Source organism: Aquarana catesbeiana, linkage group LG06 (genome assembly GCF_042186555.1).
Source record: "Aquarana catesbeiana isolate 2022-GZ linkage group LG06, ASM4218655v1, whole genome shotgun sequence".
NCBI classification, from domain to species: domain Eukaryota; kingdom Metazoa; phylum Chordata; class Amphibia; order Anura; family Ranidae; genus Aquarana; species Aquarana catesbeiana.
Window position 1 is genome coordinate 371,768,877 of NC_133329.1, and position 144,179 is coordinate 371,913,055.

The 144,179-nt window shown below is 41.5% G+C and overlaps 1 long non-coding RNA gene across 1 annotated transcript; it reads left to right on the forward strand.

Annotated features, from left to right (window-relative positions):
• The first annotated feature begins 6,004 nt into the window (after positions 1-6,004).
• LOC141147807 (uncharacterized) lies at positions 6,005-111,467 on the forward strand. The gene is made up of 2 exons (XR_012245152.1): positions 6,005-7,389; positions 111,013-111,467. It is a non-coding gene; the product is annotated as an uncharacterized lncRNA (long non-coding RNA).
• The last annotated feature ends 32,712 nt before the right edge of the window (positions 111,468-144,179 follow it).

The following is a 144,179-nucleotide window of genomic DNA, read 5'->3' on the forward strand; positions in this document are numbered from 1 at the left end:
CTCTTTATTTATTCTGAGCATGCGTGGCACTTTGTCCGTCGGATTTGTGTACACACGATCGGAATTTCCGACAACGGATTTTGTTGTCGGAAAATTTTATATCCTGCTCTCAAACTTTGTGTGTCGGAAAATCCGATGGAAAATGTGTGATGGAGCCTACACACGGTCGGAATTTCCGACAACAAGGTCCTATCACACATTTTCCATCGGAAAATCTGATCGTGTGTACGGGGCATAACAGTTCTTTCTCCTTCACTAAAACTTCTCCTTGTAGTTCTTCAGCCCACTGAGCTCCCGGTCTCCGACTAGACCCTCTGATTCACTGCCACTAAATCCCTTGAGCTCCTCCAATCTTAACGGTGGTATCTTCCTCAAGCGCCATACCCGCCTCTCTGCTGGGTCCCTAGCTTGGCACTCCCGATACTTCTCAAGCTTCACCTCACTGGCCTGCTCAGTCCCTGGCTTAAAACACAAGGCTGCTCTGCAAGCGTTGCCTCCGCTGGCTGGGTTCCTGACTTGATCACCGCCTGAAGTTTCCCGATTCTCCATCGTGCCTATTCTGTGAGAATACTGCTTCGGTTCTTGCTTCAGTTACTCACTGTGGTACCTGGTAATAAGGTGGTTGGTCCCTTAGTGGTGACAGCTTCCCCTCTACCTCCAACCACTGACAGGTTCTCCGGCTGGCAGAACCGTCACTTCTGGTTGGACTGCAAACCGCAATCCCAATCCTGCACTGCTCTCTTGTTTCTGGATAGGCCCTCAGACAGCCTAGCAGTCAGATGCCCCCAGGATAGGCCCCATCTCCAGCCTAGCAGCCTGGGGCAGCACAACACACGTCCACCCAGACAGCCGTCCAGGTGGCACAGAACATAGATCACCTGACTCCACCCGAATATATAGGCTCTCCCAGCAGGCCAAGGGATTTAAGAAAACCCCTGCCCATTGGCTGAGATACCCCATATACCCATAACCTGACCTTGAGTTGCCCTTCTCATATCTAGTACCACCAAGTACGCGGCCACATAGTGGTAGAAGAGAAAAGTGCAATAAGGCCAAACTTAAGGAGAAATCAATAGATCTCTAACAATCAACCAGGATAACAACTCCTGGCAAGTAAATTTGTGAGGAAAATCCATGCCTAAACTCCAGGGTGCTACATTTAAATAGCTAATGTTATTTATCTAAAATTAACATTGATTGTTTCCTTTTTTTCTGTTGAGAATACTCTTTTTACCATTTGTGAGTTGCATGCATGGAGCCTATAGAAAATGAATGGGTATGCATCACCCCCACAGCTAAGTTCGCCAGGTATGCATAGATGGTTGTACGGATCTAGACCACAGGCTCTGTGTCTGTGTACCTTTCCCTGCATACCTGTCATTCTCAACTGTGTAAGTGTGTAGGTGGGGTGCAGCATGGTGCAGTGTCAATAATTCACACAGGCAAGTCCAATAAATTTGTATTGAAGAAATGCAGCAACAGTTCACAATAAACCTGGTGGGAAAGCTACCCAGCTGAGTATGCTCACAGTGTGGCGGGAGTAGGTTCCAGCTGGAGTGACAGCGTCTGTTGCAAGGGAACAGAATGGGGCCTGGTCTCCAATCAGGAGAATGTACAGAAGAGGAAAGGCCCTACTCTTACCCTCCTCGCCAGGAACCTTTCCCTAGCGCTGTTACTGTTCCTCACAGATAGGGTACCTGTCTCTATTCTATCCACTTGCCAAAGCGCCCAAAACCTGTGAGCAAGCGGCTTAAAAAGGCTCTGCTTTACCCAAGAAGGCTGTTTGAGTCACATGGGGCGCCCAATAGAATAGCTTCCCCAGTGACCCAGGAAACCATAGAGGAACCTTGTTCCACCTGACTTCCTCTCCAGCAACAGGGCCACTGCTGGAGAGTGCCACCTGCCGTAGAGAAAGTAGACTGCACCTGCTTACAAGTGAGTCTTTACAGCTGATGTATACACATTTATATAGGCTGCCTGCATGCAACTCAGCAGCAGTAAAAAAAGGTGGGGGAAAAAGCTCTTTGTGCTGCATGAGGGTGGGCACCCATGCGAATGAGCCTTAATTAATATGAAAAGGTAAATAACTAAAGCCACCACATCTAAAGACTGGTAACCTGCAATTATTACAACACATTTTTTGTTTTTGGGTTTAGATGCTGAGGGCAGTATTTCTACATCAGTCTGGCAGGATCACAACTGAACCATAATGCCCCTTTGTTCCAGCTCCACCCCCCGTGTGATGTGAATAGTTTACAAAAAGTAATGCTGGAGCGCACTGTTGGAGGCAGCATGGGCTCTGCTTAACCACTTCAGCCCCGGAAGATTTTACCCCCTTCCTGACCAGAGCACTTTTTACAATTTGACACTGCGTCACTTTAACTGACAATTGCGCTGTCATGCAATGCTGTACCCAAACTAAATTTGCGTCCTTTTTTTCCCAGAAATAGAGCTTTCTTTTGGTGGTATTTGATCACCTCTGTGGTTTTTATTTTTTGCGCTATAAAAAAAAAAAGCAACAATTTTGAAAAAAAAAACAATATTTTTTACATTTTGCGATAATAAATATCCCCAAAAATATATTTAAAAAACAAATTTCTTCATCAGTTTAGGCCAATATATATTCTTCTAAATATTTTTGGTAAAAAAATCGCAATAACGCGTTTATTGATTGGTTTGTGCAAAAGTTATAGCGTCTACATACTATGGGAAAGATTTATGACATTTTTATTTTTTTTTTATTAGTAATGGTGGTGATCTGCGATTGTTATGCCCCGTACACACGGTCGGATTTCCCGACGGAAAATGTGTGATAGGACCTTGTTGTCGGAAATTCCGACCGTGTGTAGGCTCCATCACACATTTTCCATCGGATTTTCCGACACACAAAGTTTGAGAGCAGGCTATAAAATTTTCCGACAACAAAATCCGTTGTCGGAATTTCCGATCGTGTGTACACAAATCCGACGCACAAAGTGCCACGCATGCTCAGAATAAATAAAGAGATGAAAGCTATTGGCTACTGCCCCGTTTATAGTCCCGACGTACGTGTTTTACGTCACCGCGTTCAGAATGATCGGATTTTCCGACAACTTTGTGTGACCGTGTGTATGCAAGACAAGTTTGAGCCAACATCCGTCGGAAAAAATCCTAGGATTTTGTTGTCAGAATGTTCGATCAACGTCCAACCGTGTGTACGGGGCATTAGCGGTACTGCGATATTGTGACGGACAGATCGGACACTTTTGACACATTTTTGGGACCATTGACATTTATACAGCGATCAGTGCTATAAATATGCACTGATTACTGTGTAAATGTCACTGGTAGGGAAGGGGTTAACACTAAGGGGCGATCAAAGGGTTAAATGTGTGTTCTAACTGTATGGGGATAGGACTGACTGGGGGAGGAGACATATCGTTGTTCCCACTTAGTAGGAACAAACAATATGTCTCCTCTCCCCTGACAGAACAGGGATTTGTGTGTTTACACATACAAATCCCCGTGCTGGCTCTCGTGCACACGAATGCGTGTGGCCAGCGGCGATCGCGCCCGCCGGCCACGCGCATCGGGTCCCATTCTGCCGATGTAAATCGGCGTGAGCCAGTCGGCAAGTGGGAATAATTAAGCAGTTTTTTAACTGTGCAGACCACAAAATAAGAGAGGATAGATGGTTTCTGACTCCTTTCAATACCCTTTCTACACACCTCCTCCTTGTTTTACTGAATTTTTCCAGAGATGGCCAAAACAGGAAAACATAATAAATCAATCACAGTATCACTGGAAGTAGAGAGTAGAGATCACTGGAGTAGAGGTGTCTACTTCAGTGATTTCCAGGTGGAGTGGCCAGGTATGGTATATACATAGTTACATTGGTCTAAGGTTGACCAATGTAACTATGTATAATATATCTATACCTGGAATTCTTCTTTAAAGCCCAAATCCGGGAAACTGGAAAATGATCCCCTGTAGTGCAAGGATAAATTGCTCATTTAATCTAGAAGAGAGGAGAAGTGCTTTTACTTACCTAACCTTTTGCTCTTCCAGCAGAGGGAGCTCCCCCACGCTCTGGCGGTGGACTGTCTCTCAGCAGCTTCACGCTCAATGCAGGGTTGATGGTGTCAGGATCTGAGACTGCTGGAGTGTAGGGGAGAAGACACTGCTGGGAACTATTTAGAGGGAGTAGAAAATTGGGTAAGTAAATCTTCTTTACCACTTGACCTTAGAAAGATTTACCCCCCCTTCATGACCAGGCCATTTTTTTCAATACGGCATTGCGTTACTTTAACTGACAATTGCGTGGGGGTCATGCAACGCTATACCCAAGTTAAATGTATGCCTTTTTCCCCCACAAATAGAGCTTTCTTTTGGTGGTATTTAATCACCTTTGCATTTTTATTTTTTCTGCTATAAAAAAAAAAGGCCGACAATTTAAAAAAAAAAAACAATATTTTTTACTTTCTGCTATAAAACATCCAATAGAAAAATGTAAAAAGCAAATTTCTTCATAAATTTAGGCCAATATGTATTCTGCTACATATTTTTGGTAAAAAAAATCCCAATAAGCGTATATTGATTGGTTTGCACAATAGTTCTAACGTCTACAAACTATAGGATGTATTTGATTTTTTTTACTAGTAATAGCAGCGATCAGTGACTTATAGTAGGACTGCGATATTGCGGCAGACATTGTGAACTAATTGACACTTTTTAGGGCAGCTACCAGGTACAAAGACAAGTGTGTCTTCCCTACAGTCAAGCATGGTGGTGGGAGTGTCATGGTCTGGCGCTGCATGAGTGCTGCCGGCACTGGGGAGCTATAATTCATTGAGGGAACCATGAATGCCAACATGTACTGTGACATACCGAAGCAGAGCATGATCCCCTTTCTTCGGAGACTGGGCCACAGGGCAATGTTCCAACATGATAACGACCCCAAACACACCTCCAAGACAACCACTGCTTTGCTAAAGAAGCTGAGGGTAAAGGTGATGGACTGGCCAAGCATGTCTCCAGACCTAAACCCTTTTCAGCATCTGTGGGGCATCCTCAAATGGAAGGTGGAGGAGCGCAAGGTCTCCAACATCCACCAGCTCCGTGATGTCGTCATGGAGGAGTGGAAGAGGACTCCAGTGGTAACCTGTGAAGCTCTGGTGAACTCCATGACCAAGAGGGTTAAGACAGTGCTGGAAAATAATGGTGGCCACACAAAATATTGACACTTTGGGCCCAATTTGAACATTTTCACTTAGGGGTGTACTCACTTTTGTTGCCAGCAGTTTAGACATTAATGGCTGTGTGTTGAGTTAATTTTGAGGGGACAGAAAATTTACACTGTTATACAAGCTGTACACTCACTACTTTACATTGTAGCAAAGTGTCATTTCTTCAGTGTTGTCACATGAAAAGATAGAATAAAATATTTACAAAAATGTGAGGGGTGTACTCACTTTTGTAGGTGATCTGTATGTAAACCAGCACAGAGGTGCCACCCTGTAGCAGTAAAACTGCTATAGGGCGGACCTTAAGTCAACTAGTCCTAAATGAGCCACTAACCCTTGCAATGCGGGCGCAGCCCCTACAAACGATGTTTTTTCACGTTTACCGGAGTTGGGCTTTAAAAATATTTTAGAATTGTGTGACTTCTACAAAAAATTCCACAAATGAGACAAACCATACAAGGTCTGATTGCAATAACCTTTTGATTACCCTAACCTTTTTTTATTTAAGGAAAGGTTAAGCTGCCCCTTAATAAAACAAATATTTTCTCTAGTTCAATCTTTGCAGACACCTTTGGAAACAAACAGATTGCCAAACTAAACGAAACCCCACTAAAACCGGTTACAAAAGGTTGATAGATGTGAGCACAAAGAATGTTTTCTTCTGGGAATTATCAGCCAGACATCCTGGCATGGGGAATTATTCATTTACCTTCCAGTCTCAGCTCCCATGTTTTCTCACAACCATTCCATGAAAATGTGAATACATTTCCCATAATGAGATAATCGCCAAACGAACACGTTGGATTGTTTCATGACATTTTACTAATATTTGTTTTATTACAGGTCAGGCTAAGTGGAAAGATTAAAGGACTGACAAATGGCATCTGAATAGGATAATAGTACAATGCAGCAGTAGGCAAGATCGGAGATGTGGCTAACAGATGTAGGACCCTACCAGGGATGAGTGAAGTGATCTACACTCACCGGCCACTTTATTAGGTACACCTGTTCAATTGCTTGGTAACACAAATTGGTAATCAGCCAATCACATGGCAGGAACTCAATACATGAAGGCATCTGGACCGAGTGAAGACGACTTGCTGAAGTTCAAACCGAGCACCAGAAGAAAGGGGATTTAAGTGAGTTTGAAGGTGTCATGGTTGTTGGTGGCAGACAGGCTGGTCTGAGTATTTTAAAAACTGCTGATCTACTGGGATTTTCCTGCACAACCATCTCTCGGGTTTACAGAGAATGGTCCGAAAAAGAGAAAATATCCAGTGAGCGGCAGTTGTGTGCACGAAAATGCCTTGTTGATGTCAGAGGTCAGAGGAGAATGGGCAGACTGGTTTAAGATGATAGAAAGGCAACAGTAACTCAAATAACCCCTCGTTACAACCAAGGTATGCAGAATACCATCTCTGAACACACAACACATCGGACCTTGAAGAAGATGGGCCACAGCAGCAGAAGACCACACCGGGTGCCACTCCTGTCGGCTAGGAACAGGAAACTGAGGTTACAATTCGCACAGGCTCACCAAAATTGGACAATAGAAGATTGGAAAAACGTTGCCTGGTCTGATGAGACTCAATTTCAGCTGAAACATTCAGATGGTAGGATAAAAATTTGGCATGAACAACATGAAAGCATGGATCCATCCTGCCTTGTATCAATGGTTCAGGTTGGTGGTGGTGTAATGGTGTGGGGGATATTTTCTTGGCACATTTTGGGCCCCTTAATACCAATTGAGCATCGTTTAAATGCCACGACCTACCTGAGTATTGTTGCTGACCATGTCCATCCCTTTATGACTACAGTGTACCCATCTTCTGATGGCAGCAGGATAATGCACAATGTCACAAAGCTACAATCATCTCACCACTGGTTTCTTGAACATGACAATGAGGTCACTGTACTCCAATGGCCTCCACAGTCATCAGATCTCAATCCACTAGAGCACCTTGGGGATGTGGTGGAAGGGGAGATTCACATCATGGATGTGCAGCCGCGAAATCTGCAGCAATTGCGTGATGTTATCATGTCACTATGGACCAAAATCTCTGAGGGATGTTTCCAACACCTTGTGGAATCAATGCCACGAAGAATTAAGGCAAAAGGGGGGTCTAACCCGGTACCAGCCAGCAAGGTGTACCTAATAAAGTGGCCAGTGAGTGTATTTATTTTATATATTTATTACAGGTACAGTATTTAGATAGCACCAACAATTTAGGGCAAGGACACACAGGGCCGTCCAGCTGCAGTGTGTCCCTTCCAGTGCGCCTAGGGGGGACAGGTGCAGCATCCAGCCCCACTCCTGGCAGTCTATGGTAGGCTGCAGCTGGATCGGTCTGAATGCCCAGCGTTTAGGTCTCTGTGTGTTGAGGGATGTAGGTCCAGAATGGAGGTATTCTGTATTCCCAATCTCCGCCCCTGAACCGACAGGGCCCATTGGTTCAGGAGGGTCCTTTCTAGGCCAGACAGGCTGCATGCTCGAATAAGGGCCTAGTATGGGTCACCCCCATTCTTTTTTATTTTGTTTTTTTGTGGAGTTCCCATTATCATCTATACCAGACCCTCATCTGGGATAAGGGTCTGGTATAGATGATGGTGCCCTTTAAGCATTAATAACCACTAGCTGTCTTGGGCAATTTTACAATTTTTCACATACATGTTAAAATCAGCAATTTTTTTGCTAGAAAATGACTTAGAACCCCCAAACATTATATATTTTCTGAAAGCAGAGGCCCTGGAGAATAACATGATGGCTGTTGAAATTTTTCTATGTCACACGGTATTTGCACAGCCGTTTATCTAATCCAAAATCACACCTAAATGAATTTCAGTGCAAGCAAACAAAATATAATACTCAATACCCAATTTTTGGTAAAATATAAAAGATGATGTTACATTGAGTAAATAGATATGGAACATGTCAAGATTTAAAATTGCACACACCTGTGAAATGGCGACACACTACAGTACCTAAAACTGTCCATAGGCGACGCTTTAAAAGCCTTTACAAGTTATCAGTTTAAAGTTAATTGTGAATTATAGTCCTATATTATTTCTCATATGGACCTATACACACATTTGTATTTTTTATTAACATTTATTTTTTTAACATTTTTTTTACATTTTTATTTCATTTAACTTTATTGCTATCACAAGAGTGTGAAAAAGCCCCCTTGTGATAGCTATGGGCAGGTGATAGGTACTCTTTATGGAGACATCAGGGATCTTTTAGACCCCTGATGCCTCCCCTGCCCTTTAAAGCAGCTAATCGAACACAGATTGTTATCAACTGCCTACCTGGCTGTAACAGAAAGTTTACATACATATGTCAGACGGCAAGTAGTTAAAAAAGCTTGTGGATCACTTACTTTTGCTCTCCTGTAAGCCAGCTATTGCCCCCTATTAGCTGACATCACAGAGCGGCTCCAAACTCTGGAAGGATCTCAACCACTTTGCTGGGATCCACCCAGCTACCGGATTGACAGTGGACCCCGGCTTTTAACATGTGGCTGAGAGCCGATGCCAACTGAGCCCATCCCCAATCCAGCCTGGCTCTCAAGTAAGCGCTGGAGGGGGGGTCACCACTCTCCGCTCCGAGCAGACCCAGAGCTGAGGGATCAATGGTCATGTGATCGCATATATATATATATATATATATATATATATATATATATATATATATATATATATATAATGTTTGGGGGTTCCAAGTCATTTTCTAGCAAAAAATACTGATTTTAACTTCTGAGGTTAAACTTCCCTCATCTACAGACCGAAGTTAATTCCTTTGATCTAAGAACAAAAAGTTACAATGTTTATAGTTATCTACCACGAGGACAATGTTGTAAAAAACTTGGCGGGCTGCCTGTTTTTTTTTTTTTGTTTCTTTTGACAGCTGAGTGAGCAGAGAACTCTCTACACTTATTACATGAATCATACGGGAAATTCTGCATAGAGATCGTCAGGGGGGTTGAATTGAGATCACAATTTTTTTAACGATCAATCGTGCAGCTCTACTGTATACTATCTTTGACCTTGTGTAAGGTTCAATTCTGGTGACTTTCCTTTTACTCCTGGTGGGTTAATTGAGGAGTAAAGAAGTGTAGGCAAGACAGATCTGAGCTATTGACGCTCGTGGGATGACATCACTGATATGACATCAGTGGTGTTGATGGCCCTCCACAGACAGACACGCTCACTAGGAAAAAGTCACATGACTGTCAAAAGTTAAAAAAGGGTATTCACATTGTGTTTTTTAGCAACCGTATAAAGGAAATTAAAGCAGTAGGTAGGCAACATTTAAAAGTGAAGTTTCGCTGTAACAACAGCAAACAGGCAGGCTCATTTTTTTTTTTTTTTTTAATTTTTATTATTTTTGACAAAATACATTCCAATATAAATGAATACAATTAATTGTTATTGTTTAACATATTGCATAGAACAGATAATACAAGCAGGCTCATTTTAAAGTGCAGGGCCAATCCCTGTGTGTCGGGGGCGAGTGGCTCCTGTGCATGCGCAGGAGTGACGTTATCCCACCCCAGCCTATGAAGACGGCCAAAATCTGGCATAATGACAGGAGAAGATGCGGGTACCTCCGAGGGACTGCTGGAAAGTTGAGTATTAACCCCTTAAGTCCTGCTTTAAAAGGTAGGTGCTTGCATTGCCTTTTCTTCCTCTGTAAGGTCACTTTAACACTTTTTTTTCTCTTATTATGTATTGCGGTAAATGTTTACGGGTATTTGTAGAAAACATAATACACTCAGTCTCATTTCATTATCTGTTTACCAAACAAGGACTCGGTTATTTTGTACACCGCTCTAGTGTTTAGTCTAAGTTTTAAACAAACAGCGGCGTAATATTGAACGTTACAAGCAGCGCATAGGAATGTTGACGTTAACGGATTTCTTGGCAAAGGGCCAGAAGTCGCCTCGATTTCTTTACGCTACCTTGTTACAGCATTTTGTTGTTCTTTGGGGAATGATTTATAAATGTTTACTCTTTGCAATGTATTACTTGGACAAAGGAATAAGGGAACAGAAAATATGAAGGATGAAGATTTATGATCCAGAAGGCCCTGCTGCTCCAATATTTAATGATGGCGGGGGGATTATTTAAAGAGAAAATATGGTCTTTTTACAGTTGTTTTTTTTTCTGCTGTAGATCTGTAAGTGAATGCGATCTGTGTTTGAAGGATGTTTGAAGGATTCACACTGAAGTCCGTTCAGTGGATCCGCCCACTTAGCTGCTGGAGCAGAGCAGACACAGACACAGCCCTCTGTTCTCTATGGGGCTGTGGCATCCGATCCAATCCTGTCCACTACATTCCCCATCCATCCAGGTCGGATTGGGTGACAGTGGGATGGAGACAGACAGGCAGTCCGTTTCCATCTGACTGTCATCCTATACAATCTACCAGATGGGTGGGGAATGGATCCTCATCCATCTGTTTTTAGCGGACAGGATTGGATCTGATGCCAATGGGGGTCAGCGATCCGCCGATCCATAGAGAGCAACAGATGGTCAAATTGGGTCTGCCTGAAAAGCTGACAGGCTGACCCAATCAATCTGTCAGTGTGAAAGGGGCCTAAAACAACCCCCAGTCCATAGAGCCTGCAATTCCACCCTCACCTTATATTCATTAGGATCAGGTCATGCTTTGGTTCACATCATTCTGCCCTCCTAGTGGCCAAAAATACAATGGGAGGCCTCACTGGCCAATAGAAATCTTCATAGAATGTAAGATAATCTAAAAGTGTGAGCAGGCACTTTTAGGAGGTAAGAAACCTTCTGTGCTGCAGCTCCACCCCAGACTCCCCCTTTTTCTTACCTGAGCCCGATCAGATCCAGCGATGAACATGAGCACAGCAGCTCCAGCGGCTTTCTCTCCTCATTGGCTCCTGCTGCTGTCAATCAAATTCTGTGATATTGGAGCAGGGGATGGGACTGAGTCCCGCTGTCTGTGTTAATGGACGCAGCAGCGGGACTCGGGAGCGAGCCTGCATTGGTGCTCCCAGGGAAAGCGGCTTTCCGTAGGGGCACCCGATAAAGAGGAGGGGCCTGGAGGGGTCTTGAGGGGGACCCCAGAAGAGGAGGATCAGGCTGCTCTGTGCAAAAACATTGCACAGAGCAGGCAAATATAGGCCAGTTTGTTATTTTTATAAAAAAAAAGGGAAAGTTTACAACCACTTTAAAGTATAACTAAAGGCAAAGGGATTCCCCTAATTTGAAGGGATTTCCTCTCACTTCCTGTTTGGCTATGGGACAGGAAATGAAGAGAAATCTCCAAAATGGGAAACGTATGGCAAAAAGATATCTGACAGGGGTTATAACTCTCCCTTGCTCTATCCAAAATGAAAAAAAAAGCTTTGCCTATAGTTCTACTTTATGATAAATATGACATGCTGGTAGGTTTATTGGCTCCTGTCTAAATTGGCCCTAGTATGTGTATGTATGCACGTGAAATAGAGACCTCAGAACTGCGCTGGTGACAGTATGTAAAAAAAAAATTGCGAAAAAGGGAAAACAAATTGTATTTAATTTTCTTTCATTTTCCAAAAAATTGTGACAAAAATTTGTTACTTCAAAAAACTTGCCATGCCTCTTACTAAACACATCAGATTGTCTACTTTCAAAAAAGGGGTCATTTGGGGGTATTTGTAGTGTCCTGGCATTTTAAGGGCCTCAATAAATGAAATTGGCTGTCAGTACATCAAGATTGATGAATTTTCAAATATATATACCATAGTTTATAGACACTGTAACTTTCACACAAACCAATATACACGTATTGGGATTTTTTTTTTTTTACCAAAGACGTGAAGCAGAATACAGAATTTATGGAGAAATTACAATTTTTTAAGTTTTTTATTTGATTTGTTTTATACCAGACATGAGAAAATATTGTTTTATTCTCAAATTTTTGGTCTTTTTTTATTTATAAAATAAAAAACCCAGTGATGATCCAATACCACCAAAGGAAAGCTCTATTTGTGTGAACTTAATTATATAAATTGAATTTGCTTACATTGTTGCATCACTGCACAATTGCCAATTAGAGTAGTGCAGTGCTTAATAGCAAAAAATGGCCTGGTAATAAAGGGGATAAAACCTTTTGGATCTTAGTGAGTACCTGTCACTACCTATTGCTATCATAGAGGATATTTATATTCCCTGAGATAACAATAAAAATGATAAAAAAAAAAAAAATGAAAGGAACAGTTTAAAAATAAGATAAAAAGGCAAAAAAATAATAAAGAAAAAAAAAAAAAAAGCACCCCTGTCCCCCCCTGCTCTCGCACAAAGGCGAACGCAAGCGTCGGTCTGGCGTCAAATGTAAACAGCAATTGCACCATGCATGTGAGGTATCACCGCGAAGGTCAGATCGAGGGCAGTAATTTTATCAGTAGACCTCCTCTGTAAATCTAAAGTGGTAACCTGTAAAGGCTTTTAAAAATGTATTCAGTTTGTCGCCACTGCACGTTTGTGTGCAATTTTAAAGCATGTCACGTTTGGTATCCATGTACTCGGCCTAAGATCATCTTTTTTATTTCATCAAACATTTGGGAAATATAGTGTGTTTTAGTGCATTAAAATTTAAAAAAGTGTGTTTTTTCCCCAAAAAAATGCGTTTGAAAAATCGCTGCGCAAATACTGTGTGAAAAAAAAATGAAACACCCACCATTTTAATCTGTAGGGCATTTGCTTTAAAAAAATATATAATGTTTGGGGGTTCAAAGTAACTTTCTTGCAAAAAAAAAATAATTTTTTCATGTAAACAAAAAGTGTCAGAAAGGGCTTTGTCTTCAAGTGGTTAGAAGAGTGGGTGATGTGTGACATAAACTTCTAAATGGCATAAAATGCCAGGACAGTTCAAATGACCCCATTTTAGAAAGTAGACACCCCAAGCTATTTTTTTTGCACAAAGTTGGCACTAAATGATATATTGCTCAAACATGCCATGGGAATATGTGACATTAAACCCCAAAATACATTCTGTTGCTTCTCCTGAGTACGGGATACCACATGTGTGAGACTTTTTGGGAGCCTAGCCACGTACGGGACCCCGAAAACCAAGCACTGCCTTCAGGATTTCTAAGGGCGTAAATTTTTGATTTCACTCCTTCACTGCCTATCACAGTTTCGGAGGCCATGGAATGCCCAGGTGACACAAACCCCCCCAAGTGACCCCATCTTGGAAAGTAGACACCCTAAGCTATTTGCTGAGAGGTATAGTGAGTATTTTGCAGACCTCACTTTTTGTCACAAAGTTTTGAAAATTGAAAAAAGAAAAAAAAATTTTTTTTTCTTGTCTTTCTTCATTTTCAAAAACAAATGAGAGCTGAAAAATACTCACCATGTCTCTCAGCAAATAGCTTGGGGTGTCTACTTTCCAAAATGGGGTCATTTGGGGGGGGGGGGGGGGTTGTGCCATCTGGGCATTCCATGGCCTCCGAAACTGTGATAGGCAGTGAAGAGTGAAATAAAAAATTTACGCCCTTAGAAATCCTGAAGGCGGTGATTGGTTTTTAGAGCCCTGTACGTGGCTAGGCTCCAAAAAAGTCCCACACATGTGGTATCCCCATACTCAGGAGAAGCAGCTAAATGTATTTTGGGGTGCAATTCCACATATGCCCATGGCCTGTGTGAGCAATATATCATTTAGTGACAACTTTGTGCAAAAAAAAAAAGATTTGTCACTTTCCCGCAACTTGTGTCAAAATAAAAAATATTCCATGGACTCAAAATGCCTCTCAGCAAATAGCTTGGGGTGTCTACTTTCCAAAATGGGGTCATTTGGGGGGGTTTTGTGCCATCTGGGCATTTTATGGCCTTCAAAACTGTCATAGGTAGTGAGGAGTGAAATCGAAAATTTACGCCCTTAGAAATCCTGAAGGCGGTGATTGGTTTTCGGGGCCCTGTACGCGGCTAGGCTCCCAAAAAGTCCCACACATGTGGTATCCCTGTACTCAGGAAAAGCAGCTGAATGTATTTTGGGGTGCAATTCTACATATGCCCATGGCCTGCGTGAGCAATATATCATTTAGTGACAAGTTTTTGTAATTTTTTTTTTTTTGTCATTATTCAATCACTTGGGACAAAAAAATTAATATTCAATGGGCTCAACATGCCTCTCAGCAATTTCCTTGGGGTGTCTACTTTGCAAAATGGGGTCATTGGGGGGGGGGGGTTTGTACTGCCCTGCCATTTTAGCACCTCAAGAAATGACATAGGCAGTCATAAATTAAAGGCTGTGTAAATTCCAGAAAATGTACCCTAGTTTGTAGGCGCTATAACATTTGCGCAAACCAATAAATATACACTTATTGACATTTTTTTTACCAAAGACATGTGGCCAAATACATTTTGGCCTAAATGTATGATTAAAATTGAGTTTATTGGATTTTTTTTATAACAAAAAGTAGAAAATATCATTTTTTTTCAAAATTTTCGTTCTTTTTCCGTTTATAGCGCAAAAAACTAAAACGGCAGAGGTGATCAAATACCATCAAAAGAAAGCTCTATTTGTGGGAAGAAAAGGACGCAAATTTAGTTTGGGTACAGCATTGCATGACCGCGCAATTAGCAGTTAAAGCAACGCAGTGCCAAATTGTAAAAAGTGCTCTGGTCAGGAAGGGGGTAAATCCTTCCGGGGCTGAAGTGGTTAAAGCTCAAACACACATGTGTGTATATATATATATATATATATATATATATATATATATATATATATATGCACATCCCTGTCAGATTTTGTGTTTATGCTTTAAAATATTTGTATTGTTTTGAAAACTCTTAATAAATACATATTAAACTATATGTATTTACAGGAATAATCTGAGTGTACTAGAAGGCCTATTTACACCAACTCACTCAGCGCTATGTTACTCATAAAGTAAAAAAAGGCAATGAAAACAAATAAAAAGCAGCCGCTAAAAAAAAATGACAATTCATAAACTAATAGTATTCAGCCCAGAAGTACAAATTAGTGTACAATCCAATACTATAGTAGTTCCCCTGTCAGTCCTTATCCTGACCGGCATTCATATTCCATTTGTTGCATCAATTTGATTAAGATGTGTATCTATGTCTGCGTATTATATGTACAGCCAATATTTTTTACATTTGTCCTCTGTGTAATAAACCTGTTATATATTTTTTACATTTCTGTGTACTGTTAGTAACTTTATTGCTTGGCACCCCTAAAATCCCACCAAAACTATTCCGCTGTTCATACATACCATTCAGGGATGTTGGTGCCACTTCTTTGACACTGTCGCCTATCCATATAAATTTCTACCGGCATTCATATGTTTAAAGTTCATTTAAAAAAATAAATAAAATAACAAACATATCATACTTACCTCCACTGTGCAGCTCATTTTGTACAGAGTGGCCCCGAACCTCATCTTCTGGGGTCCCTCAGCAGCTCTTGCGGCTCCTCCCCACACCAGATAACCCCCTAGGAGAAGCGCTCTCCCGGGGGATTACCTTGCGGGCACGCTCCCGAGTCCAGCATTCGGCGTCCATAGAGGCTGAATGCAGGACTCGGCCGCGCCCCCTGGCACCCGCGTCATTGAATTTGATTGACATCAGCGGAAGCCAATGGCTGCCCTGCTATCAATCTATCCAATCAAGAGCCGAGAACCCCGGGCAGAGAGACAATGCATCCCCGTGGGTCAAGTTCGAGGGCTCAGGTAAGTAAAATGGGGGGGCTGGGATGCATTAAGGTGAAAAAACACGTAGGTTTACAACCCCTTTAATCATATGAGGAACAAATGGGTGACAGTTGTATGAAGTCCAAAAAGCAGATGCGGTCCTAGTGGTTAATGAATAAGCGTGCACCATACACCGAGATCCACACCACGTGCGTCACACTCCCCTAGGGGTTCAAACTCACCAGCAATATGTATATCACAAGCCTCGATATAATCAGAGAGCTGTCATCCAAATAGCAGGTAGGGTTAGAGCTGCATGTCACTCTATAGATGGTCAGAAAATGATTAACATCAATAAGCATATATGATTGGTAAACGTTATCACCAGTCCATTGGGATGAGGATCAACCACAATCTGTAAAGCCAACAATCGCTGATCAGTTCCCAGTTGTCTCTCTCTGGCCGTGACACGCAAACGTCACTTCCGGTCGCCGTAAGGCCATGGGCTGACGCGTTTCGTCATTGCAACTTCGCCTCACGGCGACCTGTGAGTAAGATGTTACAGGATCGGCACAGCACAGTGCACCCACCACCAGCTCACAGGCAGAAACGCCCCAGCCGGCAAAGACAGGGAGATGATGCCATGAGCAGTGCTGCTGATGAAAAAGAATGGATTAGTCAGGGTGTGTGTGACAAAGCACAATATGCCCAGCACACTTCTGCACACTGGATTATATGCCACTCTGCATGGGGTGATTAGGGTGTGAGTCATAAGAGGGCCAATGAGAGTGGCAGGGCTGCAGAGCTGGAGGTGTGCCTCTGTGTGTCTGTGTAAATCCAGGAAGTGAACAAGCAGTAGCTTCAGCTGCCCACAGTTAAAATGTTTTCAGCCAGACTCAATGGAAGGAGATTTCTGCAGCATATTTGGTAAGTACAGAATCACAGTATATATAAAATAATATGCAAAGTGGTTGGAGGGAAGCTTCAGAATGGCAATTTTTTTTTACAAATTATGTGAGCAGACTGCAGTTCCACATTAACCTCCCTGGCGGTATGATTATTTCAGATTTTTGCGTCTCAAAGCGATACAATTATTTTGCATAGAAATTTGGCGTTTTATATTTTAGGTCTGTAATTCTTAGCAATAACACACTTATATCTGTCCACCAAGAGTCTAGTAGATATCCCGGGTATGATGAAGTTTGAAACACAAAAGCATAAATTATAATATAATAAATAAATATAAATAATTAAAAAAAATATATATAATAATAATAAAATAAATTTCCCCACGATTCACTATCGCTCAATTCTACAAGTGTTCTAATTTACTATCGCTGTTTTCTAGCTGGTCTAAAGCCACTTTTGAGGTAAAGGGACACTTTTTGGTTGCTATAGACAATCTCAAGTTTCAAGGCAGAAAGAACAGCACATATCGTATAAAACTGCATGCAGGGCATTGGACAAAGCACTGGGGACAAAAGGGATGTGAAATGATTTCATACAGTACTGTAATCTGCGGCACTTTCAACAGTACTGTAATCTTACAGATTACAGTACTGTATGTGTTATGATTTTTACATTTTTTGAATTTGCCGCCAGGCTCCGCCCCCGTGCGTTGCGACGCTCGCAGGGAATGGAGCCTGGCACAGAGAGGCTTCGGGCAGAGGACTAAGCCCGCAGACACCGCGGGGGGACATCGCAGGATCCTAGGGACAAGGTAAGTATACCGCACCAGGATCCTGAGATGTAATCCCGAGTGTGGCTCGGGGTTAACGCTAATGGTGCTGAAATTTAACCCCGAGCCACACTAAGGAATACCGTCAGGGAGGTTAATCACTTTAATGTATGAAAACACATGTGATGACACTCGCATGCTTTAGTACAATGTATAGGGGTCAATTTACTAAAGGCAAATAGGCTGTTCACTTTAGAAATGAAGCTGCACTTTGAAAGGGAGATAAGCTAAGCTCTGGAGGAAAATTCCCTTACAAAGTGCAACTGCGCCTGCAATGCGAACATTTTATTTGCCATTAGTAAATCAAACCCCTGGTGTGAATGAGCCCTTAAAAACTGAATACTACTGACGCCATCCTATCCTGTGAAATAAAAATAAGTGTAACTTCGAATAAAAAAATCACAGCGCTACCCGTTCAGGCCCAACATACTTTTTTTTTCTTTTGTTGCAAAAAGAAACTATTTGTTTCATTTTCTTCCTTCAAACTTGTCTTAAAATGAAGAAGGCGTCACACAACCCAAGACATGTCAATTCCAGTGTCCCCATTCCCCCATTTATTATCATAACCTCCACAGTTTAAAGAAGAAGAAAAAAAAAAACAAAAGGTTGCTTCTGCTTTTAAATGGTGTTTAAACTGTTAAAAAAAAGCGTGTCTGTCTCTATACTACAAAGCTTGCGTCTCTATCTGCTGCAACCTTGTTTTGCTGATCTTGTTATTGGAACCTTTGCTCTACAATAAAAGAGAAGGATACATTACTGCAGAAATAGAGGAACACATGTAAAGCATCAGCAGGTGCCGAGCATACAGCAGTCACAGCCCAGGATTCGAAATAATGACAGAGAAATATTAGTTGGAGCTGTCATTTCCTAGAAGTCTACTATGCTCTGATTTAAGATGAAGGTAGTAGGGGGGAGAGCAGTCTGTAAATCTCAAGAGTAATGGCTAAGCAAAGTGATTATATACATATATATAAATATATATAAATATATATATATATATATATATATATATATATATATATATATATATATATATATATATTCAGTGTAAGATATACAGTATATTTTGTATATATCTATATATCTATATATATACATATATATAGATATATATAGATATGTATCTATATATATCTATATATATAAATATATATATATAGATATATATATATATATTTGCTGTATATTACTGTGCAAAAGTTTTAGGCAGGTGTGAAAAAATGCTGTAAATTAAGAAAGCTTTCAGAAATATTAGTGTTAACCTCCCTGGCGGTATGATTATGTCAAATTTTTGATGCTCAAAGCGGTACATTGTTTTGCATGGAAATTTGGTGTTTTATATTGTGGCCTGTAATCCTTAGGAATAACACACGTCGCAGCGCTCGCAGGGAACGGAGCCCGGCCCTGTGATGAATCGAGCGGGGACACGGCTTGTACACACAGCGGGGAGACATCGCAGGATCCTGGGGACAAGGTAAGTAACTTTGCCTGGATCCTGCGATGCAATCCCGAGTGTGGCTCGGGGTTACTGCTTTTGGTACCGAAAATTCACCCCGAGCCATACTCTGGAATGCCGCTAAGGAGGTTAATAGTTTATTTTACCAATTAACAAAATAAAAAGTAAATGACCAGAAGAGAAATCCAAATCAAATCAATCTTTGGTGTGACCACCCTTTGCCCTCAAAACAGCACCAATTCTTCTATGTACACTTGTGCACAGTTTGTGAAGGAACTCGGCAGGTAGGTTGTTCCAAACATCTTGGAGAACTAACCACAGATGTTCTGTGGATATCAGCTGCCTCAAATGCTTCTGTCTCTTCATGTAATCCCAGACAGACTCAATGATGTTGAGATCAGGGATCCATGGGGGAAAAACCATCACTCCCAGGACTCCTTGTTCTTCTTTTTGCTGAAGATAGTTCTTATTGACAATGGCTGTATGTTTAGGGTCATTGTCCTGCTGCAGAATACATTTGGGACCAATGAAATGCCTCCCTCATGGATAAATGCATGATGAATAAATATATGCCTGTATTTCTTAGCATTGAGGACACCACTGATCCTGACCAAATGCCTCATTTAGTTGCAAATAACCTCCACCATGCTTCACTGTTGCCTGCAGACACTCATTTTTGTACCGCTCTCCAGCCTTTTGGAATAAGAATCTGCCTTCTGCTACAGCCAAATTGAGTTGAGTCACTTTTCATGTCAGAGAAAACATTAAAACAAAAGTTCAATACTGGCACTAAAGTCCATGAAGTTTTTTTTTTTTTTAAATGGTCAAAGCTCCACCAGAAATAAATATATTCTATGCAGTCAGGCCGGGTTCCCCTACTATTTGTGGATCTCCGTTGTGAGCGGGCGGCTCACGTGCAACTTGTCAGTGGCTGTAAGTCATCCCATTGGGACTATCCATCACCGCTCTCCCCGGGTCCTGCCTGGAGCCCTGTGTGTCGGAGCAGCACTACAATACCCAATACAGACTCTTTTATCCAAACAACACAATGTGAGTGTTTAGTGTATTTTTGTTACTTTTTATCTCTATCAATTAAACTGTGTTGCACTAGGGGCGAGTGCATTCTATGTCTTCCTTTATATTTTCATGGCAGAGGTATGGCTTTTTGGCTGCAATTCTTCCATGAACCACTTCTGGCTAGACTTCTCCGAAAAAGTAGATGGGTGTACCTGGGTCCCACTGGCTTACGCCAGTTCTGTGCTGATGGCACTACTGGACATCTTCCGATGTTGACGGTAAGTAAGCATAATGTGTCTTTCATCTGCTGCATTCATTTCCTGGACAGACCACTGCGTCTATGAACCAAATACATTGCCCATTTCTTTGTGCTCCTTCAAAAGAGCTGGAACAGCAAATCTTGAAACCCCAGTTTTGAAATATTTGCCTGGGAGAGACCTGGGCTGATGCAGTATAACTGCTTTGTGTCTTGTTGCTGCGTCTTGCCATGGTGTATGACCTGTGACATGAAACTGTTTGCCACAACCTCACCTTAGTAGAAGAGTTTGGCTGTTCCTCACACAGTTTTAATCCCCTACGCGGATGTTTCTGTTTTAGTTAATAATAATTTAGTTGTGTTTCAACCTACATATGAAATTGATGATCATAATTGCTTGCTTAGTAGAATTGATTTATCAAACATCTGACTCAATTCCTACAAAATCCCTGGCCTTTTTCAAGTGTAAAAATGTATGCCAGTATGAGCCAAGGGGTAGTCACACCAAATGAGTTGATTTAGATTTTTCATCTGTTCACTCACTTTGCATTTTGTAAATTGATAAAAATAAACAATAACATTTATATTTTTGAAAGCATTCTTATGCTATGTACACAAGATCGGACATTCCAACAACAAAACCGTGGATTTTTTTTTGCATACACACGGTCACACAAATGTTGTCGGAAATTCCGATTGGCAAGAACGCACTGTAGTACAACACTTACGACGGCACTATAAAAAGGAAGTTCAATAGCCTGTGCGCCACCCTTTGGACTCCTTCTGTTAATCTTGTGTTAGTAGAAGTTTGGTGAAAGACGATTCATGCTTTTAAGCCTTGTGCTTTTCAGTTTGTATCTGTTCTTCAGTTTGTGCTTGTGGGTTCGTTCCTGTCTTTCAGTGCGTGTTGTCAGTTCGTATCTGTTTTCCAGTGCGTTCTTGTCCACTGGTTTCTGATTTTCAGATCGTTCTTCTCAGGTTCTTTCTGATTTTCAGTGCATTCTGTTAGTTCGTTCTGACCAGCCGACCGTTTTCTAGCCATGTTGCGGGTACGTACTCGTCGTAGAGCTCGTGCTGTGCTTGGGCTTGGTGTTGGAGTTCTTTCTTTGACCCAAGTCCAGTCCATGAACAGGGTGAGGAGGAATTCATGGACGAAGAATTGGTTGCTCCAGCGTGACCAATTACATAGTTACATAGTTACATAGTAGGTGAGGTTGAAAAAAGACACAAGTCCCTCAAGTCCAACCTATGTGTGATTATGTGTCAGTATTACATTGTATATCCCTGTATGCTGCGGTCATTCGGGTGCTTATCTAATAGTTTCTTGAAGCTATCGATGCTCCCCGCTGAGACCACCGCCTGTGGAAGGGAATTCCACATCCTTGCCACTCTTGCAGTAAAGAACCCTCTATGTAGTTAAAGGTTAAACCTCTTTTCTTCTAATTTTAATGAGTGGCCACGAGTCTTGTTAAACTCTCTTCTACGAAAAAGTTTTATTTCTATTGTAGCCAAGTCACCAGTACGGTATTTGTATATTGAAATCATATCCCCTCTCAAGCGTCTCTTCTCCAGAGAGAATAAGTTCAGTGCTCGCAACCTTTCCTCATAACTAATATCCTCCAGAGCCTTTATTAGCTTTGTTGCCCTTCTTTGTACTCCATTTCCAGTACATCCTTCCTGAGGACTGGTGCAGAACTGGACAGCATACTCTAGGTGTCTTGTAGAGTGGGAGAATTATCGTTTTATCTCTGAAGTTGATCCACTTTTTAATGCATGCCAATATTCTGTTTGCTTTGTTAGCAGCAGCTTGGCATTGCATGCCATTGCTGAGCCTATCATCTACTAGGACCCCCGGGTCCTTTTCCATCCTAGATTCCCCCAGAGGTTCTCCCCCCAGTGTATAGATTGCATTCAGATTTTTGCCACCCAAATGCATTATTTTACATTTTTCTACATTGAACCTCATTTGCCATGTAGTTGCCCACCCCATTAATTTGTTCAGATCTTTTTGCAAGGTTTCCACATCCTGCGGAGAAGTTATTGCTCTGCTTAGCTTAGTATCGTCGGTAAATACAGAGATTGAACTGTTTATCCCATCCTCCAGGTCGTTTATGAACAAATTAAATAGGATTGGTCCCAGCACAGAACCCTGGGGAACCCCACTACCCACCCCTGACCATTCCGAGTACTCCCCATTTATCACCACCCTCTGAACTCGCCCTTGTAGCCAGTTTTCAATCCATGTACTCACCCTATGGTCCATGCCAACGGACCTTATTTTGTACAGTAAACGTTTATGGGGAACTGTGTCAAATGCTTTTGCAAAATCCAGATACACCACATCTACACACCTTCCTTTATCTAGATGGCAACTCATCTCCTCATAGAAGGTTAGTAGATTGGTTTGGCAAGAACGATTCTTTATGAATCCATGCTGATTACTGCTAATGATACCGTTCTCATTACTAAAATTTTGTATATAGTCCCTTATCATCCCCTCCAAGAGTTTACATACTATTGATGTTAGGCTAACTGGTCTGTAATTCCCAGGGATGTATTTTGGGCCCTTTTTAAATATTGGTGCTACATTGGCTTTTTTCCAATCAGCTGGTACCATTCCAGTCAGTAGACTGTCTGTAAAAATTAGGAACAATGGTCTGGCAATCACTTGACTGAGTTCCCTAAGTACCCTCAGATGCAAGCCATCTGGTCCCGGTGATTTATTAATGTTAAGTTTCTCAAGTCTAATTTTAATTCTGTCCTCTGTTAACCATGGAGGTGCTTCCTGTGTTGTGTCATGAGGATGAACACTGCAGTTTTGGTTACTGAAGCCCCCAATTCACTTGTGAAGACTGAGGAGAAGAATAAATTCAATACCTTCGCCATCTCCCCATCCTTTGTAACCAGATGTCCTTCCTCATTCTTTATGGGGCCAATATGGTCTGTCCTCCCTTTTTTACTGTTTACATACTTAAAGAATTTCTTGGGATTTTTTTTGCTCTCCTCCGCTATGTGTCTTTCATGTTCTATCTTAGCCGACCTAATTGCACCCTTACTTTTCTTGTTGCATTCTTTATAAAGTCTGAATGCTGGGGATGATCCCTCAACCTTGTATTTTTTGAAGGCCTTCTCCTTTGCTTTTATATGCAATTCTCGCACATGCCTTTGTTGCGGGAGATCCAGGAGAATAATGTTATCAAAACAAATGTTATCTTTGTCCTTAAATTCAGACAGAGTGCAAGAGGCTTTTTGGGGGGGCAAAACTCATTTGGAACCCCCCCCACCGCTAAGTCAGCCGATAACAATACTCTATGCTACTTTCAAATGGTACTGTTTCAAGTTTTGTTCTCCTATTATCTTGATAGGTAATTGCAGAATGTAAAAATGTGCTTCAATTTGGACAGTGTGTATTCCTATTTTTGTGTTATGACACTTCTTACCTGTCCAGTGGGCTGCCAATAGTGTAAGTAAGGAGGGGCTGGCCAAAGTAACACACATTATTTATGCATTCAGCTCTCAATGAAGTGGGGAGGGTTACCTGTCCAAAACATACCCCCCCAAATTTTTTTACAATGGGCCATCAGAGGGGGTGAGGAATCTGATAAGTGGACCTTATACGTTTGTCTTTAAATACTAATTTCAATAAATGTTATACTTATGTTGGCCAAGAATGTTTGTGTCTAATCTGCTTGCAATGTTATGTGCAAAAGTACAATTTTTTTTTTTTTCTTGTTTGACTCCACAGTTTTCTTCAAACAGGAATGGACTTCCCTAACTGCGGAGGGGCAATTGATGGGAAGCACGTCCACATCATCCCTCCCCCCCAACTCGGGGTCATACTATCATAATTTTTAAGGGGTTTAATAGTATTGTGCTGTTGGCGGTGGTGTCGGCGACATATCAGTTTTTGTATGTGACCGTGGGGAAGAATGGCCGGATGTCAGATGGTGGAGTCATCGCCCAGACTGAGTTCTACAGACGGCTCCAGAATGGCAGCTTGGGCTTGCCACCTGCGGAAGACAATGTGGCTGGTCTTCCTTTTGTGTTTGTCGCTGATGAAGGGTTTGGGCTGGGAGACTATCTGATGCGGCCGTTCCCTATGAGGACCCTCACTCCGGACCAGAGGGTTTTTAACTACCGGCTGTCCAGAGCCAGAATGCGTTCGGAATAATGGCCAGCCGGTTCCGCCTATTTCTGAGAGCAATCCACATGGCAGAATAAAACTGAACCATATTGTACTTGCCTGCTGCATTCTCCACAATTACCTCAGAAAAAATGCAACAAACTATGTGGCCTCAGTTGGGGCTGAGACCAGATTTCAAAATACAACTCTGACTGCACTTGAACCTGACCATCCTGGCTTGCCCCCTGAAAGCGCCTGCGAAGTTAGACAGAAGTATGTAGAGTACTTTGCGGGTAGGGGGCCCATTTATATGCCAGCCAATGTGTGAAACATTTTTTAAATAAATATTTTTTGATAAACTGAACTAATATTTCATTTGATTTACTGCTTGTTTTTCTTTTAACTGTCTCCTAGGTTCTCTAATGTTATTTTTTTTGGCCATTTTCTTCAATAGTGAAACGTAATTTCTTTGATACATGAGGTGACAATCTCTTCTTCAGCTAACTATTATTATGCTGTGGGTCTGCTACACACACATTGTTTTTGTTGTTAATGTATGTAATGCATTAATGATAAAAATAATCATCCTTTTCAGCTCCATGAATTAATTGCTTTGAGTCCCTAAAGTGGTGTGATTGTGGCAAATTTTAGAGCACTGTGGGGGTTATTTACTAAAGGCAAATCCACTTTGCACTACACGTGCACTTGTAGTGCAAAGTGGATTTGCCTTTAGTAATTGCCCCCATTGTCACTGTAAACTACACCAACTTACTCCAAAAACTGGTATTGAGCATTGAAAGAAGAATCCACACATTGTTGAGTATAAAACATTTTACTCAAAGCACATTCACATGTGCTTTAGAAAAGGGTTTTTTAGCAAACCAACATCTTTGATGTATAACATTTTTATGTTTGACAGTAGAAATATCCTTTTTGGGTTAAACAGGCATGTTTAAAACCATAACATATACAACTCAGGAAAGTTCAACTTGGATAAATTGAAGGCAATACATTGAAGGCAATATGTGACATTAGTATAACATAACTGTGTTGATTTTGCCTCATCAGATGGTGTAATGTCACCCCTGTAAAAGTCAAATTTTGAAGATGTACACAAATTGGGAGTGAAAATGTGGATTCCCCTCCTGATCCCATGCCTAATGTCAACATGTGCTAGCTCCCATCATGGGGGATCAATGGACATGTTTCGGGGGTGCAACCCCATCCTCTCATCTACATTAGTTGCGAGGAAGGGGTTGCACCCACAAAACGCGTACATTGATATCCCGTGATGGCAGACAGAACATGTTGACACACTATGTGCATCTTCAAAATTTGGCTTTCAAATTACTTTAAAACTTTTTGAAAATAAAAAAATATAATGACAAAATGTAAAATTTGTGGGTGTTTTATATTCTGCCTAAATCATCAATGATGTTGAGTCTTTTTCCAATATCATTAATGATTTCCTTTATCTTCTCTAATTCCTGATTGCGCACCATGATCTCTCCGATGATCTCCACCTCCTGCCACAACTCCAACACCACAGCCACAGCCTGGAAGGAAGCGTGCAAGGAAGTCTTGAGAGTGATGGCCTGGGTTCAGTCTGGTCTGGCAAAAAACGCAGGCTGTTGTAAGACCACAGCCTGGGGACATACATGTCATCTGCTGCGGCTCCCGATCTCTCGGAATCCTGGACCGGATTGTGCTCCCTATTAAATGGACACCTCAGGTTAACAATTTTGCCTGTAAAATAATTGATGTCTGCCCTGGGGTACAAAGGCTTTGCCAATTTCAACAGTTTATCCAGCATTTCCTTCCTTTTTATTTTGTTATGACCCCTAATAAATTACTATTTTTTTTTTAACAAATACTTGGCTATGTGTTTTAGTTCAAAAACGACAGTTTGTGAGTAGGCAGGTACATTTCAAAAATACAAAGTCAAATTAACAAGGGACACCAACACCAACCAACCTCTTTGATAATAATTGTGTTGTGGTAACTTGACACACAAAATGACAAAAAATATTATGGAGATAACTATAAAAAAACAATAAAAAATTAAGGAGATCTTGATTAAAAAAAAAAAAAATAGATCACTCTAAAAAAAAAAAAAAAAAAAAAAAAAACATTCTGGAGATCTGGTGAAAAAAAAAAAAAAAAGATTATTCAGGAGATCACGACAAATAATAAAGAAATCAGTTTGTCAGAAAATGTGTGAGTATAAGCAATTTCATTATTCTAGCATTATAAAGAAGAAGAAAATGCGCTGCATTGAAATATTTAAAAATTTGCAGCGTGACAAATGTGCTATCTCCATTACGAAGGGCTAGTTTTACCAGACCGAGCGCTTCCGTCTTGTACTTGATTCTGAGCATGCGTGGAATTTTGTGCCTCGGACTTGTGTACAAACGCTCGGAATTTCCGACAACAAAGTTTTTTTGTCGGAAAATTTGAGAACCTGCTCTCAAACAGTTGTTGTCGGAAATTCCAACAGCAAATGTCCGATGGAGCATACACACGGCCGGAATTTCCGACAACACGCTCACATCGAACATTTCCCGTCGGAAAATCCGATCGTGTGTACGGCCATTACTGTATAGCATTTCTTCACACCTGCCTAATACTTTTGCACAGTACTGTATGTCCCATACAACAAATCTGAGAAAATGTAATTAGCTGTTAGATTAAATGAATTCTATAGCCAGAAATTCCCTTTTTACATTTTTTAAAGTAAAGAATCTGCTTTTAGGCCTTCGGGACCCCTGAGATGGACTCAGTTTTTGGGGAACTGTTTCTATTTTTCATTTCAAACCTGACCCCCATAGACCTGCACTGAAATTGAGCAGCAGTGAAATAGAGCTATTGAGCTAAGCAGAAAGTAGAGCCTGCATATGTAACTAGTCATTATGACTTCCACAATGTACTTTACATATACACTATATTACCAAAAGTATTGTGACGCCTGCCTTTACATGCACAGGAACTTTAACCTCCCTGGTATGATTATGTCAGACTTTTGAATCTCAAACCAGTACATTGTTTTGCATAGAAATTTGGCGTTTTATAATGTAGGCCTGTAATTCTCAGGAACAACTCACTTAAATGTGTCCAAACAAGAGTCTAGTAGACATTCCAGGTATGATGAAGTTTGAAACACAAAATCATAAATTATAATATAATAAATAACTATAAATAATTATAAAAAATAATAATATTATAATAATAATAAAATGTATTCAATAATGTATTCAGATCAAAAACACTGAAATTTGTTGCAGAATTGTCGCTGTCGTCACTTTCAGTATCTGGTGACAAATTTCCCCACAAATTACTATCGCTTAATTCTGCAAATGATTCGAATTCACTATCGCTGTTTTCTAGCTGGCCTAAAACTGCTTTTGATGTAAAGGGACACTTTTTGGATGCCACGGACAGTCTCAAGTTTCCAGGCAGAAGGAAAAGTATATATAATATAAAAAATACAGGCAGGGCTCTGGACAAAGCATTAGGGACAAAAGGGATGTGAAATGGTTTGATAAAGTAATGTAATCTTACAGATTACAGTGTATTATGTGTGTTATGTGTTTCGTACTTTTTTAATTTACCGCCGGGCCCCACCCTCGCATCACAACGCTCGCAGGGAACGGAGCCCAGAACAGTGATAGATTGGGTGGAGGATCTGGCGGAGGACACCACGGGAGGACATTGCAGGATCCTGGGGACAAGGTAGGTAACCTGTACCAGGATACTGGGACTCGGGCTACTGCTTTTGGTAATGAAAATTACCAAAAGCGGTAGGGAGGTAATGGCATCCCAGTCTTAGTCCGTAGGGTTCAGTATTGAGTTGGCCCACCCTTTGCGGCTATAACGGCTTCAGTTCTTCTGGGAAGGCTGTTCACAACGTTTAGGAGTGTGTCTATGGGAATGTTTGACTATTTTTCCAGAAGCGCATTTGTGAGGTCAGGCACTGATGTTGGAGAGAAGGCATGGCTCACAGTCTGAGGTCAGGACTCTGTGCAGGCCAGTCAAGTTCCTCCACCCCAAACTTGCTCATCCATGTCATGGACCTTATGGGGGATTATGGTGTGGGGTTGTTTTTTAGGGGTTTGGCTTGGCCCCTTAATTTCTTAGGGAAGTCTTAAGGCATCAGCATATCAAGACATTTTGGACACTTTTATGGGAACAGTTTGGGGATGGTCCCTTCCTGTTCCAACATGACTGTACACCAGTGCACAAAGCAAGGTCCATAAAGACATGGAAGATTGAGTTTGGGGTGGGGTGTACTCATTCACAGAGATACTGTGTGTGTGTGTGTGTACATATATATATATCTATCTATGTATATATACAGTATATATATATATATCTATATATATATATATATATATATATAGATATATTTATATATCTATAGATATATATATAGATATATATATATTTATATATATCTATATATATATCTATATATAGATATATAAATAAAAATCGTGTATATATACAGTGAGGATGGAAAGACCTCCTTAAATTTTTCACTCTTTGTTATATTGCAGCCATTTGCTAAAATCATTTAAGTTCATTTATTTTCCTCATTAATGTACACACAGCACCCCATATTTACACAGAATTGTTGACATTTTTGCAGATTTATTAAAAAAGAAAAACTGAAATATCACATGGTCCTAAGTATTCAGACCCTTTGCTGTGACACTCATATATTAAACTCAGGTGCTGTCCATTTGTTCTGATCATCCTTGAGATGGTTCTACACCTTCATTTGAGTCCAGCTGTGTTTGATTATACTGATTGGATTTGATTAGGAAAGCCACACACCTGTCTATATAAGACCTTACAGCTCACAGTGCATGTCAGAGCAAATGAGAATCATGAGGTCAAAAGGATCTGCCTGAAGAGCTCAGAGACAAAATTGTGGCAAGGCAAAGATCTGGCCAAGGTTACAAAAAAATTTCTGCTGCACTTAAGGTTCCTAAAAGCACAGTGACCTCCATAATCCTTAAATGGAAGACGTTTGGGACGTCCAGAACTCTCCCTAGAGCTGGCCATCCGGCCAAACTGAGCTATCAGTGGAGAAGAGCCTTGGTGAGAGAGGTAAAGAAAAACCCAAAGATCACTGTGGCTGAGCTCCAGAGATGCAGTCGGGAGATGGGAGAAAGTTGTAGAAAGTCAACCATCACTGCAGCCCTCCACCAGTCAGGGCTTTATGGCAGAGTGGCCCGACGGAAGCCTCTCCTCAGTGCAAGACACATGAAAGCCTGCATGAAGTTTGCTAAAAAACACCTGAGGGACTCCAAGATGGTGAGAAATAAGATTCTTTGGTCTGATGAGACCAAGATAGAACTTTTTGGCCTTAATTCTAAGCAGTATGTGTGGAAAAAACCAGGCACTGCTCATCACCTGTCCAATACAGTCCCAACAGTGAAGCATGGTGGTGGCAGCATCATGCTGTGGGGGGGGGGGGTTTCAGCTGCAGGGACAGAACGACCGGTTGCAATCGAGGGAAAGATGAATTCGGCCAAGTACAGGGATATCCTGGACCTAAACCTTCTCCAGAGTGCTCAGGACCTCAGACTGGGTCGAAGGTATACCTTTCAACAAGACAATGACCCTAAGCACACAGCTAAAATAACGAAGGCGTGGCTTTACAACAACTCTGTGACTGTTCTTGAATGGCCCAGCCAGAGCCCTGACTTAAACCCAATTGAGCATCTCTGGAGAGACCTAAAAATGGCTGTCCACCAACAATTACCATCCAACCTGACAGAACTGGAGAGGATCTGCAAGGAGGAATGGCAGAGGATCCCCAAATCCAGGTGTGAAAAACTTGTTGCATCTTTCTCAAAAAGACTCATGGCTGTATTAGATCAAAAGGGGGCTTCTACTAAATACTGAGCAAAGGGTCTGAATACTTAGGACCATGTGATATTTCAGTTTTTCTTTTTTAATAAATTTGCAAAAAATGTCAACAATTCTGTGTTTTTCTGTCAATATGGGGTGCTGTGTGTACATTAATGAGGAAAAAAATGAACTTAAATGATTTTAGCAAATGGCTGCAATATAACAAAGAGTGAAAAATTTAAGGGGGTCTGAATACTTTCTGTCCCCACTGTATATATATATATATATATATATATATATATATATATATATATATATATATATACATATACACAGTATATATAATATATCCAAAGCATACAAAGAATAGCAGCTGTCAAAATAAACAAGCTTAAAGTGCTTGGCTCATGCACTGCAGACAGAATAGTTACTTTCCTATTTATTTAATAATTGACCATAAAAGGAGTCAAAGGGCACCGGAGAAAAAATTGCACAAAAAGCGGTTCGCTCAGGCCTTTTTGAAAGATTGATAAATAATGTGGAGTCTCAATTAGGCTTTAGAAGGAATGCAGATATTAAAAATTTGGTCAAGAATCTAATTAGCTGGAGGTAATTAAACAGTCTCACACGGGGTCATTAATCTTTTCCGCAGACCTTTGATGTTTTGCGCACTGTCTTCTAGTCATTAATAAAATTCATAACGCTCGTCTTTGTGGTGGTTTATCATCGTGTTTTCTCTGGGAGAGTGTGGGGCTGGTGTCATTGTATTTCAAGGGTTTTTACTGTAGTTAATTTCATTTTTTTTCTCCCCTTTTCCTTGTTAAGGTTAACCCTTTTCAGTGCCGTCATAATATATAATCCTTTGTTTTGGAACAAACATGAAGGGGAATAGATGGCATGCTTTGGAAATAAAAGAATAATTTTTATGCTGTGCCAGAAAATCTGGGTTTACACACCTAATCAGGATTAAATGCAATGACTATTTTTTTTTTCTTAAAGGAACCGTCAAGTAAAATAATAAAATAGTGCTCGGTAGAATGCTAAGGGTTAATGTGATTGACAAAGATGTATGTTTGAGTTACTGGAGCTTGTCTTTACATTTTTGCTGAGCTCTCCATACGTGTCAATCACTGGGCTCTAGATTTGCCATCAGTAATGATAAATTGTAATAGATTTATGGGGAGATGAGGGTGAAGCTGCGGTGACATTGTATAGAGAGTTGAGTGTTGGCTGGGCTGGGATCTGACTAAAGTCTCTCTGTTCATTCTGTGTTTGTGTTAAAATTGTATCATTTTGCTTTGTTCAAAAATAAGATTGATACAATTTGTGATGAAATCTCCGCTGTATAGATATCTGCCCCACCTAATACTCCACAGGTGCGCTCAATACTTCCCTCATTTATCCCTGCCACTATAGTTGAGGTTTCTAAAACCTTTTTTCTAATGCCCACCTAACCACCTTTCCTTGGTCCCTGTTCCCTTGCAAATGCTACGGTCACTCTCTGGCTCTCTCCTACCCTCTCTAACTCACATCGTCAATCTCTCCCACTCTTCTGGCTTCTTCCCCAACTATCTAAAACATCTCTAGTTACCTCCATACTTAAAAAGCCCTTGTTGAATCTCAACAACCTATGTCCCATCTCCTTGTTGCCCTTTTACCTCCAAACTCCTCGAAGGCCTGGTCTACAACAGACTGAGCTACCACCTCACTAAGAGTAACCTTCTTGATCCCCTTCAGTCTGTATTTCACCTTCAACCCTCCACAGAAACTACTCTCTTAAAATCCACAAACAATTTACTAAAGTTTAAAAACGATGTTTACTGCTCTGTACTTCTAGTCTTGGACCTCTTAGCTGCCTTTGATACAGTTGACCATTGGCGGCTGGTGCTCACTATTTTGGGGGGACACAAACTAACACCGGCACCCCCCCCACAGGAGATAAGGATGGCGGAGGTAACACAGACTCCCTGGCCAATAGGGGGTTCCTGATTGGCCAAGAGGAGAATGACGAATATTCATTCGCTAGTGTCACGCAAGTGGGGGGCGTAGTGCACTGCGCCCCGAGCCCACCCCTTTTTTGAAGCCTAGTAGAGTCTCTGGGTCTAATCATGTGCTTCAAAAAAATACACCCCCGCTATTGGAATCCATGCGTCCGGCGCCATATATGTAGATTAGGGGGCCAGACGCATGGATGGGGGGGGCGGCGCCCCTTATGGGGCGGCCGCCACTGCAGTTGACCACCCCCTCCTCCTCAAAAGACTCTACTTCTTTGGTCTCTATGATTGTACTCTTCGTTGGTTCTCATCCTACCTATTCCACCGCTCCTTCAGTGTCATTTACAATTCTACCTCCTCCTCTCCTCTTCCTTTTTCTGTTGGAGTCCCCCAAGGTTCTGTTTTTGGACCTCTCCTGTTCTCGATCTACACCTCCTCCCTGACAGTACTTTGCATGCTCCAGTTTAAAAAGAGATATTTAAATTAAAAAGTGTACCTGGCAACATTTGTCCAAAAGTTAGTATAGCTCTGATTCTGATAAGTTCACCTTGAGTAAAAATAAATAAATAAATAAATAAATGCACATGATTTTTCAGGTAAAAAATGTGCATTTATTATTTTTTATTACTAAAGGTGAACTTATCAGAATCAGAGCTATACTAACTTTTGGACAAATGTTGCCAGGTACACTTTTTAATTCCAATTGCTATTCCTGTAAATCAGGGACAGTTGGCAATGACAACTCTAATTTATTTAACAGAGATCTACAGCGGAGAACATGGGATGTTTCTCAACAATTCCCTGTCTCAGAGCCAGATGCCGAGAGTTCTCAGGAATTGTGACAATAAAGGGAGATTATTTTTCCTGTGAAATATAGTTGATATTTGATTGTAAGCAAATGTCATTAATTATTTTAAAGAAAAAAAAAGTGTGCTTGGGACAATGCATGCAAGTTTTTATCACCAAATCTGGAAATACATTTAAATACCCCAGAAATCACAAGTGGCATTACATAGTACATAGCATTCATAATATAATCAAAAACACTGAATTTTTTTTTTTCCAAACAAGGGTGCAATATTACTAGTCATATTGCTTCAGTAAACATCCCAGGTATGAAACATTTTGAACCATGGGACTGCACAAAGTCCGACGTCACAGTCGGGACAATGGAACCTGGTTTCCTATCCGATTTTCTTTCCACTGTCATCTCGCTTCAAGCAACAAATCACTCACATCATTGTAGGTGCTGACTTTTTCTCGGTTGGTGGGATGTAGTCCATGAAGTGACGACCAGTCAGGCGTTCCGGGTTGACAACACCAGCAGCACGACATCCAGCTCTATTCACGGCCATTGGTGTTTGGTGGTTCAGAAAGATCAGTTTGGCAACTTTCCAAACAAAGTCAGCATGAATCACAAGCTTGTCACTCTTTTTTTTTGAGCAGAATACAGGCATTCCTCAAGCATTGCTCAAGAAGATGCCTGATCTTCTTGTAACACTTTTGTTGTTTTCTTATTGCTGGATAGAATGTCATTGCTTGATCGGCTCTGTCAACACCTCCCATGGTGTTATTGTAGTCTACCACTACCTGTGGCTTCATGATGTCTTTCCCAACTTTTGTGTGTGCCATGACAGTGGAGGTATTATCGATTGTATGTATTAGGCACACATCTTTTTTGTCACGCCTTTGCAGTGCCATCATTTTGCCTTTCTGCCAGGCAACCATTTCTCCTGTCTTGAGCTTCTAATGCCCCGTACACACGGTTGGATTTTCCGATGGAAAATGTCCGATCGGAGCGTGTTGTCGGAAATTCCGACCGTGTGTGGGCTCCATCGGACATTTTCCATCGGATTTTCCGACACACAAAGTTGGAGAGCAGGAGATAAAATTTTCCGACAACAAAATCCGTTGTCGGAAATTCCGATCGTGTGTACACAAATCCGACCGACAAAGTGCCACGCATGCTCAGAATAAATAAAGAGATGAAAGCTATTGGCCACTGCCCCGTTTATAGTCCCGATGTACGTGTTTTACATCACCGCGTTCAGAACGATCGGATTTTCCGACAACTTTGTGTGACCGTGTGTATGCAAGACAAGTTTGAGCCAACATCCGTCGGAAAAAATCCTAGGATTTTGTTGTCGGAATGTCCGAACAAAGTCCGACCGTGTGTACGGGGCATTATTGTCAAAGATTGGCGGCAGGTCGTCCCGGTTAGCCCTAACGGTTCCATAGGCATACGTTTTGTTCTGCAGAAGGAACTCATAAAGTTCAGGAGATGTGTAAAAGTTGCCAGTAGTTACACAATAGCCCTGATTTAGCAATGGCTCAATCAGTGAAAGAACGGAAGATGTTGCCATTCCATAATTACTGTATTTTGGGTGGAATTTTGTTCCTTTCCCAGTGTATAGGACAGAATTCCAAATGTAACCAGTTGTTGATTCACATAGCATAAAGGATTTTACGCCAAATCGTGCTCTTTGATGCCATATATTGAATCCAGCTGAGCCTTCCCTTGTAGGCCATTCGACTTTCATCTATGATGATATCTCTTTCTGGCACATAGCTCCACTGGAAATTTTTCAGAATCATTTGATATATTTCCCAAATGTTCTTGAGTTTTGGTGCAGGATGAGTAGTTTCATCAAATACTTCATTGTTTTCAAATTGAAAATACTTCATTATCAGGGAAAATCTGTACTCTGACATGACCGTGCCAAAGAATGGAGTGGCAAGTAATTTATTGGTTGTCCAATACCACTTCTGCAGGGGTTTCCCCACCACTCCCTGAAGTATTATTAGGCCCAGAAATTTCCAAATGTCATCTTTGGTCACTGGTTCCCACTTTCTACATCTTGAAAACTTCTGATGTGTAGTAGCTTGTTGCTCTTGGTACCAATTTGTCTCCGTAACTATTTTTTCAATAACCTCATTGGTCAAAAATAGTTGTAGGTATGCCGAGGGGTTGTCATCTTCAACATCCACTTTCATACCAGATGCTCCAGTAAATTGGAATCTTGGGGGAGCTGCGTGATCCGTACCGCAGTCAATAGAGCACCAAGTCCAGACATCACTGAGCTCAGTCAAAGGATCGTCGTTGAAATCACTTTCTGTGTCTGATGACAAATTTCTTCACAAATTTCTATCACTTAATTCTGCAAGTGATTCTATATCGCTATTTTCCAGCAGGTCATAAACCGTTTTTGATGTAGAGGCACGCTTTTTGGATGCCATGGTCGTTCTCCAGTTTCCAGGCAGAAAGAACAGTAAAACTGCAGGCAAGGGCACTGGGCAAAGCCCTGGGGGCTCAACTGAGGTCAAATGATTTGATACAGTAATGTAATCCAATAAGTTTACAATGTATTGTGTGTGTTGTGATTTATACATTTTGAATCTACCGCCGGTTCCACCCCCTGCGTCACAACGCTCGCAGGGAAGGGAAGCCGGAACATACAGAGGATCGGGAGGAGGATCCGGCTGACGGACACAGCGGGACTACATCGCAGGATCGTGGGGACAAGGTAAGTCACCTCTTCCAGGATCCAGCGATGCAATCCCGAGTGTGGCTCAGGGTTACCACTAACGGTACTGAAATTTCACCCCGAGCCACATTCGGGAATACCGCCAAGGAGGTTAAAGGGTAACTCCACTTGCGTGGGAAAAAATTAATAAATCTATATATAGTATATACCAGTGATGGTGAACCTTGGCACCCCAGATGTTTTGGAACTACATTTCCCATGATGCTCATGCACTCTGCAGTGTAGTTGAGCATCATGGGAAATGTAGTTCCAAAACATCTGGGGTGCCAAGGTTTGCATTCACTGGTATATAATATTGCGACTCTAATCATATTGTGATTAAATGTTATTAAAAAAGACCTTTCCTTTTCAATCTGCAGCTCTGTAATTTTCTGTAAAATGCAATATGGCCGCCTGGAGTTGTTCTGCAGAGAACGCCCCCCCAGCCCAAAGCATCATTTCCTGCTTGTGTGATTGGCTCTCTGATTTTCCCCGAAGTCTGCACTAAGATACAAATTAGATTTCAGGCATCCCCTGCAACAAAAATGTCACTTTTGGTAAAATACTCCCAATAGGAAATCACTTTTAAAGGGATGCAGACCCTGACCTTTTCCTCATTAGAGCCCTGTAGGTGCAGCAGCTGATTTATAATTATGAAACCGCTCCCATTAGATACACTTTCCACTTGGATACAGACAAACACACAGGGATTTCTTCAGAATAACAAAAGGTAGGAATCTGTAACAAAGTTTGTTAAAATCCTTGCAATGTACATATATCACCCAGAGGGGGATGTTATTTTTCTTTTTTGACCATACAAAAGAAGAGTTTAGTTTTTGTTTTCAATACGACTGCTGTGACAAATTTGAAGGAACAGAATGGAAACTTTTTTTCTCAAAGGAAGGAATTCTAACAACGAATGTGGTTTCATTCACGAAAGTCTATTTGTTCTAAAATCGAATGAAAAAAGGGAATAAAAATTTTGAACATTTTGAGCTGTTTGAACGGACTTTCTTTCATAAATCTACTAGTGTATGGCCAGGTTAAGATTTTGCACATCTTTTGCACACAAGGAATATATTTAGCTGATTTAAAATGAAAGTTCAATTGAGCTATAAAGCGATATTAAACCCATAACCAAAAATGTGTTATATTGGAGCTTACCAATCATTAGATCATCAGTTTTCTTTTCTTTTGTCTTTTTTTCCCTCTGTTTTCACCTGGGGATCTGGTCAGTAACACACCACATGTATTAGTTACGCCTCATACACACGATCGGATTTTCCGACGGGAAATGTGTGATGACAGGCTGTTGTCGGTAAATCAGACCGTGTGTACGCTCCATCGGACAATTGTTGTCGGACTTTCCGCGGACAAATGTTGGATGGCAGGTTTTAAAATTTTAAATGTCTGTTGTCGGATTTTCTGAACGTGTGTACACAAGTCCGCCGGACAAAAGTCCAAAGTACAAACACGCATGCTCAGAAGCAAGGACGAGTCAGAAGCGGTCGGTCTTGTAAACTCGCGTTCGTAATGGAGAATTAACATTCGTGACGTGGCAAATTATGAAATCTCGAAATGCAGCGCACAATTCTCTTCTTCTTTAATGGGATAATAATGAAGCTTCTTTGCTGGTGATACTGATGGAGTTATTGCAAACGAATTTTCAAAGGTTTTTTTTCTAATGATATCAAGAATAATATTATTATGCGTTTTTTTTTTCTTTTTTTGGGGGGCAAGTTACCACAACACCATTATCCTGTAGTTTTTAAGATCAAAGATACAACTATGTTGGTTTCCCTTGTCAATTTTACATTGTATTTTTTTTAATGTAACTGCCTACTCCCAAACTGTCATTTGAAGTAAAACACATAGCCAAGTATTATTCTACACAATTTTTTTTATTGTGCATTAAAACAAGAAAACAAATAAAATTAGACGTGATATCTGCCAATAGAACTTAACCAAAAAGTGCATTCTATACATCCAAAAATATAGAAAATATACCAAATCACATCATTATTCAACCAAAAAAAAATAATGTCAAAGCAATAACTCCAAAGCCAATAATAAATAACATGTTATCTCCTCTGATTCTGCAACATGTCTGGTTGATGAACGGCTTTTCAGAAACGAATTGAATAGCGCAAAATGAAAAGCGCAAAATGAAAAGCGCGAATCAACACTCACCAAACTTCTACTAACACGAAATTAGCAGAAGGAGCCCAAAGGTTGGCGCTAAAGAGCTGAAAAACAACGTAGTACATCACTACGTTCGTATTTGTTGGCCAACAATTGTGTGTCCGTGTGTATGCAAGACAAGTTTGGGTCAACGCCCTTCGGACAAAATTCCACGGTTTTGTTGGCCAATAATCCGATCGTGTGTCCGAGGCTTTAGACACAAATGAATGAACACAGGAGGCACAACAGACAGCAGCACTGTCAATCTGTGGGGGAGGATAGTGTTTAATGTATTAGCAGATTTAGATATACTAACAAGTTGAAGCCAAACTCCAGCCCAAACTTTTTAATCAGTTACAGCAAACAGTTTTTTTCCTTTTAGGATAAAGGTTTTGCATGAATAAGGCAGGCTATAGATGATGAAAATTCACTCAATTCCCCCATCATTACAATCAGTTTTGATGGAGGAATCTCTCCTATTGTGTTCTCTCAGTGGGGCGACACGGGGAGCCCTCCCTACCAGGAGAACACAGTGATTACTGATAGCGGCTATAGCTGCTGGCAATAATCTCATGCCAAAAATCTGACATGCTGGTTGTACCCAAGCCGATTGATGGATTGACTTGGGTACAATCAGCCTGCCCCATACATGGCAGGTTCAGCAGAGACTGGCCAAAATTCGAACCATCTATGGATGGCTTTAATAAAAGCCGATCATTGTAATTACCCCTGCCTGTGTTAGGTGGTTTTGTCTCATCCTTGTAACCTGATACATTCTGCTGGAGAGTTTGTGCTGTGTAAAACAGCAAACTTGCTGGCTGGATCACCAGATAGAAAATAGAAGATTAAAAAGAAGAAAACGAATGCAGCCATCACGTCTAAGAATTGGTAAGCTGCAATATAACAAATGTTTGTTTTTGGGTTTAATATTGCCTTAAAGCGGAGTTCCACACAAAAATGGAACTTCCGCTTTTCGGAACCCTCCCCCCCTCCGGTGTCACATTTGGCACCTTTCAGGGGGGAGGGGGGTGCAGATACCTGTCTAAGACAGGTATTTGCACCCACTTCCGGCATAGACTCCCATGGGAGTCTATGCCTCTTCCTGTCCCTCCGCGCTGTCTCCTGGGAAACACACAGCTCCCAGGAGATAGCAGGGACCATTTACGATGCGCAGCGCGACTCGCGCATGCGCAGTAGGGAACCGGGAAGTGGTTCACGCTTCACTTCCTGATTCCCTCACCTAGGATGGTCGGCGGCAGCTGCCGAGAACCGAGCGGGTTCTCGGCGTCGCCTGCCGACATCGCTGGACCCTGGGACAGGTAAGTGGCCATTTATTAAAAGTCAGCAGCTGCAGTATTTGTAGCTGCTGGCTTTTAATATTTTTTTTTTTTGGCGGTTTAGGTGGACTCCCTCTTTAAGTTTTTGCACATTTCTAGCACAACAGAACTATTTAGCTGATCTAAATGAAAGTTCAATTGAACTTTAAAGTCATTTATATAATTTCTTGTGGATAGATTCATGCACTACCATCAACAGGCATAAAAAAAAAAAAAAAATACAATTTAGAATATTATATGAGACAAAAAACACGTCCTTTGTGATTGGCTAATTCCCTGTATAATATTACATGTATCCTCTGTGTATCTGTGTATTTGGTTATGCATACAATTTTATATGTATGAATTTTATAGTAGTCAGTAAAGACGCATTGAAGGAGTTAACGCTATAAATGAATAATAATAAAATAATAATACTCAGCAGGAAGCAATCATATCATTATTTTTTCACTTTCCTGTCCCTGGCCACCGCAGTATATATATATATATATAAAAAAAAAAAAAAAAAAAAAACACCACCAAATAAAACACCTTTTTTTCTCAATCACACATCGAGAAGGTTAAACATATTTTTCCAGTGTTTCAGATTGAGAAAACTGACTTCATGTTTTCTATGTAACACACCAAGTGAGACTGCACAGCGCAGCACCAGTAATAACAAGCTGCATATCCATCCACATCTGTTTCCAATCTAACCCAGGTGTCCTAGGGCTATCCTCAAATATATTTTACCAGATCACTTAATCCCCGCTAACTCAGTGTAAGATATTTGCTTTTTTTTATTCTTTTTTTTTTTTCCCCTTGGCCGCGCATTCCTGCCTGCAGTGTACCAGTGAAAATAGTGAAATCCTTTGAGGTTTAATAATGCCACCCCACAGTTTCCTGGTTAACGCTCAGGTCAGCCCACAAACAGCTGGGACACCAGGGAAATGTCCTATTCTACAATGATTAGGTCATTTCCTGTGCTGTTTCCTTTCAACTCCTTCTGCCAGAAATTACTATTAATGGGCCATTTCCACCGGGCTGTGGGAGTGGGAATTTTTTTTTTTTTCCTATTTTTTTTTTTTTTTTGATGGACTGCTAATGTATTTTGCAAATGCAGTTGTTGAAAGTGAACTAAAGATGGCAGGAGACACTGTAGAAAGAAGACAGATCCACAGTACAGAAAAGCTCGGCACATTTGGGGGCGAGGGTACTTCGGGGGTTTTATGTGACACTTTTATGGGACGGCTCGTTTAAAATGTCTTTAAAGCAAAAAAAGCATTATTTTCCGAAAAGCATAATAATCATTAAAAGAAAAAGAAACATGTTTTTATGTAAAAACCCTGACAGGAAGTCAATGTTGGTTTAATACATATCTGGGTCCCAGGTACAAGATGAAAGGACATTGACAGAAATGGCTTTTCTATATAACTGATATACAGTACAGTATATATATATTGTAAAGCACTGGGCAAAATGTTGCCGCTGTATAAATCCTATATAATAATAATAATAATAAAAAAAATATATATATACTGTATATGTATATATATTGTAAAGCACTGTGCAAACTCTTGCCGCTAAATAAATCCTTTAAAATAATAATAATAATTTTATATATATATATATATATATATATATATATATATATACATTGTAAAGTACTGCGCAAACTGTCCCCGCTATATAAATCCTGTAGTATAATAATAATTTTATATATATATATATATATATATATATATATATATATATATACATATATATATATATATATATATATATATATATATATATATAGTATAAATAATATATAGACATATATATAAAAAATAAAGTATGGCTTGGCATGAATTTTGATTGGCTGCTTGAGCAGCTGTACACTATTGCATTTTTTTTTTTTTTTTTTTACATCTGTTTTGCTTTATTGATTTAACAAAACAAAGGGAATTCAGTTAGGTTTGCCAGCTGTGATAAAAAAAAAAAACAAACAAAAAAAAAATCTGTTGAACCATGTAATGGTAAATGTGATTGGCGTTACTATTATTATTATACAGGATTTATATAGCACCAACAGTTTGTGCAGCGCTTTACAACATGAGGGCAGACAGCAGTACAGTTACAATACAATTCAATACAGGAGGAATCAGAGGGCCCTGACTGTTACAATCTAGGAGGGAGGCATAGCGAAACATAAATGATAAAAAAAATAATAAACAAGCAGATAATAAAGTAATAAATAAAAGGCAAACAATATAAATCTATAAATGGTAGCAACAATGTCACTTGTGTGTAATACATTTTTTTGGATATATTAAGTAACCTTTTTATTTCCTGTTTTAAAATTAAATTTAATGTTTTATTATAATTAAAATTATAATCATTCTAAATGTCTCATATTGCTGTTTCTACGTTCATTTACAGCAACAAGGGATCATACTGTATAAGCCAGAAGATTAAAAAAAAAATATATACTGTAACTTGTTAGATATGCCCTGAGTGCTGTCATTAAAACGTTCGGTTTTGATAGATTGTTTGTAAAGTAAAAGAGTTACACAGGTGGAAAAATTATACGAAAAATTTGTTTTTAAGTTTGTAAACAAAATGTAACAAATGTAATGTAAAAAATACTAAAAAATTAAAATAATAAATGTACACCAAAACTTCAGCATTTTATTTTAAAGTCCTGTTACTTTAATAAAGTGTCTAAAATGTGTTTAACTGTCTCAGTACTAGTATAGATTTATTGCCTTCAGAGCTTCTAGGCATCCCGTCCAGCACTGAAATTAACCCAGTATGCCTAAAGCAGTCTTCCTCAGACTAAAAATCCCAGAGAGTCTCCTAAGCTAAAATAAAAACAAAACCTGATAGCTGTTTGTATTTCTGCAACCCCCTGCATGCCTTAAAGAAGCTTTCAGGCTAAATTCACACCATAATGGGCAGCTGCTGGAGTGCTTTACCGGTCTGGTAGCTGTCCGTTCCTGGCTGCAGTGGGGGGCGGTGTGGTGTGGTAGGGGGCGGTGTGGTGTGGTAGGGGGCGGTGTGGTGCGGTAGGGGGCAGTGTGGTGTGGTAGGGGGCGGCGTGGTGTGGTAGGGGGCGGTGTGGTGTGGTAGGGGGCAGTGTGGTGCGGTAGGGGGCGGTGTGGTGTGGTAGAGGGTGGTGTGGTGTGGTAGGGGGTGGTGTGGTGTGGTAGGGGGCAGTGTTGTGTGGTAGGGGGCAGTGTGGTGTGGTAGGGGGCGGTGTGGTGTGGTAGGGGGCGGTGTGGTGTGGTAGGGGGTGGTGTGGTGTGGTAGGGGGCGGTGTGGTGTGGTAGGGGGCGGTGTGGTGTGGTAGGGGGTGGTGTGGTGTGGTAGAGGGTGGTGTGGTGTGGTAGGGGGCGGTGTGGTGTGGTAGGGGGCGGTGTGGTGTGGTAGGGGGCGGTGTGGTGTGGTAGGGGGCGGTGTGGTGTGGTAGGGGGCGGTGTGGTGTGGTAGGGGGCGGTGTGGTGTGCAATTTAGCGCATTACACGGCTCCCTTTTTGTTTTGTAGAATTTTTTTTTGAGGGGTACAAAACGTACACATCATATATAGTGCTGTACAGCAGCGCAATGTGCTGCACTGCCGTACAGTAACATGCGATTCTGTTCGATGCACTGCAAGAAAGTGCAGCATGTCTACATTTTATCGCAGCACACTGCAGCACAGCCCTAGGCTGTTGCAGTGTGAATGAGACATTCCTTTGCGTGACAGACGGTTTACTGCATTGTAAAACGTCTGCCACCGCACACTGTAAATTAAGCCTTATTAGAACTACATATAGAGTAATAATATGCAGTATATAATATTATGTCATAATTGTTGCTACTAGTATAGCATAGTAGTAGCATATAAAAAGAACCAAAAATCACCCCCTTCCTGCCCAGGCCAATTTTCAGCTTTCAATGCTGTCAAACTTTCAATGACAATTGCGCGCTCATGCTACACTGTACCCAAATGAAATTTATATTATTTTTTTACACAAATAGAGCTTTCTTTTGGTGGCATTTCAACATTGCTGGGCTTTTTATTGTTTGCTAAAGAAACGAAAAAAGACAGAATATTTTGAAAAAAATTTTTTTTAATTGATTATAAAATTTTGCAAACAGGTAATTTTTCTCCTTCACTGATGGGCACTGATAGGCTGCACTGATGGGCACTGATGAGACTGCACTGATGGGCACTAATAGGTGGAACTGTTGGGCATTGATGAGGCGGCACTGATAGGCGGCAGTGATGGGCACTGAAGGGCACTGATCGGTGGCACTTAAAGGCACTGATAGGCACTGGTAGGCAGCACTGATGGGTACTATTGGGACTGATAACCAGTGCCCTGATTATCAGTGTAGATGTCCCTTTAACACAAGTCGGTTATCGGCTCTCTTCTCCCCTCCTCACGCTGTCAGTGTGAGGAAGTGAAAGCCAATAACCGGCTTGTGTTTACATCTGTGATCAGCTGATCACATGGTAAAGGGCCACTGTGATTGGTCCTTTATCCCAATCTGTGATCAGCTGAGTCCAAAGGACTCATCGATCACAGATCGTGCCACCTGCATGCCGCAGGGGGCGCACAGGCAGCGTGATCACAGGAGGACATCATATGAAGGTCTCTAGGCAAAGTAAGCCCGCGCTGTAGCCATCATTCGGGGGGCAGTAGTTAAAGGTAAATAATTATTAATTGACAACTTCCATACATGTCAAATTATTGATGATGTATCTTTGAAGTCCTGGTGATTTTTGGTTCTTTTGCTGCATCTACAGTTTATGGTGCATCCATTCAGATATCAAACCACGATAAAGCATTTGTTCATTGTAGTGTACTAATTATGCTGACAGCTCTCCTACTATTTGTTCATGGTTTAGACATATTTTATGTTAAAGTGGTTCTAAAGGCAGAAGGATTTTTACCTTAATGCATTCTATTCTAGCTCCCCCCTCAGTCCCCCCTTATACTTACCTCAGCCCCATCTTGATCCAGTGATGTGCATGAGAGCAGCCACTCTCCCCGGTCTCTCTCTCCTCAGGAATAGGGATGAGCCGAACACCCCCAGTTCGGTTCACATCAGAACATGCGAATAGGCAAAAAATTTGTTTGAATACGTGAACACCGTTAAAGTCTATGGGACACGAACATGAATATTCAAAAGTGCTCTATTTGGGGTTTTTTCGGCAAATTCGAAAGCCGCGAAACACCCTTTAAAAGTCTATGTGAGAAATCAAAAGTGCTAATTTTAAAGGCTTATATGCAAGTTATTGTCATAAAAAGTGTTTGGGGACCTGGGTCCTGCCCCAGGGGACATGTATCAATGCAAAAAAAGTTTTAAAAACGGACGTTTTTTCCAGAGCAGTTTTAATAATGCTTAAAGTGAAACAATAAAAGTGTAATATTCCTTTAAATTTCGTACCTGGGAGGTGTCTATAGTATGACAGCAAAATGACATTTCAAAGGAAAAAAAGTCATTTAAAACTACTCGCAGCTATAATGAATTCATTATTCATGAATTTTTTTACATTTTGGCACGGGGTTCCCCTTAATATCCATACCGGACCTGAAGGGCCTGGTATGGAATTTAGGGGGACCCCCACGCCATTTTTTTTAATTTTGGCGTGGGGTTCTCTTAATATCCATATCAGACCTGAATAACCTGGTATGGAATTTAGGGGGACCCCCACGCATTTTTTTTTATTTTGGTTTGGGGTTCCCCTGTGGGGAAATCCCATGCCATTTTTACCAATGAACTTTTATGTGTATTGTCGGACCGGCAATTCATTAATAGCCGCGAGTAGTTTTAAATGACTTTTTTCCCTTTGAAATGTCATTTTGCTGTCAGACTGTTCTAAACACGGAAAACATGCGCCCCTTTACAGGCATACTATAGACACCCCCCCCGGTACGAAATTTAAAGGAATATTACACTTTTATTGTTTCACTTTAAGCATTATTAAAATCACTGCTCCCAAAAAAACGGCCATTTTTAAAACTTCTTTTTGCATTGATCCATGTCCCCTGAGGCAGGACCCAGGTCCCCAAACACTTTTTATGACAATAACGTGCATATAAGCCTTTAAAATTAGCACTTTTGATTTCTCACATAGACTTTTAAAGGGTGTTTCGCGGCTTTCGAATTTGCCGCAAAACCCCAAATAGTTCGCTGTTCGGCAAACTGGCGAACAGCCAATGTTCGACTTGAACTCGAAGCTCATCCCTACTCAGGAGCCATTGGCTGCTGTCAATCACAGCTAGTAAGCCAATGAGGAGAGAGCGGGGGGAGGGGGTGGGGGCAAGCCATGCTCTGTGAGTGAATGGACAATGTCCATTCACAGGAGTGCGACTCAAGAGCAAGCCTGTTGGAGTGCCCCCATAACTTGCCATTGGGGGCACTCGGCAGGAGGGTGGAGCCAGGACCGCCAGCGGGGGGATCGAGAAGAGGAGGATCTGGTCTGCTCTGCGCAAAACCATTACACAGAGCAGGTAAGTATAACATGTTTTTTATATTTTTTAAATTACAACATTTAGAATCACTTTAAGATCAATGACAGTAGGAGGTTGCCTGGTGGCCCTATAAAACATCTAGTATGGGGCCCTGTAACCATGATTAGACCTCTGTCTGTCAGTCTTTTTGCTGTCTGTGCTGGAGAAATTTCCCGTCACTTCCTGACCCTTTGAGGATGCCGCTTTGGCAGGTAGTATGGGGGGGGGGTTATTTTCTTTAACATCATTGTGTCTCTAAGATTTTCTGATTGGCAGGTGAAGCCATTGTAACTGTTTGCTGGGGGTCTGGTTTTAAGTGATTGTAAACGATCACCTTGTAAAACAATCAATTCAGTTTAAAATAGAAATGAAAGGCAAAACATTTTTTGTATAGATATATAAAAAAACATTATAAATACCCCTTTTTGATTTGTTATAAGTGATCACATTCCCTCTGTTCTCAGCTGCATAATAGCTGGGGGAGGAGAAGCAGCAGGACACTGAGCATCCCAGTGAATGGCTGTGCATGTCATGACAAGTCTGATAATTGGAGGAGAGCACACTGAGTTCCCAGCATAGCGAGGGAACTGGCCATGATGTGCTCTCCTGCTTAATGTGGTCAGTTTTTAATAAGAAAGCAGAGGGACTGGCAGGAACACCAGGGATTTCACACAAAGATAGCAATATAAAAAGAACAGGATACTTTCTTATTCAAGTATTTGGTACAGCAGGCACATATCAGGAATATGAAGTGTTGAGGTAACATACGCTTTAATGCAGTATTAAACCCCAAAAGAAAAATGTATTATATTGCAGCTTACCAACACTTAGATGTAGTGGCTGCATCGTTTTTCTTTTTTTAAGCTTTTTTCCCTCTGTTTTCACCTGTTGATCTGGCCAGTAACAAACTTCCTGTATTAGAGTGCCCTCACACTGGATAAAAGAGCACAGGGGGCACCCTTGGAAAGCAGCATCATTAATCAGAATGAAGGGGAGTGTCAGATGTACTAACAGATTTAGATAAACTAACAAATTGAAGCCAGACTCCCGATAAAACTTTATAAGCTGTTATAGCAAACTGGTTTTTTTTTTCTTTCAATTTTGAGATAAAAGTTTTGCACAAATAAATAAATAAATCTGATTATTGTAAGCACCCCTGCCAGTGGTAAATGGTTTTTGTACCTTAGAACAAAATGAGCATTTAACCCTTGCAGTGGGAAACAGGAGAGACCCGATACAAAGGTAATGTTTTTTTTTAATTCCCCCCCAAATTCTGTTTTAATTGCATACTTTATTGTTGCCATGTTTCCCACTAACTCATAACAACATTTTTATTTCTGTTACAATAATTTTTATTTGAATTTAACAAGTAGTCAACGTGCAATAATTGCGCCCACTCAGGCGCTAGCATTAACCACTTGCCGACCAGCCGCCGTCATTATACTGCAGCAGGTCGGCTTGTTCCGGCAAATCGCCATAGGTGTACGTCAGCTTCTTTAAGAGCCATAGCAGGCACGCCCGCTGCACGGCGGGGGACCTGATACCTGTGGCTGGCGGCTGGTCACCCGCGGTCGCGGTACAGAGAGTCAGAACGGGGATCTGTCAATGTAAACAGACAGATCCCCGTTCTGACAGGGGAGGAGAGAGATCTGCTATTCCTAGTGATCAGGAACAGTGATCTCTCTCCTCCTCCAGTCAGTCCCCTCCCCCCACAGATAGAAACACACATGAGGGAACACATTTAACCCCTTGATCGCCCCTTAGTGTTAACCCCTTCCCTGCCAGTGCCATTTACACAGTAATCAGTGCATTGTTATAGCACTGATCACTGTATAAATGACAATGGTCCCAAAAAAGTGTCAAAAGTGTCCAATCTGTCCGCCATAATGTCGCAGTCCCGCTAAAAAAATGCAGAGGTGATCAAATACCACCAAAAGAAAACTCTATTTGTGGGAAAAAAAGGACGTCAATTTTGTTTGGGTACAACATCGCACGACCGCGCAACTGTCAGTTAAAGTGCAGTATAGCAAAAAAATGGCCTGGTCATTAAGGGGGAAAATCTTCCGGTCTGTAAGTGGTTGATAACATTTTTATTTCAATATATTTCAATACACCATCCTCTGCCGCAGCAGAGCCAAGACAAGCCAATCGACGATATAAAAATATTTACAAAAAAGGCACATTTATATCCCGTGAAATTACTTTCAAATAACACTGAAGGTGAAAATTCTCAAACTCACTAACTGCAAAAACATTTTTTTGTGCTATAAATAAACAAACAAACAAACAAACAACTAACAACATAATAACTCCTTTTTTATCAGAAAAATTCTCCCAAGTGCCATCTAGTGGTCAAGAATGCAAATGTTATTTGTACACTGTATTCCTGCTTTATAAACAAAAGGATAAATATTTATAGATGTATTTAAACATGGAAAAAAACAAACATACTGAAATGTAATTTATTCTCCTTCCTCAAGAGTATCTGATGCTTTTTTTAAAAGTATATAAAAATAAACCAAGTGTTCTGGTGCCAAAACATGCTTCTCGTACCCCCTGAAAGCTGTCATGTATGGTCCCCACACTGACTTGCCTGACTCCTGCCCTGATGTGATACACCCTGTGCTTCCCGTCTGCAGTCAAAAGCTCTGTAATAGCTTTTTTTTTTTTTTTTAAAGCAGTTCAGTAGTTTAGGAAGAACTTCAGCCAAAAATAACAAATAAAAAAATAAATAGCTTATTAAAATAATAACAAAAAAAAAAAAGAAAAAATAACAAAAATATATTTTGATTAAGAATCCCTAGATGTCCTCAGTCTGGGGGCCAGCGCCGTTCAACCTCATCTCTGTCACTCCGCTTTCTCCTGCTATCAGCATGCTTCTTGTCAGCACATGAATGAATTAGTTCTGACTAATACAAGGACTACACGAAGCTGATACCAGATCAAATTCTGGTACGTGCACTGCTTGCATAAAAATTCATTTAATGACATATTAATTTTTTTTATATATTTGCCTAGAATTCAGCTTTATGATAGGTATGGGCTTTCCTTCTTTACAAAAAAACGAGTCTAATTATCAGGGCTTTTTTTCTCAGGGAATAGGTGCAGGAACGCCCTCCTTCTGAGTCACCCCTTGTCTCCGCCCCCTACCCACCTCTGAGCATCCTCCCTTGGTTCCACCCCCTACCCACCTCCCAGTACCGCCCCTTTTAGAGAATACAGAACAAAGTATCATTTTGTGCTTCTTAGTAATTTGTATGGAATTTGTTAATGATAAAAAGAAAGACCATAAAATACATGTCACGTCACCTTGAGGCTAGGTGACAGGTGCACACCGTTGGGATCAGAAGTGCACCGCAAGGCAGTGGACCCTACGGCTGACTGCTGCGGATGGGAGTCTGGGTATAAGGAAGGCAGGGCCACTGGAACACCAACATGGATCCCACCGGGGTTAGAGCGTAGGATTCCCTGGGGCACGGAGTCTAAGAGCCAGCAGGTGTTCACCAGAGCCTCTAGTGGTGAGGATGGGCTGGGCTGCAACTGGCTCCAGGTCGTGACCCCCAGGGTCCCCCAGCTCACACCCACAGTAGGCAACGGAAGGATAGGAATAGTAAAGGAATAAGCCAAGGTCGGGGCCACAAGCAGACAAGGACAACAGAGTACACGCCAAGGTTCAGGGTCACAGGCAAACAGGGATAATCGGGGGATACACCAAAGGTCAGGGTCACGAGCAGACAGGAATAGTATAGAACACACCAAGGTGGGTAACAGAAATAAATGTAGAGCACACGGCAGGCAGGAACAGGAAGCCAAACAGGGCTGACCTGCAGTGCAGAGGTTAATAAAGAGTTCTCTGATAGGAGCTGGGGTGGAGCCATGCTAGAGGAGAGTTAATAAAAGCAGTCAGGTGAGAGACAGCTGGTCTTTGGAGATGAACACATGGAGACAGGTAAGCTGACAAACAAACTCTATTGCATAGTAATAAGGGGGTAGTGGCTGCGCTGTAATAGGGGGGGAAGGGGGGGGGGGAGTGGGGATCGACAGGGGGGTAGGACTATGCTAAAAAATAATAATCATGTGACCGTGGTGAAATAAGGCAAACTCAACTATGGGTGTATAATCAAATAAAATTAGAATATAAAAATGTAAACACAAACACAATATCTGTATATATATAAAAAAAATATATATATACCAGCAAAAATCATATGCAAGGATAGGTGAATCTACTAAGAAAAAGGCATAAATCCAAAGTCTATCGTGATAACATAAGAAATACCTCCAATAACATTGCTAGAACCTTGTCTGTAGCAAAAATATAAAATAATCAACAAATAAATCCACACGTGAAATAATAAATAATGTGAATACAAAGTGAAAAAAGGTGTCCATAAACAGTAGTCCCAGTGATTGGTGTTGGTGTCCCGCCAACACTTGGCGAAAAAAATACCATAAAAATAAAAAATGATAATAGTAAAAAATGACACAAACTGACAGCAGTCCCACCACCAAATTTAACAATCCTGGATGTGAATACGATGTTGAATGAATCAGGGGAAAGGAAGAAACCAGTGTGCTGACAGGTGGGGGCACCTTCGTGTTCCCAGGCCCCTTACCTTACGGCTGTAAGGTATACAGCATATGCCAAAGAAGCTCCACAGGCGGGGGAGTTCAGCAATACCGCAGATAACGTTGATTGATGTTGCCGTGTATCATATATGAAAAAACAAAGAGCGAATGCTACATAGTATGATATCGTTTGGTTTAGAGGCACAGGTGGGAGAGAGGAGAGGGGGGTTTGCACTCACTTTTAGTCAATGAGCGCACGCCTCAACCCACGAACGCCGAGCTCGTATAGTCCCAAGTTCTGGATCATCTGAGGGACTCTCCCCGCTTTCAAATCCACCACCCGTTATGCAGAGTTGTTTAGTGCGGTATATAAAAAACAGAAACCGCACATAGCAAAATCCCGTCTAACACATACTTTATTAAAATATCTCTAAAACTCGTACACTTACATTTAAAAACAGCTGGGGGGTAAAACATCCACGAGCGCCGAGCTCGTCACGTCCAGCTAGTGTGTGGCAGCGTCCCGTGCTCCACGGTCACATGATTATTATTTTTTAGCATAGTCCTACCCCCCTGTCGATCCCCACTCCTTCCCCCCCCTTCCCCCCCTATTACAGCGCAGCCACTACCCCCTTATTACTATTTTTTGATCTGTTCTGGAGCAGTTTTTGTGTGTTGCAGCAGTACTCCCTTAGTATAGGATTCCTCTGACAGCGCAGGAGTCTTCTACACAGTCTAAACTCTATTGCATAACCATGACAATACATCCCCTGCAGTGAGCAATAATAGACCCCCAACCCAGGAACAGTAGACCCCCCCCCCCCCCCAGCAACATTAGATCTTCCCATTACCAATAGACCCCCACTTCATCAACAATAGAAAACCCAGCATCAATAGATCCCCCACACAACAATAGACTCCCCCTCCCAGCGACAAAGGACCCCCGACAAGAAAATGTCCACCCCTGCAACAAGAGATTCCCATCAGCAACAACGGATCTCCCAGCAGCTAGCATCAATGGATCCTTCAGCAGCCAGCAATAATAGACCTCCAGTAGCTCCCCGCCCATGCAGAGAGCAGGGGCGCCGCCCCCCCTAGTCCTTGCGTCCGCGCCCCCTAATCTACATCTATTTGCTTTCCTAACACTAAACCGCCTCTCCGCCAATAAGGTGCTCGGATCTGTTACCCGTCACCTGATTGGCTGAAACGACAGGCGCTGTGATTGGACGCCAGGTGTCCAATCATAGCAGAGGACAGGAAGAGAGATCGGGAGAAGACATCGAGGAGCTGTCCCACCGAAACAGGTAAGTGCAGCCGGCGGGCCGGAGGAGGGCACACTGGCAGCATTTGATATGGCACAGTGGCTGCGTTTGATGGAGCACAGTGGGAGCAATTGATGGGCACAGTGGTGGCAACTGATGGGCACAGTGGCTGCGTTTGATAACACAGTGGCGGCAATTGATGGGCACAGTGGCTGCATTTTATGGGGCACAGTGGCTGCATTTGATGGCAAAGTGGCGGCAATTGATGGGCACAGTGGCTGCGTTTGATGGGCACAGTGGCGGCAATTGATGGGCACAGTGGCGGCAATTGATGGGGCACAGTGGCTGCATTTTATGGGGCACAGTGGCTGCGTTTGATGGCACAGTGTCTGCATGTGATGGCACAGTGTCGGCAATTGATGGGCACAGTGGCTGCTATTGATGGCACAGTAGCTGCGATTGATGGCACAGTGGCTGCGATTGAGTGTTTTTTTTTTCAGAATTTTTCAGTTTGTTTGAGCCCCCCAAAAAATTGTGAGTACCAGCCGCCACTGCGCTGCACCAAGGGAAGGAGGAGGGAAGCCGTTGAGGAGGAAGCCACCATGAACCCTGAGACGCAGGGAGGAGGGAGGGTGAATCCGTAGAGGAGGAAGCTGCCTCAGAGGAGGAGGTGGCACAGGAAAGAGCCGAAGCTGAGATTGGGTAAGTGCGAGGCCGAACGACTTACCGTCCGGGGAGGGGTGGTGTTTTTGGTGTTTTAAGTGCAGGACGACCGGGGATGTCTTGTTTACTGCCCTCCCAAAATGTACAGCACCAGCCGCCACTGGACCTTTCCCTCAACAATAGATCCCTCTCAGCAACAACTGACCCCCACCAGCAACAATAAACCCCCCACACAACAATAGATCCCCACCAGTGACAATATATCCTCCAGCAATCAACATCAATAGACCCTCCAGCACACCCAGCACTTGCCATTAAAAACATTAATTGCTGCAGGCGCCAGAACTGCGTTCCCCCACGTTCCCACTGAAAAAAGCCCTGGTAATTATACTGATGATACCGCTACATAGTCCATCGCCAAACCTTCACTGACCCAAAGTTCACACATTTGTGCGGTCACAGCAGTCCATTTCAAATAAATGGGCTGCCGTGCTTGCGTTTTCTCAAAAAAAAAAAAAAAAGAAGGGTGCATGCACCTGTTTAAAAAAGCGGCCGCAGAGAAATTGCATGATCTTTTTGACCATAAGATTTCCCTGCGGTTCCTGCACATGCACTGTGATTTCACATGTGTGGGGGTGCCATTCAGAATAAAAGGTAGCCCAGCGCATTTTCACATAGCAGTGCGTTTTCATTGCAGGTGGTTGCGGGTACGGGAATTGCTGTGATTCCCGCAACTGCAGCCACATGCAGAAGTGTGAACCTAGCCTTAAAGCGTTTGTTACCCCAACACTTCATATTCCTGATACGTGGCTGCTGTACCATGTACTTGTATGAGAAAGTATCCTGTTTACTTTGTTTTGCTTCCTTTATGTGAAATCCCTGGTGTTTCTGCCAGTCCCTCTGCTTTCCTATTAAAAACTGACCACACTAAGCAGAAGAGCACACTGTGAGTAGTTCTCGAACTATGCCGGGAACTCAGCCTGCTCTCCTCCATTGATCAGACTTGTCCTGACACGCCCCCGCTGCACAGCCATTCACTGGGAAGCTCAGTGTGCTGCTGCTCCTTCTTCCCCAGCTCTTATGCAGATGGGAACAGAGGGAATGTGATCACTTATAAAAAAGGGGAAAAGGCATTTATAATGTTTTTTTCATATCTGTACACAAATGTTTTGCCTTTCATTTCTAATTTAAACTGAATGGGTTGTTTTACAGGGTGATTGTTTACAATCACTTTAAGCTTAAATGCCATTTCAAAATCCATTTTTTTTAAATGTTTTTAAATCTGGAGTTTTTATTAAAATAATGTATTGATCCTGCCATAAAGATTATTTTAGGCATTTCCTATTATAGGGTCCCAGTCCCCCAACTGGGAGCTTGTAGTGTCACTTATTGTGTTGCTTCCAAAAAGAGACCACATGCGGCCATTTAAACACATTTTACACAGGCATTGTCCACTGTTGTCACCATCAGAGACCCATTTCAAGAATGGCCATGTGGTTGTTGCTGGAGCACATGTAGACAAGAAGTGGCTGCAAGGGGGCTGCAGGAGATTAGCAGCACTGAGATGCAAGGTGAAAATGAGTATGTTATTTAAAAAGTAGCAGTTGTTTATGAGACACAGTATTTTAGCAAACTATGTCATTCAGTTAAATAGGGACTGCAGTCTGCTCACATAATTTGTAATAAAAACATCTTTGCCATTCTGAAGCTTCCCTCCAACCACTTTGCATATTATTTTATATATACTGTGATTCTGTACTTGCCAAATATGCTGCAGAAATCTCCCTCCACTGAGTCTGGCTGCAGCCATTTTAACTGTGGGCAGCTGAAGCTGCTGCCTGTTCACTTCCTGGATTTACATAGACACACAGAGGCACACCTCCAGCTCTGCAGATCTCATTGGCCCTCTTATGTCTCATCCTCCCTCCCTTTCTGGCAAACTCTCACAAGAGTTAGTGAGAGAGAGAGCTGTGCATGATGTCCTAAGCCTAGGCTTATTACCAGACAAGAAACAGGAAGTGGGCTGTATAAGGTATTTACTGGCAGAAAAAAGTATTTTACTATCCAAAGTTAAAACAACAAGGGCAGAAGATTTAATAGATGGAAAGATTAAAAAATGACTGAAGTTCCGCTTTAAGGTTTACATCTACTACAATGTCAGCTTACAGCCATCAGAGTTCTGTCTGCTCATCTCATTCTATGTCTATCAATCAGTGTCCACCAGCCCGTATCAATGTTAGTTCTAGTGTAATATAGGGAATAACACATTCTGTGCACTAAGAATATGAGAAGTTCACTGATCTTAATAAGTGCACTCGGTCGACAGTTTTGTAAATTTTCATGGTCATTGAACTCCTCAGTAAAGTACAATTTCTTTATAATAAATAACAGGAGGAACAGGGTCTCATATACAGTATTTCACAAAAGTGAGTACACCCCTCACATTTTTGTAAATATTTTATTCTATCTTTTCATGTGACAACACTGAAGAAATGACACTTTGCTACAATGTAAAGTAGTGAGTGTACAGCTTGTATAACAGTGTCAATTTGCTGTCCCCTCAAAATAACTCAACACACAGCCATTAATGTCTAAACCACTGGCAACAAAAGTGAGTACACCCCTAAGTGAAAAATTTACAAATTGGGTCCAATTAGCCATTTTCCCTCCCCGGTGTCATGTGACTCGTTAGTGTTACAAGGTCTCAGGTGTGAATGGGGAGCAGGTGTGTTGGATTTGGTGTTATCGCTCTCACTCTCTCATACTGGTCACTGGAAGTTCAACATGGCACCTCGTGGCAAAGAACTCTCTGAAGATCTGAAAAAAAGAATTGTTGCTCTACATAAAGATGGCCTAGACTATGAGAAGATTGCCAAGACCATGAAACTTAGCTGCAGCACGGTGGCCAAGACCATACAGCAGTTTAATAGGACAGGTTCCACTCAGCGTCATATCCAGAGGTTGTCTTTGGGAAATAGACGTATGATTGCTGCCAGCATTGCTGCAGAGGTTGAAGGGGTGGGGGGTCAGCCTGTCAGTGCTCAGACCATACGCCGCACACTGCATCGAATTGGTCTGCATGGCTGTCGACCCAGAAGGAAGCCTCTTCTAAAGATGATGTACAAGAAAGCCTGCAAACAGTTTGCTGAAGACAAGCAGACTAAGACCCCTTTCACACCGAGGGCGTTTTGCAGGCGCTATAGCGTTAAAAATAGCTCCTGCAATCCGCCCTCAAACAGCTGCAGCATTGTCTCCAGTGTGAAAGCCCGAGGGGTGCACTGGCAGGACTTCAGGAAAAGTCCTGTCAGCAGCTTCTTTGGAATGGTGAAGGAGTGGTGTGTTTACCGCTCCTCCACCGCTGCTCCCCATTGAAATCAATGGGGCAGCGCTGGGATACCGCCAGCAAAACGCCGCTATTGCGGCACATTGCGGGCGGTTTTAACCCTTTCTCGGCCGCTAGCGGGGGGTAAAAGTGCCCCGCTAGTGGCCAAAATGCGCCGCTAATCCGACGGTAAAACGCCGCTAAAAATAGCAGCGTTTTACCACCGACCCTATAGGCGGCTCGGTGTGAAAGGGGTCTAAGGAGATGGATTACTGGAACCATGTCCTGTGGTCTGATGAGACCAAGATAAAAATATTTGGCTCAGATGGTGTCAAGCGTGTGTGGCGGAAACCAGGTGAAGAGTACAAAGACAAGTGTGTTCTGCGCTCAACTTCTTTGGTGGACCATGGCGAGGCCTGTTCTAAGTGGAACCTATCCTGTTAAACCGCTGTATGATCTTGGCTACCGTGCTGCAGCTCAGTTTCAGGGTCTTGGTAATCTTCTTATAGCCTAGGCCATCTTTATGTAGAGCAGCAATGCTTTTTTCAGATCCTCAGAGAGTTCTTTGCCATGAGGTGCCATGTTGAACTTCCAGTGACTAGTATGAGAGAGTGAGAGCGATAACACCAAATTTAACACACCAGCTCCCCATTCACACCTGAGACCTTGTAACACTAATGAGCCACATGACGCCGGTGAGGGAAAATGGCTAATTGGGCCCAACTTGGACATTTTTACTTAGGGTTGTAGTCACTTTTGTTGTCAGCAGTTTAGACAATAATGACTGTGTGTTGAGTTATTTTGAGGGGACAGCAAATTGACACTGTTATACAAGCTGTACACTCACTACTTTACATTGTAGCAAAGTGTCATTTCTTCAGTGTTGTCACATGAAAAGATATAATAAAATATTAACAAAAATGTGAGGGGTGTACTCAATTTTGTGAGATACTGTGTATATATATATATATATATATATATATATATATATATATATATATATATATATATATGTGTGTGTGTGTGTGTGTGTGTGTGTGTGTGTGTATATAGCATATAGTGCTTGAAAGGTCCCAGAGTGTAAAGATTGGTATCAATTTGTGGTACATAAGCCTATTGTACAGAAGGTCAGGTGCTAGAAGGGGAGGACCGGCAATCCTGCCAGAACCTGAGCGGTGATCTTGCAGGAAAATGAGAAATACTGGCAGAATCAACGGGTAATAAGTGCTGCAATTAAGCAAACTTTGCTTTTAACAATTATTTATAAAGTAAAGCCTGAACAATATACATCAGTAAGGTTTTTTTTCCCCAGAGTTACATTTTAATGTCAGGTCCTTGCATCACATCATCACATATATGCTTCAGCTACAGTCGAAATTAGTTTCATTCATTTTCACACCTTGCTCACTTGTATAGAATGACTTCTGTTTAGGTAATAATCTGCAGTGTTGCTAATACATAGAGGAAATTATGCTGAATGAAAAGGTTAACATTGTTTACAAATAGAGAAGTGTATCTAACCAATAGCTCCTAGCACCTCTCACATAATCAGTGCCTTTATGTCACAACAACACAATCTGTGTGAGAGGGAACAGGTGTGCTGGAATCACATCTGCCACATCTGCTTCCTACATGCAGAGTCATGCCAAGAACTGTTACACATTGATGGCAATACTTGTACATCGGTGTGTCTGCACAGCGGTACTCGTCAGTAGACATCAGTGCAACAAGCAGAAAGAAAACACCTTCCTGGTGAACCAAGGATGAATTAGATTTTAACCACATAAAGTCGTATTCACAAGGGATCCTCTTCTGAAAAACGAATTCTTAAAGCCTCTCTCCGACTAAACAACTCGCTATCCCTTCCTCCTATTTACAATCTTTTTAGAAGAAAAAAACTTCTTTTGAGCTTGCTGTATATCCCTCAACAGCTTCTCTTCTGGGTGTGGAGACCAGGGATCCAACTCCGCAGTCCACCTTGACTGGCTCCTTCTTTGTAGTGCCATCACGCCATGCAGTAGTCTGGAGCCTGTCAACATTGGATGGCCAATAAGGAGTGTCCTCATCACCCGGCCAGCTACACAGACAGCTGAAGAAGGATCCTTCTCCTCTGAAATGAAGTAGATACATGTTAAGTAACCATAAATTCAAGTGGGTTTCCATATTTCCCAGCAGAAATGTAGACAGTTGAAGAAGGACTCTCCTGCTCTGCATTGAAGAATATAGGAAACACAGGACCCCACTAGTTAGGTGGCCAGAGATTTGGATACGTTTCCACATCACCTGACAGCATTGCAGACAGCTGAAGAAGGACTCTCCTCCTCTGCAGTGAAGAAGATAGGAGATACAGGACGCCAGGTGTTAAAGTGATTGTAAAGGATCGGTTTTTATTTTTTTAAAATAACAAACATATCATACTCACCTCCACTGTGCAGCTCGTTTTGCGCAGAGTGTTCCCTAAACATCCTCTTCTGGGGTTTTCCGGTGGCTCTCGCGGCTCCTCCCCGCATCAGATAGCCCCCTAGGAGAAGTGTTCTCCCGAAGGGGTTACCTTGCGGGCGCGCTCCCGAGTCCAGCATTTGCATCCACAGACATGAATGCCGGACTTGGCCCCACCCCCCCCGGCGCCCACGTCATTGGATTTGATTGACAGCAATATGAGCCAATGGCTGTGCTGCTATCAATCTATCCAATCAAGAGAAAGGGACAGCACGTTCCCGCCGAGGAGACGAACGGGCTCAGGTAAGTAAAACAGGGGGGCTGGCAGGTGTTTTTTCACCTTAATGCATAGGATGCATTAAGGAGAAAAAAACACAAGGGTTTACAACCCCTTTAAGTTATCGTGGATTTAGGTAAGTTTCTACATCATCCTGCAGCATCATAGACAGCTAAAGAAGGACTCTCCTCCCTTGCAGTGAAAAAGATAGGCGTTACAGGGTACCACATGCTAGGTGATCATTGATTTAGGTAGATTTACATATTACCCAACAGCAAAGTAGACAGCTGAAGAAGGACTCCCCTTCCATGCAATGAAGAAAATAGGAGACACAAGACCCCACATGTTAGGTGACCATGGGTTTAGGAACATTTCCTCATATCCCAGCAGCAACTAAGACAGCTGAAGAAGGATCTCTTCTTCTACAGTGAAAAAGATAGAAGACACAGGACCCCACATGTTAAGGGACAATGGATTTAGATATGTTTCCACATCACCCAACAACAACAGAGGCAGCTGAAGAAGGATCCTGTTCCTGTGCCCTGAAGAAGGTGGGAGACACTGGTCTCTATGTATTAGGTGACCAAGGATTTAGGTAAGTATAAAAAGCTTTTGGCTTAGAATGTCTTTTTCACATACCATAGTGATCATTTAATTCAGGAGGAGGGGGATAAAATTGATGCCTGGGGATGAGTTTTAAGTGCAGAAAAGATTTCCATTGAGGTAAATGGAGACAGTGGTGCATGATGCATAAATATAGATCAGTAGATCTCTAGAAATTGCAGATGGAGGTTGGACTAGACAAAGTGAAAATTCCTGAGCAGCAGTGAGTAGGTACAGTATGTACACATGCTATGGTCAAGACACTGAGGAAGGGAAGGAGAAAGAAAAAACTAAGTGCACTAAAAGTGCAATTATCCTTTAAGCCCTTTGTACTTAGATGCGGTATTAGCACCACTTATTGTAGCATCAGATGTAATTATCCCAATTGTCAATGAGTTAACTACTAATTAGCATGCAATCTTGAGCGATAATTACTGGGTACTATTGTTCAGTTCCCTGATCTGTACTTAATCAGGGCCATTAGTATTTGTTTTCCCTTTTATATTTGTTATAGTTTGTGTATGGCTTCCTTGTGTACTGTACATTAAAAAACACACTTGTGTGTTGAATAAATACATATTTTTCTTTAGTTACAAAAATGTGAACAGTCTTTTCTGGGGTCACAAGGACATTTATGTTGACCTAGCTATACAACTGTCTCGAAAATGGAACACTGAGGTTTTTTTAGAGGCTGGAGAACAGGTCTAGATTCTGAGATATTCTTTTCTGTTTTTTTTTTTTGTTTTTTTTATACAAATACATTTTCTAGTCACCATTCTGATTGGTTGTCACAGTGGTCACATGGCTAGAGGATACACCAAGTGGTTCTCATCATTTTAATGGGCCACTAGCTGTCAGATGAGAATGATTACACAAGACTCCGGGACATTCTTAGGTGCACGTAAAAAAAAAGGCCTTTTTCCAGCTTTCACATGCAGTCTTTAAATAGTAAAATATTAATTCATCTTTAGAAAACAGAAATAGCAAAGACATGAAATTGATGAGACAAAAGAATGTAGGCCTGGATCTGAACCTGGGATGTCTACTCTGTCTGGCAATGTCTCTTCTTGCTGAGCCACCTGCGATGCTGGACAGCACCCAATGTGATCCATTGGACAATCCTGCCTTAAGCCTTGTTTCTGTTAAACTTTGAACTCCTTGCTCCTCTTTCTCTTTTCACTCCTGCTGCCATCCGTATCTTTGCTACCACTCGTTACCAACCCTTGGCTTGTTCCTTGACTACGCTTTTGCTTGAGCCCAACCTGCAACCACTTGTTACCGACCATTCGCTTGTTTACTGACTACGCTTCTTCATATCCCTACCTGCTACATCTGTTACTGGACCACGGCTTTCACACCTCCTGGGTACAGCGATCTGGTACCAACACACAACAAAACCCATCTCCACCATCAGGAGCTCTGGTGAACACCAGTTAGTACTTAGCATTTGCACCTTGGGAGAGCTTGTGTCATCCACCAGGGTGACCTGCTTCTGTACTTATCCAGCTGGTCGATGGGTGTCTCCCTTCTGCTGTAGCTACTGACCTCTGAGCCTGACTCCAGATCATGACAGCAGGTTTGAAGTTCATGGTCAAAAGCATGGATATTGCGTACAAAAAATAGAATTCTTTCCCAAGGACTGTCATCCATCTGAAGTCTATGGTGTTCTTCAAAGCTGAATTTCAGGCATATACAGACATGAATGCAGTGCTGTATTCACATCCATTGAAAAAACAGTGCATTTATGTTAAATGCAAGCAGTGTACATACCTAAATTTGACCTGCCATCATCCTGAAATCTCTGTACAGCAGAACTCGGAGTAGGGGAGGAAGGAGAGATAGGAGGATCTCCCCTACTCCGGAGTATATATATATATATAAAAACAACTTTTAATGTTCACCAAGTTATTCATTTGAAACCACGTGCTTCATGCAAATTTCACCTCCTTGCTCCTTTTTTCATATTGACAGGAATGGAGGCACATGACCTTACCAGGCCATGGCTTCATTTAAAGTCCCAAACTCTTTCCCCTTGTAGTAAAAGCTACTAAAACGCTATTGGGAGCTGGCACAAAAACACTATTATCAGCGTTTTTACCCAGCATTTTTTGAGCTTATAAAAAATGCTAGTGTGCATGGAGTCTTAAGCTTAACTCCATGCAAAGCTTCATTTTTGGTTTTACCATTCACTGTGATTTGCACATTTTGACATTCTTCATTCTTAGTGTCCAGTCCACCCAAACTTCTAGACCCTAAGAGAAGCAAGGAAGCTCATAATACTGCATACTACTGCAATCCAGCAAATAATCATGTCCATCCTAATTGTCTGATTACATCTAAGATGGGTGGATGTGACAATCCAGCATACTGTATATGCATATATATGCATGTTGTTTTTCTGTGCCTTTTAAAGTCTCTCTACTCACCGCCGAACCTCAGACTTGCAAATTTTCACACTTTGAAATGCCTCTTGACACTCCCACCTTGGGATTTGCTTAGACTCTTTGCTTGTGTACAGATCACATTGGCAAAAGAAAGATGTATTGATTGGGAAAAATGAATCAGTACAAGTGTTGTCCGTGCCAGAATGTTGGGTGAAAGGTTAATGGAAAACTGCCTTCATTTAGAAAAGAAAAAAAAGAAAAGTCCAGGACTGGAGTCCTTGTTGGGGGACATAAAAATATCACAGATAGCTTCACATTCCCCACTGCTTAACAAATCCCCAGCACAAAGGAGCACACACAGGCCATGTCTGTGTGGACATTGTTCTTCAATGATGACAGTTCTGGTGGAACGGTCATAAGAGTTGGCGTCAGTATTGTTCTCAGAGAACTTTCAACTGACTCTTTCACCCCAGTCTGAGCATTAACAAGTTTATTTCTAAGTAGCGCTATTGTTCAATCTCTGGGAGTTCCAACTAACTTTCATGGTATACAAGATTTTGGTGAAGTGCTGAGCCGCCATAAATAGCATTTTTGAAGGCCAACTACATACTTTGAGTTGAACACTATGCAGATACAAAAAAAAAAAAAAAAAAGTAAAAAAAAAAAAAAAATTCAATAATATTAACTAAAACGACAGTACATATAAAATGACAAAAATAATAAGTCAGGGACATGCTGCGCTCAGTGTAAAAATATCTGTTTGCATTTCCAATCAAAGAGATGTCCTTATGTACCCCAGTATCCTTAGCAATACAAGTCTGATTCACAGGGACGACCTTCAGTTCTGTACAGCCATAGGCAACTTTTACTGGGATGCCCTCTGTTTGTAACCACAGACCATTTTGGCTGTACGGTTTTGCATTCTTCCTCTTGAAACAAAAATTGTGTTCTGCTTATAATTAAATTGTCATTTCTTGTTGCTTTATTATTTCAAGTTCATCAAGGAGAAAAAGGATAAGATTGCAAAGCAAGAGCCAATTTACCTCCCCTCACCATAGTTGGCCACATACTGTAGATCCGATTCAAATGAAAACTTTACATTATCAATTGCCTTCTCACTTTAACTCACTTCTCACTTCTCTCCTGTATGGCAGTCATCTCTCTTATTTTAATTTCAGCGTGTTGGAATAAAAGAACCTTGAGTTTCAGTGGTATACTGTAGATAATTGCTCACAATGAGGTGCAAGGATGGCTAAGCTATCCCTTACCCTTTAAGTGCCTATTTGCTGGCTACTAGGTTGCAACCCGTGGTTTTACCCACTAATATCAGGTAAAAGGTAGATAGATATTGTATTTGGGTTCACACCAGTGGTTGGGGCAGTTGGCAGACTGGCATAATTAATGAACAGTGGGGTGGCCCCTAAAATTTTCACATCTAGGTGTCCTGGAGTGGTAAGTAGAGTGGTAACCTCAGCCTGGACTCCAACCAGGCCACGCCCCCAATGCATTTCACTCCGCCCCCCGTAGCTTAATCATGGGGTACATAATTAATGAACTTGGCAATTAATCAGGTCAGGGTGCAGCCATGCAGACATGTACTTTTAAGGATAGGACAGAGTTTCACAGAATAAAAATCAGGCTAGTTAGAATAACAAAGCATGCAGTGATTGACACTAACCTTTTGTTCAGGCACAGGTACAATGCACTGAGCAGCAGATATATTAGTCTTGTAGGCGATGTCACAGGTACACTGGCAGTGCCTAAATACAGTATTCTATTTCACCTGGAATTGGATATGGAAGAGAGCACCTGGATCCGGAGACACAAGATGCTGGAGAAAGAGACAGTTTGGAATGTAGTAGACCAGCTTGCTCCTATGAAGTAGGTAAGTGGAAGTCTAAGTTTATAAAACAGACAAGTGAAATGAAGTGTTTAAAAAGTTATTAAGCAGAAGTTTACCATCAATCCCATTAAGCAATTTTCGGTAATGAGAAAAGGTGCAACTCCTTGTGTATCCTAACAACAGTGAAAGAGCAGATGTCCCACTGTGCAATGTGCTGGCATAGAAAAGATGAATTTTATGAATATGCATTAATCTGACACTCTCTTTACAGCAGGAATTGTATGTTGCATAAAGTATACTTTACGATTTCTAGAATGTCTAGTGTACCAGCCAAGGATATACAGTGGGGACGGAAAGTATTCAGACCCCCTTAAATTTTTCACTCTTTGTTATATTGCAGCCATTTGCTAAAATCATTTAAGTTCATTTTTTTTCCTCATTAATGTACACACAGCACCCCATATTGACAGAAAAACACAGAATTGTTGACATTTTTGCAGATTTATTAAGAAAGAAAAACTGAAATATCACATGGTCCTAAGTATTCAGACCCTTTGCTGTGACACTCATATATTTAACTCAGGTGCTGTCCATTTCTTCTGATCATCCTTGAGATGGTTCTACACCTTCATTTGAGTCCAGCTGTGTTTGATTATAGTGATTGGACTTGATTAGGAAAGCCACACACCTGTCTATATAAGACCTTACAGCTCACAGTGCATGTCAGAGCAAATGAGAATCATGAGGTCAAAGAAACTGCCTGAAGAGCTCAGAGACAGAATTGTGGCAAGGCACAGATCTGGCCAAGGTTACAAAAAAATTTCTGCTGCACTTAAGGTTCCTAAGAGCACAGTGGCCTCCATAATCCTTAAATAGAAGACATTTGGGACAACCAGAACCCTTCCTAGAGCTGGCCGTCCGGCCAAACTGAACTATCGGGGGAGAAGAGCCTTGGTGAGAGAGGTAAAGAAGAACCCAAAGATAACTGTGGCTGAGCTCCAGAGATGCAGTCGGGAGATGGGAGAAAGTTGTAGAAAGTCAACCATCGCCGCAGCCCTCTACCAGCCTGGGCTTTATAGCAGAGTGGCCCAACGGACACCTCTCCTCAGTGCAAGACACATGAAAGCCCGCATGGAGTTTGCTAAAAAACACTTGAAGGACTCCAAGATGGTGAGAAATAAAATTCTTTGATCTGATGAGACCAAGATAGAACTTTTTGTCCTTAATTCTAAACAATATGTGTGGAGAAATCCAGGTACTGCTCATCACCTGTCCAATACAGTCCCAAAAGTGAAGCATGGTGGTGGCGGCATCATGCTGTGGGGGTGTTTTTCAGCTGCAGGGACAGGACGACTGGTTGCAATCGAGGGAAAGATGAATGCAGGCAAATACAGACAAAAACCTTCTCCAGAGTGCTCAGGACCTCAGACTGAGCGGAAGGTTTACCTTCCAACAAGTAAATTAACCTAAGCACACAGCTAAAATAACGAAAGAGTAGATTCACAACAACTCCATGACTGTTCTTGAATGGCCCAGCCAGAACCCTGACTTAAACCCAATTGAGCATCTCTGGAGAGACCTAAAAATGGCTGTCCACCAACGTTTACCATCCAACCTGACAGAACTGGAGAGGATCTGCAAGGAGGAATGGCAGAGGATCCCCAAATCCAGGTGTGAAAAACTTGTTGCATCTTTCCCAAAAAGACTCATGGCTATATTAGATCAAAAGGGTGCTTCTACTAAATACTGAGCAAAGGTTCTGAATACTTAGGACCATGTGATATTTCAGTTTTTCTTTTTTAAGAAATCTGCAAAAATGTCAACAATTCTGTTTTTTTCTGTCAATATGGGGTGCTGTGTGTACATTAATGAGGATAAAAAAATGAACTTAAATGATTTTAGCAAATGGCTGCAATATAACAAAGAGTGAAAAATGTAAGGGGGTCTGAATACTTTCCGTCCCCACTGTAACTACAGCCATAGCAGACCATACAACTGCTTTAAGGCCCAAAAGCACAGGGTGCCCTACCCAATCACTTTCTGTAACAGGCCAACCTATCCAAGAAAATATTCAGATACAGTTAAAGTCTTATACAGTTACGGTCAGATAATCAGATACAATTACAGTCTTAACTATTAATGTGAGAGTTCACTCTCCCAATCAACATTGATTATTTTTAATCCTTATGCTTCTAGAATTAGTAAACAGATAGAAAAGTATATCATTTTTACTTGTTTTAAGCTTTTTTTTATTTTTTTATTTCAGTTCCTGGTTTCTTGCCTGGGCAAATTATGTCATACATCCCAGGAGTCTTCAGGAGGGGAGGAGGGGTTTTCTCAGCTAAGCACATTCTCCTGTATGCATGCTTGAGCTAAGGGCAGAGGGGTTCCAGGGAGTAAATGCTACAGGAATCATATGCCCTTATTCAAGATGGCCACGGCCAGAAATGCTAGGGGGTTGTTTTTCAAAGTGATTTTTTCAACAAAACAAAACGTTGAGACATGGATGGATGGGGGAGTTTGCTTTGAATAATAAAAAAGAATGAAACAATGTTATTGGTTTGTGGTGCTCAGATGCAGTGAAGATCTGATTTAAATAGTCAGAGCATCTGTCAATAAAAGCCTAAGTTTGGCTTAAATAAAAAAAAACATAAAAATCAGCACAAGGGACATAGTTACACTGTTAGTATGATGTAGAAATGAAATATTCCTTTAAATATCATGCCTGGGGGTGTCTATAGTATGCCTGTAAAGTGGCACATTTTTCCCGCGTTTAGAACAGTACCACAGCAAAATGACATTTCTAAAATTGTCATTTAAAACTGATCGCGGCTGATGTAAAAAAAAAAAAAGAGAAGCCGCAACAGTTCCACCTCCATGGGAGGCTCCCACTGAGTGATGCTTTTTCTGGGTGATAGCTGTTATATAGCTGAGGGAGGGGTCACCCGGTGATGTAAACAGGTGACCCCGCCCCCTCTGACGCCACGGGGGCTTTTCTTTTTCGGTCCATTGGGCGCCATGAACATCAGACCCCAAAGCACCCTCCTCATGTTGAGAGCATGTGGCCTGGTATGGTTCAAGGGGGGGGGTGCTCTCTCGTCCCCCCTCTTTTTCTGTGGCCTGACAGGTTGCATGCTCGGATAAGGGTCTGGTATGGATTTTTTTGGGGGGGCCTACACCTTTTTTTTTTTTTTGGCGCAGGGTTCCCCTTAATTTCCATACAAGACCTGAAAGGCCTGGTAATGGACTGGGGGGGACCCATACCCTTTTTTTTCAATGAGTTTTGTCTATATTGCCGAGACCTGACAATATATTACAGCCGTGATCAGTTTTCAATGACAAATTTTCCTTTAGAAATGTCATTTTGCTGTGTTATTGTTCTAAACACGGGAAAAATGCGCCACTTTACAGGCATACTATAGACACCCCCAGGCACAATATTTAAAGAAATATTTCATTTTTATTGTTTCACTTTAAGCATTAAAAAAATCACTGTTCCCGAAAAAATGGACATTTTTAAAAAACATTTTTGCATTGATCCATGTCCCATGGGGCAGTACCCAGGTCCCCAAACACTTTTTATGACAATAACTTGCATATAAGCCTTTAAAATGAGCACTTTTGATTTTTCACGATCCTGTCCCATAGACTTTAATGGTGTTTTTTTGCGTGTTCGGATGTTCTGGTGCGGACCGAACCGGGGGGGGGGGGGGGGGTGTTCGGCTCATTAGGAGCACATTAGGAGCACCTTATTAAAGAAGATCTAAGAGAGCTGAAATTGGAGGATAAACAGGTAATTATTAAACCATTATTTAAGCCAATTAAACAAAAAAAAAAAGTAAAAAAGGGAGCAATTTACTCAAATATTGTATCTGGCTTTACATTCACTTTAATAACTATACTTTGAGGCCCCATCACACATAATTATGGCTCTAGTGCTAATTTACATAATTTGGAGGTATGGCGTGTCCTTTTATCTTTTCCAATGATTTTTATTAAATATTTTGAATAAGGTACACAAAAGAATTATTGTACAAATAGCTGTGAACAGAAGTTCTATGTATCGCTTGGAAGACAAGAATCAGCATAGTGTATATTGCAAGCTACAGCAACAGGTTATCCAAAACAAATTACGCAATATAATGCAACAAGTTAATAAGCATCGTTTTCTTACTTTGTGAAGTTCCTGCACAACGCGGCCATCTCCAGTGTGGGCATCTGAAGCCACAGTGTCCTTCTTCCTGGACTCCGTGCATGCTGGCTAGCCAGCATCCACCTGCCAATCTCATGCATGTGCAGAGCGGTGCAATCTTGGTCAGCTTGTCATGCCAAGCTCACCAAGATTTTCCATAGACGCCAATGTCAAATGTTACGGGAGCAGTGCCATACCAAGCTGACCAAGATTTTCCATAGATGCCAATGTTAAATGGTACTGGAGCCGTGCCATGCCAAGCTGACCAAGAATTTTCCATAGACACCATTGTTAAATGTTATGGGAGCAGTGCCATGCCAAGCTGACCAAGATCTCCCAGGAGCCAATGCAAAACCTGGAAATGACCTACGTGGCCGCAGCCCCTAAAGGAGGAAGTGAAATTAGATCTAGGCTTAAATCAGGTAAGTGAACAGAAAATAAATAATAAATTGCCAATTCATTTTAAGGATGCACATTAGCGCTGCATGGTAAGGAGTGAAAAATGTGGGTGGAACTCCGCTTTAAGGAAAGAGGAGAGTTGAAAGTCAAAAGTGCGCCACCACCCACTATGCCAGATCATATTCTAGTTTCCAGAAAGATAATGTATCCATGGATCCCAGGTTTTACTAAATAAATTTAGCTTGTCATTAAGAACTGCTGTTAGTGTCTCATTTTCCATGATAATTTCATTTTGACCAGCTCGAAGGGGATGGAGGGCAATATATACAGGATCTGGCTATGGCTATCCTGGCTGCTAGGAAGATGAAGGAGATCAGCCTTTTGGTATGTCTTGGTGCCTCTTTAATGGGTTGATAAAGGAGGGCTTTCCGAGGGGATTTCTTAAGATTACCCTGTGTTGCAGAATGGATAAAATTAGAAACTGTAATCCAATATCCTTGTATCGTTTATTAAAAAAAGGAAAAATGTAAAAAGCCATTAGGTTTAATACCAGCTTATCCATGGTGGATGGGGAGATATTCAAAATCTCTGCCAATGGTGTCTATCACCCCTTTACAGGTAAAATCTTGAATATGGTAAGTCAATTTGTTCATTTTCCACTTCAACAATGGAGCCTGTAAATGCACAGAGTCAACGCCAATCTCAGAAGTACGACGAGACATCGAGTAGACAATTGTAATCAGCTTTATTACTAACTGTCAATACTGTGCCGTACAACAGTTATATCAATTATGAGCATAGGGAACATTAATAATTCACATCTCACACTTCCACCAGAGACTGTCAGAATTAAAGACGTGTGGGTCTTTCCAGGCATGTCCCAGACAAAATGGCCACTTGACTGTAATTCAGCATGAGAGAGAACCCTCACTGATCCTGACAGGCTAACATCTCTCTCAATATTACTTAGCTAATGAAGGGATAGATCTGCTGCCGAGCTCCTATGAGGCTCGTTTTCTTGAATACAGTAGTAAAAGTTAGCTGATGAATGACCCAAACTGCTTAATATGTTTCTACTTATAACTTGCGAGCAGCTAGGCGTATCTGGAAGACTACGGGAAGAGATATCCTCCAGAGACTTCCGTGTCCTTGTAGGTTGTCAGAGTCAATGATCCAGGTTTCTTTTAAATGGCTCCTTAAATGAACATTTATTTGTGCCAGTAACACGTTTTTTGATTAACGGTTCCTTTTGACTAATTTGCTTCCCAAAACAGGCCAATAAAGGACTCGTTTAAAACATAATTAAAAGCATGTTATTGCTTGTAGTTAATACTGATTAAAACAGGCATTAAGACAATTATAGTTGGAAGGAATGTTAGCTCCCTGTAGTTAGTAAAGAATGCACGTGATTGGTGAATTAGACAAACTCGGTGAAAATTAGACATCGGGTAGAGACCAAAATTGTCTTGGTAAATTCACACCTGCTCCCCAGAAGGAGATTTACGCTCAAATCAGTTATTAGGGAATTTTGGGTGACGTTGAATTCTTCTCTAGACAAAAGGGGACTGGTGAAGTCTACAAAACGCACCAATTATCCTTTATTCCTTTATTTAAAAGACCCAAGTCAATAAGGAGATTAAAAAGATATCATCATAAAATAAACTGACGTATGACGAATTTGGTATTTATATGAAACATTGGGCACATAGTGAAGATGGAATCAGAAGCATATGTAGGTGTCTAATTTTGGATTTGACTACATATTTGTATGTAGATTTTAGACATGTGTGGTTCCTTTCATCATGAATTGAAATTTGGACACATTTTTCGTTATTCGGAAATTTGGATGTATCTGAATTTCTGAATTACAACAGTAATGAATTTAAATGAATCCGAAATAATGAAACAACATTTCAGGCGAAATTCGAATTCAAATAGTTTTCTAATCGAATTTGAATTTCCGAAGAGGATGAAATAGAATAGAAAAGAATAAAATATAATAGAAAATAATAAAATATAATAGAGTAAAACAGCACAGAATTCAAAATAAAAGAATTGAAAAAAAAAAAGAATAGAAAAAAAGGGATAGAATAGAAAATAGAAGAATAGAGTAAAACAAACTTGAATAAAAGTAGAACGAAATAGAATAGAAAATAAGGGTATGGACAAAGGGTACCCTTTTTTTTCCACTTTTTTTTCTTTTTCTTTTCATTCCCCCTCCTTTTTTTCTTCCCCCCACCTGATATTTCAGATTACCTATCCGGATATAACATAATACTGTCTGAATTTATATGCACCTTTTGTTATACTCCTTTGTTATGTGCATACATTGTACAACTTGAATTTCAATAAAATAAACTGTAAAAAAAATAAAATAAAATAAAAGAACATAATAAAATAGAATTGAAAATAAAGGAATAGAATTAAATAGAATACAAAATAGAATAGAATAATATAAAATATAAAGAATATAACCATCTTATGAAATTCAAATTTCAAATATAATAAATTTGAATAGAAAAAGAAAAGAATAGAATAGAAAAAAATAGAATAGAAAATAAAAGAATATAACCATTTCCCAAAATTTAAATAAAATAAATTCAAATTCAAATAGAATAGAAAATAATAGCTTAGAATAGAAAAAAAAGAATAGAATAGAACGAATATAGCCCTCTTCCGAAATTTCAAATAGAATAAATTCAAATTTGAACAGAATAGAAAATAAAATAACAAAATAGAAAAGAAAAGACTATAATAGAAGAGAATAGAATAAACAATAGAAAAGAATAGAATAGAAAGTCTATAACAATATAGCCATTTTCAGAAATTTGGATTTCGAATACAATAAATTTGAATTTGAATAGAATAGAAAAGAATAGAATATAACAGAAAAGAAAAGAATAGAAAATAAAAAAAAATAGAATAGAAAAAAACAATAGCATGAATGGAATAGAAAGAATATAGCCATCTTCCAAAATTCTGATTTCGAATAGAATGAATTTGATTTAGAATGGCATTCGATTCGAATGCCATTCAAATGGAATTTGAAAAATTCAAAATGGATTTGAATTTGAATAAACAAGACAAATTCCGAAAACAAATTTAACAAATGAAGCAAATTTAACTAAACAAATTTATGTAAATAACAAATCAAAAAGAAACTAAACAAATTTTTTCGTTCTGCACATGTCTAGTAGATTTGTCTGACATTTCGGAAAATAATACAGATAATCAGTGTTCCCAACCTCAGGCAACATTTTATACTGACAAAACACGGAAAATTTACTAACGGAGCACATTTTTTACCGACAAACTGAAAAATTACATTAAAAACTAAGACCATCAATGTTTAAACAGTGGAAACACAATATGGAAATGCTGACAATACTCAGTACAAGTAATTTAACTGCTTTACACTTACAAAAGTCAACACAGCATGACAAATTATCAGCCCTCGTATTTACAGTTGTAAAAATCACAGATTTTTTAACTCTCCGTAAATTTACTGACGGATGGCAACCCTGGAAGCAATGCACTTTAGGAAAATAACTAGATAAAAACATGAGCTTAAAGTGGAACTAAACTGTACCCGAACACCACAAACTGAAAATGTTATTTCCTTCCTTTTTAAAATTCAAAGCAAATTCCTCCATTCCATCCACATCTCCATGCTTTATTTTGTTGAGAAATCACTTTGAAAAACACCCCACTGGCATTTCTAGCCATGAACATCTTGAGTAAGGGCAGATGATTCATGTAGCATTTACTCCCTGGAATCCATCTGCCCTTAGCTCAGGTAGGCAGGTAGGAGGGTGTGCTTAGCTGAGAAAACTCCCTCCTCTTCTCCTAGATGAAAGAAAAAAAATGTTCATAAAGACTCCTGGGGTGTGTGACATCATTTTGGCCTAGGCCAGGAACCAGGAAGCAACAGAAGAAATTAAAAAAAAAAAAAAAAAAAAGTTTAAAATAAGTACCGTATTTATCAGCATATAACACGCACTTTTTTCCCCTGAAAATCAGGGGAAAATCGTGGGTGCGTGTTATAGGCCGATCCCCCCCCAATTGTGTGTGATCGGAGCGATCGCGGCAATTGCCGCGATCGGCGCCGACATACACAGCCGTGTGGAAATTCAAATACGGCGCCGAGACTGCAGGGACTCGGCGGAGCGGAGCTACACATAGCCGAGAGTCCTCGGGTTTTCTCGGCGCCGCTTACAGTCCCGCCCATAGGGCGGAACTGGGCGGGACTGTAAACGGCGCCGAGAAAACCCGAGGACTCTCGGCTATGTGTATCAGCGCTCCGCCGAGTCCCTGCAGTCTCGGCGCCATATTTAAATTTACACAGGGCTGTGTATGACGGCAGGGATCGCGGTGATCCCACAAAGCTGCACGGGGGCAAGGCTGCAAGGGGGGGGGGGCAAGGCTGCACTGGGGCAAGGCTGCATGGGGGCAAAGATGCACTGGGGCAAGGCTGCACTGGAGAAAAGCTGCACTGACATGGCTGCACTGACATGGCTGCACTGACATATCTGCACTGACAAGGCTGCACTTGGGCAAAGCTGCACTGACAAGGCTGCAATGGACACTGGGGCAAGGCTGCACTGACACTGACAAGGCTGCAGATGGACACCTATAACGCTGCATTGATGGGCATTTTAATGTAAGTTTTTCTTCCTTAAACTTTACTCCTAAAAGTTTTTTTCCTTAAAATTCCCTCCTTAACTTGGGGTGCGTGTTATACGCCGGCGCGTGTTATACGCCGATAAATACGGTATATAAATTAAGTGTGACAATTTAATTACCAGAATTTACTGTGAAAAAATATAATTAAAAATGTTTGTGCAGGAACCGTGGTGGAGAACCCACTTGTCCAGCCAGAGTTTTATTTTTTTTTCCTGCAAGCAGATTCCTATAGCCATTTCATAATTTCCGAGTAAAGCCTCGTACACACGATCGGATTTTCCTCGGACTTTTGTCTGAAGGCGTGTGCCTGGATTTTGTCTTGCATACAAACGGCAAGGAATTGTCGGGCAACAAACAGGAACATAGTGACGAACTTTGTGGTTTTTCAGCTCTTTAGCGCCACCCTTTGGGCTCCTTCTGCTAATTTCGTGTTAGTAGAAGTTTGGTGAGTGTTGATTCGCGCTTTTCATTTTGCGCTTTTCATTTAGTGTTTTTCAGTTTGTTTCTGAATGGCCGTTTATCAACCGGCCATGTTGCGAAATCGGAGGAGATAACGTGATATTTATTATTGGCCTTGGAGTTATTGCTTTGACCCAAGTCCAGTCCAGGAACAGGAGGAGGAGGAGTTATTGGACCAAAAATTGGTTGCTTTATTAATCGTGACCAATTATGTCATATGCCTTTGCTGCGGGAGCTCCAGGAGAATAATCCAGATGATTTTCAGAATTATCTACGGATGACGGACCCCCTGCTTTCACCAACTCTTGGCATTGCTGACCCCCTATATTAAGAAGCAGGATACATGCACGAGGCTTTTATTTCATTTTTTGGTTGAATAATGATTTGATTTGGTATATTTTCTATATTTTTGGATGCATAGAATGCACTTTTTGGTTAAGTTCTTGGCAGATAGCATGTCTTATACCGCTTTCACACTGAAGCGTTTTTCAGGTACTTTCACACTAAAAAAAGCGCCTGAAAAGCTCCCGAAAACCTATTTTTATTAAAATCAATGAATGCTTTCACACTGGGGCAGTGCGTTGGCAGGGTGGTGAAAAAAACGCCCCTCTCTATTGAAATGAATGGAAAGAGCTTCAGAAGCGCCTAAAAATCTCTTCAAAAGTGCTCAGTATTTTACTGGCAGTTTACAAGCACCTCAGTGTTAAAGGGGCCTAATTTTATTTGTTTTCTTTTTTTAATGCACAATAAAAAAATTGTGTAGAATAATACTTGGCTATGTGTTTTACTTCAAATGACAGTTTGGGAGTAGGCAGTTACATTTAAAAAAATACAATGTAAAATTGACAAGGGACACCAACATAGTTGTATCTTTGTTCTTAAAAACTACAGGATAATGGTGTTGTGGTAACTTTCCCCAAAAAAAAAACAAAAAAAAAAACAAAAAAAAAAAAAAAAAGCATAATAATATTATTTTTGATATCACTAGAAAAAAAAAGCCTTTGAAAATGTGTTTGCAATAACTCCATCAGTATCACCAGCAAAGCAGAGTCATTATTATTCCATTGAAGAAGAAGAGAATTGTGCGCTGCATTTGGAGATATCATAATTTGCCACGTCACGAATGTTAATTCTCCATTCCGAACACTAGTTTACAAGACCGACCGCTTCTGGCTCGTCCTTGCTTCCGAGCATGCGTGTTTGTACTTTGAACTTTTGTTTGACGGACTTGTGTACACACGCTCGGAAAATCTGACAACAGACATTTGTCCATGAAAAATCCAACAATTGTCCGATGGAGTATACAAACGGTCGGATTTTCCGCAAACAGCCTTTCGTCACACAATACCCGTCGGAAAATCTGATCGTGTGTACGAGGCTTAACAGTGTTGGTTGACCATTGTACCATGTTCTATGAACTCTAACTATCCCCTTCTGATCAAAAGAAACCCACCAGCAATAGCGTACAAGGGTTTTTGTCCGTTCAGACTAGACTGTGCTGTGTGGCAGAGTCGTGTTAATGTCAGGACTGGATGGACCCAAGTACAAATCCTTTGTCAGGTAAATACAGCTCCTTTATAAGAAGTTCAGCTGTAATACACCAGGCTGGTGCAGTAAATGGTGCCTTCCATTCTAAGTGAACACGATTGTTTATCTTTGTCTGTTTTTCTAGAGAAAAGGCCAATTGGAAAGATGTGATCATTTCTTCTCTGTTTTAAATCAGATCTCATAGACTATCAGCACATCATGCCAAACTGATTATACTCATCCTGAGAGTGAGATGACTGCATTTCTCTCACAAGCTTATCATCATTTATAATTATTCAAAACTGGACTCTTGCCATTATAATCCTTTGAGAGAGTCCGGGGAATAATTTTAGTGTGATCGAGTCTGATTTCTGCAAATTGTTCATTTCAAAGTTCTTACAGGAGCCAATAAAGATAGTTTGATAAAAAAAACTGTCCCATATGAGTTTAAAAATCTTTTTCAAGTTTTTGTTTAAAAAGACATTTGCTTATTTTGCTATTATTTTTAAAGCTGAACTCCGGGATAATCAAATATTGTTCTTCAATGGCGGTCACTTTCCCCCCTTCCTGCCCAGGCCAGTTTTCAGCTTTCACCGCTGTCACTGTTTGAATGACAATTGCGTGGTCATAAAACACCGTACCCAAACTAAATTGTTATTTTCTTCTCACAAATAGAGCTTTCTTTTGGTGGTATTTCATCACCACTGGGGTTTTTATTTTTTGCTAAATAACGTAAAAAAGTCAAAAATTTTGGACAAAAAATAAAGTTTTCCGTCCTCACTGACGGGCATTGGTGAGACTGCACTAATGGGCACTGATGAGGTGGCACTGATGAGGTGGCACTGATGAGCACTCATGAGGAGGCACTGATATGCAGCACTGATGGGCACTGATAGTTGGCACTGATGGGCACTAATAGGCAGCACTGATGGGCACTAATAGGCAGTGCTGATGGGCACTGATGAGAAGGCACTAACATGCAGCACTGATAAGCAAAACTGATATGCAACACTGATGGGCACTGATATGCAGTATTGCTGGGCACTGATAGGGGGCACTGATGAGCACCGATGGGCACTGATAGGCGGCACTGATGAGCACTGATATCTGGCACTGATATGCAGCACTGATGAGCTCTAATAGGCGGCACTGATGGGCACTAATAGGCAGTGCTCTTGAGCACTGATGAGGAGACACTAACACGCAGCACTGATAGGTGGCACTGATATGCAACACTGATGGGCACTGATATGCAGCACTGATCCGCACTGATAGGTGGCACTAATGGGCACTAATAGGCGGCACTGTTGGGCACTGATAGGCAGCACTGATGGGTGGCACTGATGGGCACTAATAGGCGGCACTGACAGTCATTACTGATGGGCATTGATTTGCATCTGCGATGGGCACTGACAGGTGTTACTGATGGCCACTGATTGGCATTTTGATGGCACTAATTGGCATTTTTATAGGCACTGACTGGCATTTTCATGGGCACTGACTGGCATCTGATGGGCAGTGATTGGCAGATGTGGTGGGCACCTCTGATGGGGGCTGAGCCAAAAATCAATGTGTTGATTATCAGCGCAGACCCCTCCTCTGACAGGAGAGCTGTCGATCAGCTCTCCCTGTCAGCGCGAACCGAGGAATCCTGGACAAATCCTGGTTATCGCTGTGATTACCTGTGATTGGTCACAGCTGATTACGTGGTAAAGAGCCTACGTCATAGATTCTTTACCACAATCTGAGATTTGGTGTGTCGGAGCAGCACACAGCCCCACTGATCGCCTCACTGTGCGCCCCCGGGGGGTGCACGAGTGGCTTATCCTGCTGGACATCATATGACGTCCAGTCAGGATAACGGAGCCACATTGCAGACTTCAATCTGCATTAGGGCGGGCGGGAAGTAGGTAAATACATATTTATGTGTATTCTTACTCCAATCTTGGTGTGCTTTGTGTATTTCTTCTAGATCTGTGCAGTAATCCAGTGTGAAACTTTGCCTTCCTGTAATAAAGACAGCTCACTGCTGCTCTCTCTCCTTGCACAGGGGGACTAGTCTTGTCTCCGCCCCCTTCTGTAGTTAGCTACAAGCAGCCTGTAGTGGTGGAACCTGCTGGGCCCCTCCCACAGCTCTGTACAGGGCTATGTACAGCACCGTGATGATGTCATTACTATATTTATAGGATAATAACTGAGTTTGCAAAAGAATTTGATCCACACAAAGTGGATTTACAGTATATCCTTTGTGAATATTTAGGAGTATTTTTTAATGAATGTTTTTGTTCCCTGCCTTTAACTCTCAGATTTTCCAGAACTAGCTGTAACTGTAAATATTGCTGATCCTGGGTGAATGGACATCAATACAGGGGAGGGGGGATTCTCTTTAAAGAAATTGGGAATTTTAAAGCCAACTTCAGGCATTTTTTTAATACAATACCCCAAAAAGGGGTTCAAAATTTTAAAAAAAGAAGCTCTGGTTGCATATATTCAACCCTACTCCCCTGCAATAATTCAGTTCTGCCATTATCTCTTTTTAATGCTTGCCGTCATTTTAAAGAAAAGTTCATAAAAAAACAAAAAATATAAAAAAATTATACTCACCTAGGTGGATGCTGCATCTGTCCCCTGCCGGCTCTAATGCAGCGTACACACGGTCGGACTTTTCGTCTACAAAAGTCCGACGGACGCCGACGGACTAAAGCCGGCTGACAATCCGATCGTGTGTGGGCTTCCCCGGACTTTCAGTGGACTTTTCCAGCCGCAAATCTGACGGACTTTAGATTTGGAACATGCTTCAAATCTTTACGTCGTAACTACGCCGGACCCAGAAATCCGCTCGTCTGTATGCTAGTCCGACGGACAAAAACCCACGCTAGGGCAGCTATTTGCTACTGGCTATCAACTTCCTTATTTTAGTCCGGTGTACATCATCACGTACAAATCCATCGGACTTTTGTGTGATCGTATGTAGGCAAGTCCGTTCGTTAGAAAGTCTGCCGCAAGTCCGCCAAAAGTCTTCCAAAAGTCCATCGAAAGTCTGTCGGATGGGCTGTCGGACTTTTGTAGCCGAAAAGTCCGACCGTGTGTACGCGGCATTAGACAATCAAACACTGCTAAATCGCTCAGCTCTCTGTCTTCAGGCCGTGGAGAGCTGGTGACTGCCAGTCACCGTCTCTTTGCTCAGCCCCTCCAGTGCTCACTAGGGCTGGGCTAGGGAAGGGGAGGGAGCAGCTGGCTCAGGCTCTCAGCGGCTCACTGGGAGTCTAAGCCAGCTGCTGGTCCAAGCTTCTGGGAGGATCCTGACCCTATGGTCTTTTCAGAGCCTGGACCGGGTCTGTGACATCACCAGACAGAAGGATTTAGCCTGCTCTTGGCTGAAAATGGGTCACAGGAGTGCAGAACGAACTGCACTCCTGTGATCTATAGGGGAAGTACACACAAAATAGCTTTGGCTATACTTCTTTTTTAACCCAGATGACTGTGGACATCCTGTGAATGCAGTGCATCAAGGACCTGCCTTCTGATCTGATTGGTGGTTGTGGGCTAGTGCACTTTGCATTCAGCGAATTGATTCTCATACTGTTTAATTATCTTACTGATAGGTTATCCTACTATATGGAAAAAAATTTTGGAACTGCGCTAATGGAACAAATTGTATAAATGACAACCAGCCATCATACAGTGCAAAACCTTGTGAAAGGTATATAAAACATGCATATAATAAACATCACTAAGCATATGCATTTAAGTAAACGTACAAAAGTACGCTTCCAGGGCCCCTGGAAGATGTAATCTTGTTACGAAACGCCGCGTAGCGCGGAATGGAGCGACGTGATCGCGTCATCCCCCATCGTTGTAGAGTCCAGCAGGACGGGCTGTCTGCGGGCATCCAGCCGGTGCCCCGGACTCCTCTTCAGTCGTTTAACACTTCGATTTTACATATGAGTGTTTACTTTTTTACTCAATAAAACCATATGCGTTTACACTATTGGAGTTCTCTTATGGTTAAGTATCTCACTTATGGTTAACCTCGCTGCAGAGAGTTTGACGCCCTGCCATTGTGCTGCTGATCCATCTGACATCCAGGCCCCCATTTATCCAATTGGAGCATTACTATCCGGTTCCTTGATGGTGGTTCAGAACAATCAATTTAACAGCCTACCCAGATCCTCTGTAGTGGGGGGTCATTGGTTTCTGGTAAGCGGCCAGCATCTCTATTGGTGGTGGTGGATCTAACACCTTATTTTCAATCATCCAGATTGTTTACATTTCAATCAACACTTGGGTGACCTATCCCATTTATTGTATGGACTTTAACACAGTATTATATAATTTGCACTATTGTACATGAAAAAGCACTTTTGTACGTTTATTTAAAAACATATGCTTAGTGATGTGTATTATATGCATGTTTTATATACCTTTCACAAGGTTTTGCACTGTATGATGGCTGGTTGTCATTTATACAATTTGTTCCATTAGCGCAGTAGCCAAAATTTTTTTCTGTTTATCTTATGGTTGTGTTGCACATAGGAATTTGCAGCTTTATTTTCTGTTTACATATTTTACCTATGCGTAGTTTTTCTTCTATCCTACTATATGGTTAAAGTGTATGTAATCACAATAACTTCACATCAGGATATAGAAATTTTACAGAAAGATCTGAAAAAAATAAAGGAATGGGCAACTACATGGCAAATGAGGTTTAATGTGGAGAAATGTAAGGTAATGCACATGGGGGCTAAAAACATAAACACAAACTACTCACTGGGGGGAGAACCGCTGGGGGAATCAATGATGGAGAAAGATCTGGGGGTCCTAGTAGATGACAGACTGAGCAATAGCATGCAATTCCAAGCTGCAGCTACCAAAGCCGGCAGAATATTAGCAAGTATAAAAAAGGGGATATACTCCAGAGATAAAAGTATAATCCTACCACTTTATAAACCTCTGGTTAGGACACATCTGGAGTATTCCATCCAGTTCTGGTCACTAGTCCTCAGAAGGGATGTGCTGGAGTTGGAGAGAGTCCAAAGAAGGGCAACTAAATTAATAAGGGGATTGGAGGACCTCAATTACAAGGAATGACTACAAGCACTAAATTTACTGTATTATCGCTGGAAAAGAGACGCTTGAGAGGGGACATGCTAGTGATTTACAAAAACCTCAATGGTGAGCCCAGCGTAGGAAAAAAAAATATTCAGTATCAGGGAGTGTAAGAGGATACAGGGCCACACAATGAGATTGAGGAGAAGCAGTTTAACCTTAAGCTGCGCAGGGGGGTTTTTCACTGTCAGGGCGATAAGGATGTGGAACTCTCTTCCACAATTGGTGGTGTCAGCGGGGAGTATTGATATTTTTAAAAGACTCTTGGACATGCATCTTAAAGAACACAGCATACAGGGATATGGGGAAAAATTATGGACACTGGCACATGTACACCTACACAGGTTGAATTGATTGGTGGTCTTTGTTCAATTTTACCTACTATGTAATCCCAAATGCTACTAAAGTTGTGTAAATAGCTCCCTTTCTGCCTTATAAGTGTTGTTGTGTGAGTTTTTTTTTATATTGGTATTGATGTACCATACCCATTAATCTAGTCAGTTTCTCCTTTCTCCAAAGGCCTTCCTTTTAATTGGGTGACATTGCAGTCCCACCAGCTCCCAATACCGCAGGAGCGTTGTCACCCTCTTGTTTGAACTATATGTATCCCTATTTTTGTCCAATCTTCAGAAGCCACCACCCCCTACTAGTTGAGCGCACTTCTGTGATATAGTAGGTAGAGATTGAGAGTTATGCTGGCCATAGAAAGTTAGTTTTTTTTTTTCAATCAGCCAGCGGGCTAAAAAAAAAAACAAGAAAAAAATCTAGCGGATTACTTCATCCACGCAATGAGGTGGATGGATGCATTTCCCTGCTGGGACATTGTAATCATGTCCCTTCATTGAGAAAGGATGGCTACACCCTCCTGAATTTTGATCACTGTATGGGTGGCGCTACTTTTTTGCTTGTTTGATGCAATGTAGCTACCACATGTCTACTTGCACGGGGACCAGTTAGCCTACCAGTATGTTTTTAGATTGTGGGAAGGAAGGAGAACACCCACTGGAAACCCACTCCTCCAAGGGGAAAACATACAAACGTGATGTGGATAATGTAAAAAGAGGAACCCAGAGTTGCAAGGTAAGGCGAGTATGCACTCTACTTGGCCTTGGAGACTAGTGATTGGCCAGATTTACAAATGGAGGGCAGCCTTGACCTAGGCTTGAGCCTTGGCAATGAAGTTAGTGAATGAGACTAATGGCCCATACACACGATCAGACTTTTTGACAACAAACATGCAAATGACCTGTTTTAAGGCAACATCCGACCATGTGTACGCTTCATCAGACAAACTTTTTTGGTTTTCATCGGACAAATGTTGGCTGTGCGAACATACAAACTTGGTGGCAACAAAAGTCCAGGGTCGGCAAGTCCGATCGTGTGTACACAAAACCATCGGACTTTAGTACTAAGTACAAACACACATGCTCAGAACCAATGCAAAAGATCAGACAACAATACAGAAGTTGACCAAAGGGTGGCGCCGGAGAATTGAACGTCCTCTTTTGAAGTGTCGTCAGTACGTTGAAACGTCACTACGTTCGTGATTGTTGCCTAAAAAGTCCTGCCGTGTGCATGCTTAACAAGTTCGCGGCCAACGCCCTTTGTACAGAAATCCACGGAAAAGTTTGTATAAAGTCATATCGTGTGTACGAGGCTTTAGAGGAGAATAGGATTCTTAGAGTTATCTATTACCAAAATTCTCACTACCCATAGGAATACGGCTTGGAGTTGAGAAAAGGGACATGCCCTGAATTTTTGTGTGGGGGCGGAGGGCTGTTAAGGACATAAAAATCCCTGATTACACCTCTGAGTACCGCAAGCCTTGTTTTTATTGTAAGTGGACAAAACTGACAAAAGTCATCCGCCTGGTCACTAATATTTACATAACTTTCTCGACATTCTCATGCTCTTTCTGTCACAGGACAAGCCAAAACTATTCATCTTAGTTCGAGGTATTTGGCGCTCAGCTAGTAGACTTTTAGTAGTGTGTGAAAGTTGATCAGCTAAGTTTTTATTCTGGAATCCCAACAGATTTGGCTTCATCTTCCATTTGTGGAAGAAACTGAAATGTATCTATGTGAAAACACCCTAATTAAACATAAAGGATTTGTGCATACTCGGAGGGACACAGTCTGTCTCTGGAATGGCTTTTTATGTTGGCATTGATCATGGCTTTCATTTTTATTTTGGGATTCATCTTTTGTACCTGGTTCTCCTGCTAGCTAAATCTCTATAGTTACAAGTTTCCTTATTTCCTAAATGAACTTGGGCTAATGTCTCCTCGTTCCAGCCTCATCCAAAACACATTGGAGCATGAGAGGATGCTTGCACAGCATTCACTTGTTATAGTGGGGGATTTACTAAAACGGGGCAAAATCTGGTGCAGCTCTCCTAACTTCTAACTTCAGCTTGTTCAATTAAGCTTTGACAAAAAACCTGGAAGCTGACTGGTTTATATGCACAGCTACACAAGACTTTGCACTCTCCAGTTTAAATCAACCCACGTGTGACAAGTTTGTTGGATCTGATGGCACTGATGATAAATGCATAGGTTAAAAGGAAATTGGGGTGAATTTTTTTTTTTATTGCATTAGCAGATGTTGACTAACAGTGCTCTGAATTGTTTTGCAGTATAAAATAAAAATGGTTTTAGAGAGACAACTGTCACTTACTTATTAAGGATAAAGTGACAGTGTCTCCTGATGGTCCACACCCCAGCAAGATATAGTTACTGATCCTTGATCCTTGGTGTCCTTCCCACTCAGTTGGAGCCCTGCATCTATCTGACACCAGAGCTTACAGTAGTAAGTTAGCGAGAGAGCATGAATTAGTGAGTATACCTTGCTGGGGGTTGGTAATCTGAAGGCTTCGTCACTTGGCCCTTTATGTGCCAAGTGATAATGTATCTTAGGGCTCCTTCACAAATACACCTGCTTCTGGAAGGCCCCAGAGTTTAATAGATAACACATCTAACCAAATAATAACAGCAAGACCAAATAGCTATTAAAACAAATTGAGGATAAAGATCTGGAGCAGGATCACTAAGGCTTGGACCAAAGCAACTATGCTCATCCCTGTGGAAGCTTGGAATTATGGTAGTAGTTGCCACAACCACATTGACTGCTTCTGTCTTTCCCAGTTGCATAGTAACCACAGAGGCTCACCATTCAATAAGGGCACCATTTACACCTTGCATATTTCTCAATTAATGCAAAACATATTCTAAATGCATGAGGTGGAGAGGCAGGGCAGTGATGTCACTATATGCACAATAAGAAAATCATTGGTGGAAAAAAATAGCTTACCAAAATGCAATAGTGCACCCAGCAAATGTGGATAAAGGTTGTTTGCTTTTCCCAAACCTGTATGTCTAATAAAAAGCTAACATTGCTTATTACCTTAAGAACCCTTTTGCCATGGTAAAGCATGATGCTTTTGATTGGCATGCACTGGTAGACTGGTTAGGATTTTGGACATAATGGATTGAGCCAAACAAAGGGCAATTCAAGAGAAAATCCTGTTTTATTCTACTTCACACCTGAGACCTTCCAACAGGACAATAACACCAAACATATGGCTAAACATACACTGTAGTAGCTTAAATCAATAACCTGAGGTGACTCTAGACCCTCTGTGTTGACAGATGATCAAATGACAAATGTTAGGGCAGTATTAGTCTTCAAACAGATGGTCAAAGAAAAATGGAAGCAGAGTCAACAGACTGCCCAGTTCAGGAGCAAACAGACCCCAGGATCCAGACAGGTAAACAGGGCAATCATGGACAATAGCAAAGGTAACAAGTCCAATGATCAGGAAGGATAAGTACAGACAAACTGAGTATGTATGCAGTTCAAACACTTCACATAGATTTTTAAAGCATAGACAGTTTGACAGATATCATAGACAGACCTCTATCCAGACCATAAGCAAACAATCTTGTAAGAAACAGGCCCCAGCATTCAGTTTAACTGATAGATTAGGGTGTGTGTGCATGCTGCAGAGTAATGACCAACAGATGATCAAGGATTAAGGCCTCGATCATCCTCTTCTGGGGTCCCCCAGAGGTGCTCCTGGCTCCTCCCCGTATTGAGTGCCCACTCAGAGACCTACATTCCAAGGGGGCACCCGTGCGGGCACGCTCCCAAATCCTGCTGCTGCGTCCATTGACACAGACAGCAGGACTAGGTCCCGCCCCCGGCCCATATGTCACTGGATTTGATTGACAGCAGTGGCTGTGCTGCTATCAATCTATCCAATGAAGACCCGAGACAGCGGCTGGAGCTGTTGTGCTCGTCTCTGTCGATGGAACGATCGGGTTCAGGTAAGAAAAAGGGGGAGTCTGGGGGGCTACTGCACTACAGAAGGTTTTTCACCCTAATGTATAGAATGCATTAAAGTGGTTGTAAACTCTCCCCCACAACTTTGTCCCATGTGGATCAGCATAAAAAACCCTAATGAACACTGCTTGTAGATATCTCCTTACTTGCATAGTATTGTTGTAATCCTTTTTGTTCTTTATAATGACGTCACTGAGCATGCCCATATCACCCATGATTTATGGCACACTCTGTGTGCTTGTCTATCTGTTATCAGGGCTTCCTACGGCACAACACTGAAATGCCACGAGACTGCATAATCACTCAGAGCTTCCTACTACTCCCCATGTGACCATGTGACATCACATGGAGTGGGAAAAAAAGGCATCGGACAGCATTACTGCAGTCTTATCAGCTGAAGCTGATAAGACTGACATAGGCAAACACTAGATAATTGGCAATACTATGAAATAAAACAAGTCAGCTATGAGCAGGGAAGCAGGGTTGCCATAGAAAGGTTGGATTGAGAAGGAGGCTTGGTTAACAGTACAGGAAGTGCTCAATGTAAGGGCGGAAATACACTCTATTGTGGACTCAGAAAACAATACTTAAAGTGGTGTTCTGGCCGAAAGTGTACTTTTTAAATAAAAATACCCCTATAATACTATGCATAATTAATGTATTCTAGTAAAGTTAGTCTGTAAACTAAGGTTTGTTTTGTTAGTTTATAGCAGTAGTTTGTTATTTTTTAAACTTACAGCAGGCCGTGGCCATCTTAAGTGTGGGAATCTGAAGCCAGACTGTATTTCTTCCTGGATCTCATCCTTGCAGATCTCGCACATGCTCAGTGCAGCACAAGCAGTGTAATAGGTTTCAGGTCAGGTTTCCATAGCAACGGCAGTGTCAGAGGAAGTTGCCCCCTTCTTCCCAGAAGGCATTGCAAACCGGAAATGATGCAATGGGCCACAGCCAGGAAGGAGGAAGTGAAAAATGAATACAGCAGATATACAGTAGGTGCTGAGAATTTTTTTTTTTTAAATATTTGATTCGTTTAAAGTGCACAGTTTAGTGAGGGATGCTGAAGAGTTGTAAAAGTGGGTGGAACTCCACTTTAAGATGGCGCTGCCTTACCCCTGGAAACAAGTTTTTGAAAGTTTCTTTAAACAGTAAGTAATATGTGATTTGGGCTGGATTACAGTGGCTATAGTTTAATAATTAGTTATTATAATGGACTAAATGAAAAGAAACATCAGAGTAGGAGAGTTTACTTCCTCTTTAAAGTGAAAAACCTTTTAAGGCTAGTCATTACAACGACCACTTCTGCCTTGTTAGGTTCAGGAAGCAGGTTGGCTGTTACTGAGAGATTTTCTGCTGATTTTGTCACTGATGTGAATTGGGGGTGGGTTTGAGTGAGTAGTATGGGTGCTCTAAACAAGTTAGTGCAGCGGTTTTCGGACATTAATGCCCATCAATGATAGGTAAGGGTTGGAAGGCCAGACATAACCTTAAAGTGACACTAAACAACATCTTTCTCCAAAAATATTCCTTACACATCCATTGCTTAAAAGAGAAGTACAGTATTTTTTTTTTTTTTTAATTCATACTTACCTAGGTGCATGCATCTGTCCCCCGCTGGCTCCAAGACTGAGAACCAAGCGCTCAAACACCGCCGATCGCTCAGTTCTCACAGCTCCGTGAGCAGAGAGCTGGTAACTGTCAGTAACCGACACTCTGCTGGGTTGAGCGGTTGGATCAGGCTCTCAGCAGCTTGGTCCAGGATTCTGAGTGGATCCCGACCATATGGTCGCGATTTTTCCCAAGCCTGGACCGGCTCTGTGATGTCAGCCGACAGCGGGCTTCATCCCACGGTCTGCTGAAAATGGGTAACAGGTGCGCAAAACGAACTGCACTTCTGTGATCCACTGGAGAAGTATAGCCAAATGAGCTTTGGCTGTACTTCTCCTTTAATGGCCATGAAATCAATTTTTCATTAAAAGAAAAAAAATCTTACTGTGGTCTTGTACTTCATGAGCTTCCAGATCTTTGCTTTTTCCCCTTACGTTCTTTTGTTTAGAACGAGCAACGCACATTAGTTACAGCCATGTGCACTTCTCTACGTACTCTACAAATCCCATAGTCCATCTTGGGAGTAAGCAAAAGGGGCCGGCTATGCCCTGCATACAGTGGGACCATGGAGAACAAACGTAGCCACCTTCTAACGGGAAATTGGATCAGAGCAGAAATTTGAAGCTTTGGCTCAGAGCAATAGAAAGGAATTTTTGACTTACAAACACATATTAGAATATTTTATTTAACCACTTCAGCACCGGGCCATAGACAAATGACGTCTACAGATGGGATCTCCCATCCTGGGTGGACATCATATGACGGCCTGGGATCCCCGGCCGTCTAGGGGGTGCGGCGCACGCCCGCCGCGTTGCTCGGGACCCGGTGCATGTGCCCGGCGGCTGCGATGTCCGCTGGGCACCCGCGATTGCGTGTTAACCGGGCCGGACCGTGGATCTGTGTGTGTAAACACACAGATCCACGTCCTGTCAGTTGTGAGGAGAGCGATCTGTGTTCCCAGTACAGCGGAACACTGATCGGTCTCCTCCCCTTGTATGTCCCTGCCCCCTATAGTTAGAAACACTCCCTTAGGAAACATAATCCCCCTAGTGGTTAACCCCTTTACTGCCTGTCACATTTACACAGTAATCAATGCAATTTTATAGCATTGATCGCTGTATAAATGTGAATGGTCTCAAAAATGTGTCAAAAGTGTCCGATGTGTCCACCATAATGTCGCAGTCACGGAAAAAAATCGCGATCGCCGCTATTACTAGTAAAAAAAAATAAATAAATATTTTTTTTTTAAAAATGCCATAAATCTATCCCGTATTTTGTAGACGCTATAACTTTTGCGCAAACCAATCAATATACGCTTATTGCGATTTTTTTTACCAAAAATATGTAGAAGAATGCGTATCGGCCAAAACTGAGGAAAAAATTTGTTTTTTTTTTTAAAAATTGGGATATTTATTATAGCAAAAAGTAAAAAATATTGTGTTTTTTTCAAAATTGTCGCTCTTCTTTTGTTTATAGCGCAAAAAATAGAAACCGCAGAGGTGATCAAATACCACCAAAAGAAAGCTCTATTTGTGGGGAAAAAAGGACGTCAATTTTTTTTGGGTACAACGTTGCACGACCGCGCAATTGTCACTTAAAGTGCGACAGCGCTGAAAACTAAAAATTGGCCTGGGAAGGAAGGGGGTGAAAATGCCCAGTATTGAACCGGTTAAACTAGAGTTTAGTTTCACTTTAAGATGTGCACATTGGGCTCCACTCACATCACAATCTTGCAGACATAAACAGGCCAGGACCCCTAACGACCTCATATTACAGGCAGCAATTTGAAGAAGCATGGATTATTTTTCTGGAGAAAATAGAAACCCCCAAAGTCATCCATACCTACAGTACGTGAACAGAACAAAATGGCTCCTGGATTCACCCTACCCGACTGCAACACACATCATATAGCTCCCTGTAGACAGATATAAAATTATATAAAGTATACATTTAAATAACACACATAAGCACATGGAAGGTATATATGGTTGTTTTTTTTTTTAGGTGATTAGCTGGAGTCTCATTTGAAGTAAACAACTTTCTGTTCAGTTCCACTGTGGTATGGTAGCGTATTTATATTCAGCATTCTCCACAGCAAAGCTCATCACTTGCTGTCTCCTTTTGTATGAACAATAATTAAGTCGTGAAGGGACTTCGCCCTCCACGTATTGAGACAATTAAACCGGCAGGCTACAGTAATAACGTTGAAGGATGGCAGTGAAGGCCAGTCAAGTCTGAGGAGTTTACAGAGCAATTGTTCCACAGATTTATTCTCAAGGTCTTTCCTAATGTCACATTTACTTTATAATTAATCCAGAAAACTGCGCAACATCACGACTGGCGAGGCACTTGGTAATCCTCCTTACGTGTTCCAACATTAGCAAGAAAAATATTTATATAAAATATGTAGTACTGTATATTTAGGAGCTGATCCTGTTCCTGAAATGCTTTTGTTTCTTGCCAGAACTTCTAATAGGCAGAAGGTGTATCTAGTTGATTAAATGTGAGCTCCAGTTAAGAACGCAGTTTTGCTGTGAAGCCAGTAACAGGTGAGAAAAGCCCACCTGAACAAAAAAATTGTATTTTTTTTCCTGGGGATTTAAATGCGAGTATGTAAGGTCATTTATTTATTTATTTATTTATTTGCGTTTTGGATAGAAAGTTGAAGGGTTGAATTCCCTGTCAGGTTTTTCTTGCTCCAGGGTTGGGGTTGTAGAGCTCTACCAGACACTAAGGGGGGACCATGACCTTACTCCCCACGGTCATGTGACAGTGCTAATGCCTAGCAATTGGCTTCTAGTGCAAGCATTGTCATATGGGAGAAAGTCACATGCTCTCTCATACCTGGAAGTATTGGGTAGTATTGCCAACTATGATGAAGGCAGGAGTGATGAGGGAGCACTGGCCTGGTGAGTATCAGGATTCCAGAAGGGGTTCTTTACAAACTGTTTCTTTGCCCTGAATGGGAAAGGTGACAGTGTCTCTTTCACTAGAACCTGAGCATGCAATCTAAAGTTGTCCATGCACTGTGCAAATCGAAATAATGAGAAAGCGTGTTGGAAAAACCGTTGGCCAAACAGCAACTGCATTCAATCAGATGATGTTGACTGCTCATGCAGATACTGCTGGCAAGGAATTCTTCTGATCCAGCAATCAGATTCCCTGCACAGTTTCAAACAGGAAAACCTTACTTGAAGTCCATTCAAGGTTCTCATTTTTAACTGAAGCTCTGATGAAGAGAGGGATTACTTTGACCCCTGAAACACATTAGTGTCTTTTAGCATAATATCAATAAATTAATTTGGACTCTTATCTTTTGGTCTGGTGCTCCTTCCACGAATGCATGTTTGTTTCTGATAACCTCCTGGAGTACCCCTGGAGGATAGCCTTGTCTGTTTGAGAAGCATACCCTAAGCCAATGTCCTCTTCAAATGTTTTTGCCCTCTCACTACTTTGTATAAACTCATATCAAAGTCCCAGCGCCTCTTCGTTGTCCTTTTTTTTTTTTTTTTTCATTGGAGTCTCAACCAGATGCGGTTGCTGTTCACGTATTCTGACAGCTTCTAGCAGAAGATATTAGAATACATAAGGTGTCCTTTTATAAAACTGAGATCAGCAGCGATCCCGAGTCTCACTGCTGATCTCAGCTCATAACCAGTTTATGAAACTGAGATAATCAGTGGAGAACATGTTCTCCGCTGATTATCTCAGCACAGTGAGAATTTGTAACTGACTTCACAGAAACGGCCAGTTTATGAAGGTGCAATCTCAGCACCTCACTGGTGATCTGTGACAGAATTCTCACTTTCTGATTCACCATTTCAGAAGTGAGAAGCCTGAAACTGGTGAAATTTATAGTGTGCATATATATATATATATATATATATATATATATATATATATATACATATATATATATATATGTGTGTGTGTGTGTATATATATATATATATATATGTGTGTATATATATATATATATGTATGTATATATATATATAGATATATATATAGATAGATAAATAGATATTTATTGATATATATAGACTATATCTATCTATAGATATATCTATATATAGATACATCTATTATATATATTTTTACATATATATATATATAATATATATATATAGATATAGATAGCTATATAGCTCTATATATATCTATATATATATCTATAGATATATATATAGATATCTATAGATATATGTATATATATTTTTTTAGATGTTCATGTCTCTGGCTGGGTTCACACTTGTGCGATGCGTGAACCAGCGTGATTCCTGTGCGGGTTTTCACATCGCACCTACATTGACATCTGCGCACCACTGCGGGTGTCAATGTAAAGTTAATGACACCCCTAGATCATTTCACAGATCGCAGTGCGAACTATGTAATGGTTCACACCCATGCGATCCGATTCCAGTGCGGACCAAATAAAGGGTCCCGTACCATTTTGGTGCAAATGCAATATGATTTAGGGCCAGTTCCCACTGCTGCGGTGTCCGAGATCGGATGTGATTCGCACCGCACTGCAGTGCAAAATCACATCCGATCTCTGTGCAATGCGATTTCAGCCATACAGATAGTATTGCTAAATTTGCATTGCACTCAGACCAAACTCTTACAGGACCCTTTTTTTGGTCCACAGCAGAATCGGATCGCATGGGTGATTCGATTACTGTCCGAGTTTGCAGATCACACTGCGATATGCGAACTGATTTGGGGGTGTTAACTTTTAGGCCCAGTTCACACTTGTGCGATGCCGGACATCGCACAGGCATCGCATGTAATTCGCAGCACACTGCCATTCACATTACATGCGATGTCTGTGCGTTGCGATATCAGCTGTACAGGTAGTATGGCTGATATCGCACTGCATTCGGTGCAAACACGCACAGGACCCTTTTTTCTGTTCGGACCAGAATCGGATCGCATGTCCGGACTGTCAGTTCGCAGTGCGATATGCAAGCTGAACTGGGGGTGTCCTTAACAATGTATTGACACTCCCCAGCGATTCGCATATGGCAGTGTGAACTGACATGCGAGTCGGTGCGATGCGGGAACCGCAGTGGATTCGCAGTGTTCTCGCATTGCACCAGTTTATCAATTTTTATGTTTATCAATTATGAAATATATTTTATTTTAATTTATTAATAAATATTTATACTTGTATACTTTATTAAAATTATTTTTTTAATGATTATAAATGTATTTTGCATTTATATGAATGGTGTATAGCTGCATTACATATGTGCATTACATTCATTTACTATACACCATTCACATTTAAATAGGGACATGTATGATCTTTAAATATTGATAAAAACAATGTTTTTTTTATAATTAGGTTAATGTATATTGTGTAGGGGGAATTTAACTTTATTATTTTATTAATATGTTGGGGAATAATGTGTGCTGATTTGTGTTACACTTTGTATTTTATGGTTCCTCATACTGTAATCCCGCTACATCACGCGAGATTACAGTGAGAGGAGCCATTCTCAGGAGTTCCCGGCGTTTGTAGATCGCTCCTCAACTCAACATGAGAAGCGATCTACACACTTTCATAAACAGGCACTCAGAGGAGAGCGATCTCCTCTGAGAATGCCTGAGAACTGAAAAGCGGTATTTTACCGCACTTTCATAAAAGGACACCTAAGTGCAAACTTTTTCTCAAAAATCTAATGTCTAACAACAACAACAAAATGCAAATATAGACAGCATTGAGGCTATAAGCAGGTGACTATATTATCACTTTTCTTCTGTGCCCAAGTTTAACTTTAAAATAAGCCTTATGGTAACTTTAAATATGAACTTACTGAAAATTCTCTATAATTCCTGTTTAAGAAGAAAAAACGTATTAAGATGTGTTTTAGTGCAGATATGAAAATAGTATATAGTCAGCTGCTAGTCTTTGACGACCTAAGTAAGATAAATAATCCTCCATCATATTAATGTATTTCAAGTACAACCAATGGAACACAGTAATATCACTCAGAAATACACTCGTATCATCTTCTCGTCTGTAGACTCGAATGGGAAAAAAAGCCTCCATGTCGATGCTCAGAACAGCTCCTGCCATCAATATAATGCAGTAATTTATGACATTATAAGGGAACATATTGTAACCGGTTTTACTGTTCACAAATTCGCATGTAAAATGAGATTTCTGGTGTTTGTAATGTTCTTAAGAGATAAATTAAAGAAGTGTAACTGGGTTATGGGTGAGGTTGAAACACAATTTTATTTGCAGATCTTGCAGTCACCCAGTAGATCATTATCCACGGGCGACGTCTCAATAAGCGCACTCTACTTATCTCTGTCATCCCGATATTGAAATATTTGCCGCAAAGTGACGGTAAAATTCAGCTACTGCAATGAGATGTGTCACTTACTTGAGTTTGTTTGCAGCTTTCCAAAGATCATTTTAAAGAAGAGCGTTATATAAGAAAATTCTATCCTTGCTTCATTTTAAAGGGGAATTGCAGCCTACTCTGTTCAAATGATAAGAAGGTTCCAAAACTATCTCATTGGAAAACAAATGTTATTAACTAAATCAGGGGTCTCCAAATTGTTTATTATGAGGGTCATATCATATATTTTACAAATATTCATTGGTTAAAAAAAAAAAAAACTCCTTCGGAGCCCCCATCAAAGTCCACATCGGAGTCTGTGTTACATAATGAGGGGTCCAATGGAGACCATATATATAAAGTACAGCCACTTCTGACCTTGATCCTCAATCAGTGCACATCAAGGATATGCCATTGACCCTAGATATAATCTTGTAGTGGTTAGATGTGGCCTGAAGGCTGTAGTTGAAAGACTCCTGATTTAAATTAAAACCCAGTTCTGGTCAAATTTAGTCCCCACCTCCCATTCTACTGATTTATAAATTTAGTTTTTTCCAAAAAAACCCTCACCAATTTGTTTTTGCTTGAATTAATCCACTGTCACATACAGTTGTGCTCATAAATTTACATACCCTGGTAGAATTTATGATTTATTGGCCATTTTTCAGAGAATATGATAATACAAAAACTTTTCTTTCACTCATGTTTAGTGTTTGGCTGAAGCCATTTATTATCAATCAACTGAGTTTACTCTTTTTTAAATCATAATCACAACAGAAACTACCCAAAATGACCCTGATCAAAAATTTACATGCCCTGGTGATTTTGACCTAATAACATGCATGCAAGTTGAAACAAAGGGGTTTGAATGGCTATTAAAGGTAACCATCCTCACCTTAGATCTGTTTGCTTGTAATTACTTAGTGTGTGTGTGTATAACAAGGTCAATGAGTTTCTGGACTCCTGACAGACCCTTGCATCTTTCATCCAGTGCTACACTGTTTTTGGATTCTGAGTCATGGGGAAAGCAAAAGAATTGTCAAAGGATCTGCGGGAAAAGGTATTTGAACTGTATAAAACACGAAATGGATATAAAAAGATATCCAGGGAATTGAGAAAGCCAATCAGCAGTGTTCAAACTCTAATCAATAAGTGGAAAATGAGGGGTTCTGTTGAAACCAAACCACGGTCAGGTAGACCAACTAAAATTCCAGCTACAACTGCAAGGAAAATTTTTCAGGATGCAAAGAAAAACCCACAAATAACTTCAGGTGAAATATACAGGACTCTCTGAAAACATGTGGTCTGACTGTTTCAAGATTCACAACAAGGAGGCACTTAAAGAAAGATGGGCTGCATGGTCAAGTCGCCAGAAGAAAGCCATTACTATGCAAATACCACAAAGTATCCCACTTACAATACGCCAAACAGCACAGAGACAGGCCTCAAACCTTCTGACACAAAGCCACTTGGAGTGATGAGACCAAAATTGAGCTTTTTGGCCACAACCATAAATTCTTGATTTGGAGTCAACAAGGCCAATGTCATCCCTCACAGTTATTACATTTTGTTCCACCAGCCCCTCTCTATTAGATTGTAAACTCACAGGAGCAAGGCCCTCCTAACCCTATTGTATTGAATTGTATTGGCACTGTATTGTTTCCCTTTATTTTGTAAAGCGCTGCGCAAACTGTTGGCGATATATAAATCCTGTATTATAATAATAATAGGATATGGATAATTACATCGTGCCAAGCTGGCTGTAAGTTGGCAATAAAGATAATTCTTGGACTTCTGCTTTAAGTGCAGTAAACCTGATATATTGTCATAGAGCTGAGTGAACCGATGTATACATCCATTCACCCCTTTATTTCATCAGTGAGTAATCAGCAGCAAAATTTTAACAATAAGTACCTTCACTTTAAGTCTGATAGCTACAAGAAGTCAAAAGATCCTAAACTAGGTAGATAAGTATTTAAAATGACTGCTCGCTGAGTCAGTTTTGTGCCATTCCAATGCAGTTAGCCGATAACTGACAGGCTGCAAAAATACTCCTTGACCTAATTAGTGAACTGCTGCATGTCTGAGGGCTCTTTTCTGACTAAAAGATCCCCTTTCGAATTTTGCCTCTAAGCCTCAATTGTGAACATTACTGTTGGGATTGCTCAGAAATTCCCCCACACCCTCCATCTTTCTATATCTACGGACAGTGCCATAAAAACAGATTTAATTAAAGAAACTACAATTTCCTGAAGTTTTTCAATTAATTATTCCCTCTTCGGCTCCTCTAATGTGCAATTCATCAAATTATTTATGAATCCAACCAATTTTTTTACACTAAATTAAGAATCTAATTCGCCCTCTTTTTTTTTTCTCCTCTACAAGTTCCATTTTTTTTTTTTTCAGGTCGCCGCCAAATTATAACCTCGGGATTAATGTTACAACCTCGGTGTTAACATTACATTTTGCTCTGAGACGTTTATTTGAAACTTCAAGAGCCGCAAAACTCTTTCCTTCATCTGTGACCTTCTTCAAGCACGGTCTGAATCCCGTCCAAGTCACTTAAATGATACAAAATAAAGAGCAAGGAGAATGATGAGAATATTCTTGCAAGACATGATGGAGACACAAGCAATCTCCGGCTGGATGGATCAGTGTAATGGATACCTCGAAGAAGCAATATTACATTAAATGGTTAGAAACACTCGAATAAACTTCAAGGAAGTAGTTACTCATAAAAAGGAGGATAATATTTTGCTCCACTAAATGATATGATAATTGGTATTTCCTCTTTAGTAACAGTACATAACAAGCTTAATAATATGTAGCCTGAAGGAACATTGTCTCTGATATTATCTCCCAAAATAATAATTACAATGTATTAAATCTGTCAAGGTTGAGTGAACTGTACTGGGAAAAAGAATCAAATATACAAATAGGTCAATTTGGATCAACGATAGGGGCAAAGGTCTGTATTTAAGCAAATTGTAAAATAGTTCACAGAGGATGCAAATGTGCCATAGATCTAGCATTGGCATGGATTTATTGAGTTGGGCAGCGCAGTGGTTGAGTTGTTAGCAATCTTGACTTGCAGAGCAGTGGTCCTGGTTTTTCTAGCAAGGGTGTTGCCTGAATGGAGTCTATATGTTCTTTCTTTGTTTTTATTGGTTACTTTAGTTTCCCCCCTCAGCCCAAAAACATCCTGGTAGATTAACTGGCATTTGAGCAAACTGGCCCTAGGTGTGCATATTGCAGATATTAACCTGTTGCCATTTACATAATGCATATGCAGCAGAAATGGTAGGCTATAACTCCTACACGTCACACATATGCATCCATAGGCGGCAGAGGTTACCACACTGTCAATGACAGATCCTGTTCTCTGGTAAAAATTGGGAGCCAGCTGTACAGGCTCACGACAGAAAATCACATTGGTCACTGTAATTGTGATTGGTAGATCAGGCCCATTTAAAGGAATGCCAGGGGCTGGGCAGGAAGGCGTTAAAGCTAAACTGCGGAATAAGCAAAGCTGTCTAAACACAAGAGGTTAGAAATTGTGCCTCTGTGCAGGAGTTTCCTGAAATAAGGACCAGTCACTTCTGCTCTATCTCCTTGTGCAGGGTAACTGCTCGGGTTTCTGCCCCTCTTGTAGTTTTCTGCAATTAGCCTGTAGTGGGTGAGCCTGCAGGGTCTATTATCTCGGTTTGAAAAGACATTTGATACACAGAAAGTGGATTTATACCCTTTGTGGCTATTTAGAAACGTATTTAACTACAAGGCTTTGTGTCTGGAGTTCAGCTTTAAAGCAAACTCCGGGCATAAAAAAAGTTTTCCCAAGCAGTGGGGCTGTGCCCGCACTGCACGGGTTAACTGCTCGTTTTTGTCTATGGGAGAGGAGAAAGGAGATTTACTTACCCAATGCTCTGATCCTACCTGCACAAGACTGGTCCACAGCACTCCTGAGCTCTAGCGGTCTTCAGTTGTGGACTGTTCCTGACATCATCAATCCCAGAGCAGGCTCTGTAGACCAGGAACAGTCCACCGCTGGACTGTGGGGAAGCACTGTTTTCTGGTGGAGCGAAAGATTAGGTGAGTATAAGTTTTCTTCTCACCCCTTGACAAAGCATGCAGTTGACAGGATAATTTGGTTGTTTGCATGCTGGTTGGTGAGTTGAGCTGGGAATTTTCTATGGTTTTGTTTGTCATGCGTACCCCTTCATTGTGCTCCTTGCTGCGAAGGCCAGTTATAGGTGGGAGCAGTGGCCAATTGTTTGTACTGTGAAAAACAATAAATGATTCACCATAAACTAGCCCCAACCAATAGTGAAATCAAATAGCAGCGCTAAATCAATTAACCTAAAAATACGTGCAAAAATTATATGTGTCTAATAATTTACACCAAACTATATCAACACAATGTGACCTGTGTCCAAAATCAATGTTCATTACATGAATAAAGGATCTCTACGTATGCAAAAAAGATGTGTTGAAAACGACCTTTGAAAAAAATATATTTCTACAAACATAAAAAGTCCAATAATAAGTGAAACGTAATAACATTAGTGATGATCCATAACGTGATACGGTGCAGATCTTCAATAATTCAATCTTCCACCACACCTCTGTGACTTGTGATTCCACTCCCCTTAGGGGAATAAACTCACCAGCTCCTCTTGCTTTACACTCTCGTGCTCGGCTTTAAGGCTTTATCCCACACAGAAGGGGGCAAAATGATGACCTCCAATGATTCCCCGTTATATATCCAGAGTAAAAAAGCAGTGCTCTCTCCACATGTAAAAAAGAAGGCGATCCAATAGTGCAGTAACGCAATAAAAATTTATTAAAACAACACTCTCCTCCACCATTGAACTCACATTTCTCAAAATCACATCAAGCAAAGAAGCACAGCAAACGTGGTAATCACCACAAACACTCCAACCGGTATGATCAACGTATGGTGGTCACGGCGGACCCAGGTAGCACACTCTCTGGTGACAATCTCACCCGTCCCCTAGAGTCTCCTGGAGCTGCTTCCCCACTTCCTCGTGTGGTGCTCTCCGTCACAGAGTTCCCTGGAGCCGCCTCCCAACGTATGGCTATACGGCTATATGGCTATACGGCAATCGAAAGTGTATGACGTAAGACGCTGTGACGGAGAGCACCATACGAGGAAGTGGGGAAGCAGCTCCAGGAGACTCTAGGGGACGGGTGAGATTGTGCTACCTGGGTCCGCCGTGACCACCATACGTTGATCATACCGGTTGGAGTGTTTGTGGTGATTACCACGTTTACTGTGCTTCTTTGCTTGAGGTGATTTTGAGAAATGTGAGTTCAATGGTGGAGGAGAGTGTTGTTTTAATAAATTTTTATTGCGTTACTGCACTATTGTATCGCTTTCTTTTTTACATGTGGAGAGAGCACTGCTTTTTTATTCTGGATATATAACGGGGAATCATTGGAGGTCATCATTTTGCCCCCTTCTGTGTGGGATAAAGCCTTAAAGCCGAGCACGAGAGTGTAAGGCAAGAGGAGCTGGTGAGTTTAATCGCCTAAGGGGAGTGGAATCACAAGTCACAGAGGTGTGGTGGAAGATTGAATTATTGAAGATCTACACCGTATCACGTTATGGATCATCACTAATGTTATTACGTTTCACTTATTATTGGACTTTTTATGTTTGCAGAAATATATTTTTTTCAAAGGTTCTTTTCAACACATACTTTTTGCATACATAGAGATCCTTTATTCATTTAATGATTGATTTTGGACACAGGTCACATTGTGTTGATATAGTTTGGTGTAAATTATTAGTCACATATAATTTTTGCACGTATTTTTAGGTTAATTGATTTAGCGTTGCTATTTGATTTCACTATTGGTTGGGGCTAGTTTATGGTGAATCATTTATTGTTTTTCACAGATTTAAACACTTTAAGCGGCTGCTCAATTTGAGGCTCTGGCTCCATGAGCGCAGCTTTTGGCACATAGGAGGGGGCGGATTTCCTATGCACCATAATATTGATACAATTGTTTGTACTGTTGAAATACTGGTGAGAGGCTGACACTGATAGGCATTGATCGACAGCAGTGATGGGCAGCACTGATAGGCAGCACTGATAGCCAGCACTGACTGGCATCGCTAATGGGCACTGATTGGTGGCACTTGTGGGCACTGATTGCTGCCACTGGTGAGCACTGATTGCTGGCACTGGTGGGCACTGACTGGTGACACTGTTGGCGCTATATTGTAATCAGGGCACTGATGATCAGTGCCCTGATTACATGTGTTGATGTGTCCCTGCGTGGAAATGCCGCTGATCAGCTCTCCTCGCCACACACGCTGTCAGTGTGAGGCAAGCAGCGCCGATTAGTGGCATCCCTGTGTTTACATGTGACTGACTGTGATTGGACACAGCCGATCACATGGTTAAAGAGCGTCAGACAAGGCTCTTTACAGAGATAGGGGTCGCGCCGTGTCCTAACAACACGGCGTGGCCGCGATCACCATGCTGCACGCACCACGGGCGCATGAGAGTGGCCGTTCTGGGACGCCGTCATATGACGGCATCCCAGGACGAGAGCCGCATCGCCCCGCCGTCTTTTTACGGTGGGCGGCCGGCAACTAGTTAAGGAGGGGTGGGCTCCCTCCGGGCTTACCTGCCCTCTATCTATCCATTATTATGCATGTGCTTCCACTGTTGAGGCTCTCAAAAATACATAGAGTTAGGACTGCAGATAATACTGGGGTGCCGTGAAATTGCTCTGCAGCTTACGCATGTATTTGCAAATGTGTGTGAATTAACCCCTGTTTTTAACGCAAACTGTTAGACAGGATAATTTGGTTGTTTGCAGGCTGGTTGGTGAGTTGAGCCGGGAATTTTTAGGTTTTTTCTGAACATGCAACAAGCCATTGTGCTGTCATAGACATGAATGTGCCAATACAACTCATCTAATCCAAAATTAATGGTCAACAGATGGACTTCAAGATGACTGTAATGTTCATATTCACTATAGATGCCCAGGGCATTTTGAATTTCTCTTCTGTAGGGGCAAAATAGAACAAGATAGATGAGAGGAGTATTTTAATCAGCCTATTCAAATATTAAAGCAACCCAGCCTGTGCAATCCTGGTACGGTAATAACACAAAAGGGGTCTGGATGTCCACAGAGACCCAAGGGCCAGTCAGAATACTGAAGAGATGATATGATGGAGAATGTCCTGGGGCAACTTGAACACATCCCCAGGTGATTGGTTGTTGTGATCAATAAGGACAATGAGAACTTGAATCACTGGGAGATGAAAAGTATGACACCATTACTGTTATGCTGCGTACACACGAGCGGACTTTACAGCAGACTTTGCCCGGCGGACTTTTCTACGTACTTTACGACGGACTTTCTGAATGAACGGACTTGCCTACACACAATCCACCAAAGTCCGTCGAATTCGTACGTGATGACGTACGACCGGACTAAAACAAGGAAGTTCATAGCCAGTAGCCAATAGCTGCCCTAGCGTGGCTTTATGTCCGTCGAACTAGCATACAGACGGCGGACTTTTCGACCGGACTCGATTTCGACGGATTAATTTAAAACATGTTTCAAATCTAAGTCCGTCCAACTTTTGAGAAAACAAAGTCCGCTGGAGCCCACACACGATCGAATTGTCCGTCAAAATCCCATCCGCCAGGCAAAGTCTGCTGTAAAGTCCGCTCGTTTACTTTTAGTCTGTTCACAATGTTTTCAATCAAGCCCTGAAGAAGGGGAATTGCTGGACTCCCATAACACATTGGCTACTCTTTGGATTGTCCCCCTGGCTTTTACTGAAATAAAGTTGTACCAGAGGTGTGACACTTCCAATTTCCATTTTTGTTACACTATAAGCCAAGGAGACCATGGAGATCCTCTGAGGTGTAGAAGCCATCTGTCTGAGAACCAGATTATTTACATCAAAATCAAAACTTTAAGTGATTCTAAAGGCTGAAGGTGTTTAACCTTAATACATTTACTGCATTAAGGTAAAAATCTTTTGTGTGCAGTTCCCCTCCCCACCCCCCAATACAATCTTGATCCAGCGATGTGCAGAAGAGCAGCTGCTCTCCTGGCTCTCTCCCTCTTCACTGTCTCAGAAATAGCAGAAGGAGACCTTAGCTCTCACTGCTGTCAATCACAACCAGTGAGGAGGGAGAGGGGGGTAGGGCTGAGTCACACGGTGTGTGTCAATGGACACATCGGGATTGATTTGCTAAAGGCAAATAGACTGTGCACTTTGCAGTTGCTCCGGAGCTTAGTAAATGAGCAGAAGCTCTGCTGACTTCCATCATACAATCATGTACAAGCAAAAATGCTGTTCTTTTTTATTTTTATGATTGTGTACGCTTTGTAAAGTGAAGCTTTACAGCCTTTACTAAGCTCTGGAGCAACTGCACTTTGCAAAGTGCACAGTCTATTTGTCTTCAGTAAATCAACCCCACAAAGAGTGGCTCCGGAGCGAGCCTGCATGAGTGCCCCATACCAAGTGGCTTGCTATGGGGCCATTCAGCAGGGGGAGGAGCCAGGAGCGTCGGAAGGGGGCCTGAAAAGAGGAGGATGGGGGCTGCTCTGTGAAAAATCATTCCATGCTATTTATTAATTTATTTTTCCTTTAGTATCAATTTAAAGATCAGTAAAATAAGAATGCTGCCATGTTACAAGACATTTCTTGCATTTTATAACAGATATACAGACTGCAGCCATAGCACAGACAGCTCGTGTTACAAGAATCTGTTAAAACTCTGGTTATATTAAAGAACCCTTTTGCATGTTATAAAATACTTACCTATCACTGCCATATTACAAGAAACTGATCCAAAGTCAAAAGTTGCTGTTAGTAATTGCCCCTAAATTATAAGACATTTCTTACATGTTATTAAAAAGATTACCAATTGCTGGCACGTTACAAGAGACTATATACATGTTATAAGATATTGTTAGGAATTTAAGCTATTACAAGAGAATATTAGAAGCTGTTTACATGACATATTTAAAGTGAATGTAAACCCGACATTTTTTTGTTGTTGTCATAATGTAGAGTATAAGATTTCCTATCATTTGAGCCCAGTCTTGCCACAAAGAGTTAATCCAGCTCTGAGCAATCCTCTTTTATTGTTCAGTGAGATAAAACTTGACAAACAGAGAAAAACTTTGTGAAATCCTCCCCCTTGCTGTGAGTGACAGGTGATTTACATATCTCGTGCACTAGCCTAAGACATGCATTATTTTTTAATTCCCTCCCCCACTCCTTTCTTCAGCAGCTCTGCAAGGATTGGCTGTTCCACACCTCAGCATGATTTGGCATGCTGAAGTCATGTGGTTACTTTCCTGTCTTTTCACTGGATGTTATGCAGCGTACACACGAGCGGACTGGTCCGACGGTCCGAGTCTGGCAGACAATCCGATCACGTGTGGGCTTCATCGGACCTTCAGTGAACTTTTTCTGTCGAAAGTCTGACAGACTTTAGATTTGGAACATGCTTTAAATCTTTACGTCGTAACTCCGCTGGACCCAGAAATCCGCTCGTCTGTATGCTAGTCCGAAGGACAAAAACTGACACTAGGGCAGCTATTGGCTACTGGCTATCAACTTCCTTATTTTAGTTCGGTGTACGTCATCACATACGAACCCGTCGGACTTTGGTGTGATCATGTGTAGGCAAGTCCGATCCTTAAAAAGTCAGTCGGAAGTCCGTCAAAAGTCTGTCGAAAATCCGTCGGAAAGTCCGTCGGACCAGTCCGGTCGAAAAGTCCACCCGTGTGTACGCGGCTTTAGAGATCATAGCAGAAGTTCAGTGTAAGAAATACGCAGGAGAAAATGCATATTGACAAGGGGAGTGTAGAGGTGGGCGGGGAGTCTACTGACATCACGACTCCACCCACCGAGCTCCAGACAACAGACCTTCCCACAGAATCTGCAGTTTTTCGGGTCTCATAACAGACAGAGGGGGAGATATTTGACAGGTAAAGAAACATGCAGGAGGCATGTATATCCTTATAGATAACTCCTATGGCAGTAGTTTAGAAAGGATGACATTGGGTTTACATCCACTCTAATGTACCTGGCAATTTGGCCACGAATTTCATATACCTAGACACTTTGCTTATCTTTGTTATGGTACACTTCAATTCCATGTCCTCCACTTTGTATAGCATTTATGCTAGAGCCCATAGGAGCAAAGTAAAGAAAATCATACGCTTGGGCGGGCATTCACATGTATACATCATGTTCCCCAGAGAGCCCCCCACTTAGATCAGGGTCCCCCGAAGCCCCCTCATTACATCAGGGTCCCCAGAGAGCCCCTCACTTACATCAGGGTCTCTAGATAGCCTCCCCCTTACATGGGGGTCCCCAGAGAGTCTCCCCCTTACATCAGGGTCCCTAGAGAGCCTCCCTGCTTACATTAGGGTCCCCACAGCTCCCCTCATTACATCAGGGTCCCCAAAGAGCCCACCTAACATCAGGGTCCCCAGAGAGCCCCTTCCTTACATCAGGATCACCAGAGAGCCCCTCCATACATTAGGGTCCCCAGAGAGCCTACCTACTTACATCAGTGTCCCCAGAGAGCCAGCCCCCTTACATCAGGGTCCCCAGAGCTGCTCCTTCTCTAGCATTAAATATAAGCCTCCTAAAGTTTCTTACCTTCTTTAAATTCACAAAGTGTTAAGGGGGTGGTGGGGCACTGGTAGCAGCCAGTCTAAATGAGAAGGTTCCACACTGGGAGGGAGCAGAGTTAGACAAACAGTGGTTGGTTGGTTGGTTGATAGCAACCAACCACTGAAGAGACAGTGAGCTGGGAGGTGTGGCAGCAGCCAGCCCAGGACAGGACTGCAAGCCAGGAAAGTTCCACTCTCTGCGGAATACCGGGGGGCAGTGGGGCATCCAGCATTAGAGGGGATTTATTCTTCCAAAGCAAATACATCTTTGCACACTTGTACTGAGTAGTATTCCAGTGTTTCTCTTCTCTCTCAGTTTCTCTCCCTCACTCAGCTAATGTGACCCCAGTGCTTTCCAGGTATTTTGCCAAGACACCCCTGAAGACACCTGAAGGCACCCTGGTTGAAACAGGCTGCTCTACCACCATAATCATTTTTTTGTTGCCCTCACATACATGCAGGGGAATTTATCAAAATTGGTGCAGACAGAAACTAGGGCAGCTGTGCATGCCAACCTTCTATCTTTTTCAAAGCTTAAGGGTGCATTTGCACACCTGCAAATGCACTCTGCCTTTGATTAGATATGAGAACCCCAGCTAGGGTTCCCACCACAATTACCTGTGGGAAGGCTGCAGGCTCCCTCAGCTAATTATGGCCATTGCATGTAATCTCTCATGCAGGGATCATTGAATATTAGTTAATATATATCAATATATATATATATATATATATATATATATATATATATATATATATATATATATATATATATATATATATAGGCTTAGATACTTTTAGACAGAAAACTTGTACCCAGGTTACTCTGGACTAACAAAGTCCTGTGGCAGATGCGAAAATTATTCTGCAAAATTCCAAATTCCTGCAAATTTTCTTCAGAGGTTGGTAGGGTTTCCTTGAGCTGATTGACCTCCCAGTTTTTGGTGTCTGCTCTGAAGCCCACTTTAAGGGGGGCATTCTTCAAGCTGACCACTAGTGTGAGGTGTATTTTTCCCATTGACCCCAATAAGTTTTAAAAGGGGTTCCCATAGACCTGAAAAACATTTCAATGGTTCCTTGGGGGTAAAGAGGTGGAGAAAGGCTGGTTTAGGGTTGTTGGAGACACCATGATACCTGCATTCCTGATCCAAGCCAAATTTAATTCCAGCCAGTGTTTTTTTTTTCCCTGTACATACTAATCCTACCATAGGCCTTTCTCTGCTAGCTTCCAAGGCAGTTGAAGGCCATTCTTTTCTGAAGTCCTGATCTAGGAAAATAAAAAAAAGAAAAAAAGAAAAGAAATAATGTAAATCTTTCTTCACTTCGAACAACATATACAACAATTTACAGCCATCCACTTTTATATCAAATAATTTTCAAGGAATCCCTTTTCAGACCTGATGTTTCCAATTGCAGCAGCATATTTTCCTGTCAGCCAACCTGGTCTTCAGAAATAATTTCAGGATCCTAATGTAAATGTGACATTTCTGCGGATCTTAGCGAGTTGGGCAGTTGTTTGATTTTTTACACATGCCTCCAGTCCCCACAAAGGTTTGGCCCAAAAAGTGATGTTTTCAACAACGCTAAGAACTTTACAGCAAAACCATCTCGGTGGAGGACGTAGACTTTGGAGTTTACTTTGAACTGACATTGTTTATTTCCAACATTTACAGAAATAAACAGGAAAATCTTTGAAATACTAACAATTGAATTTGATTCCTGATGCCTTTTGGCAACAGATCACATCTCCTTTTCAAGCTCTGAGCACGCGGTATGTAAATACTGGACATGTGAGACTATAGATCTGTGAACCTTTAATGCATTTAATGATGCCAAATTGTGTTAGTGTATGGTGCATGTATATGCCGTACACAGGCTAGACCATTAGACTCCATTTTGTTCTCAGAAAATGTTATGTCCTGTTATCTCAATATGCATTTAATGGGTGTCAACATCAGTTACCGTTACATCTTTGAGAAAACGGAACAATGAAAAATTATTTTAACTAAAGGAAAAATATTTGTTGAAAACAACTGAAACAATGAAATTGTAATGGGGTTGCCTCTAGTATCCACTCACGTGTTTGCTGTAATTTTCTGACCTGCTTTAAAAGAATGACAGACTTAAAGCGGTATTAAACCTAAAACCAAAAACGTATTATATTTCAGTTTACCAATTTTAATGCCGTGTACACACGACCAGACTTTTCGACAGCAAAGGCCTGACGGAACAAATCCGCCGGACAATTCGATCGTGTGTGGGCTTCATCGGACTTTTGCGGTCGAAAAATCAGGCGGACTTTAGAAATAGAACCTGTTTCAAATCTTTCCGACGGACTTGAGTCCGGTCGAAAAATCCGTTCATCTGTATGCTAGTCCGACGGACGCTAGGGCAGCTATTGGCTACTGGTTATGAACTTCCTTATTTTAGTCCGGTCGTAGTCCGTCATCACGCTCAAATCAGTCGGACTTTGGTGTGATCGTGTGTAGGCAAGTCAGTTTCGTCGGAACTCCGTCGGAAGTCCGTCGAAAGTCCATCGAAAAGTCCTTCAAGGTTCAGCCGTCGAAAAGTCCGCACATATTTACATAGCATTAGATGTTGGGGCATTGGTTTCCTTTTTAGGCTATTTTTCCTTTATTTCCACCTGGTGATCCAGCCGGAAAGTCTATTATTTTTTAACTTCCTTTACCAAAACAAGCTGGCAAATGTGGTAATTTGCTGTAAGGGCTTAAAAGTGTTAGCTGGAGTTTGGCTGTAATATGTTAGTCAAGTCCATCTAAATTTGGTCCATCTAAAACTACCCTCTCCCCAGATTGACAATGCTGCTGTCCAAGGGTGTCTCAGTTGCTCCTCCATCCAGAGTGGAGACACCTCAAGACAATAAATGCATTACTGGAATACCAGGTAAAAATAAGAGAAGATAAGAAAGAAAGAAAGAAAGAAAGAAAGAAAGAAAGAAAGAAAGAAAGAGAAAGAAAGAAAGAAAGAAAGAAAGAAAGAAAGAAAGAAAGAAAGAAAGAAAGAAAGAAAGAAAGAAAGAAAGAAAGAAAGAAAGAAAGAAAGAAAGAAAGAAAACTAACACAGCCATCACCACAGCCATCACATTTAAAGTAGAAGTCCACCCTAACACTAAACTCCCTGCATCTATAGACATCCACTATCTAACACTAACCTATCTAACTCTGTAAAGAAGAAATCAGTATACATACCTTTTTTGAAGCCAATCCGATCCCACGCTGAGCTGTCAGCCGCGGTTTCACTGTGTATGTGGGTGCAGAGGACACAGCCAACAACAGAAGCCTCATAGTAACTCTATGGGTGACGTCACTCCCCACTCATTTCATGGCTGTTGTCGGCTGTGTCCTCTGCAGAGCTTCAGACACTGGAGACTAGATCATATCGGCTTCAAAAAATGTATGTATCCTGATTTCTTATTTATAGGGCTAGATAGCTTAGTATTAAGAGTGTGGATGTCTGTAGATGCAGGGATTTTAGTGTTAGGGTGGACTTACACTTTAAGGATTGGTAAGCTGCAAAAAAAGTGAGCACATTACCCCAGTCCGGAGGAGCAAAGTCGTAAACAGGAATTTAATAAACGAATGTTATGCACCTTGTCACCTTTTTATGTATCCAAAATTGAACAGTGGAAAGAGCCCTAGACCAATAACAAATGAGTCCATAGAAACTTTAATAATCTGTTATTTTCATTAACACAAAACACCCAACACATTTGGGGATCTCAAAACACCTTGACTTCATTGGGGCTTGGATATTGCATGTGGTTGAAGTGGAACATTAGTCAGAAAATATTGTTCTGCTAGATCACTTTAGGCTTGTCCATTTTGCAAGTATGCAAAGTATTAAAAATAAGTGCCTATACTGTTTAAACTCCAGCAATACACTGTCTCAACCTGCTCTGCACATGCTCAGTTGCGCTCTATTTTTAGGCACTGTGCAGATCAGAGCCATTAAAGGCTGATCTGCTGACAGCTTAAAGATTTACTGCTGCTCAGGGGCCCTGGGCTTTAGTAAAATGGCAGCCTCCAGCAAGGAGAAACAGTAACAATGCTGGAGGCAATTTAGAGCACACACTAATAATAGTTTACTAATTACTAGCATACTAATAACATAATTATTATTGTGTACCTTGCTAACCTTTTTTTTTATCAGGTCGTTATGATTAAAGTGTCACTTTAAGAGGACTCAGAAAGGAACAATCACCAAGGGGAAGTGTTTTTAGTGTATGAAACAGCAAAATTGCATTTTTCTGTTTCATCATCCCTGGAAATAAATGAAATATTTGTTCTGACTATTGGTCTAGCATGCTCTTCGCTGTTCATTCTTGTTTTTTTGTTTTTCTGGGACTGGAGGTACCAGGTCTTAAAGAGCTAGTAAACTCTAATGCCCTGTACACATGACCGGTTTTGCCGTCAAAATAAACTCTGAAGGTTTTTCCAACAGAGTTCCGACGGAATTCCGCTGAAACTGTCTTGCGTACACACGATCACACCAAAGTCCGACTTTCCAGAACGCGGTGACGTACAACACATACGACGGGACTAGAAAAAGGAAGTTCAATAGCCAGTAGCCAATAGCTTCCGTCTCGTACTTGCTTCAGAGCATGTGTCGTTTTTGTACGGCGGAACAGCATACAGATGAGCGATTTTCCAGATAGGAATTGGTTACGTCGGAAATATTTAGAACATGTTCTATTTCTAGGTCTGTCAGAATTTTCGACGGAAAAAGTCCAATGAGGCACACACATGATCGGAATATACGATGAAAAGCTCCCGTCGCATTTTTTCTGTCGGACATTCTGCTCTTTGTGCACGCGGCATTAGGATTGGATGGACCTTCTTAAATATTGCCTCTTTAAATACTGAATTTCTAAGCACCTCTTGAAAACTTTTTTCCCTTTTTATTCATGGTTCTTATTGTTTCTTTATATAATTTGTTTAAAGGATAAGTTCACCTTTTGGAACATGTGCCACCCGATTTTAGGGTGGAACATGTAACATATTCCCCGTGCTGCAGCTGCCCACCCGCTGTCGGGGGGGGGGGGGGGGGGGGGGCGGGGGGGCGGCTGCAGCACGGGGAACATGTTACCTGTGGCAGCAGTACATGGAAAAGTTCCCCATAATAGCTGCCACTGTTTGCCACTCCACCCACACAGCTCTGTGTGTTTGAATGAACTGGGCACATTTAACATTTTTGTATATACAGTGCCTTGAAAAAGTATTCGTACCCCCTACATTTTCCACATTTTGTCATGTTACAACCAAAGACGTAAATGTATTTTATTGGGATTTTATGTGATAGACCAACACAGAGTGGCACATATTTGTGAAGTGGAAGGAAAATTGATAAATGGTTTTCAAAAATGTTTTACAAATAAATACAGTATGTCACAATAGTAAGTACACCCCTTACATTTTTTTAAATATTTTATTATATCTTTTCATGTGACAACACTGAAGAAATGACACTTTGCTACAATGTAAAGTAGTGAGTGTACAGCTTGTATAACAGTGTAAATTTGCTGCCCCCTCAAAATAAATCAACACACAGCCATTAATGTCTAAGGTGTGAATGGGGAGCAGGTGTGTTAAATTTGGTGTTATCGCTCTCATTTTTTTCATACTGGTCACTGGAAGTTCAACATGGCACCTCATGGCAAAGAACACTCTGAGGATCTGAAAAAAAGAATTGTTGCTCTACATGAAGATGGCCTAGGCTATAAGAAAATTGCCAAGACCCTGAAACTGAGCTGCAGCACGGTGGCTAAAACCATACAGCGGTTTAACAGGACAGGTTCCACTCAGAAGAGGCCTCGCCATGGTCGACCAAAGAAATTGAGTGCACGTGCTCAGTGTCATATCCAGAGGTTGTCTTTGGGAAATAGACGTATGAGTGCAGCCAGAATTGCTGCAGAGGTTGAAGGGGTGGGGGGTTTGCCTGTCAGTGCTCAGACCATACGCCGCACACTGCATCAAATTGTTCTGCATGGCTGTCATCAGAAGGAAGTCTCTTCCAAAGATGATGCACAAGAAAGCCAGCAAACAGTTTGCTGAAGACAAGCAGACTAAGGACATGTGCACCAGAACACCTTCTTCCACATGTTTGCTGTGTCCCCCACATGGCTTCTCACAAACTGCAAACGGGACTTCTTATGGCTTTCTTTCAACAATGGCTTTCTTCTTGCCACTCTTCCATAAAGGCCAGATTTGTGGAGTGTACGATTAATAGTTGTCCTGTGGACAGATTCTCCCAGATCTTTGCAGCTCCTCCAGAGTTATCATGGGCCTCTTGGCTGCTTCTCTGGTTAATGCTCTCCTTGCCCGGCCTGTCAGTTGAGGTGGATGGCCATGTCTTGGCAGGTTTGAGGTTGTGCCATACTCTGTCCATTTTCGGATGATGGATTGAACAGTGCTCCGTGAGATGTTCAAAGCTTGGGATATTATTTTAATAACCTAGCCCTGCTTTAACCACTTAAGGACCCCCCCTGCATATATACTGTGGCAGGACGGCCCTATTGAGCGAAACAACGCACCTGTACTTCGTTTTGTGCACGAGATACTGTGGCCACGCACGCGCCCGCTGCACAGAGATGTGTCCTGGCCACCTGCGATCGCTCCTCAGAGAGGCAGAACAGGGATCTGTCAATGTAAACAAAGCAGATCCCCGTTCTGACAGGAGAGTACAGTAAGATCGTCTGTTCCTAGTGATCAGGAACAGCGATCTCTCTGTACTCCCAGTCAGTACACTCCCCCCACAGTCCAAAGACATGCTGGTAGGTTACTTAGATCCTGTCGAAAAATTGGCCAAAACATGTGTATGTTGTATGTGTATATGTTTGTAAGTGCGTCAGGACCCCATGGGGCAAAGGCCGCGCTATACCGCAGATGGACACCAGCGGCAAAAAGCGCCCTGAGGCGATTCAGTTCGCATAGGTAGCACTATACAAGTCACTCATTCATTCATTCAGAAACACCTCCCTAGGACACACTTAACCCCTTGATCGCCCCCCTAGTGTTAACCCCTTCTCTGCCAGTGTCATTTATACAGTGATCAATGGATATTTTTAGCTCTGATCACTGTAATAATGTCACTAGTCCCAAAAAAGTGTCAAAATGTTGCAGTCCCGCTAAAAATCAATGATCACCACCATTACTAGTAAAAAAAAAAAATGCCATAAATCTATCCCCTATTTTGTAGATGCTATAACTTTTGCGCAAACCAATCAATATATGCTTATTGTGATTTTTTTTTTTTTTTTTTAGCAAAAATATGTAGCAGAATACGGCCTAAACTGATGAAAACATTTGTTTTTTTATATATTTTTTTCGGATATATATTATAGCAGAAAGTAAAAAATATCTTATTTTTTCAAAATTGTCAGTCTTGTTTTGTTTATAGCGCAAAAAATAAAAACCGCAGATGTGATCAAATACCACCAAAAGAAAGCTCTATTTGTGGGAAAAAAGGACATCAATTTTATTTTGGGTACAGCGTTGCACGCCCGCGCAATTGTCGTTTAAAATTACACAGTACCGTGTCGCAAAAAATGACCTGGTCATGAAGGGAGTACAACCTTTCCGGTCCTTAAATGGTTAAACTTCTCCACAACTTTATTTCTGACCTGTCTGGTGTGTTCCTTGGCCTTCATGATGCTGTTTGTTCACTAAGGTTCTCAAACAAACCTCCGAGAGCTTCACAGAACAGCTGTATTTATACTGAGATTAAATTACACACAGGTGGACTCTATTTACTAATTAGGTGACTTCTGAAGGCAATCGGTTCCACTAGATTTTAGTTTTTAGTTAGGGGTATCAGAGTAAAGGAGGGGCTGCATACAAATGCACCCCACACTTTTCACATATTTATTTGTAAATATTTTTGAAAAGCCATTTATCATTTTCCTTCCACTTCACAATTATGTGCCACTTTGTGTTGGTCTGTCACATAAAATCCCAATAAAATACATTTATGTTTTTGGTTGTAACATGACAAAATGTGGAAAATTCCAAGGGGTGTGAATACTTTTTCAAGGCACTGTACCCTCTAAAGACATACAATTTTCTGTGTACAGTTGTATTCTCTCCATAGTAGCAGATATCAGGCTGTAGGGCCACATGGAGGCCGGGCTGTCCTTTGCCCAAGTTCAGGACTGATGACAGAAATGTCGCCTGGGCTATTGAAAGAGGGTAAAACTGTAAAAATGATCTAACATTGTAGATCTTTAAAGAACTAGATTATATTTCCAAAATGTTGATTTCAAATAAAAAAATGAGAGGATAAAACACCCTTTCAAAGGAAAAAAAAAGAGTGTTAAGCTACGGAGAGTTCAGTAAATAAGATAAGAATGAATTCGCATTGTTGCTCTGTCAAATGTTTTTCTGTATAGATATATATTTATATATATATATATATATATATATATTTTTTTTTTTTTGCAGGCTTGATGCTATCACGGAGCCACATCAGAATAAAACAAAGTGACCTCCCCGACCGGAGGTTTACAGATGTCTCGCCAAGACAGAAAAATGGTGATTCAAAAAAGGTGGCTTTGTTGAGCGTTCCCCCAGGCCGGTTTATTGACAAGAATGACAGTGGTCTCAAGATGAACCATTATCTATGTCCAGCTTACAGACTTCAAATAGCAGAGCTCAGTCGCTGTCAGAATAAGAAAATGTTTAGCCAAACATACAAGGCTTGTTACATTTTGTTCAACCAGGATATTTTAAAAAGCTGGGGTCAGACTCTGTATATTCTAAGCCCTGAGGGAAGATGTTACAAAGAGAAATGTGCATCAAGCTTAAATATAACTGAAAAAAAAGGAAGACTTTAATGGTCAAAATAAGCTGAATAGATTGCCGTGCAAGAAAAAAAAAAAAAAAATATATATATATATCCAAGACATGATTTGTTAAATGTCTTGCTACGTTTTTTTTGGAAGCTTCCCTTTAACTAGTTTACATATTTAGTGCTCTTTTGTTGTTTTCTGCTTGGATGGATTGTAGGCTACTGGAGATTGTGGAGAGCGGCATTTTGTGCTGGTTAGTAAATATTTAGATTATTGCAGAAAAAGAGTTTTTTTTAGATGGAAAGATAGTCTACAATTTGGGAGTAAGTGTCTTGTTTATCAAAAGCCGTATTAGGTAGTAGGGATTGCATGGCGCTGCCCAAGATTATGTTTTTCTATTTCATCATTTCATACTTGGATATATCTATGGGGTAGAAAGAGAAAGGAGATAGGTGCATCTATCATTGCCCATTTATATTTTCAGTTGTGTGTTCATATAACATTCTACACATATAAAACATGGTTTTTCATGCCAATGTTTCTGTCTAATTTATTGAAAACGAAAAATCTTTATTCCATTTTATATTAAAAGAACAGTTCGATGAATAGCAGAGTTTCCTAGCATGTAAGCCACCAATCCATGAAAGCCTGGAGCTTAAAGTGGTTGTATAGCCATAAATGCAGAATTTGTACCTCTAGGTAAGCAGTTTAGGAGATATTTACCTTGCAATGCGCCAATGATGTCATCGGTGCATGCGCTGTGAAAAAGCAGCCCTCCGAGCCGTTTCTTCACTAGCAAGTGCTGTTACTGATGGCTCCCGTGCGCATGCACAGGAGTGACGTCACGTGACTCCAGCCAGTCACAGAGCCGGAGTCCGCGGCCCCCGGAAGGAAGAGGGGCAAAGATGGATGCGGCCACCAGCAGGGACAGCGCAGGCTTCGATTACAGGTAAGTGGCACATAATGGGCTAGTATGCAATGCATACTAGCCCATTATGCTTTTACTTTGCAGGGGAAAAAAGAGGAAGTAAAACCCATCAGGGTTACTTCATCTTTAAAGTGTCACTAAACCCACAGCAGTAAAATCAGACTCTATATGCAGTAAAGCATGCTTGTTATACTCACTGTGGAACACAAAGGGTTAATCCTCTGCATTGTGTAAAAAGCCTGTTTGATCCTGTCTTCTCTGATCCTCCTTCTTCCACTGTCTCCAATCCATCTCCTAATAAGACAGAGCCTTTGGAGTCACTCTGCACATGCTCAGTTTTGAGAGTTTTCTTTTTCTTGGGATGGTGCATGTGATCGGCACAGGGTCGATCGGCACTGTCCAGACAGAGGATCAGGGGTCCTGCAGCTTCATAGGACAGTTAGAGGAGAAGGAAAACTCCTCCTACAAGCGATATAGGTCACAAGACTGTCACATACAGGGGGTTCCCGAGTTACGAACCTGTGACTTGCGAACAACTCCTACTTACGAATGGGAGGTGGGTGACGTTCTGCGCATGTGCGGCCACTTTTCGACAGTGGGCACATCGGAAAACATCGGAAAACGACGTCTGCGCATGTGCGGGTATTTGACAGAACATCGGAAAACATAGGAAAAAAGACGTCTGCGCATGCGCGAACAAATCCGGCTTAAGAACAAGCAGGCAGTCCCTAACAGGTTCGTAACTCGGGGACCCCCTGTACTGCTGATAAGAAAAAGTATTTAGCCATTTATATTTGGGCATGCCCCCGAAACGCTGTTTTTATCTTTACCTTCACCTATTCTGGGTGTCCCCTTTTGATGTTTGGTAGCCTTTTAATTGATGATCTTATTTGTCTGCACTGTGTGTCTTTCTACCTTTATACCGGTCTTCCAGTAGCATTAGTTCGTGATCTATGTATAGTATAGCTGAAAAGTTGTGGGAATATTCTGGGCAGATTTACATGCAATTATTGTGCATAGCTTTTTAATGAAATTATAATAATTATTTTAAATGTTCAACAGTCTGGCATGCTAGATATCAGTCTTAAGTGTTTGAGTTCTCCATAGGAGCCTGAGTCTTAGTCTAGCACAATGATTTATGCATCGGTGATTCATGAATAGTTTGAATTTTTGCTTATTAACTACATCTGCAAATTTTTTTAGCAGGTTTTTTTTTCATTTGTGTGTGTGTGTGTATAGGTGGGGTGATAGTGGTGTAGACACTGATAATATATCTTTTTTTTTCATTTTAGTGGTATTTACTGCATATACTGTATTGTGGGTTTTTTTCGTTTGTAGTTAAATGTTATTTGTGTACTGTAGCTTACTTTTCTTTCCTTCCTATTTTTTTTTTCCTTTCTGTGAAAATGTAAAATAATAAAGCACAAGAACTAGTCCAGGATCATTGAAAAGAGTTTCCTTAACCTTCAGGAGCCATTAAAAGCCCATTGTACCCTTAAAAACTACCATTTCCTTCTTCATTGAATCCAATGGATTTCACCAAATCTAAATTATTGCACTTATCCCTAGTGCTGGAAACAATAAGTCATGTAAGTGGCAATAATAATATCATGTTAAAAATACCATGCGCCAAAAATAAACCTTTGGGCCTATAATTATTGTACCAAATTAACACAGTTGAAAAAACAGTACAGTACCCAAATTAATCGTTCAGCTTCTATCTTAATCTGCCCCATGTTAGAACTCTTCTTTGGTGGACAAACACATAAAGGTCCACACTGTATTATTCTTCCTTTCTTGGCTTCTGTGCAGGTAAATTATGAGAGAGGCATCAGCCTACATTGTATATTTCCGTTCTACAGTATATGTTCATACTTTAAAGGTGTTACTGATGTCAGGACTTCTAAGGAGATGGTCATCATATCTCATCTCATTATGGAAAAAGGGATCCAAGACCACTAATCTAATTCACTAAACATATATTTAATTACATTTTGTTTTATTAACCATAACTGCACAGAAATGAATTGCAGCAATGCATACATCCGTTTTAAAGATCGCACACAATTACACAGACATATGAATGGCTCTTGTGTCATTTTGCTCAATAATAATTTGAAAATTTATGGTGGACAGTGGTACAACTAATCAATGTGAAACACTAATTAATGTATTAATGTAATTACTTAGTGTAGGACTTACTTGCACAAGAAAACATGTCTCATTCGCTTTCATTAACATGAGCAATGTCATAAAAATATCGCATTTGTGGTTTGGGATGGGCATAAATTGCTTTCTCCTTAAGAGAGATGTAAGTTACTCTACAGTATGTTTGCTGCACCAGCAAGGAACTTCTGTTTGACTTTGGAACTTGGAAGACAACAATGGAAATATGTTGGTGGAGCACTGAATTAGTTGAGAGTCCAGTTCAATTTTTGTTCCCCATAAAAGTAAAAGGATAACTAACGCAGTATGGAAGCTTAAAGAAGAATTCCAGGCATGGTATATTCTTACGTAGTTACATTGGTCTAGCTTGGACTAATGTAATTTTGTATATACAACACCTGGCCGATGCTCCTGGAAACTGGAGCATGCTGATGCATTAGGAAAACAGGAGGTTGGCTGCTAAGTATGGGCAAAATTTAAAAGATGATGTAATGCCGAGTAAATAGATATCAAACATGTCACGCTTTTAAATTCCACATGCCCGTGAAATGGTGGCAAACTACAATATATTAAAAGCATTTACAGGTTACCAGTTTAGAGTTACACAGGATGTCTGGCAATAGATTTATTGCTCTTGCTCTGATATTCTTGGCGACACCTTACATGTGTGGTGCAATTGCTGTTTTCACATGTGTGCGGGACCCATGTGCATAATTGCACACAAGGGGGATGGGGTCACTTTACATTTTTTTATTTTATTATTTATTGTATTTAAATGTACTTTTTAACCACTGTAACTTTATTTTTTTGTATCAACTTTATTGCTATCACAAAGAATGAACAACATCCCTTGTGATAGAATGGGCTATTACAGGTCCTTTTTATGGAGAGATCTGAGATCTATTAGACCCCATATCTCTCCTCTGGCCTCCAAAATCAGATACTTTCACAAGCCTGTAATGCCTCGTACACAGGATCAGACAGGATCAGACGGGAAATGTTGGATGTGAGGTTGTTGTCAGACAATCCGATCGTGTGTACGCTCCATCGGACAATTGTTGTCGGACTTTCCGCCAACAAATGTTGGCTAGAATGTCTTCAAACTTTCCGCCAACAAATGTGTGTTGTCGGATTTTCCGATCGTGTGTACACAAGTCCGTCGGACAAAAGTCCAAAGTACAAACACGCATGCTCGGAAGCAGAAGCGGTCGGTCTTGTAAACTAGCGTTTGTAGTGGAGAATTAACATTCATGACGTGGCAAATTATGAAATCTCGAAATGCAGAGCACAATTCTCTTCTTCTTTAATGGGATAATAATGAAGCTGCTTTGCTGGTGATACTGATGGAGTTATTGCAAACACATTTTCAAAGTCTTTTTTTTTCTAGTGATAGCAAGAATAATATTATTATGCTTTTTTTGTTTTATTATTTATGCAAGTTACCACAACACCATTATCCCGTAGTTTTTAAGAACAAAGATACAACTATGTTGGTGTCAATTTTACATTGTATTTTTTAAAATGTAACTGCCTACTCCCAAACTGTCATTTGAAGTAAAACACATAGCCAAGTATTATTCTACACAATTTTTTTTATTGTGCATTAAAAAAAGGAAACAAATAAAATCAGACATGCTGTCTGCCAATAGAACCAAAAAGTGCCTTCTATGCATCCAAAAATATAGAAAATATACCAAATCAAATCATTACTATTCAACCCAAAAAATAACGTCAAAGCAATAACTCCAAGGCCAATAATAAATAACACGTTATCTCCTCCGATTCCACAACATGTCTGGTTGACGAACGGCCGTTCAGAAACCAACTGAAAAGCATGTAATGAAAAGAGCAAAATGAAAAATGCAAAAAGAAAAGCGCGAATCAACACTCACCAAACTTCTACCAACAATTAGCAGAAGGAGCCCAAAGGGTGGCGCTAAAGAGCTGAAAAACCACGTAGTACGTCTAGTACGTAACTACGTTCGTAATTGTTGGTCAACATTTGTGTGACCGTGTGTATGCAAGAAAAGTTGGAGCCAACACCCTTCAGACAAAATTCCACGGTTTTGTTGGTGGAAAGTCCGATCGTGTGTACGAGGCATAATAGCTTGTTTACATCAGACCGAAATTGGAAGTGGTGAAATCCTTTTCCCTTCCGGTTTCTGATCTCACAGAGAGGGATGAATAACATCAGTTCCTCTCTCTCCGTTCAGTCCACAGGATGCCGATGGTCCCAAGCTCCCCAATAGGACGGGAGAGCCCACAAAAGGCGGTAGCAAGAGGGGGGGAACCCCTTCTGCCACCTGTAGAGGCGAACAAGTGGCTTTCTAGCTGCTCAAATCACTTCTACATTAAATGGAATCGCCGGCAAAAAATGTTAATATTAGATTAATGCCGGCAGCTGCATCCCAATATAACCACTTTAACCTGAGGACATCATATAACATCCTACAGCTGGGAAGTGGTTACTATAACAAAAAATGCTACACTTGTCTATTATGAAAATTCTAATGACTCACTTAGGTTGGTGTTAAAGGTAGGAATTTTTTACTATGTTTTGAAACAGACTTGAACTGATTTTTCATTTTCACTTTTAGATATACTAGCTGTCCACATACCACCTTTGCATATGTTCCTATTATTATTATATGAGATTTATATAGCGCCAACAGTTTGTACAGTGCTTTACAGTATATAGAGAGACAGTACAATTACAATACAATAAAATACAAGAAGGTTAAGAGGGCCCTGCTCATAAGAGCTTACAACGTTTCTAAATTCATCATCATACCCTCTAGAGTTGAACATGCAGTATGCAAAAGATCAGGATACCAGTTTACATACTGCAACTCTTTAACCACTCAAAGTGGATGTAAACCCAATGTCATCCTTTCTAAACTACTGCCATAGGGGTTATCTATAAGGATATAGATGCCTCCTGCATGTATCTTTACCTGTCAAATGTCTCCCCTCTGTCTGTTATGAGACCCGAAAAACTGCATATTCTGTGGGCGGGTCTGTTGTCTGGAGCTCGGTGGGTGGAGTCGTGATGTCAGTAGACTCCCCACCCACCTCTACACTCCCCTTGTCAATATGCATTTTCTCCTGTGTATTTTTTACACTGAACTTCTGCTATGATCTCTAACATCCAGTGAAAAGACAGGAAAGTAACCACATGACTTCAGCATGCCAAATCATGGTGAGGTGTGGAACAGCCAATCCCTGCAGAGATGCTGAAGAAAGGAGTGGGGGAGGGAATTAAAAAAGAATGCATGTCTTAGGCTAGTGCACGAGATATGTAAATCACCTGTCACTCACAGCAAGGGGGAGGATTTGACAAAGTATTTCTCTCTTTGTCAAGTTTTATCTCACTGAACAATAAAAGAGGATTGCTCAGAGATGGATTAACTCTTTGTGGCAAGACTGGGCTCAAATGATAGGAAATCTTATACTCTACAGTATGACATTAAAAAAAAAAAAAAAATTCGGGTTTACATCCACTTTAAGGACCAGGCCTATTTTTCAAACTTGTTGTTTACAAATTAAAATTATTATTTTTTTGCTAGAAAATTACTTTATTATATATATATATATATATATATATATATATATATATATATATATATATATATATATATATATATTGACACCCTAGAGAATAAAATGGTGGTAGTTGCAATACTTTATGTCACACCGTATTTGCGCAGCAGTCTTCCAAGCGGATTTTTTGGGGAAAAAATACACTTTTTTTAAATTAAAAAATAAGACACCAGTAAAGTTAGCCAAATTTTTTCTATATTGTGAAAGATAATGTTACGCCGAGTAAATTGATACCCAATGTGTCATTCTTCAAAATTGCGCACGCTCGTGGAATGGCGACAAAGTTTGGCACTTAAAAATCTCCATAGGCATCGTTTAAAATTTTTTACAGGTTACCAGTTTTGAGTTGCAGAGGAGGTCCTTTGCTAGAATTATTGCTCTCGCTCTAACGATCGTGACGATACCTCACATGTGTGGTCTGAGCCGCACATGCTCCGAAACGCGTTACCACCCCCTTCTCTACACTGACACCATCAGCCTTGTGTGTCCCACAGTGAATACAGGCTTCCCTGCTGCCTCCTCTTTCCAACATGCATGAGAACGCTTTACAGCTGCTGCATGGCTCTACACTGCTCTCTACCACCGTGCTGAGGATGGACATATGCCACAGATGAGGACTCCTGATTTTATCATGTCTTTTAACACTCAACAATCTTGTAAGTGCTTTTAACCCTTTGTGCACTTTATTAAATTTTACATACTGCACTTAGAGGCGCCTTTCTTTTTCCTTTTTTACATCTTCAGAGTTGCTTCTCCTCTAACCAAAGTGCTGCCAGAAGTGCCATCTCATCACTATCATCCCTCTGACCAGCTACCCACCTCCACCAGAGCGCCCTTATCTCCTCTCTGTTTTCTTACCAATTTCAGGCCTGGACTCCTGATTAGAGATGAACCAAACATACCTGGGTTTGGTTCAAGGCAGGTTTGCAAAAGATCACTAGAGGTGGGTGTTGAAACTGAACCTCATTTAAATCCTAGGGAGCTGAATGTCAACAAAACAGTAATGGCCATTTTCTAGGCTGATAGAAAAGGCATTGTCAAACAAAAGGCATGAGGGCTGGGCATTGCCCTGGGGGACATGTATTAAAGGAAAAAAATGTATTAATTCAGTTTGGCGGGAAGCAGCATTTTAATAATGATTTAAGATCAACATTAAAAATGCAAAATTCCTTTAAATAACATGCCTGGGGGATGTCTTGACCCTGACCGTGATGTGCTGCATCTGTACAATGTATACAAACTACTACAGCAAAATTGATGTTTATAAAGAAAAGAATGCATTTACAATGGCAGTAAATGACAGCTTCAGCAACTTTCTTCTGTTTGTAAACAAAGCAGCCAGGATTTCCTTCATCTATTCCAGACCCTTAGGCTCCATTCACACCTGAGTGTACTGGAATTGCGGGCAGAATCACGCGATTCTGCCTGCGATTCCACAATTGCGGCAAAACATGGGACGTGTTTGCGATGCCATTATTTCTTTTGATTGTCGAGCAACAAAACACACTAAAATCGCATCAAACATGCCAAACGCGTTTGGTTTTGTGGCAAAATTCGGTACATGAGCTTCTTTGGCAATGATGAATGATGGAGGCCACTGTGCTCATTGGGACCTTCAATGCTGCAGAATTTTTTTTTTTTAAATAACAAACATTATACTTACCTCCACTGTGCAGTTCGTTTTGCACAGAGTGACCACGATCCACCTGTTCTGGGGTCCCCCTGCGGTGCCATCAGCTCCTCCCCGCATCGGTAAACCCCCTAGGAAAAGCGCTCTCCCTGGGGGTTCCCGAGTCCGGCTTTTGCGTCCATAGACACAGAATGCCGGACTCGGCCCCGGGGCGCCTGCGTCACTGTATTTGATTGACAGCAGCGGGAGACAATGGCTGCGCTAATATCAATCTATCCAATCAAGATCTGAGACAACGGGCAGAGAGGTAGAGAGTGTCTCCGCCGTGGGAATGAACAGGGTTAGGTGAGTAAAACAGGGGAGCTGAGGGGCATGTCAGAGTCAGAAGTTTTTTCACCTTAATACATAAGAAACAATAAGGTGAAAAAACACGAGGGTTTACAACCACTTTAATACAATCCTGTCTCGGGGGTCTACAAACAATTTCTTGGACTACATGGCTTGGTTTGTGCTCTGACATGCACTGATAACTGTGGGACATTATATAGACAGGTGTGTGCCTTTTCATGTCCAATCAGCTGAATTTACAACAGGTGGGCTCCAATCAAGTTGTAGAAACATCTCAAGGATGATCAGTGGAAACAGGATGCACCTCCGCTCAATTTTGAGTGTCGTGGCAAAGAATGTGAATACTTATATACATGGGATTTATTCATTTTTTATTTGTATTCAATTTGCAAAGATCTCTTACAAACTTCTTTCATGTTGTCATGATGGGGTATTGTTTGTAGAATTTTAAGGAAAATAATGAATTTAATCAATTTTGGAATAAGGCTGTAACATAACAAAATGTGGAAAAAGTGAAGCCCTGTGAATATTTTCCGGATGCACTGTACAAAAAAAGCTCAAAAACACACAGTGCAGCAGGTGTCATTGCAGTATGCTTAGGTGTGCATGGAGCCTTAAGCCTGGTACACAATAGTAGTTTTTTTTCATTCAACTGAAAAGGTTGAATGAAAAAAACTGAAGAGCTCAGGAGGAACCACTGTACTAACAATCTAATCTCCCCCCACTGAGCTATTGTGTTCTGACGGGGCACTCCAGCTGGAATGGTCCAATTAGTTCATGCCCCTTTAACAGAAGCCAGCCAAACAATCGGCCTCTGTTGGACCAGCTGCCATACACACGGGCCGAATGTCGGACAGCTTCTATTGAACCCGCTGATACCACCCAAAATCTGGCCCGTGTGTACTAGGCTTTATCCTAGATGAGGGTCTGAAATAGGTATTAATTGGGACTCCATGTAAAAATCAATACCGGACCCTTATCTGAGCATGCAGCCTGGGAGAGCAGGAAGGACAGGGGGGGTGAGCATATCCCCCCATCCAGGAACTATACCAGGCTACATGCCTTCAACATGGATAGGGGCCCCCTGGCAAAGCACCTTTTTCCCATGGTTACGGTGGACAAGGACCTCATTCCCACAACCCTGGCCCAGTGACTCTGGAGGTGTGTGGTCAGGAGAGCTTATCAAAATCTGGAAGTCCCCTTTAAAACTAAGGGGGCACCCAAATATTGACCTCTTCCTGAGTAAATGAGTAACGGGTACATAGTACCCTACTCATTCACACACAAAAAAAAAGAAAACAGAAACTATATAGGTATTCAAGAACCAAAAAGGAGGGGCTTTTGGACTTTTTAGGCACAACTACAAAAAACTAGTTATATAAAATATTATTTTATTCACTTAGAAAAATACATAGCAAAAAGAAACATTGCTTAAAAACCACAACATGTGTATATATTCAAGCGTTTGCTATACAACACCATCTAAAGTGCACAGTTGTTCGGACGTCTGGATAATCACTCCAAATATAGATCGGTCCGAGAAGATGGCTAGATAGCAGATCCGCAATCAACTCATGTCACGTAAATATTCGATGCTCGACATGTTTCGCGTGTCGTCACGATTCTTCAAGAGCGAAACAGTATGTGTTGTGGCTATCAAAGTACATAACATAGCAAGTATATGATTAATATATACATCCATAAAGAACAGACATCTATATTGACGCCACATATATTGTATTTAAAAAGATGTATGCTAGTTCAGAGTTCAGAAACTATTCCCATAATGTAAATCCATCACATCATTTAGCAATGCACCACATCGATCACAATGAATGACGCCCATCGAAAGAAAAAAAAAACGTCAACCCTTTAACATCTTAAGGGTTTATTCTATGTACATCTAAAAATAAATTCTTGAATAAAATGTTACCTATTGTTAACTTTTTTTTTGGTTTCAAAAAATATGTATGAATTAAAAAAAGTTGAATGCCCATTGCACCCTTAAAAGTCAAGTTTCAGATAGAATGGACTGTCTAATGCAGTGTATGTTAAAGTGCAAAAATAAATAAATAAAAAATAAATGGTTAGGTGAGTGCCTTAATACATTGCATTAAAGCATGCAGATTTTATTGCGAGTTAACATGTTCTGTATTAGAAAACCCATTCAACATAAATGGGCTGGCAGCATACCTCCATGACCCCCCCTCCAAAAAAAAAACTGCCCATTTCTGGTAATGCACCCACTCTGGCATGACAACACATGGTATGGCTATTTTTAGTGATTTTTATAGCAAAAATATGGAATAACAGTTTAAGACCATGTAGTGTTTAGAAGCTAAGATTCCTCTATTAATATGCTAATTAACTTGTTGGACTGGTTCTTTAGCTCAGTACAGAAAGTGATGCTACAGGACATAGGGAGAGGGGAAGGAGGACTTGAACAAACCATGTGCTCAGGACACACAAGAACTGGGAGGAGCTTTGCAGACTCCATCACCAGGAAGAACCAAGTTCAGTAACTGTTTATGCCTATCACATACATTATACATGCTTAATGCTAAGAAGGATAGATAGCTCGTGCATGCTGTAGGCATATTTGTAATTCTCTGTATGTCATGAATTTTTTCCTAAAATTGTAATTAGCTTATATGTGCAACAATTAGTTTAGTTTATTAAAGCATTAATAAACCACAGAGGATTTTATGCTTCCTTGGTTTTGTCGCAAAGAACCTTAATATACGCAAAGTAGTTAGTGAGTTGCTGTGGGTTGCAATGCATTGCACCTCCATCAACAAAGTGTGTTTGGGGTGCCATTCAGAAAGAATAGAATTGCATTGCATCAATGAAAGTAACATGCAGTGCCGCACATGTGGGAATGCGTGTGGGAATGCCTTTATACCGCAATTCAGAAAATGTGAACAGTTCCCTAGAGCACACCTCCCAACATTTTGAGATGGGAATGAGGGACACCTACTTGCAAATGTATGTAGACATAAGACACGCCCCCTGCCACACCCCCTTAAAAGGAGAATTAACCCAAAAAAAAGGTTAAATCCACAAGGACTTATTTGCCACTCTTATTCCTTTACATTGGCTTTTAACATTTACAAACACAGCAATTTAGAATTTGGATGAAAGGTTTAGCACTGGAAAACACTTTTTGAAAGATAAAAAGTGCATTTTATATACAACTATATAGATCAGACCAAAATGAGGGACAAATGAGGGGGAAAGAGGGACATTGCTGCAAATCAGGGACAGTCCCTCGAAATCAGGGACAGTTGGGAGCTATGCCGTAGAGAGGATTTACCTAGCTGGCACAATTTCCTTTCATTTCTCAGTTCCTGTTGTGCCTACATGACAGGAAGTGAGGCAAAATGAATGGGCTGGTAACCTCAATGGCCCAAAAAAGGTATCTGCACAATTGCATGTTAGTGCTTTCCTGCACATTGCACTGTTCTGCAGTGCACCTTTGTTAGCAACGTACATGTACGGCGGCTCCTTTAGGAGCCATAGCAGGCGGTGCGCACGTGCCCGCTGCATGCCGGGGGACTTGATGCCAGTGGCTGGCAGGCGCGATCGCCGCCGGCCACCCGCGATCGCTGGCACGAGAGCCAGAAAGGGGATTTGTGTATGTAAACACACAAATCCTCGTTCTGACAGGAGAGACAGATCTGCTGTTTGTTGTAATTGTGAACAGCGATATGTCTCCTCCCCCAGTCAGTCCCCTCCCCCCACAGAAACACTAACGAGGGAACACATTTAACCCCTTGATCGTCCCCTAGTGTTAACCCCTTCCCTGCCAGTGACATTTACACACTAATCAGTGCATTTTTATAAATGTCAATGGTCCCAAAAAAGTCGCAGTCCCGCTAAAAATCACAGATCACTGCCATTACTAGTAAAAACAAATAAATATATAATAAAAAATGCCATAAAAATGCCATAAGTCTATCTCCTATTTTGTAGACACTATAACTTTTGCACAAACCAATCAATATATTATTGGGATTTTTTTTACCAAAAATATGTAGAAGAATACATATTGGCCTAAACTGATGAAGAAATTTGTTTTTTTTAAATGTTTTTTTTTGGATATATATTATAGCAAAAAGTAAAAAATATTGTTTTTTTTTTCAAAATTGTCACTCTTTTTTTGTTTATAGCGCAAAAAATAAAAACCACAGAAATTAGCAAATCTCACCAAAAGAAAGCTCTATTTGTGGGAAAAAAATTTGTCAATTTAGTTTGGGTACAATGTTGCACGACCGCGCAATTGTCAGTTAAAGCAATGCAGTGCTGTATCGCAAAAAATATTGTGGTCATTAAGGGGGCAAATCCTTCCGGGGGCTGAAGTGGTTAAATGGGAAACAAAAAAGACAGAAAATGTAACTAATACCTATGCTATATTAAATAAAAAAAAATCTCCTTTCCTATATTTTCCCTTCCTTACTTATTCCAGTGCAATTCGTGGAAATGGCAAAATTTTGCTACAATTTCCCAACATTTACAGAAATGTTCACAACGTAAAAACACTCAATTTCCATCCTTCCAATTTAACCACTTGCTGACCGTATAACTTAGATATACAGCAGCAAAGTTGCACGGCTGCGCTGGGTCACATACCCAGTACATGCTCCGACACGTCCGGGTCTGGGGCGCACATGCCTGATTATATACAGCGAGAGCTGATCGGCGGGTGCTTTGGACTCATTGTCTGCGGGCACCCACCGATCCTTCAGTACAGAGGGAGAACAGCAGTCTGCCTATGTAAACAAGGCAGATCAACGTTCTGTCAGTACAGAAGGCATGGATCCTGTGTCCCTGCAAAGCAGAGACATGGATCCATGCCTTCCCCTAGTACAAGCGCCTCCCCCCACAGTAAGAAAACACCAGCTAGGCACACAGTTAACCTTCGATCGCCCCTGATGTCAACCCCTTCCCAGGCAATGTCATTAGTACAGTGACAGTGTATATTTTTCAGCACTGATCACTGTATTAGTGTCACTGGTTCCCAAAAAGTGTCAAAAGTGTCCGATCAATGCTAAAAAAATGAATAAAAACCAAGCGCTGATGTGGATAGATATGTGTGATATAAATAAATTGTGCTTAAAAATATATATATACCAATATAGTTAGTGCTATGATAAAATCAGTAAATTAAAGCTGCTATCAATATAGGGTGATCAGATAACCAAACAAATAGTACTCCTTGAAAAAGTCACGTGTCAGTGATGCAACGCATGGGAGGAGCTTAGGACGTTCAGTGCTGCAATACACCTGAAGGTTAACAGCAGCTGTTTCTCTATGGGAAACCTCGTCCACAGCGGCTGACTGCAATCTGCATATTTAAATGCTTCTAATAGACCGGGAGTTTGTGAGTGTATCTCTTGTCCCTGTTTTGCTTGTGCACTATTTAGTAAGTTCACTGCACAATGATCTATTTTTTCTTTGCTTGCTTTGCATAAAACCTTTATCCTGAGAGCTGAATCACCAGCAGTATTATGGCTAAAGTGGGATGCAAGAAAAACGAAATATCCTGATACAAACGATCTAACCCAGTGAGTCAATCAATCTGGATTAAAGGAAGGAACTGTTTAATTATTTTTACTTTCCCCACTATTTATCTCTGCCTGGACATTGTACTCAGAGTGTCATTATTATTTTATTTATATTCACCGTCACATCACTAATTTGAAGATTTATTTTGGCAATTTTTACTCATGTATTAGCACCATAATTATTTATCTATTTTATTCACATGTATGCATTTTTTATTCCTGGATTTAAGCTTAGTCGCAGCAGCATATTGTGCACTATTTATTTAAAGCGCATCAATTTTATACTTAATAAAAAGTGTCCGATCGTCTGCCACAACATTGCAGCCCTGCTATAAGTCACTGAACGTCGCCATTACTAGTAATAAAAAAAAATAAAAATATCCCATAGTTTGCAGACGCTATAACTTTTGTGCAAACCAGTATACACTTATTGGGATTTTTCTTTATGTAGCGGAATACATATTGGCCTAAACTTATGAAACTAATAGATTTTTTCAATGTTTTTATTGGATGCGTTTTATAATAGAAAGTAAAAAATATTATTTGTTTTTTTTCAAATTTTTTTTTTTTGTTTATAGCGCAAAAAATAAAAAAAGCAGAGATGATCAAATACCACCAAAAGAAATCTCTATTTGTGGGGAAAAAAAAAGAACATAAATGTTATTTGGGTACAGCGCTGCACAACCGCGCAATTGTCAGTTAAAATAACGCAGAGTTGTATTGCAAAAAATGGCCTGGTTGTGAAATCTTCCGGAGGGCAAGTGGTTAACAGATCACTGAGCAAACCAGTCCTAATTTATCAGGAAAAAGCAAGCAACTTATACATCTTCCTGAGTACCCTGGGAATCCTGGAAAGGAATTGTGCAATGTTCTTTGATGGATTTTATTAGTTATTTGATTTATATATTTCATAGTTTCTGAATAAAAAAAAAAAAAAAAGGCTTTTCTGTTCATGAGTTCTGCACTCAATAAACAAAATATATGCAAACAATTCTCTACGTTGTGAAGAAACTGCTTGGGAGGATAACAAGGCCACCTTCTTGAAGATACCCGAACGTTAATGTTCCAAAATGATCCGTCTGGTGACTGAGCTTCCTATAATTGATCGGCGATGTTTAATACAAAGTCTGATACAGAGACTTCCAAGTCACAAGCAGAAGTTGCACAGCCGGTCGCCTTATTGCTTGTTTTATTTTCCCGCATATCTCCGCCGTGATCACAAGAAAACACTCTTGACAATCTCTCCTTTAATTGCAGGAGGGTTAATTAGAAAGTAAGCTCCTAGTTCGAGTGATTATTAGGTTTTGTGAACCGGCTTACACTCCCGGTATTTGGCAATGACACTTCTAATTGGCCGGCTGATTCCTGAATTAATTGGCCTCCTCTTTCATCTAGCTGTGATACAATTTAATTAGTTGCTTACCCTTGTCATTAACGCTGAAAGGGTTAGCCGCTCAGGGGGCTCAGCTTTCCTTAACGATGAAATAGCGCTTAAAGGGTTAATTAATACTCTTTTTAGCTCAGTGGGCAATTTGTCTATTGGTATTTAAGGAGGAACTCCGCTAAGCATGAGTTGCAGCTTAAAGAGGAACTGCAGTCTGCTCACATAATTTGTAAATAAAACATCTTTGCCATTCTGAAGCTTCCCTCCAACCACTTTGCATATTAATTTATATATACTGTGATTCTGTACTTGCCAAATATGCTGCAGAAATCTCCCTCCACTGAGTCTGGCTGCAGCCATTTTAACTGTGGGCAGCTGCAGCTGCTGCCTGTTCACTTCCTGGATTTACACAGACACACAGAGGCACACCTCCAGCTCTGAAGCCCTGCAGCTCTCATTGGCCCTCTTATGACTCATCCCCCTCCCTTCCTGGCAAACTCTCACGAGAGTGAGAGCTGTGCAGTGGCAACTGGTGGGCTTCTCTCTTGGGGGGGTGGCAAAAAAACAGCACTACTCCCCCCCACCCCCCTGTGGCGCAGCACAGCACTGATGCACCCCCCAGTCGCCCCTGATGCAGCACTGACAGCTGCTAGCACATCTCCCCCCAGGAGGTCTGGCACTTACTGGTTCAGTGCAGGCAGTGGCGGTGTGCTCTCCTCTCCTCCTCCTCCATGCAGGCAGCAGCGCTGTGCTATCCCCTCCTCCTCCCTCTATGCAGGCAGCGGTGGTATGTTCTCCTCTCCTCCTCCTCCATGCAGGCAGCGGTGGTGTGCTCTCCTCTCCTCCACCTCTATGCATGCAGAGGCGGTGTACTCTCCTCTCCTCCTCCATGCAGACAGTGGCGGTGTGCTCTCCTCTCCTCCTCCTCCATGCAGGTATCGGTGGTGTGCTCTCCTCTCCTCCTCCTCCATGCAGGCAGCGGCTGTGTGCTCTCCTCCACCTCTATGCATTCCCAAGGCGGTGTGCTCTCCTCTCCTCCTCCTCCATGCAGGCAGTGGCGGTGTGCTCTCCTCTCCTCCTCCTCCATGCAGGCAGCGGTGGTGTGCTCTCCTCTCCTCCTCCATGCAGGCAGTGGTGGTGTGCTCTCCTCTCTTCCTCCTCCATGCTGGCAGTGGCGGTGTGCTCTCCTCTCCTCCTCCATGCAGGCAGCGGCGGTGTGCTTTCCTCCTCCTCCATGCAGGCAGCGGCGGTGTGCTCTCCTCTCCTCCTCCATGCAGGCAGCAGTGGTGTGCTCTCCTCTCCTCCTCCATGCAGGCAGCAGTGGTGTGCTCTCCTCTCCTCCTCCATGCAGACAGTGGCGGTGTGCTCTCCTCTCCTCCTCCATGCAGGCAGTGGCGGTACCGTCACTTACTGGTTCTCCGCGGGCTGCTGTAGTGTGGTGTGCAGCGGCGGCTCCGGCTCCGGCTTCTTCCAAAGCACTAGGCATCCAAAAGGATCACCTGCCGCTTTGGTCATTCAGGAAACAGGTCTCACAACTTGCCTCCTGATCGGCGGGGAGGAACTTTAGTGTGACCATAGCGAAAATGAATTCGCTATCGTCACACAACAGGGAGGGATCAGGACTCAGTGCTCTGCACCCCAAGCCCAATCTATTTTGAAGCCTATTAGAGCCTCTGGCTCTAATCAGGTGCTTCAAAATAAACACACCCACCTATCTCCGCCATAGTAATTCATGCGCTCGGCGTCCTGAATGGGTCCAGGCGCGTGGATAAAGAGGACTGCATGGTGTTGGGGGGGCGGTGCCCATGCGCCCACAATGCATGGACCGCCACTGAAGCTGTACATGATGTCATAAGCCTAGGCTTTTTACCAGACAAGAAACAGGAAGTGGGCTGTATAAGGTATTTACTGGCAGAAAAAAATGTTTCACTATCCAAAGTTAAAACAACAAGGGCAGAAGATTTAATAGATGGAAAGTTAAAAAAATGACTGAAGGTCCACTTTAAGGCAGGACTACATGACCGTTTCTGTACATATGCTGGTGTTTTATGGGGTCCTCATGAGTCAGGAGCTCATTGGGGAATTTTTGAGTCATTCCAACTGACCCCCTGTGCTCTGTGTGTTTGATATTTTGTAATATATGACAGCTTCAGATTCCTTTTTTCCTTGATTTTTTAAACTAGGCATCCCTAGCACTTTGGGCGAATGTTGGGTAAATTGCCCATTCAAACTTTGGAAATATAAACCTTAAAGTGTATCTATGGTCAAAATATAAAATCATATATCAATCTCCACATTGTAATTTAGCTATTTCTAGTCTACCCCTATTAATCTGAACTACACTATACTGTCAAAAGTATTGGGACACCTGCCTTTACACGCACATGAATTTTAATGACATCCCAGTCTTAGTCTGTAGGGTTTAATTACACTATTAGAAAGGAGAAAAAAGGAAAGGGGCTCAATTATATATATCTATATAGTGAGTAATAGCTTGAAAAAAAAGCTGGGCAGTATATATATATATATATATATATATATATATATATATATATATATATGTACACTATGTTACCAAAGTTATTGAGACGCCTGCCTTTACACGCACACGAACTTTAATGGAATCCCAGTCTTAGTCCGTAGGGTTCAATATTGAGTTGGCCCACCCTTTGCAGCTATAACAGCTTCAACTCTTTTGGGAAGGCTGTCTACAAGTTTTAGGAGTGTGTCTATGGGAATGTTTGACCATTCTTCCAGAAGAGCATTTGTGAGGTCAGGCACTGATGTTGGATGAGAAGGTCTGGCAGTCTCTGCTCTAATTCATCCCGAAGGTGTTCTGTTGGGTTGATGTCAGGACTCTGTGCAGGCCTGTCAAGTTCCTCTACCCCAAACTCGATCATCCATGTCTTTATGGACCTTGCTTTGTGCACTGGTGCGCAGTCATGTTAGAACAGGAAGAGGCCATCCCCAAACTGTTCCCACAAAGTTGGGAGCATGAAATTGTCCAAAATGTCTTGGTATGCTAATGCCTTAAGAGTTCCCTTCACTGAAACTAAGGGGCCAAGCCCGACTCCTGAAAAACAACCCCACACCATAATCCCCCCTCCACCAAATGATTTGGACCAGTGCACAAAGCAAGGTCCATAAAGACATGGATCAGTGTGTTTGGGGTGGAGGAACTTGACTGGCCTGCACAGAGTCCTGACCTCAACCCGATAGAACACTTTTAGGTTGAATTTAAGCGGAGACTGCGAGACAGGTCTTCTCATCCAATATCAATGTCTGACCTCACAAATGCGCTTCTGGAAGAATGGTCAAACATTACCATAGACACACTCCTAAACCTTGTGGACAGCCTTCCCAGAAGAGTTAAAGCTGTTAAAGTTGGAATGGGTGGGCCATCTCAATATTGAACCCTACGGACTAATGCCCCGTACACACGGTCGGATTTTCCAACAGAAAATGTGTGATAGGACCTTGTTGTCCGAAATTCCGACCGTGTGTAGGCTCCATCACACATTTTCCATCGGATTTTCCGAAACACAAAGTTTGAGAGCAGGCTATAAAATTTTCCGACAACAAAATCCGTTGTCGGAAATTCCGATCGTGTGTACACAAATCCGACGGACAAAGTGCCACGCATGCTCAGAATAAATAAAGAGATGAAAGCTATTGGCTACTGCCCCATTTATAGTCCCGACGTACGTGTTTTACGTCACCCCGTTCAGAATGATCGGATTTTCCGACAACTTTGTGTGACCGTGTGTATGCAAGATAAGTTTGAGCCAACATCCGTCGGAAAAAATCCTAGGATTTTGTTGTCGGAATGTCCGAACAAAGTCCGACCGTGTGTACGGGGCATAAGACTGGGATGCAATTAAAGTTCATGTGCGTTTAAAGGCAGGCATCCCAATACTTTTGACAATATAGTGTATGTGGAAGTTCGTAAACTTACTTTGTGAAGATCCCCCCTTTCTTGCATTCTGTGATACATATACTATGTCCTGTGAGTAGGCACTGCTGTGTCACACATTTCACAGAGCCTGCCTTCAGAACTAGAGAGGTGCCGAGAGGAGGAGTTTCAGGAGGTGGGGTCAGTACAGGGCTTGCAGGCTACAGGGTACCATGGGATATTTAGTCCTTGGAAATGAAAAGGGGATCTAGAAAGACAGTTCTCATAATATGAAACAAGATTTTTGAAGTAAGCTTATATTGGATTGCCAAAATTAACTATTGTTTGTATTGTTATTACAATGCTGATGTTATAAAATACAGGTGTATGCTGGGACCATGGAGCTCCTTTAAAATGGAACTCCGGGAAAAAAAATTTCCTTTTTATGTTCTTCCCCACCCCCTCCTGCTATATCACAATTACTGTGTTTACCAGTGATAGTGTACCTCCTCGAGAGGCTGAAGAAAGCTGAGCCATACAAACCTTGCTACCCATCCTGCAGATTTATCCCTGGCACTCTCAGGTTGGAGGGGGAAAAGCACTGTAGTATGTGGGAGACTCCTGTATTGGGTGTGGGGTGCTCTGCATTGTGTGTGTAGGGGGGGCTCTGTACTGTAGGGGTGCTCTGTGATATAGGGGAGCTCTGTTCTGTGGGGGGCTCTATACTGTGGTGGGTCTGCACTATAGGAGACTTTTGTTCTATAGGGGGAGCCCTGCGGGGAAAGAGCTGTTGGAAAAGCTCCGTACTGTAACGGGGGCTCTACTGGGGGGGGGCAGGGCAGGGGAGAGCTCTGTACTGGGGGGAAAGCTCTGTTCATGTGGGAAGAGCATTGTGTTGGGGTGATGGGGACAGAGCTCTGTACTGTACTGGGTGGGGGGGGTAAAGTTTGTTTATACGCTGGTGTGTGTTACTCACTCCGAAGCTCTGTACCATGTGCATTATGCATTTCTAAACATTGCACCTTGTGTGACACGCAGCCTTGAACACACTCAGTACTTTACTTCTCTCCCCCAGGGAACAAAGTGGGGGGAACAGACTTGGGGGTGATGTGAATATCTGTTCTATTCTCTGAGAAAAAAAGCCCTATGTGTATCAACCCTGGAGTTGTGCTTTTTTTTTTTTTTTTTTACAGAATACATAATAGAATATCCACCCAGGGTTCAGCTTAAAAACTAAACAAAAAAAGGGATAATCATCTTGGTTTTATTGGTCTCTGTAATGTTGTACTGTTTTTATGTGATGTGTAGAAAAAGCTCAGCAAAGGACCGTGAACTCGACATAATTTGCCTTATGAATAACCAATGTGACACAATACAAGCCCACTGGAGTAGAGAAGTCCATGTGAGCATGAATTACAAGACATTTGTAATCTACATTTGTACAAGTGGTGAATTATACATAGTATGTTCCATTTGTCTGAAAAATGCATGATTTCTCCTTTGTGCTTTGATGAAAGAGTCCCAGGATTCCAGAGAGTTTGTTTCTCCCGGGTCACCTTACGCTTTGTTGTCCCATTTTGAACTGAACAGAATAATCTTAGGGGGAAGGGGGGGACGCTTTTGGTTGCCTGTAATAGTAAAAGGAGGACACTTAAACCATACACGTTGTAAATTATTTTATGAGTCTGGGGAATAAGTTCTTCTTCATTGTGTCATGTTGAGGCTGCATTGATAAAGATAAAGAAGAAGCTTTAGTAACATTGTTGTTATTATTACAATTATTAGAGATGAGTAGATCATTTTTTGCAAACTAGGATTTGCCCGCATTCGGCTCATCTGTGGCTCTCAGATGTGCAACACAGATCACCGTTTTGTGGTTGAAGCAATCTCCTCTGTGGACTGGTTAACAAGTCTTTGGACTGTTAGCTTTCATTAATGACCTCCTTTCAAAAATTATAGGTACCTGATCACTAGGGATGAACCGAACACCCCCCCGGTTTGGTTCATAGCAGAACATGCGAACAGGCAAAAAATTTGTTCGAACGCGTGAACAGCATTGAAGTCTATGGGACATGAACGTGAAAAATCAAAAGTGATCATTTTAAAGGCTTATATGCAAGTTATCGCCATAAAAAGTGTTTGGGGACCAAGGTCCCACCCCAGGGGACATGTATCAATGCAAAAAAAGTTTTAAAAACATCAGTTTTTTCGGGAGCAGTGATTTTAATAATGCTTAAAGTGAAACAATAAAAATTTGATATTCCTTTAAATATCATGCCTGGGGGTGTCCTTAGTATGCCTGTAAAGTAGCGCATTTTCCCCATGTTTAGAACAATACCACAGCCAAGTGTCATTTAAAACTACTTGCGGCTGTAATGTATTGTCGGGTCCTGGCAATATAGATGAAAATCATTAAAAAAAAAGGCACGGGTTCCTCCCCCCCAGTCCATTACCAGGCCCTTTGGGTCTGGTATGGATATTAAGGGGAAGCCCGCACCCAAATTAAAAAAAAAAATTGCGTGGGGGTCCCTCGGGCACTATATACTCTGAACAGCAGTATATAAACTATACGGCCTGCCCTATATACTCTGTAGAAAATTTGCCCTTAGGTGTTGGTGGTACCAGAACACTGTAAGCTCTCACAGTTACTCTTGGTGAGTGCAGGAACAGGCCCTGCTGTGAAATACTATATTAAAAATTGTAATTACATGCCTTTGGTGGTAGTGCCACAACACTGTAAGCCCTCACAGTTATGCCCCGTACACATGGTCAGACTTTGTTCGGACATTCCGACAACAAAATCCTAGGATTTTTTCCGACGGATGTTGGCTCAAACTTGTCTTGCATACACACGGTCACACAAAGTTGTTGGAAAATCCGATCGTTCTAAACGCGGTGACATAAAACACATACGTCGGGACTATAAACGGGCAGTGGCCAATAGCTTTCATCTCTTTATTTATTCTGAGCATGCGTGGCACTTTGTCCGTCGGATTTGTGTACACACGATCGGAATTTCTGACAACGGATTTTGTTGTCGGAAAATTTTATATCCTGCTCTCAAACTTTGTGTGTCGGAAAATCTGATGGAAAATGTGTGATGGAGCCTACACACGGTCAGAATTTCCGACAACAAGGTCCTATCACACATTTTCCATCGGAAAATCCGACCGTGTGTACAGGGCATTACTCTTGTTGGGCGCAGGAACGGGCCCTGCTGTGAATTATTATATCAAGAATTGTAATTACATGCTCCTGTTAAACATGGGCAGAAAAATTGGGCCTTGGGTGGTGGTGCCACAACACTGTAATCCCTCACAGATACTCTTGTTGGGTGCAGGAACGGGCCCTGCGTTGAAATATTATATCAAGAATTGTAATTACATGCCCCTGTTAAACAGGGGCAGAAAAAGTGGGCCTTGGGTGGTGGTGGTGCCCTAAACCAAAAATATTGTTGGAAGCTAGCATCAAGCTTGAGGAGGAATAGGATAGTCAGCATAGTCAGTCTTCAATGGATCCCACATCCATAGCAAATTCAATTAGTTACATCAGCATCAGGTGCTTGATAGCTGCTGATCCAAGACTGATTCATTTTTATGAATGTGAGCCTATCAACAGAGTCTGTGGACAGGCGCACTCTTTGATCCGTTACAAACCCTCCAGCAGCACTGAATGTGTGTTCAGAAAGCACGTTGGATGCAGGACAGGCCAGTAGCTTAATTGCATATTGAGCAAGTTCTGGCCAGTGGTCCATCCTCAAGACCCAGTAACCCAGTGGCTGCTCTGTTGGAAAGGTCTCCAAGTCTGCTCTTGCCCCTAGATATTCCTGCACCATGTAATGCAGACGCTGGCAATGGTTGCTTGAACTGATCAGACCTGGCACTGAGGACTGAAAAATTGTTTAAAAGCATCGGTCAGCCGGCCACCTTCTCCACCGCTCTTCCTCTGTCCAAACGAAGCCTCAGCAACACGTTGTCCAGCACCATCAAATTGTAAACTTCCAGGGTCTGGAAATGCATTTCACAAACCTTTCTTCAAGGCCTCCTGAAGATGTTTCATCCTCTTCTCCCTCTGCAAAGGCAGGATGAGTTCTGCAACCTTACCCTTGTAACTTGGATCAAGAAGGGTTGCTAGCCAGTAATGATCCCTCTCCTTGATACCACGAAACCTAGGGTCCTTTTGCAGGCTTTGCAGAATCAGGGAGGCCATGCAGCGTAAGTTTGCAGAGGCATTCAATTTTGAGTCCTTTGGGTCACTAAGGATCACATGATACGTAACTACCTCCTCCCAGCGTACAACTCCTTGGGTTTCTGGGGACTGAAAACCATCCCTTGAAGACTGCTGCAAAGTGTTATCCTCTGCATCCATGCTGACACAATCCTCCTCCTCTTCTTCCTGTGTGTTTGGCAGGCCTGCAGGAATGCTATCTGGATAAAGGGGCCTTGAGAGATAAGGAAGTCCTCCTCTTCCTCCCGCTGTTCTGCCTCAAGTGCCCTGTCCATGATTCCACGAAGCGCGTGCTCCAACAATGGCTTTCTTCTTGCCACTCTTCCATAAAGACCAGATTTGTGGCATGCACGACTAATAGTTGTCCTGTGGACAGATTCTCCCACCTGAGCTGTGGATCTCTGCAGCTCCTCCAGAGCTACCATGGGCCTCTTGGCTGCTTCTCTGCTGAATGTTCTCCTTGCCCGGCCTGTCAGTTTAGGTGGATGGCCATGTCTTGGTAGGTTTGCAGTTGTGCCATATTCTTTCCATTTTCGGATTATGGATTGAACTCTGTGAGATGTTCAAAGCTTGGGATATATTTTTTATAACCTAAACCTGTTTTAAACTTCTCCACAACTTTATCATTGACCTGTCTGGTGTGTTACTTGGCCTTCATGATGCTGTTTGTTCACTAAGGTTCTCTAACAAACCTCTTAGGGCTTCACATAACAGCTGTATTTATACTGGGATTAAATTACACACAGGGGGGTTCTATTTACTAATTAGGTCACTTCTGAAGGCAATTGGTTCCACTAGATTTTAGTTAGAGGTATCAGAGTAAAGGGGGGCTGAATACAAATGCACACCACACTTTTCAGATATTTATTTGTAAAAATATTTGAAAAACATTTATCAGTTCTTTTCACTTCACAATAATAGTTTCCTTTCACTTCATAATAAATTACATTTATGTTTTTGGTTGTAACATGACAAAATGTGGAATTTCAAAGGGTATGAATACTTTTTCAAGACACTGTACTTCCTGAAGCCTACCTGGAGTACTCCCAGGATGTTGAGGCCTAGTTCTTACTGCTCACCTTCACCATCAAAGGAGCAAGCTCTCAAACACTAAGCTCAGAGCTACTGCAACAGGAGAGAGAAAGTGCATATGAGGGGGTTTAAATTAAGGTGACCAGATTTTTAAAATGAAATCCGGGGACATATTTTTTTTTTACTAGTAATGGCAGTGATCGACGACTCTTTGCCCATCTCCGCTGCCGCCGCCCGCCTCACAGCCTGTCAAGTCTAAAGCTCCATACACACTATCAAATTTTCTGCTGATTTTTTCCTTCAGATTTACCAAAACCATATAATATGAGGTCAAGCCTTTGGAGTTTCAATTTGTTTGCAATCAGGCAGGCCCTTGCACTACATGGTTTTGGTAAATCTGAAGACAAAAATCAGCAGAAAATCTGATAGTGTGTATGGGGCTTTACTCTTTGGGCCCCGGCTACTACTGGGTGGGGAGCAGAGGAAGATCACTCCACCAGGGAAGGCAAGGAGATAAGCAGGCAGGCGGCTGACCGGGACTTGAGCCAAGGCAGAAGAACATGCAAGTGGAGCTGAATGGGCATGCGCCCGAAACTGAAGAAATAGTCCCTCTGCTCCGACCAGCACATTATTCCAGTGAGGCTGAAGGAGGTACATGAATACCCTACACCTATAGTAAGGGTAACATTCAACTTTAGTCAGAGCTGCCCAGTTTGTTTATATCTACAGATTTAACCCCTTCCCACCTGCCCTGGCATGTCTTTAAAAAGTTTTGAAAGCTCAAGGGTGGAAGGGATCAGCGATCATGTGACCACTCCAGCCTGAACAGTGGTCACATGATCCTGAGCATGTCCTGTCGGCTACCAATTATTAGTCCAGTCCAAGAACTGTCTTTGATAGCTCAGTGAGCATGCTCTCAACACAGAATCCTCAACCACCCAAAGCATGTGGGTGATGTAACAGAGCACTTTCTTACATGTGTAGTGCCTATCAATACTGGGTTCCTCTAGTCTCGTAGGGGCCTATAAGGATGTTGATATTATTATTTTTTTTTTTTTTTAGATTTTTTCATTAGATTTTATTTGAAATGTGGATGGAATTAATTTCTAGTACTGAGCAAAGCACAATGTATGTCTACATGAGCAGCAAAGGATGCAGATTGGAGGGAGGGGGTTACAAAACAAGATTAGAATCTTTACTTCATCCACTATGGTCATTTCACAGATCCTGGATATGGACACATGGGACAGGCGGTTCCTCTATTGCGGGATTCTTCCTTTTAGTGTGATGGACTTGAGCTGGAGGTCCACCACTGACAAGTACGAGATCGCCTCTATGGGAAAGCGGACTGGAAAGGAGAAAGGATTTCCAGTAGGTAATTGTAGGATGATCTTGTCTTGCTCAAACTGGAAGCAAATCGTGGTGTCTGACCCCTCCTGTTAGGGGAAGAAGCTTTCCCTCAGCTCCTCTCCATAGACATTGTTCACCATAGAGTTCAGGACTATCATGCGGTCTTCTTTGAGGACATCAAATCGAGGGTTAAAGTGCAGCACTAAATTCTTTTCGACGTTGATATTATTAAAGGCATACTGATGGTTTCATTGGGGGGGCAGGGTCTAGGAACAGGAATTGCTGTCTGGTGATAGCTTGCACACCTAATATTAATGAATATCAAACTGACCTAGGCAATGACCTGTTGAATGCCTGCCGTAAGTGTTGTATCAATAACAACTGCCTTATTTCATATTATTTGAAGGATAAGGTAGCCCTAGTCTAGATTCACAGGGTTTAGAAGACTAAACTAGTTAGCAAAAGCCACTCTAAGAACTGGGAAAACTAAGAATGCACTTTTTTTTTACAACCCTCATTCAAATCCTAATGGATTGTTTTAACTGAGATGTCATAATGTCTCAACTGGCCAGGGGGAGCCACCCTTAAAAATTCTCCTTCAGTGGTGAACATTTTTTGACTTGAAGTGAGAGGGGGATGGAGGGGAGTTCATGTTCTGGGCACAGCTATAGGGCTTATGTAAATGAGCAAAAATGCAGAAACACAGCCATTTCCATACAAAAGGACTGCATGCACTCAAATACAAAACACAGCTGTTGAAACACAGCTCTGAACCTGTGACCTTTGTGGTGTATCGCGGTGCCTTTTCTCTCTGTGCCACCTGAGATATTGGACAGCTCCCTGTCTGATCTCATAGGACAAGCTTACCTTGTCTTTTGTTCCCAGTGAACCTTGAACTCTTTGCTCCTCCCATGAACTTCCTGATTTAGGCCATGTCTCTGCACTTCCTGTTTGTCGGATTATTTGTACTCTCTCTAGGCAATATCTTGCTCTTGTAACTCCTGCTGCCTTCCATATCTTCACTACGGCTCGTTACTGACCTTTGGCTTGTTCCTCGACTACTCTTCCACTTAATCCCTTGCAACCACTTGTTACTGACTTTCGGCTTGATTCTGCTTTATCCCTACCTGCTATATCTGCTAATGGACCCTGGCAAACTGGTTGGGCAAACTTGAGGACCGTGACCTCCTACCAACACACTGCAAAACACATCTCCACCATCAGGAACTCTGGGGAATACTGGTTAGTAGTTGGACCCCACACCTTGGGTGAGACCGCATCATCCCCCAGGGTGACCTGCTTGTATACCAATCCTGCTGGTTGGTGGGAGCCTCTCTACTGCTCTATCTACTGATCTTCAAAGCCTGACCCCTGATCATATCAACAGCATTTGACAAGAAAAGGCTTAATTTCACCTGCTTTGCCTGCAACACAAGACAGGTGACATGCAGCCTTATTCTTCACCACACCACTGAATTCAAAGGGAATCTGCTGACCTGCGTTGACATGCATTTCAAATGCACCTCAGTTGCAGGAAAATGTCTATGTTTCTCATCGTGAAGCAGCAATGCTTCAGTGGAGAGGTCTTAATAATGGTTACTAAACCTATTTTGAGTAAATCTGTTTATTTAAAATTTGGGGAGGCATAAAAAGTTAGTACCAGCCACTACAGGGAGAAGTTAGCACCTGGGGTATGAGCGTCTCACCCCAAAAAAAAGTTAAGAAAGAGTAATGTGCTCTAACTCATAGAAGCTAGAATTCATCTTTGACTGGTTCGATTACTCTAAGCCTACAACAAGTGAAATCTAATTGCAAGGTCTCCGTTAGCAGAAAGTAATCTCACTTTATACGGGAACCTTGTAGGTAAAGTGCCAATACTTCCTGAGATGTGTTTCATTCATGGAAAATTTCCGATAAAAGTAAGCAGCCAAACTGCTTTGATTTAGTACGGAGAACAATGGCTCAGAGCCACTCACCAAATCAGCAAGTCCCCACTGTGATAGATGATCTGATGCCCATGGGATATGACAGCAGGGTATTCATGGAATGTTCTTCTAAGACAATTAAGGAACATATGCTAAAACCATGGGGATTATTATTCAGATACAAGATTGTAACTCAATCTGCAGAAAAAAGTCATATTTTATAAATCTGACGTGCGTTGACATATATTTTCTCTTCTCCTTCTTTTCTTTGGAGAATTTATCATTTTTCACAATCTTAATGTTTTTCCTGGTGAGTAGAATGAGGACTTCTAGAATTCTCTTGCCACCTTCTCTGCTTTATACATAAATACTATGTATATATCTTAAACAGAAACTCCAGCTAAGCAACTAAATGCACATCTGTAATGTGTATAAGAACATTTTCCTCTTGTATAAGATTTAAAGAAGCCTGCCTATCACTGTGTGATCTATCCATACTCACTAAACTGAGTGGTACATATTCTAAGGACAACACAATTTTTCCTCAGTCTCTATTTCTGGAGGTTCTTTTGATGGTTATGAAGCACCAATGTACTGGTCTTGCCATCCTGTTTTTAAGATATTTATTTATTTATTATAGGTACTTATATAGCGCAGTAAATTTACACAACACTTTACATATACTGTACAATGTACATTCGCATACAATCTAAGGTCCCCAACTGCACCACAGCAATACAAGCCCTTCCCAAAATATGTAAATTACCATGCAATACAAAGAGCTGACCCCTCCTTATGGTTGACTATACTCTCTTGAAGTGGACCTGTGATCTCAGTGATCCTAAATTTTGGTCAGTCCATTCTACAACCAACAATCAGTTTCTGTGGTTGCTGACTTTGGCTCATCCCCTAGCATCACTTACCTCATGCTATTTGCTAAGAAGGCTACCTCTTCACAGTGACAGGTCAATTTCAAGGTGGAGGAGGTGGGGAGTTGGGGTTGTGAGGCATCAATAGGAGTCTGTTCTTTCTGGGGAGTGGTAGAAGCAAAAGTTAATTTTGCTAAACACCACAAGGACCATTTTAAGTAGATTTAGTCCTTAAAGCGGTATTAAACCCCAAACCAAAAATGTTATATAATGCAGCTTATCAATAATTGGATGTGGTGGCTGCATTCATTTTCCTTTTTTAGGCTTTTCCCCCCTCTGGTTTCACTTGGTGATCTGGCCAGTAACACACGTCCTGTATTAGACTGTCCCCACCCTGGATGAAGCATTGTCAAAGGTACCCCTGTGCTCTTTCATCCAAAGTGTAGGCAATAATACAGGGGGTCTGTTACTTTCCAGATCACCAGGTGAAAGCAGAGGGGAGAAAAGCCTAAAAGAAGAAAAATAATGCAGTCACCACATCTTATGATCATTAGGCTGCAATTGTTTACATTTTTGGTTTTGGGTTTAATACCGCTTTAAGCTTTCCTGATAATGAACATGTAAGGGTAGGGTAAGTAAGTAACTGACACTCCCTCCATGTTCCCCTCCTCATTGGGCGCCAAATGTGGGTCACATAGGAGGCCTACCTCGGGTGGGTTCTTCTGGGCTATGCTAAGCACCTTGAATAGGGTCATTGCCTTACTCATGGGATACCTTTGCTTGAACAGACACTGAAATCTAGTTAACTCTCTTGCTGTTAATATACACCACCACGGTCACTGTTGCAAATAGGAGGGACATGCATAGCCACCTATCCAGCGTATCTCCACTACCTCAATCCCAATAACAGAATGGGGCCCCGCTGTGCACCTAGCGTGGGCTCCATGCCCACAGTTTCATAACTCTTCCTCCTTCGTACCTGTGCACAGGCTGAGGACCTCTGTGGTGCTGATCTGCTCCCATTGCTATGAGAGACGGACCTGCTAATGGAGAGAGTGCCAACAAGAACTCCCTCCTGCAAGAGGCTATCCCACCTGTCACATGTACACACTTGCGACAGGCTGCATGTGAAACCTTTGTTCTTTAAAGAGGAGGGCCAGTAAAAAAAAAAAAATTAAAAGTCAGCAGCTACAAATACTGAAGCTGCTGACTTTTAATTGGACACATACCTGTCCCAGGGTCCAGCGATGTGGGGGATCGAAGCTCCGCTCGTCTCCCCCTCCGTTCAGTGGCGCCGGCATTGCAACTGTGGGCGCCGGGCTGTGGCTTCACAGCCTGGCACCCACTGCACATGCGCGAGCGGCGCCGCGCGCTGTGATTGGCCACTCAGTCACCTGGGACCTGTAATGGGTCCCAGATGATTGACAGGAGGGAGGGAGAAGAGCCGAGCCCTTCCTGTGCCGAGGGGGAAGTGATGTCACCAGCCCAGGCACTGGAAGGGGCAGATTACGAGGGACCCCCTAGCATCAGGCATTTAGAGGTAAGTAAAAAAAAAAATATCCAAATGTTTTTTTGTATTTTTTTTTTTTTAGGATTTTTTCATGCAGTTTTTTTTTTTTTTTTGGGTGGAACCCCACTTTAAGCTGGATGGACAGACTATGGTAACGGCAGCATGACTTGTATTATGCCCAACCTCCAAGAGTGGGTCGGACCCAAGAAAGCCCGTCAAGAAAGACCCAGGAAGCAAGTTAACCAGGAAGTTAACTTCCTGGTTGGGGCAGCATTAAACTCAAGCTGCTTACAAACATACACAGTAGGGAGGCAGTTGTCACCTTATAACAATGAATGCATGAGCAATGACCTTTATAGCAACATCAAAAGGTATCCTTTTGATGAAAGTTGCAGATTTAAAAAGAATGAAAATATCTTCTGGAGATAAATCAACATGATAAAGAATATATTAGATTTTAGTGATTGGGTTAGATATATTTTATCAATAAATGGATCACATAGGACCTTTTTGTTATTCATATCTGAGGCACTATTTGGTGATTTCATTAACATTTCATCTTTCATTCGGCACAAATTTTTCATCTCTCTTTTTGCTGTGTGATAAATGGATATTGATGTAACTGACAAACAATTGAGGATGCAACATGCGAAGACAGACAAGGTGTGTCGGAAAACAAACTTGGAAAAAATGTGAGTAGACTATTTAAATCTGCATTAATAGGACCCTTGGAGGGCGACTCTTCTGGCAATTAATGCAACCTGCTGACCTGCTAATAGCCTCAGTGTATTGATGTCCGTTGTGGCTCTATTTCCCATTATCAGAACATTTTTGAAGCAATTTTTTTTTTTGCTGATGCATCTGTTGTTTTTACTCCAGGCACCTTGAAGACATCAGCTGTCATCTGACAACTTTTCTAACTAACTAAGAAAAAGGAACAAGATTTTTTTCCCGCATGTAAGAATATTTGAAGCTCTGTTTGATAACCCAGTGACAGAGATGGTGTTCCAAGTGCAGGAATTTGTAGCCAAGATTTTTTATTCTTATATTTGCTCTGTTTTATATTCACATTTGCTTTATCTGTATGCTTACATCATGTTAAAAAAAAAATGTGCAAAATAGAAGTCTGTGCATACGGTAGGAGCGTTAGGTGGTATCCAAAGCAAGCAAGCATTGATCCCTTATTCTTCTGCGGAGAAGGGTTAGAAGTATTGGATTGGAGCAGGTCCTGGCACTGGTATAGTCTAATTGCAATATATCTCCATGCTTGTTATTTTTGAGTAGATATCTACTCATCCATGGCCATTCTAAAATCTAAATCTCTCAGCCCACCTGCAAGCTTGGCACCTGTGTTTGTATGACTCTGGTGACTACGGTAAAAGCAGTGTAGTGACAGAAGCCACCTGATGTTTTCCTTGCAATCCAGTTTCAGAGTTGATTTATTCTGTGATCACACATCTGCGTTTGGAATGAAAGATAATTTAGATGTGTTTTATGTGAGTTTATCCATAGCGCTGTCAATACTCACAACGCTGACCTATTATTTCTTCACATTGGTTCTAGTGCTGGATTAAACTCTGTGGAGGCCCTTAGGCAGTTGAAACCTTGGGGCCCCCCTTGCAGGTTTCTGGAGGTTTCTTGTGCATGCTCTAGTGGGACAACATTGAACTAAGTAGTGTGCAGCTTGGCCGCTAGATGGAGAAGACCATCACTACTGTACATTACACATAATTAGGTTGCACCTACATTTTTTTTTACAAACTGACAGCTGAAAAAAGATGAGCTTTTAAGGGACAAACTGTAATGTGAACCTGATTTCTATGGTTTATATACTTTAAGTTGTTATCGGGTACATAACATTAATACAGTATTTTCTCAATAGAGTCTTTAACCACTGGACCAGATTTACCCCCATTCCTGACAAAGCCATTTTTTGTGATATGACACTACATCGCTTTAACTGACAACTGCGCGGTTGTGTCACACTGCACCCCAAATAAAATAATGATTGGTTTGCGCAAAAGTTATAGCATCTACAAACTATGGGATATTCTTTTTTTATATATACTAGTAATGGTGGCAAACAGCGACTTATAGCGGGGCTGCGATATTGGGGCGGACAAATCGGACACCTAATGGACACCTTTGACACTTTTTTGAGGACCAGTGACACTAATACAGTGATCAGTGCTAAAAATATGCACTGTCCTTGCACTAATGACACTGGCAGGGAAAGGGTTAACATCAGGGGCGATCAACGGGTTAAATGGATGCCTAGGGAGTGTTTACTAACTGTGAGGGAGGTGCTTCACAGGAACACAGGACCCATGTCTTCTGTACTCGCAGACTGACAGACTGCCTTGTTTACATAGGCAGACTGTCATTCTGCCAGAGT